This window comes from Chelonia mydas, chromosome 5, assembly GCF_015237465.2.
Source record: "Chelonia mydas isolate rCheMyd1 chromosome 5, rCheMyd1.pri.v2, whole genome shotgun sequence".
Classification (NCBI taxonomy): domain Eukaryota; kingdom Metazoa; phylum Chordata; order Testudines; family Cheloniidae; genus Chelonia; species Chelonia mydas.
Window position 1 is genome coordinate 132029541 of NC_051245.2, and position 142063 is coordinate 132171603.

A 142063-nucleotide genomic window follows, 5' to 3' on the forward strand; every position below is an offset into this window, starting at 1 on the left:
GCAGAAGGGGCGGGGCTGGGGCGGGTCAGAGCCATCCCCGGCCCACCCTGTACTGGTAAGTGCCTCCTTCTCCCTCCCCTCCTCCCCCCACCGAGGTAACAGCGGCAGCCGGGGGCTCTGGCAGCAGTTTAAAGGGCCTGGGGCGGTCGCGGCAGCCGGAACCCTGGGCCCTTTAAATCGTCCTCGGAGCCCCACCGCCGCTTCTCCAGGGCTCCGGCTGCCACGACCGCCCCGGGCCCTTTAAATCCTCCCTGGAGCCTCCTGGAGCCCTGGGGAAGCGGGGCGGGGCTCTGGGGACGATTTAAAGGGCCCAGGGCTCAGCCACCACTTCCACCCTGGGCCCTTTAAATCGCCGCCCCAGCCCCGCCGCCGCTACCCCAGGGCTCTGGCAGCAATTTAAAGGGCCGGGGGTTCCAGCTGCTGCTGGGAGCCGCAGGCCCTTTAAATTGCACCGGGGGAAGCTGATCCACCCCGGTACGCCGTACCGAGGTGTACTGGCTTACTTTCACCTCTGGCCAGCCCTGAAACCCTCATTTCTGGCCCCATCCCAGAATCCGTACCCCCACTTAGAGCCCTCCCTTCCTCCCTCCCACACCCTGCCCCAGCCCAGTGAAAGCGAGTGAGGGTAGGGGAGAGCGAGCCACTGAGGGAGGGGGAATGTAGTGAGTGGGGGGGGGGGGGCGAGCCTTGGGGAAGGGGCAGGGCTAGGATGTTGGGTTTTGTGCAATTAGAAAGTTGGCAACTTTGACACCCACACACTGAGAAGTTGGAATAAACATGGGAGACATGCTGGATCAGTCACTTCTGAACAGGAAATTAGAAATGTACTTTGATCTGCCTGAAATGTGCTTTCATTTACTCCTTGGCCAAAGATCCCCATGACTCTGCCAAAAGGCTCATGCGCTTAGTTCGTGCTAGGTAAGATATATAGGCAGCTGGCACCAAAGCCTACTGAGTCCCTGCCAACTTGTGCGGTGGAAAATGTGATTAGTGAGACCTTGCACCTACATTTTCATTTGTGGATTCGTTGGCGAGTGCTCTGCGACTTTTGCAAACACTGATCGTGTGCAACTGGGCAAATAAGGTTCCTGCTGTGTGCCGACAAGCCTAGAGCGCGCTACTCGAATCATTCATTCTGTCTGAAGGTAGAACATATCCCACCTGCGTGTGCACGCCCCCCCTCTCCTCCCAGTACATGCTGCCATACAGAACTTATGAAAGCAAGAGGAAAGATTCCCACACCACTTGTGTGACCAGGCCGCACACACGACGAATGCTGAGTTTGGAATCTCAGCCCTGACCAGCACTGCCAGCCCCAGAGACATGCAACGCAGCAGAGAGGAGACTCTGCCTCTTGGGCCTGCCAGTGAGCAGTGCAAGGGCCCAGGGGGAAAGGGCCAGAGCCCTGCACTGAGAGCAACGAGAGGCTACAGGGAGCACGAATGGCAACACGCCTGGAGCCAGAAGCAGCAGCACCAGCAATCTTGTTGGGTGCATTGGAGCAGTGGGAGCTTGGTGCTGGGGAGGAGGGCAAGTCCCGTTGCAATGGGATTTGCAATGGACCCTGGAAGGCATTCAGATACTAAGGTGGTGGGCACAGTGTAAGAACCCGAACAGACTGGGCCCAGGCAGGTGATTGTTTGGGTCAGTGGGAGCAGGTGATTGCCACTAGGGATGAGGATATTGCATCATTGGGGGCGGGCACCTCTCATCCCTGTGGAAAAGGCCAACCAAGATCTTAAGAGAGCTGTAAACACTGATGGATTAACAGGTCATAAAAAATGTATGAGTGGCCAGGAACCCAGCATGTGGACAGGAGCTAACTGAGATCTGCATTACCACTCCTGGGCTCTGGAAGAGTTCAGCCTCTGGGTTAGGCGTGGGAGACAGGAAAAGTTTTGTTCTTAACTGTGGGAGGGAAGCAGCGCTGGTAGCAACTCTGAATGTATGAAATAGTTGTTAAGGATCCCACAGTTGCAGTCCAGGGGGATCTGACCTAGGCCTGGTCTACACTATGGGGTTAGGTCAAATTTAGCCATCTTAGGTCGATTTAAAAATGACTGCGTCCACACAACCAACCATCGACCTAAAGGGCTCTTAAAATTGACTTCTGAACTCCTCCCCGAGTACGAGGGGAGTAGCGCTAAAATCGACCTTGCTGGGTCAAATTTGAGGTAGTGCGGACGCAAATCGATGGTATTGGCCTCTGGAAGCTATCCCAGAGTGCTCCATTGTGACCGCTCTGGACAGCACTTTGAACTCCGATGCACTAGCCAGGTACACAGGAAAAGCTCCGGGAACTTTTGAATTTCATCTCCTGTTTGGTCAGCATGGCAAGCTCAGCAGCACAGGTGACCATGCCGTCCCCCCAGAATCGTAGCGCATAGAATGTTTCTAGGCTCCCCCTAGCATCTCCGTCCTTGAGGTTATAGCAGATTAGAAGGCGAAAAAACGCACTCGCAATGACATGTTTTCCAAGCTCATGCAGTCCTCCCGCACTGATAGGGCACAGCTTAAAGCATGGAGGCATTCAGTGGCAGAGGCCAGGAAAGAATTAAGTGAGCACAAAAAGCGGAGGCAGGACACGATGCTGAGGCTAATGGGGGAGCAAAGGGACATGACGAAGCGTGCGTTGGAGGTGCAGGAAAGCCAACAAGAGCACAGACCCCTGCTCCATCCACTGTATAACCGCCTACCTTCCTCCCCATGTTCCATAGCCCAAGAAAGCGTCAGGGGGGAGGCTCCCAGCACCCAGCCACTCCACTCCAGAGGATGGCCCAAGCATCACAAGGCTGTCAGCCTATAGTTGAACTGCTCCTTACTACTGTCCAGGCTTCCTGAGCCGTGGGAGCAAGGGGTAGGCTGGGGTAGGTGCGACCACGTGGTGCTGCCGGCTGGGAGAGCAGGCTGAGGCAGAAGCCTCCAGCTCACAAGCTATTCCAGACGGGGCCTGAATCTTCAGGAGACGAAACTTAAAGGAGAATGACCTGGAGTCTCTGGCTCCCATTTGGTGCTCTAAGAGGAGGACAGCCATGTCTGTCCAGGTGCCCCTGATTGACCTCATCGAGGTCTGCCAGAAGCTCCCAGGAGACGTACGACAGCTATCAGTCCTACTGCACTGTCTGCTGCGAAGGCAAGGAGCTGCTGCTGCGTAGCAATGCAGTACCGCGTCTGCCAGCACCACCCAGGAGACGTACGGTGAGATGAGCGGGCTCCAGGCTTGCCGTGATATGTCATTTGCACGGGTAACCCAAGAAAAAAGGCACGAAACGACTGTCTGCCGGTGCTTTCACGGAAGGAAGGAGGGAGGGGGGGCCTGACAACATGTACCCAAAACCACCTGCGACAATATTTTTGCCCTATCAGGCATTGGGAGCTTAACCCAGAATTCCAATGGGCAGCAGAGACTGCGGGAACTGTGGGATAGCTACCCACAGTGCACCACTCCTTAAGTCGATGCTAGCCACAGTAGTGAGGACACACTCTGCCGACTTAATTCGCTTAGTAGGGACACACACAATTGTCTGTATAAAATTGAATTCTAAAAATCGACTTCTATAAAATCAACCTAATTTCATAGACATACCCCTAGATACTCATCTACAGTAAACTGCAAAACAATGGCTAGTGCTGCATAGAGTGGCCCAATGGTTTGCCTGGTAGATTTCTCACAAAATGTATCCTCTTATGGACACTGAACAAACACTTGGGGGTTAAATAAAGGAGCAGGCGTCCGGTTTGTTCAATCTCTCTTCATAGGGGAGTGTGTCCAGGCCCTTGATCAGTCACCCCTCTCTGACCCCCTCTAACTCTGCACTGTGGAGAAGGGGTGCCCAAGCAGTGCTGCACACAATCCCCAGCCAAGGCCATATTGTCGATTGATGTGAAGACATTAGAACATTGGCGGGAGTATTCTCCAGCCCAGCCTAACCGAGCTGCCCCCAGTGACAGCCAGCTCCTTCCCCAGAGTGGACACGGACAAATAGATGCCAAGAGGGGTAGGGGGAGATCACCACTGTGCTGCTCCAGTTCCATGCCGGTGCCACTCCACTGACAGAACGGCCGCGTGGGGAGGGCGCCAGCCACCCGGCCTGCTGGCCCGGTACTAGGCATTGGCTGGCTGTGGGTTTGTCGTGACAACAATTGCTAACAGCACTTAATTACTAATAATTCTTACAAGGGGAAATCCGCCCAGGCTGCAGTATTTGAATGCTGGAGGTCGGGGCTGCCCTGAACTGGGGGACTGGTTTGAACCACTTCTCTGGTTAGAATCAGAACTGGCCACAATTTTTAAAATTTCAGAATTTTAACATTTAGAAATTCAAAAAGAAACGGGATTTTTTGGGGGCAAAATTGTCACAATTTCCCCAAACCAACTTTACAGTGGGCTGGAAATTTACAGAGTTTTGATCTTTGAACACCTTCCCCAGACCCTCAGACATTTTTCAGGGTGGGTTTTTTTTGTTGTTTTTTGTTTTTGCAGCCTCCCCTCCCCTTTTGACACCCAACTCCAACCCAGCACTGCTCCCCCCCAGCCATGCCACTGCCAAAACAAACATTGTTATCTGCACTACCAACCCTCCCACAGCAGAGGCCAACCTGTGCACATGACCAGTCTCTCCTTTCATTGAGTGCAACCCTCCCCACAGGCCCATGCCTGACCTTGGCTTGCCCTCCCTTGCTGTCCTGTGTCGGCGGCTATCAGAGTTGCCAGGGGAAAGGGTAGCTGGACAGGGGTGTAGAGCTCTCTGGGAGCTAACAGGACTTCTGTGGGGTAGCTGAATAGGGGTTATTAGGTCTATGGAGGTACCAGGCTACAAAAAGAAAAGGAGGACTTGTGGCACCTTAGAGACTAACAAATTTATTTGAGCATAAGCTTTCATGGGCTAAAGCCCACTTCATCAGATGCATATAGTGGAAAATACAGTAGGAATACACACACAGAGAGAACACTGTAATGAGAGTGATCAGGTAAGGTGAGCTATTACCAGCAGGAAAGAAAAAAAAACCTTTTGTAGTGATAATCAAGATGGGCCATTTCCAGCAGTTGACAAGAACATGTGAGGAACAGTGGGGGGAGGGGGAGAAATAAACATGGGGAAATAGTTTTACTTTTTGTAATAACTCATCCACTCCCAGTCTTTATTCAAGCCTAATTTAATGCAGTCCAGTTTGCAAATTAACTCCAATTCAGCAGTCTCTCGTTGGAGTCTGTTTTTGAAGTTTTTTTATTGTAATATTGCGACTTTTAGGCCTGTAATTGAGTGACCAAATAGATTGAAGTGTTCTCCGACTGGTTTTTGAATGTTATCATTCTTGATGTCTGATTTGTGTCCATTTATTCTTTTACGTAGAGACTGTCCAGTTTGACCAATGTACATGGCAGAGGGGCATTGCTGGCACATGATGGCATATATCACATTGGTAGATGTGCAGGTGAATGAGCCTCTGATAGTGTGGCTGATGTGATTAGGCCCTATGATGGTGTCCCCTGAATAGATATGTGGACACAGTTGGCAACGGGCTTTGTTGCAAGGATAGGTTCCTGGGTAAGTGTTTTTGTAGTCTGGCGTGTGGTTGCTGGTGAGTATTTGCTTCAGGTTGGGGGGGCTGTCTGTAAGCAAGGACTGGCCTGTCTCCCAAGATCTGTGAGAGTGTTGGGTCATCCTTCAGGATACGTTGTAGATCCTTGATGATGCGCTGGAGAGGTTTTAGTTGGGTGCTGAAGGTGATGGCTAGTGGCGTTCTGTTACTTTCTTTGTTGGGCCTGTCATGTAGTAGGTGACTTCTGGGTACTCTTCTGGCTCTGGCAATCTGTTTCTTCACTTCAGCAGGTGGGTATTGTAGTTATAAGAATGCTTGATAGAGATCTTGTAGGTGTTTGTCTCTGTCTGAGGGTTTGGAGCAAATGCAATTGTATCGTAGAGCTTGGCTGTAGACAATGGATCGTGTGGTGTGGTCTGGGAGTGGATGTGTCATTACACAAAGTAAAACTATTTACCCATGTTTATTCCTCTCCCTCCCCCCCCCCCCCACTGTTCCTCACACGTTCTTGTCAACTGCTGGAAATGGCCCACCTTGATTATCACTACCAAAGGTTTTTTTTTTCCTCTCCTGGTGGTAAATAGCTCACCTTACCTGATCACTCTCATTACAGTGTGTATGGTAACAGCCATTGTTTCATGTTCTCCGTGTATATAAAATTCCCCTACTGTATTTTCCACTGCGTGCATCTGATGAAGTGAGCTGTAGCTCACGAAAGCTTATGCTCAAATACATTTGTTAGTCTCTAAGGTGCCAAAAGTCCTCCTTTTCTTTTTGTGGATACAGACTAACATGGCTGCTACTCTGAAACCTGTCATTATGTAAGGTGTACCTGGGGGGCTAAGCCTGGGTAGGGGGGGTATCAGCATCACTAAGTCATAGCTGCTGCAGGGGGGTTGGGTCTATGGGAGGTACCAAGGCAGCTAGGAGAATGTTGGATCTGTGGCGGGGGTACCAAAGCAGCTGGGGGGGGGTGGTGTTGGGTCTGTCTGGGGCTACCAAGGCTAAAAGGAATCACATGGCACACAGGTCTTGTGCAGGCCCCTGCCCAAAGAGCAGTCTGGACGTGAATCCTGGGTTCATGTACCAGGAGCTGCACACTCCCTGCGTCACCTCACACATGAAACGCTCATGTCTGCACAAGCCCTGCCCTGCACGGGAGCCACCTAACCAATCCCTCAGCCACCTATAACGCTCTGTTCATCGATGCGCGGTATGGGGTACGCACTGAATGGGGATACTTCATTCAGTTGGCGAAAGTCATTACAGAATCTCGTAGTACCGTCATGTTTAGGCACTAGAACGATTGGACTATAAGATTCTTCAATAACCCCTAATTCTAACATTTTCTTTACTTCGGCCTTGATTTCTTCTCTTTTGGCTGCTGGGATTCGGTAGGGTCTCAATGTTACCTTGCCTCTGGGGATCTTGCGGAAATGGTGATAGGTCTCAGTCATCCGCCCCGGTTTTGTAGAGAACACATCTCGGTTGCGATTAATCATGTCGTCTGCCTCGATCTTTTGGATCGGCGTCAAGTCGGATGATATCCTCACTTGCTCGTGTAAGTTAATCTCCCGGGGAAGGGTCTCCTGCATGACTAAGCATGCCTCTCCATTGTGCCAAGGTTGTAGAAGATTGATGTGGTAAATTTGCTCCAGTTTCCGGCAGCCTGGCTGCTGCACCTTATAGTTCACCTCTCCCATGGCTTCGATCACTTCGTAGGGTCCCTGTCACCGGGCCAACAGTTTACTTTCTGCTGTGGGCACCAGGACCATCACCCGATCCCCTGGTGGGACCTGTTGAAGCTTTGCTTGGTGGTTATAATGGGTTTGTTGGGTCTCCTGTGCCTTCTCCAAGTGTTCCCATACAGTGGGCGTAACTCGGGCTATCCGATCCCTCATCTGCAGTACATGCTTGACTATGTTCCTTCTGGGACTTGGCTCCTCTTCCTATGCTTCTCCAGCTATATCCGATATGCCCCGGGGGTGGCGCCTGTATAGGAGTTCGAATGGAGAGAAACCCGTGGAGGCTTGCGGAACCTCCCGGATGGTGAACATGGGGTAAGGCAATAGGGTATCCCAATCTTTCCCATCCTTTGCTCACCACTTTCCTGATCATGCCCTTGAAGGTCCTATTGAACCTTTCCACAAGGCCATCTGTGTGCGGGTGGTATACAGAGGTCCATAGGGCTTGTACATGGAGCCATGAACAGAGATCTTTCATCAACTTGGACACTAAAGGTGTCCCTTGATCAGTCAATATCTCCTTGGGTAACCCAACCCGGCAAAGATCTGTACTAGCGCCTTAGCTATTGTCTTGGAAGCTGTGTTGCGTAGGGGAACGTCTTCCGGGTACTGGGTTGCATAGTCCAGTACAACAAGCACATGTTGGTTGCCCCGAGCTGTCTTCTCTAGGGGCCCTACCAGGTCCATGGCTATGCATTCAAAAGGTCCCACCCGAAAGTCTCTCTCCTGGGACTAACCTGCCCGAGCTCCCAGAAGCTGGCTTCTGCTTCTTCCAATGGCTCGCTGCCGTCACAGCTGGGGATGGCCTCTGGCTCACCTTCTGGGGTGGACGTTTCTCTGTTGGCTGCTTGCGTCCATCTGCCTACTAGGGCAGTCTTCTGGCCCTGGGTCAGGATCCGGGTTCCCAAGGCCTTCACGGCCTTCCTCTCTTTTTTTGTCTTCTGGGTCTTTCGGGGGGCTGAGAACAGATCCTGAGAAATCTCAGCGAACATTGGGGGTTGACATTCCCCCGGTGATGATTTGCTCTCCTCAGAGTCCCCACCTCCCTTCAGCCTCTCCAGGGGGAGTAAATTATCAAACCCTGGATAGTCCCTCCCAATGACTACAGGAAATGGGAGTTTAGGAACTACGCCCACGGTCACCTCAATGGGGTTCCACTGGGATGGTGGGGTAATGGCTCACGGCCCCATGCACGCACGTCACTGCTACGCGTTTGGCTTGTAGCAGCTGACTACTTTTTACCAGCTTACCCGATATGAGGGTGATAGCACTCCCAGAGTCCACAAGCGCTGTAGTCTCTGCTCCATTTATCCTCACTAGCCTGGTGTAATTATGCGGGGCTAAAGCGACCCCCGCGAGGTGCATAAGGGAGCACGGGACCTCCCAATCCCCCAAGTTACATTGCATAGGCTCCTCGGTGCTGGGACACTGTGCTGCTATGTGTCCCCACTGCCCACATGTATAACATCTATAATTGCTTCTAATCACTCCCCTATCCCAAGGGTTAGGGGGTTTAGTCCCAGGGTTCCCCCTACTCAGGCCAATCCCTTCCTTCTGGGGTCCCCGCTGGTTTTCGCCCCCCCCTTCCACCTAGGACTCCCTGGGAGTTTGGCTGCCCAACCTTCCAGGGTTGGGATCAGGTGCTTGCTTCGAAAGGGGCCTTCCTTGGGTAGTCGGGTCAGTTCCCTGGCTGTCATCTGTCTTTCTACCAGCATGATCATCTCATCGTAGGTGGATGGATCGTTCTGGCCTACCCATTTATGGAGATCTGGTGGCAGTCCCCGCATGTAATGGTCTATAACCAGCATCTCCAAAATCTCCTCCGGGCTGCATGCCTCGGGCTGTAACCACTTTTGTGCAAGGTGTATGAGGTCGAATAGCTGGGACCTTGGGGGTTTGTTCTCCTGGTATTTCCACTCATGGAAACTCTGGGCCTGTAACACTGCCGTCATCCCTGATCGTGCTAGGATCTCTGCCTTCAGCCGGGTATAGTCAATGGCATCTGTGGCAGGCAAGTCAAAGTCGGCCTTCTGGGCCTCTCCACACAAAAAGGGGGCGAGAATGCTGGCCCACTGCTCCTGGGGCCACGCCTCACGCTGAGCAGTCCTTTCGAATGAGAGGAGATATGCCTCTACGTCATCTTCTGACGTCATCTTTGGCAGACAACCAGTGGCCCTCAGAGTTCGCGTCCCGTCAGACCCCTGGGCCTGGGTGGTGAGGATCTTCAGCTGATCCACTACTTCTCACAAGAGGGCACAGTCTTGGGTCACCTGGCCCATTAATAATTGATTGGTTTCCTGGTGTAGCCGCATAGACTCCTGTTGCGCCATTGCCTGAACCCGGGTGGCCTCCTGCTGGGCTGCCGCGGCTTGTACCAGAGCTCTGACCACCTCCTCCATTGTGGTACAAAACAAACAAACAAAAACAAACAAAAAACCCAAAACCCCAGTGCACTTTTATTTTTTAAACCTCTTTCTTCCACCACGCTGTGAATGACGATCCCACTCCTGACACCAGTTGTGACAAAGCTCTGTCCTTGTCTCAGTGTGTCCCATGCTTCCTGGCAGATTTCACTAGCCTCAGAGGCTCACTGTGACCCTCCACGTAACCCTTCTCTCTCGAGAGGCAAGGGTCACAGCCTACTGAGCCATTTTCATCATAAGCCAGCAAGGGAGGTGAGGAGAAGCCACCCTCCCTCACACAGTCTCTGTTGTCTCTGAGTCTCAGTGATTAATTGGGGAGGGGAGGGGGGAGGGGAGCCTGGGCCCGCCCTCTACTCCGGGCTCCAGCCCAGGAACCCTAATAGTAGCAGCTATGGTAGTTGACTTTTTGGAAATAGAACGTGTACAATTACCTGGGCCACTTCCCCACAGCAGCCCCCACTCAATATCTTCTTCACCGTTACCTCAGGGCCTCCTTCCTTGCGCCTGATATGGCTTGAACTGCTTAGTTCCTCCAACAGTGCAACTTCCTCCTACAGCTCCTGACACACTCACCCAACTGACTAACTGGGAGGCTTTTAACTAGTTTCAGCCAGCCCCTAATGGGCTTCAGGTGTCCCAATCAACCTAGCTATTTTGCCTGCCTTCGGTAAAGATCTTAATTGGCCCCAGGTGTCTTAATTGACCTGGAGTAGCTACCATTTACTTATCCTGGTAACAGGGATTTTTTTAACCTGGGGCTAATATATCTGTCTCCCACTACTTTTCTATAGCCATCTGGGCTTGCCCCATCACAGTGGATAGAAAGCTCGCTAGATCGTTGGGCTCAACAGATAGTGTCAATGGCTCAATGTCTAGTTGGCAGCCGGTAACAAGTGGAGTCCCCCAGAGGTCGGTTCTGGGGCCGTTTTTGTTCAACATCTTCATTAATGATCCGGATGATGAGCTGGATTACACCCTCAGCAAGTTCATGCATGACACTAAGCTGGGGGGAGAGGTAGATATGCTGGAGGGTAGGGATAGGGTCCAGAGTGACCTAGACAAATTGGAGGATTGGGCCAAAAGAAATCTGATTAGGTTCAACAAGGACGAGTGCAAGGTCCTGCACTTAAGAAGGAAGAATCCCAGGCACTGCTATAGAGGCAGTTCTGCAGAAAAGTACCTGGGGATTACAGTGGATGAGAAACTGGATATGAGTCAACAGTGTGCCCTTGTTGCCAAGAAGACTAATGGCATATTGGGCTGCATTAGTAGGAGCATTGCCAGCAGATCAAGGGAAGTGATTATTCCCCTCTATTCGGCACTGGTAAGGCCACATCTGGAGTACTGCATCCAGTTTTGGTCCCGCTACTACGGAAAGGATGTAGACAAGATGTAGAGTGTCCAGCGGAGGGCAACAAAAATGATTAGGGTGCTGGGGCACATGACTTATGTGGAGAGGCTGAGGGAACTGGGCTTATTTAGTCTGCAGAAGAGTGAGGAGAGATTTGATAGTTGCTTTCAACTACCTGAAAGGGGGTTCCAAAGAGGATGGAGCTCGGCTGTTCTCAGTGGTGGGAGATGACAGAACAAGAAGCAATGGTCTCAAGTTGCAGTGGTGGGAGGTCTAGGTTGGATATTAGGAAACATTATTTCACTAGGAGGGTGGTGAAGCACTGGAATGGGTTACCTGGGGAGGTGGTGGAACTCCATCCTGAGAGGTTTTTAAGCCCTGGCTTAACAAAGCCCTGGCTGGGATGATTTAGTTGGGGTTGGTCCTGCTTTGAGCAGGGGGTTGGACTAGATACCTCCTGAGGTCTCTTTCAACCCTGATATTCTATGATTCTATGCATGTCCGGTTGGAACGCCACTTAGCTGCCTTGCAAATGTCAAGTAGAGGTACTTCCTGAAGCAATGCCCCTGATGTCGCTTGTGCTCTTGGAGAATGAGCCCTTACCCCAGGAAGTTGGGGGGGAGGGATAGCTCAGTGGTTTGAGCATTGGCCTGCTAAACCCAGGGTTGTGAGTTCAATCCTCGAGGGGGCCATTTAGGGACCTGGGGCAAAAATTGGGGATTGGTCTTGCTTTGAGCAGGGGGTTGGACCAGATGACCTCCTGAGGTCCCTTCCAACCCTGATATTCTATGAACAATTTCTATGTGACAGCTGGTAGCAGTGTATATATTCCCAAGGAGTGGAGGGTAGCTGGAGTCCTTCAGAATGTGTAAGAACTCATCTGTCCACTCACTGAAAAGATGAGCTTCATTTAAGTCCTCTATGGTGTTTTGGATCGCCATGGGAAATCCTGAAGCATGTAGCCATGACTTATGGTGCATTACAATGGCCATTGCCATTGATCTTGATTATGCGTCTGCTGCATCAACAGCTGATTGAACTGCTGTTCCGGCTAGCAGGTTACCTTCGATGAGAGCTTGGAATTGAGCTCTGTCTTGCTGTGGCAGCACGTCTACAAAAATTGGTGAACTTGGAATAGTTCAGATAATTGTACTTAGCCAACAGCGCTTGATTGTTCGTTATATATAACTGAAAGCTAGTGGATGTGAAGACCTTTCTTCCAAACAAGTCTTGTCAGAAAGGGTGGATTTTGATGGTTGTTGTCTAGATCTCTCCGTGGCAGTCTGGACAACCAGAAAGAGAGTGGTGTGGGATGGGTAAAAAGAAATTCTGCTCCCTTGGCTGGAACAAAATAGCATTTCTCTGCTCTCTTGGGGTAGGGGACATATGTGACGGGTGTATGCCAGACTGCTCTAGCAGGTTCCAGAACAGCTTCATTAACTGGAAGTGCTATTTGCCTGGATCGGAAATGACTGCCTAGGAAGGAGTACAGTCGAAAGGGATCTGGGGGTCATAGTGGAACACTATTGCAAGAAAAAGCAAACATTATTCTGGGATGTATTAGCAGATGCATTGTAAGCAAGACATGAGAAGTAATTATTCCGCTCTACTCAGTGCTGATTAGGCCTCAACTGGAGTACTGTGTCCACTTCTGGGTGCCACATTTCAGGAAAGATGGGGACAAATCGGAGAAAGTCCAAAGAAGAGCAACAAAAATGATTAAAGGTCCAGAAATCATGACCGATGAGGGAAGATTGAAAAAATTGGATTTGTTTAATCTGGAGAAGAGAACACTGAGGGGGGACATGATAACCGTTTTCAAGTACATAAAAAGTTGTTACAAGGAGGAGGGAGAAAAATTGTTCTCAACTCTGAGGACAGGACAAGAAGCTATGGGCTTAAATTGCAGCAAGGGAGGTTTAGGTTGGACATTAGAAAAAAACTTCCTGTCAGGGTGGTTAAGCACTGGAATAAATTGCCTAGGGAGGTTGTGAAATCTCCATCACTGGAGGTTTTCAAGAGCAGGTTGGACAAACACCAGGGATGGTCTAGATAATACTTAGTCCCGCCAAGAGTGCAGGGAACTGGACTAGATGACCTCTCGAGTTCCCTTCCAGTCCTATGGTTCTCTCCTTGGTGCAATCAGATGTTTTAACTGACCTGTGAAACCCTACACAGCTGGGATCCTGGCTGCAGGAGAACGCACCTCTCCCCTAGGGCATGTAGGATACTTGAACTACCAGGCCCAGCATTCTGTTTAGGGCTGTCAATTAATCGCAGTCAACTCTCATGATTAACTTAAAAATATCACGATTTAAAAAATTAAATTGCAATTAATCACACTGTTAAGTAATAGAATACCAATTAAAATTTATTAAATATTTTTGGATTTTTTTCTACCTTGTCAAATATATCGATTTCAGTTATAACACAGGATACAAAGTGTATACTGCTCACTTTATAGTATTTATGATTACAAATATTTTCACTGTAAAAATGATAAACAAAAGAAATAGTATTTTTCAATTCACCTCATACAAGTCCTGGAGTGCAATCGCTATCATGGAAGTGCAAATGACAAATGTAGGTATTTTGGTTACATAGCTGCCCTCAAAAACAAACCAGTGTAAAACTTTCGAGCCCACAGGTCCGCTCAGTCCTACTTCTTGTTCAGCCAGTCGCTCAGATAAACAAGTTTGTTTACATTTGCAGGAGATAATTCTGCCCGCTTCTGAATTACAATGCACCTGGAAGCGAGAACAGGCGTTCACATGGCACTGCTGTAGCTAGAGTCACAAGATATTTACGTGCTAGATATGCTAAAGTTTCATATGCCTCTTCATACTTCATCCATTGTTCCAGGGGACGTATTTTTTTAACAAGCATCATAAGTATGGAAGTAACACATTCATTAAATTTGTGACTGAACTCCTTGGGGGGGAATTGTCTGTCCCCGGCTGTTTTACCCGCATTCTGCCATGTATTTCATGTTATAGCAGTCTCGGATGACGACCCAGCACATGTTGTTTGTTTTAAGAACACTTGCACTGCAAATCTGACAAAATTCAAAGAAGATACCAATGTGAAATTTTTAAGATAGCTACAGCACTCGACCCAAGGTTTAAGAATCTGAAGTGCCTTCCAAAATCCGAGAGGGACGAGGTGTGGAGCATGCTTTCAGAAGTCTTAAAAGAGCAAGACTCTAATGCGGAAACTACAGAACCCAAACCGCTGAAAAAGAAAAATCAACCTTCTGCTGGTGGCGTTTGACTCAGATGATGAAAATGAACCTGCGTTGGTCCGCACTGCTTTGGATCATTACCAAGCAGAACCTGTCATCAGCATGGAAGCATTTCCTCTGGAATGGTGGCTAAAGCATGAAGGGACGTATGAATCTTTAGCGCATCTGGCATGTAAATCTTGCAACACTGGCTACAACAGTGCCATGCAAACACCTGTTCTCACTTTCAGGTGATGTAATCAAGAAGCAGGCAGCATTATCTTCTGCAAATGTAAAGAAACTTGTTTATCTGAGCGATTGGCTGACCACGAAGTAGGACTGAGTGGACTTGCAGGCTCTAAAGTTTTATATTGTTTTATTTTTGAATGCAAGGTTTTTTGTACATAATTCTACATTTGTAAGTTCAGCTTTCATGATAAAGAGATTGCCCTACAGTACTTGTTTGAGGTGAATTGAAAAATATTATTTCTTTTGTTTTTTACAATGCAAATATTTGTAATAAAAATATAAAGTGAGCACTGTACACTTTGTATTCTGCGTTGTCATTGAAATCAATATATTTGAAAAGGTAGAAAACATCCAAAATATTTAAATAAATGGTATCTATTATCGTTTAATTGCACGATTAATTTTTTTAATCGCTTGACAGTCCTAATTCTGACTCCCAAACCTCCTCAGTGGAGGACCCTGCTTATGGGCCCACCAGAGCCCACAATAGGGTGCTGGAGGCTGCAAGGCCCATCCCTCACTCAGGCCATTACTGTTGGCAGGAGGAAGGGGGTAGAGCCTGTGAAGAGGAGTTTAAACTGGAAACCCGAGGTGGCCTGCAACTGGACAGAGTAGCTATGGAAGAGACAGACAAAATACATTTCTTCAAGTAATATCACTACCTGTAAAGACTGAAAATACTTTATTTGATGTGAACATGAACATAGGGACCTCAGCTTTTACATGTGGAAATAATACGAGTGATAAAAGTGCAAAGCAAAACCATCTATGGAAAACATGCTGAAAACCTCTACACAGTCCAGCAAATGAGCAAAGGCCACATGATAAAAGGCCACATACCAGAATGCTTAGTATTCTAAAAAACAATTGTTATGACGAAATTAGGTATCTGCATTTGTTTTACATCCGGTTATGTGTTTTAAATTTTGCCCATTTTTACACATGATCATTTCAGTGAGCGTTACCATCGACGTCTGAATAGGATCCACCACAAACTAAGATTCAGTCAAAATTCATTTCCGAGTTACATACTTGTTTACTGCTAAGGTCCCTGAAAATCCCAGAGAGAATAATGACTGGATTTCATGGACTGGTCAAATTGAGAAGAAATTTCACAGTTTGATAGATGTACTTTGCATGAGAACTCACCCTGGTGAAATCCTGGCCCAGCACCACAGGGTTACACATATTAAGAAAGGGGGGGAAGATTTTGTCTTTTAAAAACTTTTCTTAAATAGTTTACCGTTTTAAATATTAGTAAAGGAAAAGTAAATCAGCAGCCCATGGGAACTCTTAAGTGTCTGATATGATACATGCTGTTCTGTTTGTTCAAGGTTTCCTTCCCCTTTTCCTTTTAAGGCACATTTGTAGAAATCTCTAATCTAACAGCCAGAACGTTACTACTTACATTAATTCCATTCTTTGAGATTTAAAATTGAAAGCTTTCTACAGAAATTTTCCTGATCTTCATATATTAGTAAGGCAAAACAATCAAATGCAATATATTGTGTCTTTGCAAAGGTTGGGCAGCTAGAGGATTAAACAAATCTCGGAAGATTCAGATGTTTCAGTTGACAGGAGAAGGGGCAGATGGGGGGTGTGGGATGTGTGTGGGGGGGGAAGAGACGCACAAAGATTCTGGGATTTTCCAAAGAGCCTCGGCTGAGTTTGGTTCCCATACTACCCTGGCATTCAGTGGGAGCTGGGGCCCACACGCCTTAGACTCCTCTGAAAATCCCAGGCCACGTTTGGCTACTAATCAATGCTGCTGCATGTGCGTGGGTTTTGCAGAGAGAAAATTAACCCAGATTCTAGAAGGGATCTAAGCTACATGCTACTGCATCTCTGCCAACACATCAGTAACTTTGTAATGCAATTCCTAGCATGAGTACAATTACACCCAAGAGCAGGTGTTTGCAGGCTGGCTCTTAGGTGAGGATCCTGCAATGGCAGATCAGGTCCTAGTTCCAAACAATGCTGCCAAGAAGTGGTTCTCCCTCATACTGATCAGAAGCCAGAGCTGTCCTGGTTAACTCAAGGTGTGATTGTATACAGATTTGGTGCACCTTGGTGTGTGGACACTCTCACATGGGTTTGGCTTGTGTTGGTAGGTGTAAACTAAACCAACAGAGCTAGTTCCAAACAGGTAAGAGAGTGTCCACACTGGCTTCACTTTAACTTGTGTTAGTAGACAAGCCCTTACAAATCAGATGGAAGGGCAGGCACCCCCCCAGGCACCCCATGGGGTTACTGGGGCTTCCGTCCATGACTTTAGCCATAGCCAGTGGCCAAAAAGCACATTTAAATAAAACAGCCCTCCCCCCATCTTTAGATCAGCCCCTTCCTTCCTTGTGTAAAACAAATGGGACTTAAGCTCCACTTCTACTCTCCAGGTAAACACACCTAGATGCAGGAGTAACCCCGCAGGCCTGATCCAGAGCTCCTACTAACCCTCACACTGACTCCTGAGAGTTTTGGATCAGGCCCAATTAGCATAAGTCATTTTAGATTGAGCTGGCGGAAAAGTGGCAAAAAGTTCACAAACACTGCTGAGATGTCCATGCTTTGAGGTGAAATTCTGACCGGCTCTAAATGCCATAATGCTGAAGGGGTTTTCATCATGTCATAAAGCGGAAAGGCAAGGTACATAGGATGGCACAGCTGCCTATCTGCAGTTTAAAAATGCCGTGAACAAGAAAGTGCACACTCCTCAGTGGCTGCAGAAGTTACAAACAAGTACGGACCTGGAACACTTTCTCACATCTTAGACACACTTTTAGTGTAGGCTTCAGATCAGCAAAGTAAGCCTGATCTGTACTGTCCTGTCAGTATTAAAGCATTAAAGAAGGCAAGAGATTTCATGGACAAATACGTAGCGCAAACTTAATCCATGGCTCACACATCATGAAGCACCATAAGAACCTGTCATTGTGATAACAGACTATTTTTAAGCCTCATTTAACAATTATGCTACATCCTAGTTTAATCAAGGTATTAACATACGTCTCTTTTAAAAACCAAATTTCTCTCACGGCATCTTAAAATATCACAAAACAAAAGGAACAGTGAATTCAAGTTTTATGTACAACAGTAAGAAAAATGCATTTTGTTTTTGTCAAATTTATATGGTATTTAAATGGTGCGAAAAGCTCTTACGAAAGTAAACAAATGTCAGTAAATTTTAATTAAAAAGACTATAGTTTCAGCCCATAATTACAACCAATTTGCCTTTATTAAAAATAGAATGCATCTGGCACTGCTCTATCGAGCAAGAGACATCTTTCCGTGCAGGTCACCTGGAGACAGCACTTCTTGCACCAATCATCATATTTACACCGTCCTGGGCAGCTCCCACCAAGCCTAAATGTCCTGTCTATACAGCGCTCGCTGGAGGGCTGGGGCCTTATTAAAATCCCCTCTGAGATAATAAAAACTGTCGCTGTTACAGATTTTGTAAGATCAATTTTTCCAAAACCTGCTCTGCATAAAATTAAAAAAAAAAGTGTTTGTTTTGGTTGACATGAGACAAGACTAAACAATACTGGCCTCCACTAACAAAAAGTTGAAGACGAAGTATAAACGTGTACAATTTTAGCAGCATTTTCCAGTCCTTCATAAAGTAACAACAGCAAAGAATTTAACGCGGTGTTCTCGTCTACCTAATTTAACATATGGAAGAAATAATACAGGTAATAATTGCTGATTCATCATTTGTTTGTGAACAATAACATTTGAATAAAATATTTATGTGGGGAGCACTGCAGCGAATACATAATATCCAGCGTTTTCTGGCAATGTAAATATTTACAACTCTTATTTACAGTTTCTAAACTTACAAAAATACCGTAGAGCTAGAAAGTTGTGTAAAGCCAAGTTTGGGATTAAGAAGTCTCACTTGTCCAGCAGACCGGGAAAAACTTTGCATAGCTGAATGCGGCCTTCTTGTTCATTCTGAGTAAAAAACAGTACATATAAAAATCCTACGGATCAGATATCCCTGGTAGCTTCTAAGTCTTCACTTCTGCCTCTCCAACACTACTTTTTTGGTGAGCCAACATCCACTGTGATTTTTGTATACAGTGGGTATTTATCCGTTTTCACTACCTTGTATGACAACGTATTTAAGCCATCAGAATTCATGGTCTCCCTTGTGTGGGCAATTCTGTCAAACCTGTGAAAACAAAAGGATGCAATATTGTAATATTAACGTTGTAATGACCTTGAATTGCACGCAGTACACTGCACCCACCTGCATCACAGCTCTATAGCTCAATGGCCACAAGAAAGGATTAAAACAGGGGTGACCAAACTAGGGCTTGCGAGCCACATGCAGCTCTTTTAGAGTTAAAGTGCAGCTCACAGCGTCCCCTATGTCCCCCCCCACCCCATTCTCCGCCTACCAGACTGGGGGAGGGAAAGCTTGGGGCTTCTGCCCTGCTGTGGTGGGGCTAGGGGCTTCTGCCCAGAGGGGAGAGGGGTCTCAGGGCTTCAGCCCCGCTGGGCACGCCTGCCATGGCTCAGGGCTTCGGCAGGAGCAGGGCTGAAACCCTGAGCCCTGGCAGGACCTTTCTGTAGGACTGAAGCCCAAGACCCTCTCCTTCCCACAGAGGTGAAGCCCCGAGCTGGCAGGTGCATCCCGGCACTCGAATTTCTGAAGATGGTCGTATGCGGCTCGGAGGGTCAGTAAGTTTGGCCACCCCTGGATTGAAATAATCAAAGTGTTCAAAGTTAATCCTGCATCTGGATAGCCCAGCACGTTCCATCAGGTCAGGTACAAGAACCGTGTGAACACTCGGCCCACTGAGTAAAGTAACTTGTGTGATCAGACCTCTACACAGTAAGGAGAAAGCGGGATAATCCGGAACTATCAGCCTTGAGAGCATGTCTAACGTGTCAAGAAGGTGAAGTGAGATGGACACACCTCTGAGGGTTGGGTTCATTTTTGTGGTCTCTTGCATGGCGAATCATTCGGCACTTCCCAATTACAGCATCTGGGCGAGATATTCTCATACCTTTAAAAACCAGCCTGTGAAAGTAAACAAATCAAGAGGCTGCTATTATTCCTAATAAGTACCTGAGTACCCAGTTAAAGCCACTTCTACCTAAAGCTTTCTTTTTTTGGCCCAAAAATGCAGATTCAGGGCAACCAAAACATTTCACAAATTTGTGCCAATTGTTTCAGTCAGAGAAAAAGAAAAACAGTTCTGGAAATGTCAAAATGAATGTCATAAATGGTCACTGGGTGAGAGAGAGAGACCCTAAAGCCCCACAGTGTCCTTGAGCCCAGGCTCCAGCCCGAGGCCAGAATCTACCCAGCAATGAAAGAGCCCCACAGCCTGAGCCCCACGAGCCTGAGTCGGCTGACACGGGCCAGCCACGGGTGTCTAGTTGCTGTGTAGACGTGCCCTCTGAGTACCTTTCCCAGATCCGAAGAGGAGCTCTGTGTGGCTCGAAGGCTTGTCTCCCCCCAACAGAAGCTGATCCAATAAAAGATATTCCCTCCCTCTCCTTGTTTGAAATTAAACACTTTGTGTGACCCAATACAAGGTCTTCTGACTGATTCACTTAAAATTCCAAAAAATGTTGGTTTTGGGTTGACGCAAAACAATTTTTTCTCCCAGTTTTTTGGAACTGGCATTGAACTGAAAAAAACTCCATCATCTGCACAGCTCTGCTGATCCAATGGTAAAGCTTCCTGAGCCAAAGCAATGGCCCAGGTCACTTTCAAATCTGCCATTTGCAATCCCGCTGATAAGGCAATGCAGTGAGAAAGCGGAAAGGTTTGAACCAAGCTGCAGTACTGCCTGCTAGATTCACGCAGAAGACGAATTTGCAGTATGGGGTTAATGATACCGACTCTCTCCTTGCAGAAGAAAGTTAAATTGTGGTGTGTGTATGTGCGTGTGTGTGCGTGTGTGTGGGGGGGTCTTAAATGCCATTTAGCAGGGTCGGCAGCCACACTATTGTTTAGTTTGGGCCACCCACGAACAACTGCCTTCTTAGCTTTCAAAACTACTCCCCGTCCAGATGGTGCAACAACATCTCTGCAGAACTGCCCCATGCAGTCAGCACTGGATCTCTGCTGTTACCCTCTGGCTTCCTATTCGGAACTCCTACACCTGGCTAACGCTTATGGGCTCAATCCTGTAGGGTGCCAAGTGCTGTCAGCTCCCACAGACTCCAGAGGAAGTTGGGGATGCTCAGCACCCCACTGGATCCACCCGTCTCCATTTCTTCCCACCTTAACTGGCTCTCCATTACCTTCCCACAGCAGTCTCTCACTTGTCTGTTCCACCCGTACTATTCCGTACGCACACACCTACAGGATGCTCCTGATTTGCCGAAACCCAATTGCCATCTGAACATAACGCCATTGCGTTATCTGAATCCCATCTTCGGTCCCCAGCGGGGAACAATGCACATCCGGAGAACGGAGCAGAGACCCTGGCTGTGGGGGAGGCCACGCTGCTGAAGAATGACTCTTGCGGCCACTCAGCCCCGCTCTCATGGGAAGGAGTGAGCGGGGCCGTGACTGCAGAGGGGCTCCCTGCCGCTCATGCCCTTTCCATTATCCAAACTCCCAATTACCTGAATAAAATTGGAGTCCCCCATGCTGCTCGAATAATCGGGAGTGTGCTGTGCTTGTCTGAAACTACCAGAATTAGTGTTCCAGCCTTTAACTCTGCATCTTTCGAAATCGGAGCGTGGGACTAAAGCTGGGTCTGTTTCTGCCCATCCTTGGGGGCTGGGGGAAGTTTTGTGGTTAGACACTATGTGCAATATGTAGATAGAGTTTTACACCTTCTGGTGGAAGATATTCTGTGCTCCTACCAAAATGGTGGGAAAGTGCTTTCAAGCTGTAAAGTGTTCTGGCAACCTAAGTATTACCAGTGTAGCCTAAATGCGGCTCACCTTTACTGAGACACCACTGAATGTGACAGACAGGGCTCAAATGAATTTATTTATGCTCAAATAAATTGGTTAGTCTCTAAGGTGCCACAAGTCCTCCTTTTCTTTTTGCGAAGACAGACTAACACGGCTGCTACTCTGAAACCAGACAGGGGTCTTGCCACTCAGGAAATGTGACCCTAGAGCAAGCTTTTCTAACACTGGTCAGCTGGCCCTTTCCTGCGTTCTCTTTGCTGTTCCTACATAGAGTCAAAAGCTACACAAAATTTTAACTCTCAGGGTAGTTCAGCTCTGGAACAGGCTTCAGAGGGAGGTGGCGGAATCCCCAGCACTGGAAGTGTTTAAGAACAGGCTGGACAAACACCTCTCAGGGTTGGTCTAGGTTGGGTTGGTCCTGCCTCAGTGCAGGGGCTGGATTTGGTGACCTCCTGAGGTTCCTTCCGGCCCAATGTTTCCATGATTCTATGATTTCAGATTTTATACCACTGCCTCCCTCTCCCTTTTCTAATGCTCTCTAGCTCTTCTGTAACGGGTTCCAGCCACAGATGTCGGAGCATTTTACAAAGGGAATATAATTTTCCTTTAAGCAGGTGACATCATGCAAAGTTGGTTTTGCTTTTTTTAAACAGGTAAACCCTAACATTTACAGATGTCTCAGCCAACACATGTGTGAAGCTGTTTCATAAACTCAGGGGAAGTATAAAAGCCTATTACAAGGCGGTAGAGAAACATTTCAGATTAAACAGAGGTTAGCAAAACCTTTCATGTATGAACTGAAAAATCAAAACACTGGAGATTTCCAAACCCTACTGGTCTGCTCTCAGCGTGGAAAAAAATTGTAAAAAATAAGCACAAGCTGCACCGTGCAAATAGCTCCCTGGGCTGGGTTCCAGGGTATTTTACGCTCATTCCTGGAATTTTTAGGGTTCTATTTTACAGTTTACTATTTTGCAGCTGCTTACATTTTGCTGACAGACACCGTTCCCTGCGAACTGGAACTGCAAGATTCCACACTGGGCCGAGTTTCAGATCGACTGTGTTCCTATCATGCAGGTGAGGTTCCTCACTTCTCCCACATGCAGAGAACTTGCCATGGCATGCTGAACAGACCCCCCCAAGCCAGTGCCCCGCAGCTCTTCTCCCCACCCCACCTTGAGCTGTAGAGAGTTTCCTGACGGAGTGACTTGGGGGTTGGATTGAGGTGCCCCTCTGCAGGAAGCCTGGCCTTCCCAGCTCCCCTGTCCCCAGCGCTGGGTAGGAATCACCGAACATAGCAAGTGAGGAGAAAACAGATTCTGGAAGACAGAGGAATCTTGCTGCTGCTGCTGAACCCATGGCCCTGGCCTCTCTCAGGCCTCACACCGAGATCAGCACCACCAGCAAACTGCTCAGAGAGCTCACACAGCACCCTCTGCCACTGGGTGCCGGCTGCTCCTCCCTGCCCCAGCTTGCTTTGGCTGGGAGCCAGCACAAACAGTGAGCAGGGCGCCCCGTGCTCCAGGGCCTCCCTTGGCTGCAGACCCACACAGCACCAGGTTGGAGCTCTGCATTTGTATCAGCCTGCACCGTGACAGTTCCTCTGGATGAGGAGGGGAAATGAACACGGGCACTGTCAGCGCGGCTATCTGGGTGTGTGCGTGAAGGGCCGCTCCAGCTCCCAGCTCACCTTCTCCGACTTGCTGTGAAATCAGAACCCTGCGCCGGAGGGGAGACTCCATCACCACCTCCACTTCCCTACGAGGGCTGTGCTGCAGGGTCAGAGATGGCGAAGAGCCCCAAATGGCTGTGGTGGGCAGCAAACACAGCCCTAGCCAGCAAGGAGCTCGGTGCAGCCCCTCAACCCACCCAACCATAGGACACGGGAGCTGGAATGGACGGATGCTCCCAGCTAGCGTCTCCCCAGGAGGATTCCTGAAGAGCTCTTCCGCTGGAAGTGCTATTTACAGCATACACACTCCTCACTCCTCTCTGGCCACTCCAATGCACCTCTGGCGAGGCCCTGCCCACAGAGTGAGAGAAGAGGGGAGGCTCTAGCATGCCGGGCTGCAGACACAGCGCCGGCGAAAGCCAGCGGCTTTAAGCATTGCTCGAGGGGGTCACAGGTCACACGCAGACAGGGAGAACAGCGCTGAGGGCCAAGGCTAGTAGAGGCTTCTAGCTGCACAGCAACAGTGGCAGGAAATCTGGCCAAGCACGTTCCAGCTTGGGTCTTACCTGTTATAAATGTCGTCATCTTCGCCACCCCAGCCCCAGTAATTATTAGGAAATCCATTGATTTTTACGAATTGCTCCTTGCTTAAAGCAGACACGCCTCCGAAATACTGATTGTACGGTAAACTGCAAGGGGGAAAAGAGCTTTGTTAGTGCACCAGGCTTGTTACTGAAAAGCCAGGGCCAGATGGTGCCATCAGACACAGCCCTGAGCAAAGGGGTGCATACACGGCACCGCTCGACCTACTCCCCCAGGCACTGTGACTCCCAGCTTCTGCTTGGTCTCCCAGGGTAGGGCTAGTGATGATGCTGGCCTGGACCAGCAGTAAGTTACTACCCCATGCCTAGCCCTCACTCGACCACCCTGGCCAGTGAGTCAGGCTGTGGGGGTCACGGCCCCATCCCCCCTGCTCCAGGGAGCAGTCAGTGGCTGAGTAGCCTGGCTCACTCCTATGGAGCTGGAGAAAAGGTGCAAGAGCCCATGAAGGGTATATTGGCAGTGTTTGTACAGTGTAGCCCAGGGAAAAGCAATGTCCTCTAGGGCCCAGGGGCAGGGCTCCAAATGGGCTTGTTATAACCAAGTTTAGAACAGGCTTCCAAGGGCAGTATTTAAAAACGAGCCTTTGCCCGTTTCCTAACAAGGTCTGCTAAAGGCACATTCTCCCTGCAGGGTGAATAAGCAGATGGCTGGGGTGATGGTGGCTAGGAAGAGGCATATTCCTGGAATGACTAGCAGGACTGGACTGGAGAGGGGAGGGGAGGGGAGGGGAAGGGGTGGGGGCTGTCACTGGAATGACTAGCAGGGCTGGGTGTGTGTGTGTTCATGCATTAGGTGGAGCACAGACAAATTTAGTGTTTCTTTTTTGGTGCCGTCTTCCCTGATCTCACCCACCATAACCACAACGCCTCAGCCCATATGTTAAAGGCTGAAAATTCTACCATGCAGCCATTTCTAGGTGCAAATATCCATAGGGCTTCCCTGCCACACAGGTCATGATGAATAAGCTGATATGGCCAAGATGATCAGATCCTTGTCCCCAAGAGCAGGCACGGTGACTGTTGGCCTGCGAGGAACACACTCTCCTCACAGCAGAGTGTTACTGAGATTTTCCAATATCCCAGGGGTAGCCATTCTGGAAAACCTCCTGGCCCAGAAATCCTGACAAACTCTGCTACCACAATGCTAAATACAGAGAGCAAAATTCTCCCGGGACTTAGGCAGGAACAATCCCACTGCCTTAAATGGAGACAGAACGGTGTTTACTGGTTGCTTTAATCGATACAGGATAAGATCAGCAGCTACAGGATGAGTACAAAAAATCTGAAAAAGATCAGCTTCTATTTTTTCTACTCCTGTGACTGATATTTGAAAACTTTTAAGAACAGTTACCTAATCTCTCCTGCAGACAAACCTTTTGTTCCACCTACACTCTTACAAACTGCAGCCAGGAGTAATTTTTCCAGGCCTTCAATATGAGGTTTATACTGGAGATGCTGCCACTCTGCCATAGGCATGGAAGGCTGAAATACAGATGAGTAACAAACGGTCCATTGAAAAGAGCTCTCACCGAAATCCAAACTTATCCATTGATACAGAAAGGTGCCGTGGCTGGCTGTAACACTTGTAGATGTTCCTGTCGTCCATTGGAATTAGGTCTACATCACTAAATACAAAGCAATCATAGTCATATTCTTTCAAAGCTTCTTCGAAGCCTACGTTCAGAAGTTTAGCACGATTAAAGGTTTCTTCTCCATCCTAATTTAAAACAAATAAAAACAATTAAGCACCTTAAGGCGGTTAGTATACACTGTCCATTTCTTACCTGTTACCAAAGTGTCACACTGGACCTGCACTGCCACCCACAGAGTCAAAGTCCCCCTGAGCCCTCACAGCGTGGTTGATGGAATATGACTAGCACTACAACCCATCTAAGGAGCTGGACACTGATGCCCCAAAACTTCTTTGCCCAAATACTGTATTTTCTGGGCAGCTGAATCTAAGTGTAGCAGTTCCCAGACATGAGGGAAAGCTGAAATGGTAGACAACAGAATAACCAGAGTTGGACAACACTCCATTCGTCCTACCAGTTACTGACACATGAGCTCCTAGAAGCACAGGTCATCCCCACTTCACTCTCTACACCATCCCATCGCATAGGTGAACCCCATCAACCTTGTGTGGGTATTAGAGGGAAGGTGATCTATGAAATCTCCCTAGCTCTGCACCGGACACTGCCTTCATGTACAGAATGTCACCCAGCAGAGGTATCTTGTGGTATCTCAAATTAAACAAGTGACCTTCCTTTCTGAGGTTCAGCCTGTACTAAAAACCCTCCTCAGGTGAGAAGTTTGGGCAGAATCTCAGAAAAGCTCCTCTTGGTTTGAGTGGGAGGAGGTGTCTTGGGAAAAGGCTAGTGGTTCTAGGAAGCACATGAAAGAACAACCTACCTAGATAGCTACTAGGGTGTGAAACCTCTCCCCAGGCCTTGGAGGTGCTTCTGCCCTCTGGTGAAGACTGGGTGACCAAAGGGGGTGAGAGGAAGGATGGCTTTGTGGTGAAGACACTGGGTTCTCTCCTGGCTCTGCCCTATGGGACCCTGGGCACATCCCCAAAGCCCACTCAGCCAAGCACTTATTCATGTGCTACCTCTGAACACACACGTGTGCTTGATGAGAGTGAGCCATGTGCGTAAAGCGAAGTGCTCTGCTGGAGAGGGATGGGAGGGGTCAGCACATTCGTAAGTGCTTTGCTGACGTGGGGCTGACAGGCCATGTCTACACAAGGAGCGTGCTACCAGCCTAGGAATACGGGTATGCTGTACTGGCCAAGTGCCCCTAGCGTGGAGACAGCTGAACTGGTTATGGTAAAAGCCAAACAAGCTAAGTGGTTTGCCGGTATAACTGTGTCTGCACATGGGGCTTCTGCTGGCCAGGGATCACTCCCCTTCACATCCCTGACCAATGGATGTGTGCTGGCAGGAGTCCGTAGCGTAGACCTGGCCTTAGCAAGCGCACCCTCTCGAGGGGACCAGCAAAGTGTCTCCTGACAGTGCCTCTCAGGGGCACCGCCAGGAGAATACCACCAGCGCTTGGCACGATGGCAATTCGCACCTGGCAAAAGCCTGTACAATACAGCAGACAGCTCCTTCAGCTGCGGTCTAAACATGGACACCAGCTGGGGTGGGAGCCTCTAGCGCTGCCCCACACGTTACCTCCATCCATCTCAGAGTCTGGGGAGACGACTGCTTGGCTACACACACAAGCATCACTTCCACAAGAACAAAAGTGACTCAGAAACTGGGACTTGGTTCCTAAGTCACTTAGACACTTTTGAAACTATTATGCACCATTCTTACCTATCCCCTGTTTGAGGCTAAGGTTTGTTGTTCCTCATAAAGGGCCTGATCCTGCACCACTGGCTTGGAGCCCAAAACTTGTAAGGGGAACAGGCAAAAGGAGCAATGGGTGGCAGAAGTGACCCACCCCTGAAGACGACTGAAAGTTTTGCCATTCTGGAAAGAGCCTTGGACCCTTAGAATACTATCAGTCAAGGAGGTCCAGACAGTGGCCACACCCCAACTCCTTCTCTCCTGGGTTCCAGTGAATTCCCCCGTGCACTTGGCTATTACCGCAAAGCTAAAGGCATCTGCAGCTTTGCTTGGAAGTCATTTACCTGTCCCTCCATCTACAGAGCAGCAAGCATCAACCACAGAGCAGCACGTCTGGAATGCAGGTTGAGCCTGGACTGAGGAACAAGGAATGGAAGCTTAAAGGTTCCCAGTTTACTCTCCGATTGGCCCCTCTGCTTGGCTAATAAATAATCTGTCCGGTAACTCATTAATCCAAACGGGATAATGGATCTGGCTCTTAGAAACCATGTTTAATTCACTAAATCCTGCAGCTACTTTAGTCGTGCAAAACTGGAGGATAGTTACACAGTTACAGGCTTGGGTTTTTCAAAAGCATTGGTCTCTCTGTGCTCCCACTAAAGTCAATGGCGAGCGCTGGCCTACATGACTGCAGTGGGAGCAGTTACCGTCGACTTCGCTGAGGAGCCAACTCAAGCTAAGTCAACAGGAGGCTTCCTTAAACTGAAATGCAAGCTGCCGGTTTCACTGATTTCACAAAGTTCGTTTCTAGGCCAGGTTAGTTAAATGCAATTTTCTCATGAAGACAAGGCCTAACAGGGAGACCCCAACCATGCAAAAGTGTTTCTGCCGATCCTTGAGCAACAGAAAGTGAACTGAGCGTGGAGGGTGGGATGGGGTGGGGAAGGGTAGAGAAGTGCATTAAGCAGCAATGAGGTACTTCTGTAATCTAATTTAGGGATTAAAAAAAAAATCAGCTACAAACAGGAAATGGAATCCAAATAAATGGAAGGGCTGAGCTCTAGCCACGGACGCAGACATCTTCTTAAAGAGGGACTGCCTGGCCAGGTGAGAGTCAGACACCAGTGCAGAGGGCTGTGTGTTTGCCAGGAGGCTGTCACTCCAGTGCTGTGGAAGGAGTTGCTTAGGATCCCTGCAGGATAAAATGCCTAAAAACCACTCCCATCTCAGGGGCCAGTGACATGTTCCTGCTTATCATTGCTCAAACTGTTTCTGATGGTTATGTCATAGATGGAGAACTCCATTTTTCCTGCACTTTCTTCACTGTTCAAGTAATGAACTAGGTGAAGAAGGCCTCTCACTCGGATTTATGCTCCCTAAGCCTTTATTTTTAGGAGAACTTCAACCACCAACCTCCAACTTCCTGCAATTCTTACATGGCAGTCCAGTTCGAGGCCTTTTGAGTTAGATTTAGGACCCTCATCAACTCGGGGTGTTTTTAAGTCACTCTCCAGAATAAGGGTTTAGGAAACAAGCTGTTGATGGAACTGAAAACAGAGATTGCTGCCTGGCTGGGACACAGAAGTTCTCAATCGGGTCAGACCACCCTCACCACTGCAAGCTTGAACTGCCATCTGCTCAGCTGGCCAAGCACATCCATGCCCGGGACACAGACAACAAGCATTTCATCCGTTTGGTGTTTTCCCTCTATGCTTTATGCCTAGACCCTCTCGATGTCGATTCAGACGGGTCTGTGCACTCTAGAGGCAGTGGCTGTTTCTGTGATGGGACTGTTATTACAGCCAGACTCCTCTGACTCAGACACAGCCCTTGGCTTTGCTGCAGCGTGGAGGACTGCAGGGGTCCTTGCGGCAGCACGCGCAGGCTGTGATCCACAGAGCCCTAGAAGGCTAAAATGCACTTGTACGTGGTCCATGGAGAGTTCTCTAGGCACATGGTGCTGGGTCCTCGTTTCCAGTGGCTAAAATCCACCCAGCCCTTTCCTGGTGGGATGGGTCCCTCCCATAGGCAACTGCTGTACTTGCCACAAGGACGTTGTATGACTGCGAATGGAAGGGGGGCTGTGTGAGCATCAATGGGAGGGGAAGCTGTTCCCAAGACACGATCCCTGCTATGGAAAAGCTTCTGAACCCCTGCCCCAGCAAGGACACAGCCAGGGCGATACAGCTGCGATCAGAACAGGAAGGAGTACACGGAGGTTTTTTGTTTATTTGTTGTTAAAAAGGGCTGTGCGTTTCTTCACTGGTGACAATTTAGAAGCAGCGTCAGGGCTGGAGTAACTGGGATTTAAATTTCCCAGTATCCCACGAGCTGCTGAAGGGTTTAGCCTCAAACTAATCCCAACGCTTTCAAAAGGAAAAATACAGAAGTAGGAAATTCACTGAGTTTTGTACTCACTCTCCTGATTTATTTTTGGTGATGGTGGTGGCAGGAGGCTTGGAAAAAGCAGAATAACAACAAAAAAACCAGGGCCAGCTTCTAACACCCTTTCTCTGGTTTAGTATCCCCTTGCTCTAGGAGTGCTCTCATTGGCTTCAATGGTACCATTCAGTGTAACAAAGGCTACCAAAGCTGGGCCCTGAATCTGTACTAAATGAATAAATAATATCCTCTTCCTCCTGGCAAAAGAAACCTCCCCCCCAGGGGAATGCCACTGTGCCCTGGGCTCAGCCAGGTGCTGCTGTGTAGCTAGCTTCCACGCGCGGTATGTTTGCAACGTGTCTGTGCGGGGCTCCGTTAGCCCCCCTGAGATCTCGCTTCCAGCCGTAGCACGGTCCATTACTTTTGACGTTTCAGCAGGAGGCAAACAGATGGCACTCTTGCTAACGTTACCATTTTTGCTGATTTATTTGCCTGTCCTCTGGGGATGCAAACGCCTTCAGGTCCGAAGGACGACAGGCAGTGAACACCCGTGCAGAATGCGTCACCATGCAAACCTCAAGGGGATCGTCTTTCCCCTTTTCCCTGCATGAGTGAACAGACCATCCCAGCGGGTCTCAGCAGCACACAAGGCAGATTCACAGCCAGGCAGGTGGTAACCCTTCCTACACAGGGCAGAAAGCTGGCAGCCTTATGCAAATAAAGACTTCCCCTTCTTCATCACCCTAGGACTTAGAACTTGCCCAGCCAAACTGAATAAGAAGTGCTGTCCGTGTTAATGGCCTGTCAATTAACACGAGAGAGGCAAATCTGTACCAAGAGAATCCCTCAGACGGTAGAGTGGTCATTCACATGGTGGGGACTGAGGCCACAAACAGAAGAGCTAGAGAAGAAATCCCTTTTGCTTCTGTGACTCAGCTACCCCCAGACAAACCACTTGACACTTGATCTAGCTGTGGCTTATACAGACTGCACTGAAGGATCTGTAGCCATTTGTCTCACCCGTGGAGGCTGGAATGCTAATCCTGTGGGGCCTGCCAAATAGCTAACTTCCACAGCAACACACATGCCCCCTGTGCAGGCACTAGGATGGAGACACCATGCCAGAAGGGAACCTGGCGCTTTTACTGGGCAGGAAATATGGCCCAACTGGACCATGTGCATTAGTCTATCACAACCCTTGAGGCTCTACCCTCTACATGGAGACCACTAACAATGGAGCAGCAGTAAGCTCTCGCTGAGGAAGGGGCAAGTGTAGATAGACCCTCAGGGCCCTGTAGATGTCCAGAGAACACCTTTGCTTCTTTGTCACTTCAGGAAGAAGAGCATCCTGTAATTAACGTGGGCAACTCTGCCATCCCTGTCACAGCAGAGGGAAGGAAAGGAGCTCCCAGAAAACTCCTCTTCCCTGCTCGGCGGCAGGTTGGAAGCCTATCTAGCTCGGAGAGGAGAGCATAGTCAGACTAGACTCAGACTGGTAGCGTTCCAAGGGAGCAGCTCTGCTTGAGAAACTGGAGTGACCTGCTCTGAAAGTCTTAGAGACAAGCTGTGATCTGAAGCTCCTGGAGGGGCCCAAGGGCAGGGAGGCCAGCCTCTGTCCCACAGGCTCCGAAGGCTGTTGCCAATTGCCAGCCTGGCGGGAGCCTTCGAAGGAAAGCAACAGGAGGCTTCATTTTGTTTAGAAAAACCTCTTCTAAGCCAGGAGATGCCGACTGCCCGTGACACCGGCCAGCAGCAGCACTGAAAGTATGCAGAGCCATCAGACCCTGGGAAGGAACCAGCGACCCCCTGTGGGAAGTGAACTGAGGCATAATTGCCATCTTCAGCTTCTGATGTCCACTGAAAGTAGGAAGCACATGTACATCCAGGTTCAAGTTTCTGCACAGAACCCCCTTCTGGAGTACGTCTACACTAGACACTACGCCCAGGTTCTGACTCAGGTTTGAGCCCAAGCCCCAACTTCCGTCCACACACCAATCAGTCTGACTCGGGTCAGCAAGCACTCAAGACCCAAGTCCTAGAACCCTGCTGGGGAGGGGCAGGGGTGTCAGTGCCCGAGTACTACTGTGATTTGGGTCCAAGCCCTGTGCTTTTGCAGTCTGGACACAGCTCAAGCTGCAGACCTGAGTCAGAAGGGCTGCGTAGTGCAGTGTGGATGCACTAGCACAGCTGAGAGACCTGGGTCTAGCAACTGTAAATGCAGCTTTGCAATGCAGTGCGGTGGCTCAAGTGCAGGCTTGGAAACACAAGAGCTGTGCAGTGTAGACGTACTCTAGAGCTCTGAGATGGCAGCGCCTGTGGGAGAGGGTAAGGCTCTGGGCACCGGGCGTACTGCAGGGGTGAGAGACCCCCTCAGTGTCGCGGGGGGCTTGCCTGCGTTAAACATTAACGCTGGGGGGTTTAGAGAAGTCTTGGGGATTTGGACATCCAATCCCACTGGCCATCTGTGGGGTTTGGACGCCTAGCCCCTTTGGCACATCTGGAAATCCAGCCTTCCATCTCTGCTGACTACCCAGGAGCACCTGGCAGGATTCCACAGACCCCCCACGCAGCAGCTTACTCCTCACACGAAGGGACCAATTGAAGCCTCCAAACACATCTGAAACCCACCTCCTTTGGGTTTGGAGGCAGGTTTCAGAGGGGGAAGGCTAACATACACTATGCCTACTGCTCCCTTCTCATCGCTCCAAGCCTGAGGTGTCAGCCTGGGGAGTGCAGGATACTCTCGTCCCTGAACACCGAGGCAGCATGATCGCCACGTTACCAAGGGTGCTTCTTCACCAGCCGCACAGGGAGAGACATTTTGGACCGGACTGTGACAGGCCTGCTTGCGTGTAAGCGTCTGTGGGATCGAGGCGTTAACGCTCAGGTAGCCTAACTCCCGAAGAGACATAAGAACGGCCACACTGGGTCAGACCAATAGCCCATCCAGCCCAGTCTCCTGCCTACCAACAGTGGCTGGTGCCAGGGGCCCCAGAGGGAATGAACAGACAGGGAATCATTAAGTGATCCATCCCGTCACCCATTCCCAGCTTCTGGCAGTCAGAGGCTAGGGACACCCACAGCATGGAGTTGTGTCCCTGCCAATCCTGGCTAATAGCCATTGATGGACCTATCCTCCATGAACTGATCTAGTTCTTTTCTGAACTCTCTTATAGTCTTGGCTTTCACAACATCCTCTGGCAACGAGTTCCGGAGGTTGACTGTGCGTTGTGTGAAGAAATACTTCCTTCTGTTTGTTTTAAATCTGCTGCTAATTAATTTCATTGGGTGACCCCTAGTTCTTGTGTTAAGTGAAGGGGTAAATAACATTTTCTATTCACTTTCTCCACACCAGTCATGATTTTACAGACCTCTGTCATATCCCCCGCTTAGCTGTCTCTTTTCTAAACTGAACGGTCCCAGTCTATTTAATCTCTCCTCATACGGAAGCTGTTCTATATCCTTAATCATTTCTGTTGATTCCCATTTCTGAACCTTTTCCAATTCCAACATATCTTTGTTGAGATGGGGCGACCACATCTGCACGCAGTATTCAAGGTGTGGGCATACCGTGGATCTATATAGAGGCAATGTGATATTTTCTGTCTTATTATCTATCCCTTTCTTAATGATTCCCATCATTCTGTTCACTTTGTTGACTACTGCTGCACACTGAGCTGATGTTTTCAGAGAACTATCCACAGTGACTCCCAGACACTTCTTTGGAAGCCCCAGTCTAAATCTACATGTATTTGATTATTTCTCTAGGAGTACTGCAGCATCCAGCGTGTTTCTAGTCCACACCATATGATACTCACTAGGAATATCATCTCCTCAGCCCTTGGTGCCATGCAGCCAGCAGCAGCCACAACATTGCTGCAGTGAGTAAAATAGATTCCTTAACAGAAAAACACCAGGAACAGAGCGTGGCACAGAAATGTCCATTATTTGACTAGCAGCTGAGCGCACCATCGGCAGGATGCAGGGAACGGAGTGCCGTGGACACGTATAGGCCACACAGTTGTCAGCTGCTTTCCAGATCGAAGGTCAGAAGATAAACTCAGTTAAACTGGAATAACCAACTGTTGTGGGTGCCTTGCACAATTGCCGTGGGTGCCTTGCACAACTGCCTTCCAGCACACATTCAAAGGAGAGCAATTGCTGTTGCTCCCAACAACAGGTGAGGGCTGTTCTGAGCAGCCTCCTCACAGGAGAGTCTCTTCATTATTTTTCTTCTCGGTACCCATAGGAGAGAATAGAAAGCTCCTTTTCACAACAGCGTCTGCCTCTGCTGTACACTAACCCACCAGCAGAGTGACCCAGCAAACTGGCAAACAGGAGCTAGGCAGCATTTCTATTGATTCTTTCTAAAACAGCCCAGCAGCTCCATCCTGCCCTATGAAATAACATGTAAAAACACAACACCCACACATGAGCAGAGTCAGATATCACACAATGTACCACACATGCAGTCACAGGACATAGCCAGAGCCAGTGGGAAATTGCTGGAAAAACAACTTAAATTGGCAGGGAATTTTCTAATCCTCCCCAATCCCTCTACCCACTTTAGGGTGAACGTGTTAGCTCAGTAAAGCAGCAACAAGGGATAACGGTGGCTGTAGTTATACTCAGCAGCCAAGTCAAGTGAGGGCTCTAGGAGGCGAAGGCTGGTTCAGTGGCTGAGGTGCTAACCTGGGACTCAGGAGACCCAGCTTCAATCCCCTGCTCTGCCACACACTCCTGGTGTGACCACAGGGAAGTTCCTCATCTATAGCAATGGGGATGACAGTACTGCCCTTCCTCCCGGAGGGGGGATAAACTCAGTATACTGACTGGGAGGAGCCAAGTAGTGGGGCAGGAGAATTACATATGGAACAACTATGCAGAGTTCCCATCCTGGAGAGAGTGACTGAGGTGACACCCAAACTGGTCACTTGAGTTTTACCTGCGAAGAATTTGCCCCAGTGTTTTTAAAGACTGCCTAATCCCCAGGAATGTGGGCACCAAAGGAGGAAAGTGCTTTCAGGGGGTTACATGGAACGGATGGTCATCTCACTCACAGGCCTACTGGTGCATTCTACAACTCCTGGAGTGCCTACCCCATAATGCCCTGGGGCTTTCTAAACATGAGGTATGGCATTGTGGGATGTAGTTTGGAGAACCAGATAAGATGGGGTAATGACACATGTGGCTTCCATTGTTGACTGGGCTAGGTCAGGTAGACCTGACCTGAAGACCTCACCCCAGGTGTTGCAACACACTATGACCAGTGCTTGTAGATTACATGGCATGACTGTTGTGTGTAGATGCAAAATATCAGACGGGACCTTGCAAGCTCCAGCTCTCCTAATCAATTGTTCATTGTAAGATCTTTTTTATCTCCCACAGGCAAGGCTCAGCTGCAAGTTTATTTACCCATTTTAATAGATGTTGGCATGTGGATGGCCCAAACTAAGTTCACACCTCATTGAGGTGAACAGGCCAAAGGTCAGGGTCATAAGTGTGTTGACGGTATATGTTCCACCGAAGACAGGTAATTGCCTCATTAACTGGGATTGGCAAAAATGTATCCATTTACAGCAGGAGCAGTTTAAAAAAAGACGAGATTTAAAAAAAAAAACAATAGACCATAAAACTGCTGCTCTGCATTTTCCATCCCCGCTCGAGTTTTCCACTGGCTCTGGTTATACCCCAGACACTTTACAAATACCGTTTTTCTGACTTCAGTCCAACATTAATCTGGTGCATTTCAGACAGCCAAGAATTGAATGGTGAAGATGCAATGGATTCATGCCTGAATTGCATTGCACTGAAAGGAAGAAGTTTGACATTACCAGTGCAGCAGCAGTAAGGGTCAGCGCTCCTCTCTCTTTCTATGAGATGCAGAGTACAGAAGAGCACGTAGCTGGAGTGCAAGAAGCAGATCACACAGTAATTTTCCTTGCTTCAGTGACTGCTTTGCTATAGACACGATTAACAAGTAAAGATAAAATTTCCTCACTAGAAGGAAAAAAAAAGAAGAAAAAAAAAAAGGAAGGATGGATGCAAAGGGAAGGACAGACAAGAAAGAGAGAAAAGCAATTGTCAAGACAGCAGAGAAATAAGAACGTTTTTCCTCCTCTACTTCTGTCAAAGCACCCACATTTCTGTAACCGCCCCCGACACAGCTTTCCCCTCGCCCCCATGGAGAGTGGCAGCTGGCGTAATGCCACGGACACTTCTCTGTGTTATGGGCATAATGGTTCAGAGATGTGCAGATCCTGTTGAGACTTGTTCACGTTTAGACTTCAGCACAGGAGCAGGCAAACATTTTAGTTGCAAATTAGGTCACGTCAGTTACGACCGCTAATCATTGCCCTGCTGTAAAGGAGAGACTTGCAGAGCATGAACTGCACCCCTCTCGGGTTTGTATACTCAGTATATTGGCACGATGTCCGTTGAACTCTTCGCGAAGGGGGCATATTTTAAAAGACTGACTAGCTAATTTATGTGCAGGTTAATTTTAGAGCATATGTGAAATGCCCTATGGTATAGTTCAGTCCCCATGACCAGGCAGTGCTCGCCTTCGTTGCCAGGGACACTAACCATTGGAGATTAGTTCCAGGGGTGCTCTCATCACTGTGATGTGGATATCTGCTCACTAGCAACTAGCCCAAGACCACAAGTCATTTTTCAAAGGCCTCTGAAAAGCTACCATGTGATATAAGATAACTACAATGAGCAGTAACCACTGCTATGTGCGTAGGACTGAAATCGCATATTTTAAACAAGATACTGAACACGCTAACACAAAAAATAAATTAACATATGAAGCTTAGAGCAACCGTGACCATTTGTTAGAAACGACCACACACCACTAACTTATGACTTTCCAAGTTATGCAAATGCACCCAACTTGTGAAACTAACAGGTTGGATGAAAGGAGCATTCTGGCTGATGAAAGTACATAATGCAGAGGCAACCAGCTTCATCCCCACCCCAACGCATGTGTTTTCAATGTGGATTTAACCAGAACACTAGTATCACTATATGGGCAAACAAAATATATGCATGTACGCAGTGCATCCTTAGTGCAATAAAATACCATCTTCATGAGCTAGGGATGGCTGTGTATTTATGCCACCATTTGTGAGAGGCGTGTGGTCTGGCACGGCTCAGTCTGGAGAGCTGCACTCTAAACTGCCATTTACGCCATACTGCAAAGGGGATCTGCCGAGCAACTTCAGGGATAACATTTAGTCTAGTTAGTCGAGCATGTTATTACCGGCTGTAGAAAAGCTGACTCAGTCACCAGTATGGTCTGATTTTCAAGCATGTTACTTATATATACAAAAATGATTTGAGGGGAATTAATGACAGTTCATTATTTTAGCTTGGATCATAATCTGTTATTTGCAGTTGCATAGCAGCTGTAAATAGAACGCTCTGCCATCACAGAAACATGAACAAAGTCATAGCAAGCCCAGCAGGTAAGTATTAACACTCCTTAGGTCAATCTTTATCCTTATTTCAAATGCACAGCAATCCATTTCCTGAGGCATGGAGAAAAGTTCAAACCTTTCTGCTGCACCTGCACACACCAACTGATGTCGACTTTAGATATCATCCATTGTTTCTTGCAGTGTTGTTGGAGCCAGGTTGGTCCCAGAGTATTAGAGAGACAAGGTGAGTGAGGTAAAGCTGATCCAGCAAAAGACGAAAGCTTATGCTCCAGTACGTCTGTTAGTCTATAAGGTACCCCAGGACTCTTTGCCGCTTTACAGATCCGGACTAACATGGCGACCCCTCTGATGCTTCACCCACCTTGTCTCTCTTGACTCTAGAAACAGTTACGCTAAAGGGAGCGTGCTGCCTTTCAGCATCGCATAGGGCTGGGATCAAAAACTAGACAGAGACGCCGTGTTAATATCTATGTGCCAGATCTCAGAGACACTTCACTGGCACCCTTCGGCGTGAGAGAGGTGCCCTTTCATCACAACTAATGCATTTTTCTCAACTTCTTTAAGCTTCTCAATGTGTGCACGACAGCCAATCTATTTTGGAATCACGGCATATGCTCAAGCCAGTCGTGTTGTTTGGAGAGGGACATAGGCAGGGCTAAAAGGCAAATATATTGGAAGTAACACCAGTAATTTTTTTCTATTCCATTTACTTGAAATGGACAATTACTTGTCTACATCTATAAGAGATCTATGTTCTATCCACACACAGGACAGTTAGTTCACTGTTCCTATTACTGTTACTGGGGGTTATCTGGGTATCTGGCCTGCATCATACAGGCAGTCAGACTAGGGATCTAATGATCCCTTCTGGCCTTGGAATCTAAGACTGAAAGTCCTGCACAAGCTGGCGATAATTGTGTCCTGGTGGAAATAAGATGAGGCTGTATTACTGAAAGTTCTCCTCAAAGAGTCTACTTAAGTAGAAGTTACTCACAAGGAATTTGCCTAACTTGAGAAGTGGATCTCAGTTCACCGTGGAGAAGAATTTTACTAAAGCTATAAAAGTAACTAGCACAAGTGTTTGGATTTGTTCGCAGATTATGCAGTGAAGGTTCCTGACTCTTCACTCTTTCATTTTGCGCATTAATCTTCTCAACCAGCAAGTTGGTTACTGAGTATAAGCCAACTGCACCTTTGCACAGGAGTACTGTAGCCATTATTCTGCAAACGTATGCATGTCCCAAGTCCTTACCTGATTGATGACATACACGCCATAGTCAAGCTGTTGCCTTTGAAGGATTGGGTGGAGATAATACAGCCAGTACTTCAGATGCTCATCACGGTTCCTGAATGGTATGATAATTGCTACTTTCTGAAGTGCTTTACAGTCTTTTGGAACGTACCGGCCTCCTTCTCTCACTTCAGGGTTTATCTTCTCAACTTCCTCAAGATTCACAGGCTGGGAAAATTCCACACGCAGTGCACCAACTGGAAAGGACCAGGACAGACAGTGAGTTTGCAGATTCCAGAAGGCCCATACAATTCCCTGTAAAGGTTTGAAGAAACACAGTTCTTTTATAACCAAGGATGGGGACATGAGTGGGTTTGGATCTGAATAAAATCCTACAGACATGAAAAACTGCCCCCTTAACCAAGCACATCAAAACCAGCTGCACAATACAGGAGCAGTGTGAGACCCAGCCCCACTCAGGGAAGACTCACACTTCAGTGTGCTTTGGATCAGGCCTCAAATTTGTATCTAATATTTACTGGGTCTGAAAATCCTCAGACCTACCATAGGTCACTGGCTCCTGCATGGAGTAACAACCCAGCATGCACTCTGTAACACTCCACTTAATCGCTACCCCAGTGCGGGTCTTACATGATTTAAAAATAATCTCCTTACTCCAAGGACTAACCATATGCAAAACTAACAAAACCCCCTTTTAGTTTAGAATGCCCACAGAGCAACTGAAAGTACACCCACCTTTAAAGTTCCTGTTCTAGAAACATTAAACAAAGCCATATTTGCATTCAGGCTGGCAACTCCAGCGCCTGGTTTCAGTGGAATAGGTTTGGAAAGTGCCATGGTAGTCTGCCCTGAAGCAGGGCTTTCAAACCGAGAGGCTCATAGGCAAACATGGCTAACGTATTAGCATTACTTCAAATAAGGCCGCACATGGCTCAGAATGGCAGCTGAACCCCACTATGGCGCAAGCTGAACCCCATGGGAACAAGCCAGTCCCAGAGGGCATGACCCCCACGGCAGGGGTTGGTCAAGGGCTTTGAATGAAAGTGAGTGTGTGCGGGGGGGAAGAGGGAGAGACACATGACTGAGAATGGGTAATCACTAATGAAGAAAAGTATCCCGACAACAAAAGCCAGGCTGCATAGTCTGCCAGTCACCCCTTGCCAGGGTGCTGTGCCCTCCTCAGCGCAGAGGCCCGTCCTGGGACTGAGGCTGGGGCTGACCCCTCAGTGCTGTAGTGGGTGCCCTGGGGAAAACGCCGTCAGCTCAGCCGGTGCAGACCCTGGCCTGTCCTTTTCTGCACTGTGACGTTACCATAGTCCAGCAGGATTTTGAACCATTGGGTTTGCCAGAATGCTGCTCACCAAGACATTGCAGCCAGCGCAGAAAAGGACCCATCATGTTCAGTGTTATGCCAGTTACACCCTAATGTGTGGCCAAGTCTGGGCTACCCCTGAGCCCAGACAAGGCCTCAGACACACTACACAGCAATGGTGTCATCAAAACGATGGGGTGGGGGCACCAGCCAAGTCTGCAGCCGCATATTGGAGAAGCATGGATTATTTTTCATCAGGCGGTTTCTCAGTAGCAGCTCTCTTCTCTGAGACAGTCCTGCCCAGTCAAAAACAGATGCAGGGGAAATCCGGTAACCTCTCAAAAGCGTGAGAGCAGCCCAGGGCGTGGGAGCCCCTGGGAACAGAGGCCAAAGTCTCTTGGGGGCTGCCCTGGAACCCTCAGAGCGGTGTTCTTTGACAGGAGCACCTGGCAGTCCTAAACTAAGGCGCAGAGCACTGCGCTCCGAGTGTCAGTGGGGTGTTTGAGTTAAAGGAAGAATTCAGAAAATGTCAGCTCTTCCGTCTGACAGTGTAAACACACCGCGGAATGGGGCTCAGCTTTAGCTAAACACTACTGGCATGTCCTTCAATTTAATCATTTAAAGGCCATCTGCACTTCATCCAAAGCACATAGATTTTTTTGGAGAGATGTTAGTTTCAATTCACATTTGGATGAGCATAATACCAGACCTACGTACACACACACCCACCCCTTTTTCATCCCAAGATTTAATTTAATAAGTGAGAGCTCCATGCCCACGCTCACCAGGGGAAAGCCCTCAGCGTGTGCACAGCTGGGGAAATTACTACAGACCAAAGCTCATCCTCACAAAGCACCTTCATTAGATGTATAGAGCGTGACTGGTAAGGAGGAAGGGTGTGGTTTTAAGAGATAAATACAGATAAGTAGCTGTTAGAGTGAGTTTTGTCTATCTTTACGATTAACGCACCATTCATGTATAGTGATATCATCACAATATGACTTTACTTCTGGCCTGTGGCCTTCTTCTTGCTTATTGAACTACAAGGAATTACTTCTGCTTCAGGCTATACTCCTACATCCAGTGCCATGCAAGGGGTGATGGGGTCAGGGTGGGGATTGTCAATACTCTCCATTAGCCAGCAAGGTCTCTGTAATAGGGCATCTCACCCCTTCAGGGCTGGGGTAGCCAACTCTCATTACAGAGTGAGCCACACCTGGGAGAGAGCGGGGCACTGCCCTATAACAGAGGTCCCCAAACTGGGGGTGCGCACCCATAGGAGGGCATGAATGTTCAGGGGGGCGTATCTGGGGCCCAGGCCAGCCCCCATGGGGGGCAGGGAGGGAGCACCACCTAGATCTGCTCTTGGCCCTGGCTGCCAGCCCTGCACTTGCCCCCACCCCCAGCTGTGGCCACAGCCTTGGCCTCCTTACCCCTGTCCCTGTGTGACGTTACACTCCATATTCTTCATAGAAATATTGTTATGATATGAATATGGCATAACTAAGATATGTTTTAGGTAATATGGGTCATGTGAGATATCATTGGAAAGGTTATGATTTACTGAATGTGTTTATCTAATTTGTACGCAAGTATCATTTCTGTATCTAAAATTGGGAATATTGGCTATGTAACAACAAACAACAACTACTGTGTGTGTACTTGGGGAACACCCACCAGATAGCAGGCCATCAGCCTCGATGGGCCATTAGAGAGAAACAATAAGACTTTGAAAATACTAATCTCTCTCCTTCCTGAAAAGCATCCTGGGATGTTGCTTTGATACTAGAAGGTCATGTGGTCATGTCACCTGGTACTAAACACCATCTTGGACTTCTAGTGATTTTCCACTATAAGGAGGGGGAGGTCAAGACTGGGAAATAAAAGGTTCCAGCCTTATGTAAATTCTATTTAAGGCTGGGGAGTTGATCTTGGTTCACTCTTCACTGAATCCCCATCCAAGATGGAAAAATCTGAGAAACAAAGACACGGGGGAGGCAGGGGGGGGGAGAGGAAGAGTTGAGCCCAGGCTGGAAAAGGGATCTGGTCTGTGAATATGGTGTCTGAAGATTTAAGCTGCAAGCAGGGTAGCTAACCTTCAAGAATTTCTGCAACCTGCCCAAAAACAACATTTAGGGTGAGAAATTACTTTTTGAAACTAGTCTCTTTAACATCGTAAGCTTAGTATGTGTGTTTTGTTCTGTTTGCTATCCCTTATAATCACTTAAAATCTGCCTTTTATAGTTAATAAACTTGTTTTTGTTTATTATAAAATCCGGTTTGTGCAATTTATAATGGGGGGGGGGGAGCAAGAAGTTCTGCATATCTTCCTCCACATTGAAGGTGGGGGTGAATTTATGAGCTTAAGTTGCATAGATTTCTCTGCAGTGCAAGACAATATTGTTTTGGGTGTACTTTTCAGAGGGGGAGCTGCATTTGAGTGCTGGGCAATTTCCTAGCTGAGTCCTCCCCTAGAGAGCTGTTTGCAGACTCTGTGTGATTCTACGTCCCTACCTGTGGGCGAGCTGCCAGAGGCTGGAGAGCCTGATTCAGCAAAACGGAGCGAGGGAGTCCAGGCTGGTGGAGCAGGCAGGCTCAGTGAATTCCAAGTACATCAGGTGACACCCTGGAAGGCGGGTCCAACCCATCACACATCCCATCCTGGAGCCACAGCCCTGCTCCCGGCCCCAGTTCTGGAGGGAGGGGGGGCACAGACAGGGGCAAGGGGGACGTGAGGTAAAAAGTTTGGGGACCACTGCTCGCCCCTGCAGCAGGAGGCTGCAATGCAGCGGGGAAGCTCAGGAAATGGTAGAGAGACTACGGAGCGTGAAAGGTTCCTGCAGGGAAGACCCTGAGACCAAGGGAGCTCTGACAGAGGGGCTGCAGTCAATAGGAGGTTCCTGTTAAAGACCCTGACTGAAGTCAGGCCTATGCTACGCATCTACCTCGGTGTACCTACCTCCTCGCTCAGTGCTGCGAAAAATCCACCCCCCAAGCAACGTACTTACATCGACCTAACGCGTCATGCAGACAGTGCTATGTTGGCGGGAGGGCTTTTCCCGCTGATATAGTTACTCCACCTCCACGAAAGGCAGTAGCTAAGCCTCTCATGGAGCTCCCCCATCAGCTTCGAGTGTCTTCATCAAAGCACTGTGCTGATGCAGCATTAATCGTGCAGACCTGCCCTGAGAGAAGGGGCTGGGCCTGCAAGGGCTGTGGACCAGAGGGCCGAAGAAGGCAGAGCTCTAGCCAGATAAAGCCTGAGAGATTTTGAACTGGGACCTAGGTCTGGGATGCCCCCAAGTAAAGGGAGAGAGTGACTGAACTGGGTTGGGGCCTGGAGGGCCAGTGTGCAAATACTCAATCCCTGGGAGCCCAGGAGGGGAAAGTTGTAATTACTGTGGACTGAGAGTTAAGGGACCCAGAAGAGGTGAGAAATTGGAGCAGGGCACCGCAGAGTGACCTCCACCCAGGAGGCAGCTGGCTCCTCTACAGTCTCCTATTAACAAGATGTCATAGAATCATAGAATATCAGGGTTGGAAGGGACCTCAGAAGGTCATCTAGTCCAACCCCCTGCTCGAAGCAGGACCAATTCCCAGTTAAATCATCCCAGCCAGGGCTTTGTCAAGCCTGACCTTAAAAACCTCTAAGGAAGGAGATTCTACCACCTCCCTAGGTAACGCATTCCAGTGTTTCACCACTCTCTTAGTGAAAAAGTTTTTCCTAATATCCAATCTAAACCTCCCCCATTGCAACTTGAGACCATTACTCCTCGTTCTGTCATCTGCTACCATTGAGAACAGTCTAGAGCCATCCTCTTTGGAACCCCCTTTCAGGTAGTTGAAAGCAGCTATCAAATCCCCCCTCATTCTTCTCTTCTGCAGACTAAACAATCCCAGCTCCCTCAGCCTCTCCTCATAAGTCATGTGCTCTAGACCCCTAATCATTTTTGTTGCCCTTCGCTGGACTCTCTCCAATTTATCCACATCCTTCTTGTAGTGTGGGGCCCAAAACTGGACACAGTACTCCAGATGAGGCCTCACCAGTGTCGAATAGAGGGGAACGAGCACGTCCCTCGATCTGCTCGCTATGCCCCTACTTATACATCCCAAAATGCCATTGGCCTTCTTGGCAACAAGGGCACACTGCTGACTCATATCCAGCTTCTCGTCCACTGTCACCCCTAGGTCCTTTTGTCACTTACCTTTACAAAAGATACTACCGACCAACGACTAGAAAGCTGTGAAGCACTGTACATAATTAAACTAAACCGTTTAGTGAAGAGCATGTTGTGACCAGAGATGACCTGCTGACAATGGGAGGGCGGGGGGCACAATTTAAAGGTTCGGCCAGCCCCAGAACAAGTCTCACACACACACACCCCAGTTAGATCCTCCCCCCTTCCCCTCAGCTTCCCCTCCCAGAAAGCAGCGGCCCCTCCCTGCAGCTCCCAGCTGTTGCTCCTGCCTCTATCCACAGGGTGCAGCTCGGGGGCTCCAACAACTGCAGCACAGAGAGAGGGCCCGGCCGCACCATATGACTGAGGGGGGCCAGCAAACACTGGCAGAAATCTGGGAGGACCCCCCATATTGCCTCTGTTGTGATGTTCTAACTTTGCTTTTCGTGCCTGTTCTCTTACGCTCTAGTTCACCAAGTCCAGTCATTTACAATGGGTCTCCGAATTCCAAGTGAGGCTAATTGTTATATCACCAGTGCTTCCCACACAGAAAACACCAGCAGGCTTTACCTGTCCTCACCTGTTCGTCTGCAAGAATCAAAAACGGTCCTCTACCCAAACCCCATTCTGCATCGTTGTGTTTAATAGACCATGACACACAGGCATGGCTTGATGTTTTTCCTTGCGTTTCCCTAAAATGACTGGGAGGAGAGGGACAGTTAGTTTTCCAGGTTTAAGTGTGTGATTCTAAGAGCATGTCAGTACCAAAGGGCTCACTGGTATCAGGTAGTGTGTCTCAGCTGGCCTGACCAATTCAGGGTACCCCGACTCACTAGGACTATAATCTGAATTTAAAAAGGTGTCATGTAATATGTAACTGGAAAAACTAATAACGTACTGACCTTCAATATTCTTGTGTGATATACGTACATGGTGTGTGTGTTAAGAGTTATGGACATACGCTGGAATGATGACTAAAGTGTGTTTAAGCCAGGCACGTCAGGGAGTTGGTCAACAGGTCTGCCCTAGACAAAGGAACATGTTTGCTTCTCTGATTAGCCTAGTCACCAGGCAAAGACAATAAAGGTCCACTTAGGTAAACCAAAAGCTATCGAGTTAACAAATGGGGGACCATGGCGTCTACGCTCACCAGTAGAGAGAAGCTTGGTCTGAGTTTTACTTTTCAAAGAATTCATTGCAAAGGTTTCCTGATCTATCAAGACAGGGGAGCTGAACCTCAAGTACGAAACAATTGAGTCAGTTGATTTGTCAGGCACTAATATTGTATACCAAGTGTATTGAGCGAGGTGATTTGTGAAAGCCCATCACACACTGGGATAGCAGTGTGAAATGTCTTTATTTAAACACTGCCTGAGGAATTACGGATACTCACTGGTATTAGGCTTTGCAGTCTATGACCAAACACAGGGAGAAACAGGCTTTCCCCCAGACAGGGAGAAGGCAACTACCTCCAATGAAATTAAGCAAAGAGTGACCAAAAACAAGGGAAGCCCTATTTACATATGAATCAGCAGGGGGATGGGAAGTCCACAGGAGGGGAAGAATAGCATGACATCATCCTGTCTCTTGTAACAAGGTCACTGAACTTTGGAAGATATACACAAGGACAGAAGCCATCTTCGGCATCCCTCACTAGATAGAAACAAGGGTACAGAGTTCTTGCAAGCTCAGAAAGATGGGTCTTTCAACCAAGGGATGGAGGGGTGCGGGTGGAGTCAATCTCTGAAAACTGAATATAGGTGAGAAACCTGCTTAGGCAAAGATCTTTCACCTTGGAAGACAAGGGAAACCAGCACCTTGTTCTTCTGTGGGTGGTCCCGACTGAGGGAAAGTCAGCCATGGCTGGGAAGAAGGAAGATTGGTGAGAGAAATCATCTTGAACAAAGTCTACTGTACCTTGCTAGATTGAGGTCTGGTCTACACTACAGACTTACATCAGTATTACTATGTCATTCAGGGGTGAGGAAAATCTACCTCCCTGAATGACATAGTTATACTGACCTAACCCTCGGTGTAGACAGCCCTACGTCAACGGGAGAGCTTCTCCCTCCAACATAACTACTGCCTCACAGGCAGCTGGATTAACTTTGCCAACGGGAGAGAGCTTAGAGCATCGTCATGAAAGCGCGGCGGCTGCACGGGTGCAGCGTTTTAAGTGTAGACCTGCCCTAAGGGTTAGATGCATGCGTTCACTTCTGTTTCCTTGTGACCCTTTCTAACTCTGTTTTTACTTGGCACCACTTAACCTGTGTCTTATTTCTAATCCATTTGTTTTATTTTTACTATATACGAGCTCCGTGCAGTGTTTGCAGGGACGGGTGTATTTACTCCGCTAAGTTAATAATCTGTAATGTACCTTTGTCTCTTTAAAAGGAGTAACAAACTTTATTTTTCTCTAGCTGTCCAGGGCTGGACACTCCAGGTCACACAGTTCTGAGGAAATTCGGGACTGGGAGTGTGTTGGGATCACCCTGCTGGTGGAAGCCAGAGTGAGGCTGTAGACAGACTGCTGGGGTCAGAGCTGCTGAACCAGGGCTGACGAGCACACAGACACTCATGACCTGTCTGCTACATGAGCATTGCATTGTGAGCCACTCAAGGCTGCAGGGCAAGAGGTGACAACACCTCACTGGTCTGGATTGCACTGTGAACTCCAAGACAAAGCAATTAATGATTAAGCTTTCAATATTTTAAGACTCATCTTACTTTGGCTATTTGAGGATTTTCTTATGAATTTCTCCCATTCTTTTCACACCTCTCTTCAGTTTGCCTCTCTATCACCCGGTTTCTTCAGTACATGCTGCTGAAGCAAACTCCTTGAGCATGAGTGGAGCCTGCAGACTTGGGCTGGTTTATAGTTAAGCTTCTAGAATGAAAAGCAGCTTGTAACAAGAGCTAAAGAGTCCACCCCCAACAGGAGAAGCAGGAAGAAGGAGAGCAGGTGGCTACATGGCAAGTTTGTGTCAATACATGACAATACCCATGGGTGACTCAGTGACATCTTGGACAGGAGTCACCTTGTATTCTACTGCACCTCTCCTGGGTAAACTGTCTCTCCACATATTCATAGTCATACACGCCCAGTCTCTAAACAACGTGTACCCTCACGCACTCGAAGCATGCAAAATACCCCGATAACACTTATCCAGAAGTGGCTGTATTGCTTAATTGGCAGCTACATTTCCTTTTGTGACATCAACCGCAATGCGCAGCTAAGCCTATGGGTAGGGGAAAAGGGGAATTCTAGTACAGTTTTCTCATACTGACCGCATTCTCAGAATAGCTTCTGCCTCCAATCTCTTCTGCATAGTTTATTTGAACTCTTTCATTCAGTGTTACATAGAAACCATTTCATACATGATTCATTCTCTCTCTCTCTCACCCTCCCTCCCCATCTGACTGGCATAGATGCAGAATCCACCTCAACCAGGGCCCAACCACTCCCTTTCTCACACACTACTCTTTGTGGGGGTTTTCAGGGTTGCTCTGATGGATTCACCTACTCCATTTGGATGAAATGCGGAGAAATAAAGCAATCACAAGGTCAATATTAAGGAAATACCCAGCTATTTTCACTTAAAACTAGGTGGTATAGCAGGCTACAGTTCATCCAGACATTTGGAAGGGAGGGAGGGGAGATAAAACAAAGCCACTTAACCCACCCACTCCACCCCAAGAATCAGTGCTGCACTGCGTCTTTCCTCGGTGTTTGGGTGGCCCTAATGCTGTGACGCTCCAGGAGTTATAACTAGGATCCCCTGGCATTGCGAATCCCCTGGCATAAGGCCTGCTGCTAGGTCTCATCACAAGGCACCGTGGCCACAGAAGATCATTGTCCTCACCACCAGCACTTTTATTAGAGGTAACCGCATAGGCCCCAGCTCTGCAAACCCATGAAGTCCAAATGTAAAACTAAAGACACACATGGTGTTTGCAGGACTGGGGCCTTACATGTGAATACACAGGAACAGCAGCCCACTGCTCACACAGAAAATATGTTTAAGATACAAACAAATCAGCCTCATCATGTAAACGTCCGTATGCATTTTAAGGGCCACCCTGATTTCTTAGTGGACTGATATCATACCTGGGTCTTAACACCTGGCAAGGGCTAAGTTCCCTGTAAGCTGCACATCTGCCAATTAAGCCCCGCGCAAGGGCTCAGGGCTGCAGAGGGAAGAGACGCCCCTCCCCCAGCCCGGACCTGCCGCGGTGGGGAGAGGCACCCCTCTCCACCGGACGCCAGCCCCAGCGCGGACGTACCCCGGACTTGCCGTGGACAGGGGAGAGGAGCCCCTCCTTTGGCCCAGCCCAGCCCCACTGGGGGTGAGAGGGCTGGGGGGAGTCCTCTCTCCCCACCGCAGCCTGCACCCCAAACCCCTCATCCCTGGCCCCACCCCAGACCCTGCACCCCAACCCTCTGCTCCAGCCCTGAGCCCCCTCCCACACCCTGAACCTCTCATCCTCAGCCCCACCCCAGAGCCTTCACTCCTAGCTGGAGCCCTCACCCCCCTGCACCCAACTCTCTTCCCCAGCCCTGAGCCCCCTCCCACACCCCGAACCCTCATCACCCCACCCCAGAGCCTGCACCCCCAGCCAGAGCCCTCACTCCCCAACCCTTTGCCCCACACTCTGAACCCCTTGGCCCCCACCCCCACCACATGAATTTTGTTCTGTGCACGGATATGAAGGTCACGTGTCACACCTCACCTCCATATTGGTGCACAGAACAAAATTCATTCTGCACATGGACATAAAAAATTAGAGGAAACACTGGATAAGTGCCATTTCAAAACCCTCCAAACCTTTCTGAACAGTCCAAGGCTTTTAGGGTATGTGATCAAACACTCGCGGCTGGCCCGGGCCAGCCGACTTGGGCTTGTGGGGCTTGGGCTACCAGGCTGTTGAAGTGCGGTGCAGATGCTCAGGATTGAGCCTGGGCCCGAACTTCTGCCCTGCAGTTACATAGCCCTGCAGCCTGGGCCAGCCGCGGGCGTTCACAGGCAGCATAGCCATCCCCATAGACATCTGTGCTCGTCTCACAGACAGTCTGGCCAAGCCGCAAGGCAATGCAGGAAACAAACCTGAGAAGAGAGGCCCCATCGGGACTGGAGACACATCCCCGCCACACGTTCGGGGAAGGGGTTGGAAGAGGCGGGGCAGGGCCTCATGGAAGGGGTGGAGTGGGCACGGGGCTGGGGGCAGCGCGTGTCAGTGATGTAGCCCTCGGGCCAATGTACTAGTTCTCATGCGGCCCTTGTGATCATTTGAGTTTGAGACCCCTGGTCTAGGAAGTCTTACCAGCTGCCACGCTGAGACCTAAATCCCCCCAGAGACTTCTCCTGGGCATCTTTCCGACTAGGGAATTTTCAGCGATTCCCAGTTCCATTTTTCAGATATTTAGATATTTAGCTAAAGACTTCGATCTCTTAGGCTACTAAGAATGTGCCAGCTTCTCCCTTCACATCACCCAGCAAGGCAGAGAAGCCACACCCCTCTTCTGCGAGGCGCCCTCCCCCAGACCATGCAGGGGAGCAGACAGCCCCCAAGGTCAGCGATGCCTGGGCTCTATATTCCTGTATTACCCAGAGACTCCGTGCAGGCATCTCTTCCGGTTCAACAGAACTCACGTGCTGGGACTCTCAACATTATACGAGGCTTCGTATTAACTCGTCAATATACTGAGAATTACACTCTGTAAAAGGCAAGGAACACGGTATTTCCAAGAGCCGCAGAAAAGGATACTGCTTGACATGAACCAATCACATTAAAAGGCCGTGAGGAAGCCGTGGAGGAGCAGACGTGGTCTGAAGAGCTGGTGTGGTTGTACTGAGCTGCTGAGCAACAGGAAGCGACTTTTCAGACAGGGTGAAAGGTGAGGCTTGTGCAAAGGAACAGAGACACAGTGGCTGAGGTGTAGTTTGCAAAATACAGCTGGTGTCTACAGGGAGAGTGTGCAGAGAGGGGGCATGAATTGCAGCACACACCAAAGAACCGTGTCCTGCCTGCCCGGCGTGGATGGTGCTGGTGTCAACTAAGGGGTACCTAGCATGCACTAAGGTAGTCCTCTTTCCAACCTTTTAGTTCATGCCAGCAGTGTCCACGTGGGCAGTTAGTGTGCAATTCTCACCCTGGTAGTTCCCCATTGTGGAGCAGTGTAGACAAGCCCTAAGTGTGCCGTGCTGACCCAAAGCAGGTGGCATGAACTGCTCACCTGTGTAAGGGAGCTGGGAGTGGGTCTGCAATGAGAGGCTGAGGATGTGGGCTGAGCAGGTCTGGGCCAGGAACCCTAGAGCAGGTGGCAGAGGCTTGAGCAAACTCTGTTCTCTTACTGTTCAGGTCTGTACTGTAAAGCCAAACCCCAGGTAGAGGAGTTTGGACTCTACATAGTGTGTAGACCTTGTTCTAAAGCAGACTGGGAAACGCCTTCACCCAGAACCCATGCCAGTTGTATTATCTTAATGACATTCTTAACATTTGTTGATAGCAAGCACTAGAGATTTAAGGTACATTAACCCAGGTGATTAGTGCCAGGTCTAAGTTACACCCTAGCCTTGGTGTGAGTGGCCACACAGCAAAGCCCTGCCCTGGTGCTTCACTCACTTGCGTGTGTCATCAGGACCTCTGGGGGAATCAGTCATGCTCCATTGCTTCCCAATGCATTTTTTGTTTGCTGCACCTTACACTTGGTCATTTTCCATTCAGTTGCGTTTCAAAGGCAGTAGTTTCTAGACAGTAAACTGTACAAGTATCAGCCCCAATGTAGCAAAGATGGTCAAAAGTTACAGACAAGGAAACCAGAAAAAGAAAAGCACAATTGTTATAGGACAAACTAAGACAACCTGTAACCCTAATGAGAAAAAGCAAAGAGTCTGGTACGCTATTTCTGAAGAATAATTTGGAACTATTTTAGTTAGTTAGTTAAAAAATTTACCCACCCCCACCATCCTCAAGGAAAATAAATCCACGATATTTAGGAAAACTGGCAATGCCTGTTTAGGAGGGTCAGGAGTTGTGCGACCTTCAGCCACATATTTTATTCCAGTACCCAAGATAGTTTGTGTCTAGGAAGTTAAGTATATTAGTTGTACCCTAGTGCTCAAAAGATGGATAAAAATCCATCAATCTTCTTTAAAAAAAAAACTGATTTTAGAAGTTACATTAAATACATTTTTCTTTTTAAAAATAAACCTATTTAAAATTAAAATGATGACAACCTAAGTTAAGGCCTAGGTTTACTATAAACTATTAAAATAATTTAAATAAAAATAATACTCAAGCAGCATATATTTGCTGAGCAAGTTTTAAAGAAAGTCAAAACACTGAACTGATGGACATCACTGGCTCAGCACAATCTGGTTCCAAATGCTTAAGTGCTAAACCAGCTTTTGACAGCAGAATTCTCTCTGCACTTGCAGAAGAGGCTATTTTCATTTCTATTTATTCAGCTAGTTCAGTTCCACAACTCTCTCATTCAAAGTTGAGAAACCAACTGGGAGTTGAAAAAGCAGGAAAGCTGGTTTTCCACTTCCAATCTCTGAAATAAAACATGGTGTGAGAGTATGAGATCAACTAGTTCTAAAACCTTGGAGGACATGGGAACCAAACAAACAGTTCAATTCATTCACTACAGTTAATACTTCCTGTGTTGAATAAATCAGTTAGTTTAAATACAAGACATGTTTTCATACTTACTTATTTTACTTATTTATATTATCCAGCACATTTAAGGTAGTTGTATTTAACTAATAAAAAAGAAACTTAAAATGCTGTTTTTGTGTATTTTGATTGAATTCTAGTGTCTATCCAAATGTAACTTGACACAAATCGCAAGTAAAAGATTATCATCTAGTAAATAAAAAAAAGCGTAGTTCACTATTTTCTAACATGAGAATCTGAATAGAGGCATGTTAAGCTACATAACTACTTCAATAAAATGTGTATAGATATAATATATCCTCTTGGTTAACACAAGAAAGTACAACATTTAGTAAAAAGAAAAGGAGTACTTGTGGCACCTTAGAGACTAACCAGTTTATTTGAGCATGAGCTTTCGTGAGCTACAGCTCACTTCATCGGATGCATCCGATGAAGTGAGCTGTAGCTCACGAAAGCTCATGCTCAAATAAACTGGTTAGTCTCTAAGGTGCCACAAGTACTCCTTTTCTTTTTACGAATACAGACTAACACGGCTGATACAACATTTAGTGTCAGTGCTATGCTTAGCTGCAAAGCGACTTGTTTTAATCGTTCCCAACCAATGAGAATCAACCCTGCTTCAGGAAAAAGAACTAAAAAGTACAAATGCAATACAAGATTAACAATTTCCTAATTTAAATCCTGATTCAAATTGGTGATTTAAATCAATCCACCCTTATCGCTCAGATACCCAGATGTTTGCTACTTGCAGGAGCTCTTTAGAAAATTAGGGTAGTTTTGTTTCATTATTTAAGTGGCCAGTGACTTGAAACTCAGCAGGAGACTGGGAATCTAATGCCCCCTTCACTACCCTCTGCTTCCCACTTCTCTTCCTGTAGCATTTTTTCACGAGGTTAAGACTTTCCCAATGACCAGTTGCACAGCAGCGCTGGAAGCCACCTTGCTGGGGTAACCATCAGGGATTTTTGCACAGGTGTGGTTACACTGACACAGTTACATGGTGCAAGCACCCAGCACAGAGGCACCGCACCAACATACAGCTGGGCTTGACCCAGTGCAAAAATCTCTTAACACAGATGGGCCCTTTGCTAGCAGTTGGTGCCGCTTAGAGCACCGATGAAATCTGATCATAACAGACTCAGAAGAACTGTCAGAAATTTGCAAACAGTCACATCTGAACTGCATAACCTGAATTAGCACATCCACTGTGGCCCAGCTCTGTGCCATGGCCTCTCTCTTTGGCCTAGACCAGGCACAGCAGATCCTAAACCCTTCACTGGCCCCTGCATGGAAAAGAGACATGGTTACACTCATGCAACTCCAGCAACAGGACTGGAGTGTGAAATTGGCATAAAGCCACCCCCCTCCCCCCGCTGAGCGACAACTGGAATGCAGCTCAGGGCCACAACTTGTGTATGTGAAATCTCAATAAACCCTAAGGCCTTGTCTACACACATGAGTCACACTGGTTTAAATTAAATTGGTTTAGAAACTGGTGCAAGCTCCGCTGTGGACATGTCCTTACATTGGGCTGAAACGGGTACAGGCTAAACCAAAATAAGCCAGGTTTAAATCAACAGAAGAGCGTCCACACGGGGGTCTGCACCAGTTTAACTATCCTGGTTTAAAATATACCCCACCTTTTGTCAGACCAGCAAACGGTGTGCACAGAGGACCCCTCAGCTTCAGGAGCGCGCAGGGGTGGCACAGACTTTGGTTTGCCCTGCGTGTCTCCCTCCCAGTGACCCCAAAGGACACATTCCTCCCGAGAGCTGGGAACAGGGCAGGCTGCTGCTGGGACACAGACCTTGGCCAGCAGGGAGGGAGCTGGACTGCAGCCGGGCAGAGACCACATTGTGGCACAACCACTCCAGCAGCCGCCGACACCACACCGCAGCACGGCTGTGCTCCACGGCACGGACTCTTCGGTACTTTTCTTTCCCGTGGGCCTGGCTAGAAACTGCCTCCCTTGCGAGTGTTTTAGGGGTCACCTCACCTTTCCTTTGGCCTGAGCTACCTGGGCAAAGTTCCCCGCATAACTACCGCAGCGAGGGGGTCACTTTTTCCCAACACAGCTGTGCCTGTACAAGCCCGAGTGTAGATGCAGGTTCCCGGGTATAAAGGTGCCTTACGCTGGCATAGCTTATCCTGGGGCCCGGACCGGGAGCACTTTTATACCAGTATGACTGTGTCCACGCAGGGGCCGGGTTTGCTGCTTTCAGTTTGCCTGTCTAGTTAAATCAGCAATAGTGCAGACAAACCCTTCGTATCCTGGGCAAAACGAAAGCACCCGGCTGTGACGGGGTGTGCACCTCCCGCCAGCCCTGACCACGACCTGGGTTCACCCAGAGGGCCAGGGTGAACGGAGAAGGAAGACGCACTGGGGGAGGACTGGGGCAGCACCAGAAAGCCTGGAAGCGGAGCGCAGGAGGGCCGGGGAAGGACTCTGCAGTTGCTCTCCGAGAGGAGGGAAGCCCCTAGGAACAAGGAGGAAGCCTGGGGGAGAGTCAGCCCTGGAGTAAGGAGGCTGACACGAGGCTCACGGGGGAAAGTAGCCACGGGGAGCAGAGGAGGCTCCAGCGGTAAATCCAGAAGCCGGAAAGAGAAGAGAGGGAGGGGCTTGGGAGGAAGGAGCCCAGGGAAAGAGCGACAGGGATGGGGACTGAGGACGTGCATTGTGGGTTATCGGGTCTCAGGACTGGAACTGGGAGCAGTGGGCAGGCCCAGGTTTCCCTGCCACCCACTGATATAGTGGCATAGAGCCCAAAGCTGGGGCTGAACACTGTCTGGAAACGGCACCTGCCACAGGATTCTGTCAGACCTGCTAACCCCGGAAGGGGAGACCAGGCTGGACAAGGATCATCACAGAGCGAGCAGCAAGCAGCCGGGGGCTCCAGATGAAGCCAGAGCTAATTCCCAGACCCATCCGCAAGGAGGTGCACTAGTAGCGAGCAGCAACCCTGTTACACCAACAAAAAACCGAAATCCCCCTGGCTCACGGTCTTACTGACTCCCGCCGGGGGCTGCATCCCTGGCTCCCTGCTAATGGCCCCGTAACCTATGCCCTCGCCAGGCTCAGGGAGAAACGGCTCATGCCGATGTCAAATGCAAGAACAGTGAAGCAGATGCACAATTCTTGGTCTTGCCCTTGCTGATGCAAGGAAGGTTTCGTTTACAGATCTGAGCTATCAGATTCCTCTTTGGTTTGCTGTTCTCCTCTAAGGAAGCAGCACGTACGGCAAGTCCTGCTGGAGGGACCTGACCTGCCTGGCAGGCGTAGGCACACCGCACAGCACAGAGGCACACTTGGACAGATAACCCTTCCCGCTGTAATGCCCCAATACTGCAGCTAGATCCCTGCCCCCACGGGGGCACTGCAGATCTGGTTGCAGGATCAGGGCCTAACACAAGAGCCCCTTTTTGTGCTGCCGTGAGACTGCTGATGTTTAACCTACGCTACGCCAGTGGCTTTTGCTCCGCTGAGAATGCACATGATGTGTTAGGCCACGTCTACACTGCACTTCCGCTGTTAAAACTTCTGTCGCTCAGAGGTGTGAAACCCCCCCGCCCCCCCCCGAACGACAAAAGTTTTAATGACGAAAATGGCGTGGACAGCGCTTCGTCGGCGGAAGATGCTCTCCCTCGACGAAGCCACCGTCCCTCACTGGGGGTGGTTTTATTTTGTCTCTAGGAGAGCTCTCTCCCGGCGACAAACAGCGACTGTCCTGCACCCCTTATGACGGCTCACCGTAGTGGCACAGCCCGGCCGTCGTAAGACGCGCAGTGTAGACGGAGCTGTTGTCATGTGGGAATGCGTGCTGTTTGCTCTCTGCTGGGGAAGGGGCTAGGGGAGGTGGGGTGGCTTATAAGGGAATGAGAGGAAAAAATGCTGAATACGCCAGGGAAATGCGAAAATCCATACTATGTAGAAAAACAACAAAAGGGTATATCTGAGTCGTGGCTAATGTATCTTTGCACATAACTCCCCGTCCACCCTGAACTGTTCCATGAATTGACAGATTAGTCAGTAAACCAGCCTTGCAGACAAACCTGTCAAACCATTTTCAGAAAACAGAGACAGCAGGTGCATTTGAATGCCTTATTTGGACTAGATCATTTCACGTTAGGTTAAGCGTTCACAGGAGGTTCTCAGAAGCGTCTGAATTTAGAACGCAACAACTGCTGGCTTACAGGTAACAGGGACTAGAGCATGGGGGGAAATCAGAGGGGGGAACCCCCCGTACTGCACAGGGGAGTGGCTGTTACCAGATGCAGAGAAACTCAACTGCTGAAAGGCAGACTCACAGCAGGCAGGCTGAATTCAGGAGACGTCACAGAGGGAAGTCATTTAATGTGTGGGGAAAACAGAAATGGCAGAAGCAAAATGAATTGTGGGTAATTGTTAATATTCTGTTTCGCTGTCTCACAAAATTAGTTGATGGAAAAATAACAAAACACCCATTCAAACAAAAAGCCCGCAACCGGCATGTCGTTCAGTTGGGCTTGAAATACTGACCGCGGTGTTATTTCTGTAAGAAGGCGCTTTTGGCAGGAGAAGAAAAGGGTTTCCTCTTCGACCTGCAGCTAGGAGATGCAGGTAGGTCATCCGAAGAGTTCTTGTGCCAGCCTAGCTTCTGCCTCTTGAGGGGCTGGGTTTACTACAGCACTTACCAAGACCCCTTTCACCACCGTAGTAAGTGTCTGCTACGCCACGGCACTACCGTGGTAGAGGTGCGGCTGTAGCCCTTGTAGCGTAGACATTCTGCAGCTCCCGGGCTTCTGCTGCGGCTCACAGGTCCCACGAGCAGCCATGGGATTGAAACAGGCCAGAGACAGCCAGCAGGGAGCTCGCAGCCGCTGTTGTGCATCAGTGACAGCCAGCTGTACAGACCTGATAACTCTCTGAAAACTACTAACTACCTTGTCTCCACTCATCTCCAGTTAGCGGACTCCAGATCAGAGCAGGGCTTTTTTTTGTAATGAAGACAAGGTCTCAAAGTAAGCTTGTGGCTGCCAGCTCGTGAAGGCCAGTTCTGGCATTCCCATTTTCTCTACAATGACATAAGAATCAGAAAGGCCCAAGGGGATTTCACCCCCCTCAAACTGCAGGTATGGTCACACTGCAAAAAAAAAACAAAAAAACAAAAAAAACCCAAATCAAACAAACAAACGGAAAACAAAACAAAAAAGAGCAAGTCCCAGTGTCTGCAGACCCGGGCTCACGGGGCTCATGCTACGGGTTTAAAACCAGCAGCGTAGACGCTCCTGCTTGGGCTCTGACATCTGACGTGGGGGATGGGTGTCAGAGCCCAAGCATGAACATTTATCTATACTGCTGTTCAAGCCCGGATTCGCTGCCATGGATCTTGTTTTGCAGATTAGATGTACTCTGCAAAACCTGGGTACATGATTCTGGCCTAGTGCTGCAACAAGCATGTTTGACACTTTTCTGCACTGCTTCAGGAAGCTGTGCAGGACACCGAAAAGGGGAATAAGAAGCGCACAACACGAGTTATTCTCTCCCTGCGGAGGCCTGAGGATGCACTGCATTTCCTGACTTTACACTGCCTTTCCCTGACCTCCCAACTTGCAGCCATAAGGACTGGATGAGCCTGGCTTCAGAGCTGGTCAATGCTGCACTCCGTAAGTGGGTGGAGGGGCCTCTGCTGACTGGCAGACAGCCCTGCTCACCAAGAGGCCAGGAATGCTGTTCCCAGCTGGCTTTGTACCCCTTCGTATGATCACCAGTGTGTTACTAACTGACTCTGTGGCTGGGTCCCATGTGCTTACAAGTCAATGGGTCTGGGTAGAGTCTAGTCACTCTTTCCAGCTCTGGGTCTCTAGGAAGCGCTCCCAGCCTCAGACCTTGTCTGATGCTCTTCCTTGGGACATGGGGTGCCACTGCGAGACCTCTGAAGGCCCTCCACACATTTCCCCAGAGCTCCACCTAGGCTGTGGGCACTCTGGGCTTCGCATTTAACCCCTTCTGGCAGGAAAGCAAGACACACAGGCTTCGTAGAGAATTTCTCAACCACATTCGCTTTACCCTTAAAGCTTTCTAGAGTTACAAATCTTTGAAAACAGCCCACGTCCTGAGATGCCCCCTCCCCTAGTCCGATCTAACCTCTCCTGTGTATCATGGCTCAGCAGCGTTTCAGACTGGGCAGGATCCCTTCCGCACGTGGCAATGGCTCGTCCCCCTACACATATAGCAGAACTCTGCTCTTAAATAGGGCCCCGTCTTTGAGCCACGTGCACCGTCATGCTGGCCCCTTCCTATCCCCCTGTGAGCTCCTGTGTAGAAAACCCATTGTTCCACAAGGCTGGACTAGTAGTTAAGAGACAATTGAAGTTCATGGCCCCAGACTGGGGTCTTGATGGCTTCTCAGTGATCGTCCCAAACACCCTTCTGGACAGGGCAGTTGTCTGGAACGCAGCAGTTCAATGTGTAGAGGCTTGTGCAGTCAGCATGCCCAGCATTGCCACGTATAATACCAGACAGAATTTGCATTTTGACACAGGCACATCCCACTCTGCCACAGATGCTACCTCTGCAGCACCCGGTTGTATTAATTTAGATGGAATAAAGGGGCCTAGAGTTCGCATGACACTTGAAATGACCCAGCATCAAACAAGGTTCTGGGTTTGGTGTACAGAGACCTCAGCTTGCTTAGCAGCATGGCACACACACCATAAACAATCCTTAGCTCTTTTTGAGCAATACAGAAAAGAAGGAAAGCGTTAAAGCCTTTGGAATGTAAAGTATTAAATAAAGCTTCCATTTGAGCAACATCCCTGTCTCCCTTTAACTGGAAAGAGGGTTTTAAAAGGAACTCCCCCACAGCCCCACGTGGCAGTCTCTGAGATGGTATGATGGATGGTAATAAGTATCCTTTGGAAGGAAAAGAGAAGTTAGCTGAGGAGGGCCGGAACTGCTGCTGTTGAAGTCTGATTCTATTTTTTTACAAGACAAAAGATAAACACACGAAAGGGGAGAGAAAAGAACTCCAAAGAGAGAAGATGCAGCTTGTGTCTCTGGTGCTGACTCACACATGCAACCTCATTGCTGGGAAAACACAGGCATAGCATTCAGTCTTATCAAGGTCTGGCAACACTGCAATTAAAACTCCGTGGCTGGCCCATGACTGAGGCTTGCAGGGCTCCAGCTATGGGGCTGTTTCCCTGCAGCATAGATTTCTGGCCTCAGAGTGCAGCCCCTGCTCTGGGACCCTTCCAGCTTGCAGGGTCCTAGAGTCCAGGCTCCAACCTGAGCCCGGAAGTCTACAGTGCAAGGAAACGGCCCCACAGTCCAAATCAGCTGGCACAGGCCAGTTGCAGGTGTTTAATTGCAGTGTAGACATATCCTCCAAGTCCTGGCAAACTTGTACCAGATCAGGCTGTTTAGGGGGTTGCTTTTAGCTGCCTCTTTGTGGTCACAGGCTCACAGCACTGTTGCAAACAGGCTTGGCTGGCTTAGCCAGACTTTTATTAGACAGAAGGAAAAAGAAGAGGGATAAAAAAGAAGAAATGAAGTGGGAAAGGAGGAGGGCACCTGGGGGAAGTGGAAGAGAAGAGGAGGTTTTGACAAAGTCTCACATCCCAGGTGGTAACTGGGATTTAGCCAGAGCTAGTGGAGGTGGGGATGTTATCTAGGTCCCTCTCTCTGGCCCGCTCAGGTCAGGAGATCTCTCAAGATCAGCTTGATGAAGACTCAGATATGTTACGGTAGAACCCAAGGTCACAGGAGAATACAGAGATAGTGGCCTTCATCCTCCTCCACTCATTTCCCCCTAACATTTATTTTTCTTTTGCTTCTTTTTAAAAAGGCCTGTAGAATGGGAGTGATGGATGGAACAGCCCATCCCCTCATTATTTTGTTGACCAGTGAGACCAACACATCAATTTTGGGTCACTGATTTCCGGTCCCACACTTGGTTGGTTTGTTTGTTGGGCATGATCAGGTGGCTTTTTTTGTTTGCACTCATTTAGTCTGTCTCCCTTTCGCACCTTTCTCCAATACCATTTGTTCTAGGTTACGGTGACAGTTTACGAACTAAGAAAAGGAGGACTTGTGGCACCTTAGAGATTAACCAATTTATTTGAGCATAAGCTTTCGTGAACTACAGCTCACTTCAGGTGCCACAAGTACTCCTTTTCTTTTTGCAAATACAGACTAACACGGCTGTTACTCTGAAACTTGAGTTTATGAACTTTCACTTTGTCCGTCCGCCCCCACCCCCGCCCCTGCCGAGTTACAATTAGAGTAAATTTGTAGGTCCAATTGTGACAATAACCCCCAGCATGCCCCCAGAACCAGCCCGCTGGCGGTCATTATGAAAAAAACAAAGCCTGTAACTTGCCAATCATCATCAAATTAGGACATTCTGGGATGAAAAAGAAGTCTGAAAACAGGAAAAGCCAAGGATTTAATCAATCAAGAGTCTCCTGTCTCTGGATACAGTATTTGGGACACTGCACAACCTCCATCTGTCTTTAACCATAAACTGGGCATGCAGCCCAGAGAAACCAGCCATTCCCTCATAAAAACTGGCAAGAAGAACAAGTATATTGCAAAGCACTAGATATAGGAGATGGAAAACTTTCCCTTCCTTCCTCTGCTGTGTGTCACAGTCTGCAGTACTGTGCGAGGAATAGCTGGACCCTAGGAACCTACACGAACATTTTCACTTTAGCTTGCAAGTCTAAACATAGTTTGTATTGTTCAAAGAAAAGGAGTACTTGTGGCACCTTAGAGACTAACCAATTTATTTGAGCATAAGCTTTCGTGAGCTGTAGCTCACGAAAGCTTATGCTCAGATAAATTGGTTAGTCTGTAAGGTGCCACACGTCCTCCTTTTCTTTTTGCGAATACAGACTAACACGGCTGTTACTCTGAAACCTGTATTGTTCAAGACTCTTATTTTAACCAGATTACAGGGATATAATGACTTACACCAGGCTGCATATTTTATCACTGACTGGGCTTGCTGACTGCCTGCTCCTAAAGCCTGTGATTTAAAATTAAAACATGTTCCATTAACAAAGCTACACGCCGAACAGCAGGTGCCAGCTGAACTCACACCCTTTCTCCCACTTAAACGACTAACTCTTCAGAGTTGTGGGCTATTAGCGATGGTGATGGTGAGTGGGGGAGGGAGACATATGAGTAAGGCGCAATGTGAAATATACCCTTAGGACAAAATTCTGTCTTGATTTTCACCTGTGTAATTGCACGAAGAGGCACAAATCAGAGCAGAAACTGGTCCCAAGCGTCTTTGCGCTTATTGTTACACCCACTGCTGGTTTTCTCTGCCATTCCTACTTTTGCAATGACTACCTTTTACTCTTTTCTAACAGCTAACACACAGGGTGTGTCAGGAGTCATGGCAGCTCTGGGTTGCCTCTGTCTTTCTAACTTCCTCCTTGTAGTCTCACTCAGCCCCATATTCAGCTAGCAGGCCCACTCTGACCCTGCCATAAAGGGAACACGCTGCAATCTGCAAGCTGCCCTTTGTCGCTCTCCTTGTGCACAGGGGGAAGAGACACGAGGGAATGGAGGCAATGCCCTGTTTGAAAGAAAAAGCAGCGTGCCAGCGAGCTAGAGGTGCCATTTAGTCGGTATTTTACCCAACAAAAGTGCCTTCTTAAACCCTTAAAACCATGGCTTCTGTTTTCACAAGCTGGAGAGCTGGTTCGCCCTAGACGTACTGCTCAGCACCAGCATGGCTGCTGCCGGTCATTGGCTTTTGTCGCCGTTCCACCGGGGCTCCATCAAGGGAGCTCAGCCAGGACCCACTGGCAGGTTAGTCAGACACCAGAGCACCGACAACATCCCAGCTGCCCTCTAAACTGGAACCCAATTAGGCCTGGTCTGAATGACTGCGGCCAGAGCTGCCCTCAGAGAATGAGTCATCTGGCATTTCTTAGTCCCCAGTTCTGTAACGGAGCGCACCCACTTGCAGGCCCACCGAGGTCAGCGGGGCTCTGCCTGGCACACCAGTGTGTACAGAAACAACCCACTAACGTATCGGGGCCTTCCGCTGTAGGCTCTTCAGGCCATAGCCTGAGTTTTCATCAGGTATTCGCATAGCGCCTAGCACTATCAGGCCCTGCTCCCCAACTGGCCCCTCTTGGCACTACTGCAGTAAAAATATGATGAACAACACTACGTAACAGTATCCAGTCTGGCTGACTAGTTCATTGTACACATGCACGCCTTCAGTTCCACCAGGGCTGCAGCTCAAACAAACTCAAGGGCCTTGATGTTGTTTTTATTTATTTTAATTGCAAAGCCTAAAGATGAGTCACTGATTGTCTCTTGTGCAGCCACCACAAATCCCACACAGGCATGACACAAAGCAGAAACCATGTCACAACATGGCTCTCCTCCTGGATCGCAGCCTGGATTCCTCCAACGCACATGGCAGTGTTAGGACTTGTAATGAAATAATCTCTTTTCATCCTGATAACTTTATAAGAGAAATGTATCGAAAGTAACAGTTTCTGATGGTGTAAAAATGACTGAATTCCTGTCAGCTGATTTAACATGTGGAACAAACAGCTCCTAAGCGCAACTTATCAGCACTAACCTAGAACAATCGCCATTTCTAAACGCGGTTTGGAAGGCAGGTGTAGCCAGAGATAGGAACATTTTAGAGCAAGGGGCCATGGTGCCAACACAACTTCCTCACTACATTATAAACACAGTAAAGTCACATTTTTGGACACAAGGAATTTTCACCTCCCTCTCAAAGTAAAAAAACAAGTAACTTTGGCAAATGAGGACTTCCATTGTGCCAGCCATAAATCACCAGAATGCCCAAAGCAAAGCAAGCAGAGATTTTCTAATGTGCGTAATTGTATTAAAGGGCTTTTCATTTATTTATTTTAATCAACGGCTTACGTGGTGGATAGATCGGTAGCATATAAAAGAATAACCTACGTTAGGGACTTCTGGCCCCAAAAGACAAACTGTCTGTTTTATGATGAGTTATCCTAACACAGACTATTCTCCCCAAGGATCTTATCCCCCCTCTGCCCCCTTTCTTTTGAGGGGAATGGGGAAGGACAAACTCATAATAATCTCACCAAACCATCCAAACACAAGAGTCCTAGAAGGAGAGGAGAGAGCAGGGTGGATAAAAATCAAAGATTTAAAAAAAAAAAAAAAATGTTGGATTTTTTAATTTAAATGGGATTTTTTTGATAAAATGCTTTTGGAGGAAAAACTTATCTAAAGATAGTTTTAATTAAGATACATTAGAGCTCAAAGATATCTCATCACGGAAGAGGGATTATAAATTCTTATTCTATAGTATGAGACAATATATTCATGTATGTTTAAGAAAAGTTTTGTAAATGAGTTCCAATAGTTCATGGACTAGGGACCAAATCTGATGGGGTTCCAGGGGCTTCTGTATAGATTATTTAGGTTTATCTTTCTATCTACCCAATAGGACTCAGTGCTCAGTCTAGAGGATACCATCAGAGATGCTTAATTTCACAGTTCTCAAACTGTGGATTTGTGTTTCCAGAGATAACATGCTTTTTAACAGCAAAAATGTTTTTAAATAAATCAGTCAATAATATATAGAGGTGAGAAACAACAGACCTCAACCCTATTGTCCCTCTGCAAATTTGTGTACACAGAGTCAATCCCTTACCTCTCTCTGAAAGTGCAGTTTCAAAAAGTTCAATGAATAGAAGATTGTAGTCGGCAGAATAGATCTGGACAAGGAGAAGAAGTCTGGAGATAAATGTGAGAAGGGAGGGACGGGCAGGAGAAACAAAAGTGAAACTGTTTGAGCAGCATATTCCAGAAGTCTTGAGGTCTTTGTGAGTGTAGCCTTCATTGATCGGAGATCTACCATACCATTCTCTCACTAGAAGGGAAAACCTATAATGGCAGCAGGCCGTAAAAGAGACCCAGTTTGGGAATATTTTAATGAAGTTCCTCTACCGGTAGGTAACACAGGCATGTGTGCAAAATGCAAACAGTACAGCAAAGAAACGCAAAAGGCCTGGTTGCCCGAATGAAACAACATCATGAGAAGTGTTCCTTCTCAGGAGGAAGCTGCACTGAAGATGATGAAAGGAACATGTCTGAACATGCAGGATCTTCAGGTCGGTAAACTTTTTTATTTCATACTTCTTTCTTAAGGACTGCCTGTCTTCCTTCTGGACTATTCTCGAATTCTCATGTTTGAGCAAAAAATATAGTTGTTACTCTATGGTACTGTCATTTTAGATGCAGCTGTGATAAAAAATAAATAGGTGAAATCGTCAGATCTTCCTTTTACAATTTCACCTTTAAAGCACTGCTGAGTGTCAGTGAATGCACGGAGTAATACTAAATGAGCAGTATGGTAACAATAATTAACTGCATTGACTTATTTTGTTTAGGAGAATCCATCCTCAACGTACAGGATTCTGAAGACTACCCACCCTTCAAGATCACCATCATTTTCTACAGTTTCAGAGTTATCTGCCAATGACAGTGTTTCAGTCACATCATGTATGTCACATAGCCACAGTGTATCTCACCTGTAGCAGAAAGAAAAAAACCCTCCATCATCCAGAAACAACATAGATAAGTTTGTGATAAGAACCAGCAGATTATGAAAAGAGGTAATTGATGAAAAAATTGCCCGGTTTGTTTATGCAACAAACTCTCCTTTCCATATGATTGAGAACCCACACTTCATTAACATGGTTCAGTCATTAACACCAGGATACCGTCCACTCAACGGAGCAGATGTCGCAGGCAAATCGCTGGATAAAGTGTATGAAAGAGAAACTGAGCAGTGTGCAAAAGGTCTTGAGGGTAAAATTGTTAACCTGAGTCTTGATGGGTTGAGCAATGTCCACAATGATCCTGTTGTATGTGGTTGTGTGACAACAGAAGAAGGGAATGTTTTCCTTACAGAAACAATTGCTATAACAGGAAATGCACACACAGCAGAATACGGACAAGAAGTAGCAGTAAAAGCTATAACAAACTGTGGAAAAAAATTCAAATGTCTAGTACGCAGCTTGGTCACAAACAATGCTGCACACGTATCCAAGATGAGAAGAAATTATTTAGAAGAGAGTCCCAAGCTAACAACATACGGTTGCATTGCTCATTTGATGCACCTCCTAGCCAAAGACTTCAGTGTTCCAGAAATAAAGGCTAATGTTGTTGAAATTGCAAAATACGTCCGTAACAATCACTTTGCAGCAGCAGCTGCTCTGAAAAGAGTGGAAGGAACCAAGCTAACTCTCCCACAAGACGTGCGATGGAACTCAGTAGTGGACTGTTTTGAGCACTATATCAAGAACTGGCCTAATCGGATGACAGTTTGTAAACAAAAGCATGAAAAAACAGATGGCCCTGTCACAGCCAAAGTGCTCAACATTGGGCGTAAGAGAAATGTTGAACACATGTTGAGTACCCTGAAGCCTATTTCTGTAGCCTCGAACAAAATGCAGGGAAATTGCTGTTTTATTGCTGATGCTGTTGAAATCTGGAAGGAACCAAGTGAGATCTTAAAAAGAGAAATCTGCAATGAGAGAGTTAAATTACAAGCATTAAAAAACGAATGGGACAAGCACTATCTCCAGTTCATTTTCTTGCAAATGAACATCACTACTCAATACTCAGTACCAGGGTCAAACCTTAACTGCTGAAGAAGGGAGTTGGCTATGACATGGACACCCAGCAACCATCCCTCCATAATGCCCACTGTCATAAACATCAGAGCTAAGGGTGAACCATTCAAGAAATATATGTGAACTGGTGGAAGTCACTTAAGCACTTGGATTCAGAGACTGTTGAAGTGGTGATCTCACTTTTAACAGCAGTAGCTTCTGCTCCTGGTGTAGAAAAAATATTTTCTTCGTTTGGACTAATGCATTCCAAAGTGAGAAATCGTTTGGGACCTGAAAAAGCAGGAAAGCTTGTTTCCCTTTTCCAGATTATGAACAAACAGGAAAATGAAGGTGAAGACGACTGAGTTAGCTGCAGAAGCCAACATTTTAAGTTTCTCGTGTAGATCTGGCTGACACAGTCGATTTCATTTTTTTAAAAATATTTCATGTAACTATTTTAGTTCAAAGCAATTTTAACAAAAACAAACCTGATTTTAAAAAACTTGAATGTTTAACTAAATTCAAAAATTCATATGCTTGTTTTGTTAAAATATTATATGTTTGCCGTTGAAGAAAAAAATCCAGAATATAACACGTTGTTGTTTTAGTTAAATAAAACAATTTAAATGTCTGTCTGGTGATGTTCTCCTCCTAATACAGCATGGCAAGAAAATCCTCCAAATATGAATGATTAACCTGTTGAATTGGAGATCACTCACCTCCCAATGACTTCACAAATATCTGCTTCAATTACCTTTGGTAAATGAAATAACCAAACAATCATTCGTTTTCTGATATAGCTGTAAAACTAAGCTGAAAAGTTTTAAAATAAATCACTTAAAAAATGTATAGTGTGTACCTTCTAAAAATAAAACCTAACATCTCTGAGTTGTGAAGAATATGTATTAAGGTTGTAACCACCACCAAGAAAGCACTTTAATGTAGAAATCCATGATTAAATCGAGTCTTCCTGACTAGTGATTTAAATTATGATTTAAATCAAATCCACCCTGGCAGAGAGCAATTTGCTTTTCCTGATTATTGCAAATGGCTATATTGGATCGAGGTCTGGTCGCGCTTATGCTGATGTGCTTATCTCTCAGTTATAGTGACCAAACTTTGCAAATTTGTAGTGATACTCAGCTGCACAGTGAAAGCTTTCCCTAATCCTTGCTTGTCAAATTTAGGTCAGTGATTCTCGCATGCAGCCACCAGGGTCTTTTTTTGTGGCCACAGCCTCCTGGGAAGTGATGCGGGGACGGGGGGAGAGGGGCAAAGCAGTGGGCCCTCCCCCAGGGCTGCCGGGGGGCTTGTACCCTGCTCCCCGCCAACTCCAAAGCTGGAGGAGCAGGCAGCTGGTGAAGTTCCCCACTTTCCTGGGGAAGGTGGGGCTCAGGCTTTAGGCTTCAGCCATGACATGTGGGAGGAGGGGAGGCTCTGGCCACAGGGCTTCAGGCTCTGACCCTGGTCCCTGGCTGTGTGGCTTCCGGCTCTGCCCCAGACTCACACACACAAAGCATCACCCCCGACCCCCACTGCCTCTTCCGGCCCCCAGCTTTGGTCATGTGGTGGTGGTGGGCTCCAGTCACCAGCTGCAGGGCTTCGGGCTCTGGACCTGGTCCCCAGCTGCATGGCGGTGGGCTCTGCCCCAGGTTAACACCTCTCTCCCCAATATCGCCCTTGCCCCCCCCCCCCCCCCCCAACTCCCCTGGCCACTTATCACCCACCCACCCACACATCGCCCCTGACTCCCATTGCCTCCCTTCCCACCTCCCCATCCAGGTCTTAATTTGTCCCTAGGCTTGTGTAAGTCTGCTGTGAAAAGTAATATTAACAAATATCACTTTTCACAACAACAGACGTACTAGTTAGCAAGTCTAAAAAAAAAAGGCAAAAGAAAAAACAAAAAAGACAAGAACATCCAAAGCACCTTATTTGTGTTCCTATTCTGTTTCAGTCCAGTAAAGAATTTTTTATTATTGAGTCTGCAAAAAAACCAAAAAACCCTACATAAATAAATCAGAATGATTTGGACCTGCATATGTGCATACTTATTTGTTTTTCCTAAAGTTAATTAAGTATTTCAGGAAAAACTGTCATTGCAAGAGTAGGTGGTCATGCTTGGAGGCCACCAAAACATTTGTTTAGAAACCCTGACTTCAGCTATGTTTAGAAAGTGCCCCAACATGGGCTACAGGGGGTTTTGAATTGCACAGCATACCAAAGAGTTGCTCTCTAAGGGGAGGCAGTGCTGCATTGGCATAGCTGCACCGCTTCAGTGAAGATACGTCTACACTGATGGGAGGGCATCTCCCATCCAGGTACTCCACCTCCATGAGAGGCAGTAGTTATATCAACGGGAGATGCCCTCCCTCGACATAGAGCCGTCTACACTGGGGATTAGGTCAGTACAACTGTATAGACCAAGCCTAAGGGTATGTTCACACAAGGATCCCGCCCCCCTGCAATTCACACATGGTAGTCCATGCTGCAGCAAAGTGTAAATGTGGCCTAAGTTTGACAAGCAAGAAGTAGGGAAAGCTTTTCACCCTGACCTCCCTCCTCCAAATACCACAGAACAGTGGATAATTGCTACCAAGTGACCAACATTAGTTGAAACAATCGTAAAGAATAAAACTGTCAGACACAGAAGAACATAAATTGTTGCACACAAGTCAGCATGGTTTCTGTAAAGGGAGATCGTGTCTTACTGATCTATTAGAGTTCTTTGAGGGGGTCAACAAACATGTGGACAAGGGGGATCCAGTGGACATAGTGTACTTAGATTTCCAGAAAGCCTTTGACAAGGTCCCTCACCAAAGGCTCTTACATAAATTAAGTTGTCATGGGATAAGAGGGAAGATCCTTTCATGGACTGAGAACTGTTTAAAAGGCAGGGAACAAAGGGTAAATTTTCAGAATGGAGAGGGGTAACTAGTGGTGTTGCCCAAGGGTCAGTCCTAGGACCAATCCTATTCAACTTCTTCATAAATGATCTGGAGAAAGGGGTAAACAGGGAGGTGGCAAAGTTTGTAGACGATACTAAACTGCTCAAGATAGTTAAGACCAAAGCAGACTGTGAAGAACTTCAAAAAGATCTCACAAAACTAAGTGATTGGGCAACAAAATGGCAAATGAAATTTAACGTGGATAAATGTAAAGAAATGCACATTGGAAAAAATAACCCCAACTCTACATACAATATGACGGGGCCTAATTTAGCTACAAATGATCAGGAGAAAGATCTTGGAGTCATCGTGGATAGTTCTCTGAAGACGTCCATGCAGTGTGCAGCAGCAGTCAAAAAAGAAAACAGGATGTTAGGAATCATTAAAAAAGGATAGAGAATAAGACAGAGAATATCTTATTGCCCTTCTATAAATCCATGGTACGCCCACATCTTGAATACTGCGTACAGATGTGGTCCCCTCATCTCAAAAAGGATATACTGGCATTAGAAAAGGTTCAGAAAAGGGTAACTAAAATGATTAGGGGGTTTGGAACGGGTCCCAAATGAGGAAAGATTAAAGAGGCCAGGACTTTTAGCTTGGAAAAGAGGAGACTCAGGGGGGATATGATAGAGGTCTATAAAATCATGAGTCGTGTGGAGAAAGTGAATAAGGAAAAGTTATTTACTTGTTCCCGTAATATAAGAACTAGGGGCCACCAAATGAAATGAATTGGTAGCAGGTTTAAAACAAATAAAAGGAAGTTCGTCACTCAGCACACAGTCCACCTGTGGAACTCCTTGCCTGAGGAGGTTGTGAAGGCTAGGACTATAACAGGGTTTAAAAGAGAACTGGATAAATTCATGGAGGTTAAGTCCATTAAGGGCTATTAGCCAGGATGGGTAAGGAATGGTGTCCCTAGCCTCTGTTTGTCAGAGGGTGGAGATGGATGGCAGGAGACAGATCACTTGATCATTACGTGTTAGGTTCCCTCCCTCTGGGGCACCTGGCATTGGCCACTGTTGGTAGACAGGATACTGGGCTGGATGGACCTTAGGCCAGACTGGGTCACCCCATTCTTATGTTCTTAATATTTAAACAGGTAGGAAGAATTCCAGCCACCCATGAGCCACCAGGATCTTTGGTCTCTGTCCCTGGCTACACTACAGCCTTTAGAGCAGTGGTTCTCAAACTTTTGAACTGGTGACCCCTTTCACATGGCACGCCTCTGAGTGCGACCCCCCCCCTATAAATTAAAAACACTTTTTTATACATTAAACACCATTATAAATGCTGGAGGCAAAGCGGGGTTTGGGGTGGAGGCTGACAACTTGCAACCCCCCATGTAATAACCTCGTGACCCCCAAGGGGTCCCAACCCCCAGTTTGAGAACCCCTGTAGTAAACAACAGTTTAAAAACATGAAGCCACAGGCCATTGTACATCCATGGGAAGAGCAACAGTACTGCACACATTTCAGCTTAAAACTGTGAAGCTGTAGCACGGATAGCCCGTACGTCACAACCAGGCAAGTCTTTCCAGGTAATCCCACAATTCACATCACATGCCCCACCGCCCCTGCCACACTGTATATACACAAAGTGGCTACTTCCTAATAGGGAAGCAAGCAGATTTAGTAAGTTGCAGTGAATATGGAGTACAAACTAGTATTTTTAAAAAGTGGACTAAAATGGCTGACAATTCAGCTTCCTGGTTCAGGCAGGGAAAAGAGTGCAACGAATCATGAGGTACTCTCTTTCCTGTCTCAGGATTCGACGCATTTGAAAGCATTTGACCTGCTCCTTCGAGGGGCAATGGAAAGCTCTGATAGTCACGCTAGGTTAAAATGCTTAGCTACGTAGTTCAAATAGTGTAAAGTTAAGCCATTTTCCAGAAGGATTCTGATTTGTGCTTTTTGTGGTGACAGGACTTTAGCACAGTACTGGCCACACAACTGGTTTCTATAATGATGAAGAGAAAGTGAAAGACCTGCAACAAAAAACAAAACAAAACACTGAACACAGTTCCCTTTAGTGACCTCAAAACCACCTCCAAACCAGTCATTTGTTATGCAGATGTGTTGATCCATAAACAGCCTCTCACTTAGCAGTAAGTGGTCAGCTCAGAACTTCCCTGAGAGTTGCATATGTTGAAAACCACATGAATCTTCTCAAAAGCATTTTAAAAAAATCTCTGGTTAAAAAGAGCCCTTATGTAAACATAACACACTAGTAACAGGCCAGGTTCTCTTTCTAATCTTCTCATCCCAAATGCCTATGGTTACCCAGTAGTAATATATAATCATCTAAAAGGCACTACAAGGTCAACGTATCAAGCTTCATTATTTAAGTTTCAAATAGTATCTGGCCTCTAGCAGCAGCTGTTAACAAATAACAAGTTGCCAGAAACCCAAGGATAGCAGAGAGAATTCAACTTTTTCTTATCTTACACTAATATGCAAAGTAACGGAGACGTACAGCTGTCCCCGAACAACGGGATGTATTAGAACATCACTGGGCCACAATCCTGCAAACCTGTAGATACACAAACAACTTTATGGCAGATTAACCAGTCTTAGAAGTCAGAGTAGGGTGATCAGATGTCAAGATCTTAGGTGCTTATATAGGCACCTATTCTTCCCCCATCCTTCCGTCCCGGTTTTTCCCACTTGCTATCTGGTCACCCTAAGTCAGAGGCACACTAATACTGCCTCACAAGTGTGACTACGTTCATTCTGATCCTTGTTGCTTGACTGTATGCATTTATCATAGCACGTCATAACGTGTATTTGTAGAATTCCACGCTGCCCACAATGCGGTAAATGCTGTCCAAACAAATACACCAATTACAGAAGTTCCAAAGTCATAGTCATACAAGAACTATTTAATCTTTGCTGAGAAGCTGGGTGAGAACTATCAGGTTTTTAATGGATTAGTCCAGCGGTTCCCAAACTCGTTCCACCGCTTGTGCAGGGAAAGCCCCTGGCGGGCCGGGCCGGTTTGTTTACCTGCCACGTCCGCAGGTTCGGCCGATCGCGGCTCCCAGGGGCCACGGTTCGCCCCTCCAGGCCAATGGGAGCTGCTGGAAGCGGCGGTCAGTACGTCCCTCGGCCCACGCCGCTTCCCGCAGCTCCCACTGGCCTGGAGCAGCGAACCGCGGCCCCTGGGAGCCACGATCGGCCGAACCTGCGGATGCGGCAGGTAAACAAACCGGCCCGACCTGCCAGGGGCTTTTCCCTGCACAAACGGCGGAACAAGTTTGGGAACTGCTGGAATAGTAGATAGAGAATTAGCCAGAATCTACGGAAACTGGTGAAAGGGAACAATCAAGAAATAACACTCTTCTGGAAAACAAACAAACAAACAAGCCACCAAGTTCCCCCCCAAGAACCCAGACAGAAAACCACAACAGTCCTAAGAATTGTGGATCTGCAGTAGGAAACTGAATAGTAACCCTAGCAGTGTGATGGTGAAACACTAAGTACAAGACTAAGTAAAATATTTATAAGTCTGAGAGGAAAAAATACTCTATTTTTAAAGTCTCTCTCTCTCTCTCTCACCAGCATCTCATTAAGACTACCAAGAAGAATTCTGGTAACGTATGTATAAATATAAGTCATTCATAATTTTTTTAAATTGCTCTCTTCTCAGCAGCACACAATTGTTACTGAAAGAGTATTTGGAGCCAAGGACTTCTCTAATGTGTAAATATTACTTTTTCCAAAATTATTCTATTTTTGTAGTTTTAAATAAAATGCCATCTTGAAAAACACACATGCTTTTCAGCAGCCTTCTAAATGTTACTATTAAGGATCTGTTTATCCTATAAACACAGCCATATCAGGGGTCCTGTTCTGACTACAAAGGGCCCCAACTTCCAGGACAGTGGGTAAGGCCCTGTCTACACTACCGGTTAGAATGGTGTAAGCAGGTCAGGGGTATAACCCTGTCAGAGCCAGGTCGCCCGACAGTTGTATCAGTAGCATAGACAGCTCTTAATCAGAAGGTAAAGAACCAGGAAATGGGTCACGCAAAGCAGGGAAACAATTTTTAGTTGTCCTCAGCACCACCCATAACTTCCTATTATTTGAAAATTAAATAAGCAAGGTAGCATTTAATATGAAATTAGACTAGCCCCAGTAATCTATATTATGATATGCTGCCTTTCTCCAGTGAGATGAAAGAAACGCGATCTCCACTGTGGGTAAACAGCTTTCACTGAGTCTACGTAACTGAAGTGAGCTAAAATGGTTACAACTAAACTTCAGGGAAGAGACAGTAGGAACAGGCACTGGAACGAACATTTGGGAATAAGGCTGCAGCCACTCAGACCAGCTGGGCTCAGGATGGCTCTCAGGACCCAGGGCTTTGTCTGGAGCAGTTAACTTTGGTTTGAGTGGAACAGTGAAAGGCCTAACACGGTTATTTATTCCTTTCCATATATGTTCATGAACCCTATTTTAAGGAGTTTTTCAACATAAGCTTGATATGGATTCATATATTTGCCTTACTGTGCTCTACTGACACTAGTAAATATTTAACGCAAGCTAGGCTCACTTTACCCTCTGGGATGTTACATTTTAAACACAGACCGAGGACCCGAGGCGGCGATCTGATGCTCCCGGCTCAGGTTTTTGCGTGGCCGCACTGGCGTGGTGGATGGGGTATTACGGGAGATAAACAGGCCAAGCTGTAGCATGGGCAATTTCCGAGAACAGAGGCAATAAATGCAGCTCTCAGCGGGTGAAAAACGCGTGTAAACCTCCTGGAACAGACCGCGGGCCGCCTCTCCCGCTGGGCGCCTGGAGGCAGGCGGGCGAGACAAGGTGGGCTTTGGGGAGTTTGCTGAAGTTCGCCGCGCTGTGCCTGTATTTATAAAAGGGGAACTCCGGCAAACGGGCTCTGGAGCGGAGACCGGAACGGGGGGGAAGCGGCGCGCTGGGTCATCAGACTGATTCCAAAGCAGATTCCCCCACGTTCCCCCACCTCCAAAGACAAAAGGACTCATGCCCCCCACGCTCCCTGCCCCGGGCACGGAGCTGGCGGCCAGGGTCGCCGCGCACATGCTGCCCCCGGCCAGCGCTTTAGGTGACACAGGCGGGCCGGGCTGCCGGCGTTGCAGATCCCGGGGCGCGGCAGAGGGTGCGGGGGGGGGCAGCAGCTCCCTGGGGACCGGCCCCTCGCCCGCCCGCCGGGGCGCGGGGTGCGGGGCGCGGGCGGAAGGGCCGCGGGCGGAGACGGGCGAGGCCAGCGAGCGGCGCACGCAGGGCCTCGGGGGGCGCTTACCCAGCAGCGGGGACGGGTCGGGGCAGTCCGGCGGCGGCGGCCCGGGCTGGGCGCGGGAGCGGTTGGCCGGCCCGGGGCTGCGCGGCGGCGGCTCGGGGCTGCGCGGCGGCGGCTCGGGGCTGCGCGCAGGCGGCTCGGGGCTGCGCGGCGGGCGCAGGGCGCTGCTGCCCGCCAGGTAGTAGAGCAGCGTGGCCGAGAGGTGCAGGGCGCAGAAGACGACGAGCAGCCGGCAGGCCCGCTGCAGCGAGGTGCCGGGCAGGGCCGCGCCGCCCTGCGCCTCCTTCATCCCGGCGCGCTCAGCCGCGCGGGCGCATCCCCGGCTCTGCGCTGCGCTGCGCTGCGCTCCGGCCCGCCTCCCGCGAGTCCCGCTGCCGGGGCCTGCCGGGCCGGGCCGGGCTCCGCCCCTGCGGCGGAGGAAGGGGCTGGGCTGGGGCGGAGCGAGCCGAGCGGCGGGCCGGGCTCGCCCTGGGCGCCTGGCCCGGGAGCGGCCGCAGCCCGCAGTGGGGGATCGGCCCTGGGACCCAGCGCGCCCTGGTGCGGGGTGCCCGTGCCCCGGTCTCGGGAGGAGCCTTCCCCGCTTGCTCGGTCCCGACTGCCCACGCCCCCCAGCCCGCCCGGGGGGAGGGTTGCATCGTGCTGGCGGCGATGGGGGGCTGGAACCGGGTGTGACATCTCCGCGTGGGGCTGCTGCCGTGTCCGGGGGGGCAGGGGCTAGGCAGGGGCAGAGATGAAGGCCACCTGGCTGGAGACCTAACCTGAGCAGGCTTGAGGAGACGGTGACAGGCAGGGCATGACCTCCAGGGCTGCTGGGGGCCTGTGCCCCCCTGGCCTCCAGGGGAGTGCTGGGCACCTGTGAACGCCAGGCGAGAGGCTGGGGGTCAGGAGCGCACTGAGGATGTGTCCAGTGGCAGAGGAGAGGGTCGGAGGTGGAGCTGTGTTTGCCCCGGCCCCAGAGATGCTCTGTTTCCTCTGAGGCCTGCTCTGCGCTGGAAAACTAGTTTGGCACAGCTCGTCACCGGGGTGTGAAAAACCCACCCCCTGAGCAGCATAGTTAAACTGACCCAAGTCCCCGCGTAGACAGCGCTGGGGAGACGGACGGATTCTTCCATCAACCCGCTGCCGCTCCTTGGGGAGGAGGATTCCCCAGGCCAACGGGGAGGTGGTGTCTGCACTGAAGCACTATAGTCCTGTAGCATTTGAAGGGCAGACAAGTCTGAGACACGGAGGTGGAGCCACAAATTAGGGCATCCAAATACATGTACACTTGAATGCCAGTAACAGGGGCATGTGGCAGTTACAGTTAAAAGCAGAGAGCTGGGGGCTGGGAGGGGGAAGGTGGAAAGCAGAAGTGGAGAGAGCAGAGTGCTGACCCTTGTGGGCAGATGAATTGTCAGTACAGAGGCAGTAAGAGACCCAAGGACAGCAGAGAGCCAGATACCTGCTTGGGGATGAAGGCAGCCAGGGTGATGGAATGGGCCAGTGTCCCCAGCCACGGTAGGAAGGAGTTCATTCACTGCACACAGACGAGCAGGGTGCAAGTGAAACCCTTCTGGAAATATATTGGTGGGTGAGAGAGCTCAGTTGCTTTGCCTAGGGTCTTTATTGCATTCATAATGCCTACCTCTGATGTAGTGCGTGTCATCAGTGGAGCTCAAAACTCTTCACAGAGGAGAGCGGTGTCATCATCCCCCTTGTACAGTCGAGGAAACGGGGGCACAGAGGTTGTTTTAGGTGAACGGGGATACATAGTGGCAGGTGAAAGAGAGTTGGGAAAGCGCAGGGAAATCAGTTGGTGATAAGAGTGATAACAAAGGGTGCAAGGGCGTGGAGATGGGCTCAAACAATAGGGGAAAGAAGAGGTCAAGAGAGGCCGTGTCTTCCTTAAAGCACTCAGTAAGGTCAGGAAGTGGTAGGAAGGAGGCCAGTGTGGGAGGCGGATTGCAGTGCTTTGGGGGAGAGAGGTGGTCAGATAGAGCAGGGGTTCTCAAACTTCATTGCACCAAGACAACAAATATTCCTACCAGACTCCAGAAGGGGGGACTGAAGCCTGAGCCTGCCCAAGCCCTCCACCCTAGTCGGGGGGGCAAAGCTGATCAGGCAGGAGGCCTGTAACCGGAGCCCCGCTGCCCAGGGCTGAAGCCCTTGGGCTTTGGCCCCAGGTGGTGGGACTCGGGCTTTGGCTTTGGCCCTGGGCCCCAGCAAGTTTAAGTCTGCCCTGGTGATCCCATTAAAATGGGGTTGCGACCCACTTTGGGGTCCTGACCCACAGTTTGAGAGCCACTGATACAGAGTAATAGACCCCAAAGCCAGAAGGGAACCACTGTGATCTGTATTGTTTATTATTGTAGCACCTAGGAGCCCTAGTCATGGCCCAGGACCCCACTGTGCTGGGCACTGCACAAATCCAGAACAGAATGACAGTCCTTGCCCCAAGTCTGATCAGATCGGAGCTCATGTAGACTTGTTTAAGCTCTGTAATTTGTAGATGTTTGTTCCCAAATGGCTGCTTCAGGACATTTCATTTTCTGTGGGGTCCCCTTCCAAGTCCCCATATTTCTGTCTTTGCACCCCACCCTCAAAGACTCCTTCCAGGTGAGAAGAGCAGATGCAGCTCCTACTGGAACAAGCCAACCCCTTCTTCATCACTTGGAGTAGCTCTGCAACCAGGGCACTCACCTGGTTGGAAAATGGGTGTTTGCAATAAAACTTGACAATTTTGAAATTTATTTTTGTCTACAAATTTCAAAAATGGATTTTTTTTTAAAGTAGAACTTTTCCAGTGTCAATTCTCTCTCCCCAGTTCTCCCTTTGTCCCCCCTTTTTTCTTTCCATTTTGCCACTGAAAAGGGGAAACAGAAGGAAAAGGGGAAAAAGAAAACCAGAATAACAAACAGCACATTTTTAATATTGGGGATTTGTTAAAAGAACAAATTCTTGGAAAAATATTTTTTTACATGAAAATTTCAATTTTAGAAAAAAGATCACTTAAAAACGAGAACAATAATTGTTTGAAATATTTCACCAGCTGTATTGAGCATGCCAGCCCAGCTAGAGCTGGGTGATTTTTTTTTGGATGAACAGTTTACTTGCAGTTTCAGTCAAGCTGAAAATTATTGGTTAATTTGATATGAATCCACTGAATAGTTTTAGCCGAAAAAAAAAAGGGAGTGCCCAACCTACCTGGCACTAGAGTGATTCTCATGCCTTCTGTAGCCAAATGACTATTCACTGTCATTCGTAGTGGCAATTCGTAGTCATTCACATCCAAGTACCTGCTCCACCACAGGAAAGCGGATTTAAGATTCTGTGGTGGTTCTTTATTCAAAACCCAGTACTCAGAACAGTAAGTCATTTTATGCCTTCCATTTTTAGGTAAAAATGGATGTCATGAAATGCCCCAGTGATTGTAAAATGCCTCAACAATTCTCACTTCATGTAGGTTCTCAATATTTTCTCTCCTTGATATTGATGCATTTCATGTTTACACACTTAGATTTTCATCACGAGTTATATGAACAGATTATTCAGCCTGATCTTCTTTCGCAAGACCCTATGACTTACGATAAATTACCCCTCTGTATTTGTTTTAGGAGGAAGTTGCTTTATGTGACAAAAACAATATTGATGTAGGCTTTCTGAGTCAAATGGGGTTATTTTGTAGCAAAGCTCCACTTTACGGAATCCTCTACAAGTTTTAGACAGCATTGGTGCCTCTTGCTTCACTTTTGACTTGTCTAAGGATCACATAGGAAAAACGAGTAGTCCTTGTGGCACCTTGGAGACTAACATGGCTACCACTCTGACACCTGGCACCTCTGTTGGGCATGGTCAAAGGCAAGTGGAGCTGTGGCATGGGCAGGTCTGACAACTCCTGTGTTTTCTGTCCAAAGGGCATTCACTTACTCCTGACAGCCGTGCTTTGGTGAGCCAGCGTTTCTGCACTGTTTCCTTTATCTCCCGCAAAGCAAAGGAGGCTGTTCGTGGTGCATTCAGGGCCCGGGCCTGTACCCATTGCAGTCAGTGACAATGCTTCCCGATGGCATAGTCCTGCCTGTTCATTTCACTGAGTCTGGAAACTAATGAAATAGAAACACAGACAGCTGACTTCTGAAATTGGACTGTGGCTGTTTTCAGCTAACCTGTGGAACGGAGAGCTGTGTTACTCAGATACAGTGAAGATAATGTCACACCCATAACACATAATGTACACTTGGAAGCTGTCTGTGTGATCAGATTTAACTCTTCTAATGTTTTTGGTCTATCTGACCCCAATGCTCACAACAATGTAAAGAAAATGTTTTATGCCAACAGCCGTGCCTCTTCTCAGGTAGGATGAAGTCAATCTTTCCCCATTAGTTTTATCATCCTACCTGTTGTGGGTTTTGTGTAAGAAAAAAAAATCCCTAAAAAGGTCATGGGGTAAATTAGACCCCAAATTAATTATGCAGTATTCCAGCATCAAATTGTTTTTACTTTGAGGCTGCAGTTATGATAGGATCACATGAATCTTTCAGTATGGTCTTTAGCATCATAGTTTCAGTGGGGGTTTTTTTTTTTTTTTTTTAAAGCACCAAAAGTGTCACGGGGTCTGTAAGACCCCAGATGACATTTGCGTCATGTATCAGCACAACTGTCCAGCAAATTGAGTATCTTTGACAATGACACTGTGAAATTGATTTTCAGGGACGCTCATGGTTGCTAGGAACAGTTTCTGGATAAGCCATAATTGTCAGATACATTTTCTGACAAGCTCACACTTGACAGACTCTGTTGCTCACTGCATGTCTCAGTGTGTAGATTGTTTGGATTTTGTTGAACCGCACATGGCATAATAGTAGTTAAGCACTGGAATAAATTGCCTAGGGAGGTGCTGGAGTCTCTGTCATTGGGGATTTTTAAGAGCAGGTTGGACAAACACCTGTCAGGGACGGTCTAGATAATACTGAGTCCTGCCGTGAGTGCGGAGGGCTGGACTAGAGACCTCTCGAGGTCCCGTCCAGCTCTGATTCCGTGAGTCTATTATTATAAATCTCTGAGTAAGAAATGGATGTTTCTCAGGGGCCTGGGTACAGAAATGGTGAAACCACTGGTGCAGGAAAGGAACATTGCCGTCTTGCCTCAGGCTTCGAGGGAAGCAGCATCTAGTGTGCTGGGTACTAATCCAGAGCCTAAGAAATGAGCAAGATGTTACATCTGTTCCAAAGAAAGACACAGAAAAACACATGAAAAATATGTGAAGTGTAAAATCTTTGTATGTTTAGAGCAGAGGTGGGCAAACTACGGGCCACGTCCGGCCCACGGGACCATCCTGCCCGGCCCCTGAGCTCCCGGCTGGGGAGGCTCGTCCCTGGCCCCTCCCCGGCTGTCCCCCCTCCCCCGCAGTGACGCCACCGTGCAGGCAGGGCTCTGGCGGGGAGCGCGGCTGGCTCCTGCGGGTCTGCGAGCTCCTGCTGCTCTTAACAGCATGATCAGGGAGTGGGGGGGCCGGGGGGCAGTCAGGGAGCGGGGGGGGGGGGGGGGTTGGATGGGTTGGTGGTTCTGGGGGGGGCAGTCAGGGGACGGGGAACAGGGAGGGTTGGGAGTGGAGTCCCGGGGGTGTGGATAGGGGTCGGGGACAGGGAGCAGGGGGGGTTGCATAGGGGGTGGGGTCCAGGAAGGGGTGGTCAGGGGGGACAAGGAGCAGGGGGGATTGGATGGGTTGGGGGTTCTGAGGGGGGCAGTCAGGGGGTGGGAAGTGGGAGGGGGCGGGGTCCAGGCTGTTTGGGAACCTGGCCCTCCATACGGTTTGCACCCCGATGTGGCCCTCAAGCCAAAAAGTTTGCCCACCCCTGGTTTAGAGCATATCACCTATTCCTCCACTGGTTCAAAGCAGTAAACCATTTACTGCCACTTTGCTGCTTCCAGTCTCCGTGACCTCTGAGCGACGGAGTTTACAATCGCGGTCAGAGCGATCATGGTTGCAGGGAGCGGGGCATTGTGGGACAGCTTCTGGAGGACTGTTAGTGCTGACACAAGTCATGCAGTGTCTACACTTGCACTGTGTCAACCTCGGTAGGTCTACACCAGGGGTCTCCAACCTTTATATGCCCAAGATCACTTTCTGCTTCAATCCCGGATCTTCCCCGCCCCTTCCCCGAGGCCCTGCCCCTTCCCACCCTACTCACTCCATCCCCCCCACCTCCGTCACTCGCTCTCCCCCACCTTCACTCACTTTCACCGGGCTGGGATAGGGGGTTGGGAGTTGGGAGGGGGTGGGCTCTGGGCTGGCGCTGAGGGGTTCACGATGTGGGAGGGGGCTCTGGGCTGAGCCTGGGGCTGGGGGTCGGGGTACAGGAGGGGGTTTGGGGTGCTGGCTCTGGGAGGAGGCTCAGGGCTGGGGGTCGGGGTGCAGGAGGGGGTTTGGGGTGCTGGCTCTGGGAGGGGGCTCAGGACTGGGGGTCGGGGTGCAGGAGGGGGTTTTGGGGTGCTGGCTCTGGGAGGGGAGTCAGGGCTGGGGGTTGGGGTGCAGGAGGGGGTTTGGGGTGCTGGCTCTGGGAGGGGGCTCAGGGCTGGGGGTCGGGGTGCAGGAGGGGGTTTGGGGTGCTGGCTCTGGGAGGGGAGTCAGGGCTGGGGGTTGGGGTGCAGGAGGGGGTTTGGGGTGCTGGCTCTGGGAGGGGGCTCAGGGCTGGGGGTTGGGGTGCAGGAGGGGGTTTGGGGTGCTGGCTCTGGGAGGGGGCTCAGGGCTGGGGGTTGGGGTGCAGGAGGGGGTTTGGGGTGCTGGCTCTGGGAGGGGGCTCAGGGCTGGGGGTTGGGGTGCAGGAGGGGGTTTGGGGTGCTGGCTCTGGGAGGGGGCTCAGGGCCGGGGGTTGGGGTGCAGGAGGGGGTTTGGGGTGCTGGCGCTGGGAGGGGGCTCAGGGCCGGGGGTTGGGGTGCAGGAGGGGGTTTGGGGTGCTGGCTCTGGGAGGGGGCTCAGGGCCGGGGGTTGGGGTGCAGGAGGGGGTTTGGGGTGCTGGCTCTGGGAGGGGGCTCAGGGCCGGGGGTCGGGGTGCAGGAGGGGGTTTGGGGTGCTGGCTCTGGGAGGGGGCTCAGGGCTGGGGGTCGGGGTGCAGGAGGGGGTTTGGGGTGCTGGCTCTGGGAGGGGGCTCAGGGCTGGGGGTCGGGGTGCAGGAGGGGGTTTGGGGTGCTGGCTCTGGGAGGGGGCTCAGGGCTGGGGGTCGGGGTGCAGGAGGGGGTTTGGGGTGCTGGCTCTGGGAGGGGGCTCAGGGCTGGGGGTTGGGGTGCAGGAGGGGGTTTGGGGTGCTGGATCTGGGAGGGGGCTCAGGTCTGGGGGTTGGGGTGCAGGAGGGGGTTTGGGGTGCTGGCTCTGGGAGGGGGCTCAGGGCTGGGGGTTGGGGTGCAGGAGGGGGTTTGGGGTGCTGGCTCTGGGAGGGGGCTCAGGGCCGGGGGTTGGGGTGCAGGAGGGGGTTTGGGGTGCTGGCTCTGGGAGGGGGCTCAGGGCCGGGGGTTGGGGTGCAGGAGGGGGTTTGGGGTGCTGGCGCTGGGAGGGGGCTCAGGGCCGGGGGTTGGGGTGCAGGAGGGGGTTTGGGGTGCTGGCTCTGGGAGGGGGCTCAGGGCCGGGGGTTGGGGTGCAGGAGGGGGTTTGGGGTGCTGGCTCTGGGAGGGGGCTCAGGGCCGGGGGTTGGGGTGCAGGAGGGGGTTTGGGGTGCTGGCTCTGGGAGGGGGCTCAGGGCTGGGGGTCGGGGTGCAGGAGGGGGTTTGGGGTGCTGGCTCTGGGAGGGGGCTCAGGGCTGGGGGTCGGGGTGCAGGAGGGGGTTTGGGGTGCTGGCTCTGGGAGGGGGCTCAGGGCTGGGGGTCGGGGTGCAGGAGGGGGTTTGGGGTGCTGGCTCTGGGAGGGGGCTCAGGGCTGGGGGTTGGGGTGCAGGAGGGGGTTTGGGGTGCTGGCTCTGGGAGGGGGCTCAGGGCTGGGGGTTGGGGTGCAGGATGGGTGCTGCTCAGGCTAAGACGGCTCCCTGCCAACTCTGGCTCCACACCGCTCCTGGAAGGGGCCAATGCGCCTCTGTGGGGTGGGTGGTTCCGCCCACTGCCCCTCTCTTCAAGCACCGCCCCCGCAGCTCTCCCGCCCAATGGGAGCCAGGGGGGTGGTGCTTGCAGGCAGGAGCAGCACACAGAAGGAGGTGCCTGCCCCCCTGCCTGCAGGGCTGCTCTGGCCGCTTCTGGGAGCGGTGTGGGGCTGGGGTAGGGAGTCTGCCTTAGCAGCCGCCGATTGAGTGGGAGATCCTCTCGGATCGTCGATTGCGATCGACCGGTTGGTGACCACTGGTCTGCACCATTCAGGAAGGTGGTTTTACTGCATTGCTGTAATAGGGCGCTTATGTCTGCAAATTTTAGTGTAGGCCTATTCCAGATATGTGGACACAAGGCAACTTATGTTGACCTAACTTTGCAGTGCAGACCAGGCCCAAGGTTTAATGATCTGGAAAAACATGATTTGACAGAATGTACTACAGCAAGGAGGCAAAATGTCCCTTTTCTTAGTCAGTATTTCTAAGCTGATTTGATATTTTAAATGTACTCTTAAGCCTTCATAACGTAATCATTCCAGATTACTACATCTTGAACTCACTGAAACAAAGACATTATTTTAAATTAATCAGTCACAGGGGTTTAGTGTGTTCGTAACAATGTTCACTGCTTTTAGAAAAAGGGAACACTAATTTACTTTGTGTGATCTCCATAACAATAGACACGTTTACGAAATTTCATCAATTTTAAAAAATACGTTTCCAAAGATTTGAGGCATAACAAAGGATTTTATATCTTACTAGATACTGATTTTGCTGGAGGGTTCTCTTAAAACTAGTTCATCAGATAGTCAGAAGTAAAGAAAGGGAAACTCTTTGTCCAGCTGTCTGGAGGGAAAGGGGTGTTGTCCCTTTAAGGGCTCTCTTTAACAGGGCGGGAGGGGGTGAAGGGAGAAAGGGATGGACAGAAAGGACACAGAGACTTTGGAAGCAAATTTTTTCTACTATAATAATTAAAATTAAAATGTGTATTTTAGATGCGGGTGGTCTTTTGAAGGATTTATTTAAAAAACGATATGTCTGAAGATCCAAGCACTACAATAATGCACAACTGTTCTGCAGTAAATTCAGAAACTGGCAGTATATACCTGGGGGTTGGCAAATGCCTGTTAAAGGGCTTCATTGCCACTTGAGTGGCCCTTTAACAGTTTCAATGTTGTGCTAATAGGGCTGGCAGGCTGGAGGCTTTTTCCCTTTTAAGTTACTAGATCCTCTCTGGAGTAAGAGTCACCAGGCTGCAGCAGCCAGCTGTGGGAGCCTGCAGGAAGGGTCAGAACAGGGATAGGAAGAGGCAGAAGGGTGGACACTAAGACCCAGGGGTGCCCCAAATTTTCTGGTGCCCCATGCAGCTGTGTATGCTGCTTATGCCTAAGGACGGCCCTATTACCATCCCATTCGTATCTTACAAGAGGTAGGTGTGTTCCTGTACCATCTCTTGGGAATGTGTTTATGCAGTTACTTGAGAAATCTGGCTGTTCTTGTATCATCCTCTCCAGTCAGAAATGTGCTTACTTGATTAGCCAATGCCATTGGTGATACTCCTCTGCCAAGGCCAGGCCTAGGTTGATTCACAGCCTTTGGTTCATGCCGTTAGTTATGCCTAGGGATCCAGCAGAGCCTACATTCTATTCCCCTGAGTGGCAGACGTTCTAACAGGTTAGCTATAAATAATACATTAACCCTATATAACCATCTACTCCTGGGGGAATTCTGCACCACAAAATTAAAAATTCTGTGCACAATATTTTAAAATTCTGCAAAATTTTGAATATTTTATTTGTCAAAATCACACAATATAATCATACCAGTTTCAATTATTTTGGTAATTTATTTCAAAATACCTGTCAGCAAGTATGTCTGTAACAATACAGACAACGAAAAAGATTCAGCAAATGATTTTGACAAATAAATTCCTTACTAGGCATGTTAATACAGAAATCTGAGACATAGTTCATTTAAACAATATGGAACCGTATTTCCCGCACCCCTTAGAAACAGTACAAAGGCTTATGGGAGTCGGGGGGTAATGGAGGAGCTGAGGGAGAGGGAAGTAGTTGCTGGGAAGGACCCTGGGAGTGAACCTGGAGGGTTGTTGGGTGTGGGTGGGAGAAGAATGGAACAGGTTTTTTGGGGGGGAGGGATTGTTAGGGAGTTGGGGAGCCTCCCCCATACAGACCCTGGCTGACCTCTAGCCTCTCCCATTCAGTCAGGCACATCTGCCCCGTCCCTTTGTGTCCTTGCACCCCCACTCAGCCAACCCCAATTTCCCAACCCCATGTGTCCCTGCATCCCTTGTCCCCAGGTGTTCCTGCACCCCCATTCTCATTCATCCCCTGCCCCAGTCTGTCCCCTCCATTAGCCCTTCTGAACCCCAGTCTATGTGACACCCCCCCCCCCGCCAGCAACCTTGGGTGCTCCACTCTGTCCCCTCCCATATCCCATGCCTCCTAACCTGGCCCTGCAGGCAGGCTACTGTGAGGAACGCAGATGGCTGCTACTGCTGGTGAGCGGTGAGCCAGCTCCTCTCTGTTCTGGTGACACAGCAGCACCTGGTGGATGAAAGGCATAACTGCAGCGCCTCTCCAGCAGAATGTATTTTCTGCAGAGAAAAAATATCTGCAAGGAACATGAATTCTGCACGTGCACCATGGTGCAAAATTCCCTCAGGGTAACCTTCACACCACCAAACTACGTACCTGCCTTGCCAGTGGTTCCTTCGGGCAGGCCTGACTTTCCAGACTGCTTTGATGATGGAGAACTGGGGGGGGAATGTTCATCTTGGATAGGAATTAACCTGTCCATAAGGGTCTGCTCTTGTACCAGCTGGAGCCTCATTGTCCTTCATGCTGCCTCAAGGAGCTGAAACAGCAACAGAGAATGTTCTGCTGAGACAACAGGCAGCTTCCCTGCGGTGGCAGGCGTGTTCAACCCAGAACAGCCTTGTGGTTTGGATCTGTAGTGCTACAGATGCCAAGGGGGAAGTTGGTACGGAAGTTTGCAGCTGCAGGCTGCAGACTTCCTGTTGTGCATAGACCTGCCAAATATTTGGTGTGTAAGGTGTTTCCAGCCAGTGATATGACATCCACAATATCAGTGGTGTCTGACACTGCCCCACACATGTATCAACCCTGTTTGTTTATGGGATAATGTATTAAGTGGTTTCCAGGCTTTCCAGCAAGTGTGTTCCCTGTCCCAAGGAGCTTACACACCAGCCCTTCTCCTTCCCTCTCAACCCTCGTATCCCAGCCTGCCTCTCCTGCTGCTGATCGCTGAGAGCAGCAGTCCATCCCCTGAGACCAGATTTAGCACCAGGAGCATATAAAACATGCCCGGGAAATGCTTGCACCCAGCTACTATTGCTCAGGACAGGGTTATCTGTAGGACGAGCAGAAAGCATTCAGCTCAGAATGGAGGATTATGGCAATATGGTTCCATAAAGAAACATCGCTTGGGGCTCAAACCTTCTCCAGATAAAACTACCCCATGTCCTTTGTTTGGCTGGGTTACTTGGGCTAAGTGGGTCTCTTCATTTTTTCTCTGTGGTGTTGGTTTTCAGCCCTGAGGTGAGAGTGTGACAGTGTGAGTGTGAAGAAGGAAGCAAGAAATAGATGACAGTACCAGACATAGTTGACAGCTTGAACTCCCAGTCAGACACCTGCCCACCTCTGTTGAAGGGAAATGGGCACTTCCTGAGTAATTAAATGTGCTTTTATGTGGGACTGCATCTCTGTACATCTCTCCATAAAAACTCAGTAGTCATTAATAGAAATAGGAATTAAAGTCGGAAAGGAGACTGAAGAGGAATAAGAATTTTTTTTTTTTATTGATTAAAACTGATAAAGTCAGAACCATTCCCCAGTTCTCTGTCCCTTTAGTGACTGTCCCAGCTCTGTGTTCATGGCGACTGGGGCCCACTCTGACCCCCGTTCTGACTTCTTGGAGCTGCTCTGATGATGGCTAGAGACTGTAAATGGACAAGGAGAATACCTCAAGCCCAGGAACAATGAAGGCTGACATAAGCAGGAGCTACGCAGTCTCCCAAGCAACCAGATTAGAAATAAGCTGCACATTTTACAGCTAGGGTGATTAACTATTGGTACAAGGGACAGGGTGGATTCTCTATCACCAAGGCTGGACATCTGTGTAACAGATAACGTCTGGCTGAGCTAGAGGGTAGGGCCTTCATGCAGGAATCACTGGTAAAATTCGCTGTTCTCTTCAAGCCTTCAATTCTACGAAACTATGAAAATATGTTTTTTAGAGGAAAATATGTTGTCTGCTATAAAACCAAATTCCAGAGACAGAGCGGTCTCCTGGTCCATACTGAAAGCCTGAAGCTACTAATGAGGCATGGGCTGTTTCCTGGATCCCTCTGGCTGTCTGGAAGTGCTGGTATTTCAGGATGATCTGAACCCACTGTTTATTCAAGTCAAATCCACGATCTCGGCCTGGGTAACTGCAAACAGAGTGCTACTCTGACTTTCCCAACTTGTATCTCTGGCCTGTCTCACCCATGCGAGAGCTAGTGGTCAGTCCATAAAAAGAACAGGAGTCCTTGTGGCACCTTAGAGACTAATACATTTATTTGGGCTTAAGCTTTCGTGGGCTAAAACCCACTTCATCGGATGCATGTAGTGGAAAATACAGTAGAATCATAGAATATCAGGGTGGGAAGGGACCTGAGGAGGTCATCTAGTCCAACCCCCTGCTCAAAGCAGGGCCAATCCCCAATTTTCACCCCAGATCCCTAAATGGCCCCCTCAAGGATTGAACTCACAACCCTGGGGTTAGCAGGCCAATGCTCAAACCACTGAGCTCTCCTTCCCCCCGGTCGGAAGATATATATACACAGAGAACATGAAAAAATATATATATATATCTTCCTACTGTATTTTCCACTGCATGCATCCGATGAAGTGGGTTTTAGCCCATGAAAGCTTATGCCCAAATAAATTTCTTAGTCTCTAAGGTGCCACGAGGACTCCTTGTTCTTTTTGCTGATACAGACTAACACGGCTACCACTATGAAATCTGGTCTGTCCATGTGACTCATCAGCCTTGGGGGTAGCTGATAGAAAAAAATTACCTAGCAGGTTGTAAAAGTAGGCAAGCACCTTGAACAACCTCTCCTACAGCTGCAGATTTAATAGTTAAGATGTTTTTTAGGTAATAATTAGTGTGGGAGGGAAAGAAACACCTCTGAGTTTTGGAAGACACCATCAGGGACAGCACAGTTGGCTTGTTTCATCTCGATCTGCACAAAGGCGAGGCCTTTGTCTCTCTGGGAAAGGTTAGACAAAGCACTTTTTTGGCATGGTGATGATGGGTATTCAACCTGTGTGAATGTAGAATTCCTAGGCCTTGTCAGAACTGCAAATTTCCCCAATTTCACTCATCAGCAGCCAGCTGCAGGTTCGCTGCTCTAATGCAAACTCCTGGTGTAGACAGGTAAACCACTATTCGCACCAGTGCAGCGAGAAAACAGGTGCTCTGGTGACTGGAGAAGGCTGGGGGTTCTCAACAGCATGAGGGATTCCTGCCCCTTCAAGGGACCAGTGGGCTTGACATTTTCAAGATGGGCTTTGTTGAGCATGAACTCTGTGAAATTGTGTCTCCACACTTTGTGGTGAAGGCCGCAGGGTGGAATCAAAGGACCAGCAGTGGTAGCTCTTGGCAGAAGGCTCTGGTATAAAGAGCCAAATACTGCTTGCTTTCCCCACTTGAACTGTTCCACCAAGCCGGGAAAGCACTCCGGCGAGGAAGGTGAGCAGGACTGGGGCCTGTGCAAAGTCAATTGAAATGAATGGGACTGTTTCCACTGACTTCCCTGCAGCGTGGAACATTCCCTTGTTCTGTGCACACGGGGACCCATATGGAAATGTACCTCCTCTTGGCTGTGTCTATTTCCTCGTCTCCTGGCAATGTTGTGGGGGGGAGTTATTGAAGGGGTTTAACATCATCTGCTGTACCAGCTGATGGTAGGTTTGTGGGGATGGTCAGGTACTCACAGCGCACCCCCAAAGAACAACGTTGCATGTTAGAGCCACAGTGGAGAAGCATGAGCTCAGGATTTGAGGGTCAGCTGAATCTCTGTGAACAAAGGAGGAAGTGTGGGGCTGGCCAGAGGTGTTTCACATACATTGTCGGAGAATCACACAGCAAGCTTAACACACATTTCTGGTCTGTGTGGGAGGCCTTTGCTGAGCATCCCGGGGACACTATGGTACAGATTTCACCCTGGTGTAAACTATTTCCCCCCCACTATTACAGCCCCACTATTTTCCGTAGAGTTCCACTTGCTTCCCCCAGGGCTGAACCTGACCCTGGGAGCCCCAGCTGAACAAAACCAATCAACCAAAATTTTCATGTGGGTTTTGTGGTTATTTATGGTTTTAGTTCCTGTTGCAACAAAAAGAAAACAAGGCAGCTAAGTCTCTGGCCAGAGTTCCCTTCATATAGCTTAATAGCCACTTAGACCCAAAGTCAGAAAGAGTACCCCAGAGCAATGTTTCCCCTCTGGAGCTGCTAGGCAGTACAGCCTCCTGAGAAGGGCAAGACCTATGTAAACATCCTTTAATTGGCTGTCAGGGTAACGAGGCCCACCTGCTTCCACTAGCCACACCACGGCAGGCAAAGTTCTCTGTCTCCTCTCAGCCCAGACAGGCCAGGAAGAGAAGAACTCTCACACCACTTGCTATTCAGGCAGTCCAGACTCACAGGACCTGGAGACACATCAGCAGGGGATGTGTCGTGATAATTGGGCCTACAAATTCACCCTAATTAATACAACGGGCACAAAGGTGGTCATGCCTCATCTTGTTCTTTGGCTTAGTGTTTGCTAAGCCCTAACTGTTTTTGGTAATCCAAGTATAGAACTTAGATACACAGGTGACGGGCATTTCTAGAATGGCTATCAATAGAAAGCAAACCCCTCCGGGGGGTAGAGCCTTGCAGCCTGACCCGAACCCGAACGCTGATGTAGATAACCCACCTCTTTGCACTGCAGTAGTTAGGGGGATGGAAGCATTCTTCCGTCAGCCTAGCTACATCTATGGGGCCCTTAGGTCGGTGTGACTGTGACATTCAGGGGGTTGAGATTTTCATGCCCCTGAGTAATGTAGTTAGGTAGAGCTAAATTTTACGTGTAGACCAGGACTCAATCTAGCAGTAACAGGCATAACAAGATTCAACAGCAGGAAGTCAAAGCTGGGAAAATCCAGACTAGAAATAGGGTGCCCATTTTTAACACAGGGTCACTAACCACTGGAACCTAGCTATGTGGCGGATTCTCCCTCACTGGGTGTCTTTTTATGGAGATTGGATTGTCATTTTTTAAAAAAAATCTGCTCTAGCTCAACCAGAAATGATGGGCTGGATACAGGCACAACTGGGCGACATTCTCTGCAGGTTTGTAATGGTTCCTTCTGGTTTCCAGGGTTCACAGACTATTCAAAGAGTTTATGTTGCTCGGAGTTGCTAGGGGTTTACTTTGGTGGAGGAGTCAGGGTGGGTTCAGAATGTTTCCCCAGTGGTGCCAGAATGGCTTGTTCTGCCCATTGCTGTGTCCTGAATCTGTGCTTTGGTTCTGTAGGCAGCAGGTTTGACCAGTTAATGGATCTGTCACTGGTTCCTTTAACGTACCCCTTGTGGTTTCCTCTGTGCTCCTCTGCGAACAGGGATAGTCCCAGCCCCTGCCAGCCCAGAGTGATACAGTGGTGGATTCACTGGCCCATATAATGCTAAGTCCCTGACTCACCCCTCACTTCCTGCTGCCAGCTCAGAACACACGCCTGGCTGATTGGTGGGGGTTTTGAACAGAGATTTAATAACTAATAAACAATAACTTGCAGCGATGGAGCTTCCCTCCCCCGGAGTTGAGCATCTGAGGCGATGGGTGTCGCTCCCTCTGTTTCCACGTGAGGAAGCTGAGGCGCACAGAGGCGCAGGGCGCTGCCCAAGGTCGCACAGCTTCCTACCGCGGTGCCCTGTGCGTCTCCTCGCAGCGCTTGGCTGCCCCCGAGGCCCTAATCCAAAGCCCACTTAAGGCACTGGGAGTCTTCCCATTGATTTCAATGGGCTTTGGACCAAGCCCTATTATTGCCCCTGGGGGTCACGAACTGGAGTCAGGGGCTGTGACCCTGACTGAAGCAGTAGCCCTGAGGGGGATGAAATGGCCAAGCCGCCTCACTAGGGTTTTCACCCTGAAACCTCAAGGTGGCAATTTAAATGCCAGTGACTCTGGGTGTTTCACAGCTGATCCTTTCAGCAGAAGCACCCAGCGAATGCCTGCACTGCCTCCCAGAACATCAATCCCAGCCGCCAAAACCTGGTACCTTTGTCTCTGATAGCTGTTCCCAGCCTACAGAGAAATCCTTTTGTTAAAACCGCGAACGCCTCTGCCTCCAGGCAAAGGGACAGAAAAAACTCTAACGAGGCTTGACAAAGCCCTGGCTGGGGTGATTTAGTTGGGCTTGGTCCTGCTTTGAGCAGGGGGTTGGACTAGATACCTCCTGAGGTCCCTTCCAACCCTGAGATTCTATGAGTCTATGAACTCTTCGTAAATCATTCCAGTGGTTGATTATTCACTGTTAAATATTTACACTTCCTGGACACAGCTGAGGAATCAGCCCCAGTTTAAGTATACACGAGACACATTGCTTTTCCCAGCTCCCAAGAGATAAGCACAAGGCCTTCCCTATAAAGGGAGCTGTAAGTAGATCAGAGTACGCACAGCTGTGCTGGAATCGCCGTGTCTGTCAGAATGCTGGGGGCCCTTACAGCTTTGTTCCTTCTCCTTGCTCAGTGCGGTAAGTCTGCTCCTGGTGCCGTGGAGCACAGCCCATGTTGAGTGCGATATCTGCAGCTATGCTTGAAAGCAATGCTTTTAAATGAACGTGGACTGGAAGACTGCAATGGAGAAACCCCGCAGAGGCTAACTCAACGTCCCCCAGCAGACTGAGCAGCAAACACACCGTCTTACCGGGGGACCACCGCGTTGGCCTGCGCTCTAGCCACCAGGGGACACAAGAGAAAATCTGCTGGGAACTTTGGGTACTTGCAGACACACTTTCAGCATGTGTAGAATTTTAGGTGTAGCTGGATTTCTGGGTTGGGGGCTTTCCAGACATTCAACAAGGCATGCTCCCTCCCGTGAGGAGCTCACAGTCTGAGACAGGCAGACTGGCAGACAGATGTTAGGGGAAGGGGAACAATTAGGGATTTTTTTATACAGGTCAAGGAAATTCACGGGAGTTGTCTGGCAGAAGTGGATCTCCATGGGTGGCGGGGTTAAGAGGCCAGGAGAGGCGCAGCCTTTGCAAACAGAACGCAGCCACCTCCTTTGGAACGCTGCCCCCGAAAGGGGACCAGGGCTGCAGCCCCGCCCACGCTGCACCCCAAGGCCCTGCTCCCACCCGTTCTCTTCCCCCGCAGCCCCGCCTGTTCTGCTCCTCTTCCCGCCTCGTCCCCCTGAGATCCTGCCCTGATTCCGCCTCCCCCCCCCCCCGGGACCCCCATTGCTCCCGCCTCTCCGCCTCCCCCCCCCCCGGGACCCCTCGCTGCTCCCGCCTCTCCGCCTCCCCCCCCCCAGGAACCCCGCTGCTCCCGCCTCTCCGCCTCCCCCCCCCCAGGAACCCCGCTGCTCCCGCCTCTCCGCCTCCCCCCCCGGGACCCCCACTGCTCCCGCCTCTCCGCCTCCCCCCCCCCGGGACCCCCGTTGCTCCCGCCTCTCCGCCTCCTCCCCGAGAGAGGAGCAGGCCAGGGGGTCTTGGGGGTGGAGAGGCATGAGCAGCGGGTGTGGGGGCCTGGAGAAGGAGGCACTAGAGGTGTGCGCGGCTGGCAGGGGGTCTCGAGAGAGGGGTGAAGAGTCCTGGGTGGAGGGGGATGTGGGGGGGGTGAAGAGGTGTGAGCAGCTGGTGGGAGGGGTCTTGGGGGAGTGGCAGAGAGTCATGGGCAGAGTAGGGTGGGGGGGTCTCAGGGAGGAGAGGAGCAGGCTGGGGGTCTCGGGGGCACAGAGGAGTGAGAGGCAGGGGGGGGCCTTGGAGGAGGGGGCCCAGCGGGAGCGGGGCTTGGGGCAGAGTGGGGGTGAAGTGAGGACGGGGCCTCAGGGGGAGGAGGCCGAGTGGGGGTGAGCCTTGAGGTGGAGCAGGGGGCAGGGTCACAGTCCAGGCGCTGGTGCCCCCCCGGGAGCTTCTGGCACTCATGCCCAGCCTCCACAAATGCGGAAGTCACATGCCTATGGGGACCTTCCTGAAAGATTTGCATGTGGACGAGGCTGGTCATCATGAATGGGCTGAGTGAGGCGGACCATGAAAAAGGGCCAGGTGCACAGTCTCAGGGGGTCACACTGTGCCCAGGGCCCTGCTGAGGGGGATGTACCAGCTTGGGAAAGAGACGACTAAGGGGGGATAGGATCGAGGTCTATAAAATCATGACTGGTGTGGAGAAAGTAAATCAGGAAGTGTTATTTACTCCTTCTCATAACATAAGAACTAGGGGACACTCAATGAAATGAATAGGCAGCAGGTTTAAAACAAACAAAAAGAAGTGTTTCTTCACACAACGCACAGTCAGCCTGTGGAAGTCCTTGCCAGAGCATGTTGTGAAGGTCAAAACTGTAACAGGGAACAAAAAAGAACTAGATACGTTCATGGAGAATGGGTCATCAATGGCTACTAGCCAGGCTGGGCAGGGAGGGTGTCCCTTGCCTCTGTTTGCCAGAAGCTGGGAATGGGCGACAGGGGATGGATCACTGGGCAATTCCCTGTTCTGTTCATTCCCTCTGGGGCACCTGGCACCGGCCACTGTTGGCAGACAGGAGACTGGGCTGGATGGACCATTGTTCTGACTCAGGCTGGCCGTTCTTATGCTATCACGCACGGGGCCATGCGGATGGGCCCCGGGGGGTGTACTGTGCCCCATGGCAATGAGAGAGGCTCGGGGGGGCACGCGGTGCGCAGGTGCCATGTGGACAGGTTCAGTGGGCCAAACCCTGCTCAGGGCCTGCCTTGACTTCTTGTGCACTGTAGGTTGCGGGGTTGCTCCTAGCAGGCCAGGCTTCTGTGTCAGATGGAGGATGACTGCGGAGGGCACTTCTCCGAGGGAGACACCCCCCACGCCTGCACTGGAAGATCCTTCAGCGGACTGAGGGGGGCTGAAATCAGGTCTTGTGCACACAGCGCCACCTCGTGGTGAAAGAGTACCGTACAGATTAGCGCTCCGTTACTTCTCCCCCTTTAGGTTCTACGTCTCTGCCAATTTCAGTATTTACACTATCTCCGCTGTCTTTCTAGATCAGGAGGTAGCAGTCTGTTAAGTGTCTCTGGATCACACTGGTTTTTTAATTACATAAGCCGAATGCATAACAACTTGGAGGCCAGGCGGACGGGCTCAGGGGGATGTACAGGGGCCAGGTGACGGGCTCAGGGGGATGTACCGTGCAAAGGCCAGGCTGATGGGCTCAGGGGGACATACCAGGAACGGGGCCAGGCGGACAGGCTGATGGGGATGTACCGTGCACCGGGGCCAGACGGACGGGCTATGGCAGCCATACTGTGCACAGGGGCCAGGCAGATGGGATGACAGGGACGTACTGTGCACAGGGGCCAGGCGGACGGGCTCAGGGGGACATACCGTTCACAAGGGCCAGGCTGATGGGGACGTACCGTGCACAGAGGCCAGGCGGACGGGCTATGGCAGCCATACCGTGCACGCGGGCCAGGCAGATGGGATGACGGGGATGTACCATGCACAGGGGCCAGGCGGACGGGCTCAGGGGGACGTACCGTGCACGGGGGCCAGGCAGATGGGATGACAGGGACGTACCGTGCACAGGGGCCAGGCAGATGGGCTCAGGGGGACGTACCGTGCACAGGGGCCAGGCTGATGTGGACGTACCATGCACAGGGGTCAGGCGGACGGGCTCAGGGGGACGTACCGTGCACAGGGGCCAGGCTGATGTGGACGAACCGTGCACAGGGGTCAGGCGGACGGGCTGTGGGAGCCATACTGTGCACAGGGGCCAGGCGGACGGGCTCAGCAGGATGTACCGTGCACAGGGGTCAGGCGGACGGGCTATGGGAGCCATACCGTGCACGGGGGCCAGGCAGATGGGATGACGGGGACGTACCGTGCACAAGGGCCAGGCGGACGGGCTCAGGGGGAACGTACCGTGCACAGGGGCCAGGCTGATGTGGACGTATCGTGCACAGGGGCCAGGCTGATGTGGACGTACCGTGCACAGGGGTCAGGCGGACGGGCTATGGGAGCCATACTGTGCACGGGGGCCAGGCGGACGGGCTGTGGGAGCTATACCGTGCACAGGGGCCAGGCGGACGGGCTATGGCAGCCATACCGTGCACGGGGGCCAGGCAGATGGGATGACGGGGACGTACCGTGCACAAGGGCCAGGCGGACGGGCTCAGGGGGAACGTACCGTGCACAGGGGCCAGGCTGATGTGGACGTACCGTGCACAGGGGTCAGGCGGACGGGCTATGGGAGCCATACTGTGCACAGGGGCCAGGCGGACGGGCTATGGCAGCCATACCGTGCACGGGGGCCAGGCGGACGGGCTCATGGGGATGTACCCTGAATAGGCGTAGAAGCAGGTGGGGAGTGGCTGGCTCATGGTGGTTGAGGTGAGAATGTCAGAGGAGCAGAGGGAACAGGGCAACTTGGCACTTGACACAGAGGAACAGGCTGGGAGTGGGACAAGGACGAGCATCACACCAGTGTGGCAGCAGAGGGCACTGTGGAGGCATTTGGATTTCTCCTGGAGCTAAAGTTTGTAGAACTCCTATTAGCAGAGAGGGAGGGGAAGATCCAGGGAGTGGGGTAAGGGCACCACTTTAAAAAAAATTGTCAGCTGAAATTTGTGATTTTCAGGGCCTGCTGTAGGAAGTATGCAGGTCTCTAGCCCCATATGCAAGGGGAGGTTGAGCCCTCTATGCCACTTGCCATGCGTGGCACACTAGGATTGCAGGGCCTGGCGCACGGTGCCCTGGGGCCAGCCTGAGGCGGATGTCATGCCACTGAACTCAGCAGGAACTCAGTGTAGAACTGGGGTAACGTGGGGGATCAGGCCTGGAATGCTCTGTTTGTCAGCTCCTAGCTGGGCTGTTCCTGTTGCTTAAGAACATAAGATACTGGGTCCATCTAGGTCCTGTATTCTGACAGTGGCCAATGCCAGGTGCTTCAGAGGGAATTAACAGAAGAGTGATCCATCCCCTGTCGTCCAGTCCCAGCTTGTGGCAGTCAGAGACTAGGGACACCCAGAGCATGAGTTTGTGTCCCTGGCCATCTTGGCTAATAGCCATTGATGGACCTATTTTCTGTGAACTTATCTTATTCTTTTTTTAACCCAGTTATACTTTTGGCTTTCACAACATCCCCTGGCAACCAGTTCCACAGGTTGACTGTGCGTTGTGTGAGGAAATACTTCCTTCTGTTTGTTTTAAACCTGCTGCCTATTCATTTTATTGGGTGACCCCTAGTTCTTGTGTTAGGTGAAGGGGTAAATAACACTGCCCTGGTTACTTTCTCTGCACCCGTCACGATTTTATCGACTTTTATCAGATCCCCCCTAAGTCGTCTCTTTTCTAAGCTGAGCAGCCCCAGTCTGTTTAACCTCGCCTCCTAGGGAAGCTGCTCCAGACCCTTAATCATTTTTGTTGCCCTTCTCTATCCTTTTTCCAATTCTAATACATCTTTTCTGAGATGGGGTGACGAGAGCTGCACGCAGTATTCAAGGTGTGGGCGTACCAGGGATTTATACAGTGGTGATGTTTCCTGTCTCATTCTCTCTCCCTTTCCTAGCGGTTCCCAACAGTCTGTTCGCTGTTCTGACGGCCGCTGCGCACTGAGCAGATGTTTTTAGAGCATTCAGCATCCGTGTGGTGCTGTGAAGGTGCCCAGCACCTTTGAGGCCAGGTCGGGAGACCCAGCACCAGCCTCAAGTCCCTGGGCTCGCAGCTGATGAGCACTTGCTGGTGGGGAGGATTCTGCTGAGAGCGGGTTTAAAGGAGAGCTCTAATGGCGAAGGGAGAGTGGGCCCAGTAATGGGAAGTCCTTGGCTTTGTTTACTGGCTAGTTAGAACAAAGGTTAAAAAATGCAAGTGGCTATGTCTGCCCGTGGCCCTGTAGCTGCGCGGCTATTACTGGCCCCGGGGTGGCCGTTATTGTGTTAGTCCAGGGGGTGATTTGTGTGTTAGTTGCAGTGGTGACCATGACGTGCTTCGCACTTCCCAAGCCCGCTGGCTCCGAGGAGCTCGCCTCACAGGGCAGGCAGGCAGGGAGGCTGAGTTTGTGGAACAGGGAACAGAAAGCGGCAGTGTGGGAGCGCCAGCAGGAAGGCTGTGGGATGGAGTCTGAGCCGTGAGCCGAACCAGAACCGAACTGGAACCGGAGAAGCAGTCCAAACTGGTGTTTTTACGTGATCTGGACCCGAACCTGACCCGTACTTTTGTCCTGCCTCCTGAACCGGCCTGGAACTGAAACACATTAGGGCTACGGGTTCAAACAAAGGTTCTGTTATTCACCTTATAAAACCAGCCGACAGAGTAACAAAGGGGCCTGGGATTGCTACCAGACAGGCCCAGCCTGGTCTAGTGAGAGGAGCATGAGGACAGGGGGAGGCCAGCCTACAAGAGGAAGGGGAGAGGGGAAGTTTGGGACCCACCTGCATGAGGCACCACATGGGGCAGCAGGGGCCCCAGAGACAGAGGGACCATCTCGGAGACTCTCCCCGGTGGGCGGCTCCCTGGCCCCTTCAAGCCCAAGGACAGAGATAAAGGCTGCCCAGCCCTTCTCCCCTTAGCCCCCTGCCCCTAGCCCCTAGGAAGCTCCTCCCTCCATCTGGCCCACATGTGGCAGGGCCACACTCCAAACCCACTCCCCACTGAAGTGAGCTGCAGGTCTCAGTCCCAACCCCCTCCCACCCGCCCAGTGCACTGCCTGATCCCCACCCCACCCGGAGCTGTTCTTTCTCTTCCCCCACCCGGCTCACGGTGGCAGGCTCAGATTAGAGCAAAGCTCAATGCGTAGTGATCAATAGCTCCATGTCTAGCTGGCAGCTGGTATCAAGCAAAGCGCCCCAGGGGTTGGTCGTGGGGCCGATTTTGTTCAACATCTTTATTAATGATCTGGATGATTTAACTGGGACTTGGTCCTGCTTTGAGCAGGGGGTTGGACTAGATGACCTTCTGGGGTCCCTTCCAACCCTGATATTCTATGATTCTATGATTCTATGATTCTATGATTAATTACACCCTCAGCAAGTTTGCAGATGATACTAAAATGAGGGGAGAGGTACATACCCTGGAGGGTAGGGATAGGGTCCAGAGTGACTTAGACAAATTGGAGGATTGGGCCAAAAGAAATCTGGTGAGGTCCAACAAGGACAAGGGCAGAGTCCTGCCCTTAGGATGGAAGAATCCCATGCACCGCTACAGACTAGGGACCAAATGGCTCGGCAGCAGTTCTGCAGAAAAGGACCTAGGGGTTACAGTGGAGGAGAAGCTGGATATGAGTCAACAGTGTGCCCTTGTTGCCAAGACGGCCAATGGCATTTTGGGATGTATAAGTAGGGGCATTGCCAGCAGATCGAGGGACGTGATTATTCCCCTCTGTTCGGCACTGGTGAGGCCACACCTGGAGTATTGCGTCCAGTTTTGGCCTCCCCCACTACAGAAGGATGTGGACAAATTGGAGGGAAACAAAAATGATTAGGGGGCTGGGGCACATGACTTATGAGGAGAGGCTGAGGGAACTGGGGTTATTTAGTTTACAGAAGAGAAGAGTGAGGGGGGATTTGATAGCAGCTTTCAACTACCTGAAGGGGGGTGCCAAGGAGGATGGAGCTCGGCTGTTCTCAGTGGTGGCAGATGAGAGAACAAGGAGTAATGGTCTCAAGTTGCAGGGGGGGAGGTTTAGGTTGGATATCAGGAAACACTATTTCACTAGGAGGGTGGTGAAGCACTGGAAGGGGTTACCTAGGGAAGTGGTGGAATCTCCATCCTTAGAGGTTTTTAAGCATCCCTTGGCTGGGATGATTTAGTTGGGGTTGGTCCTGCTTTGAGCAGGGGGTTGGCCTAGGTGACCTCCTGAGGTCCCTTCCAACCCCGATCTTCTACGATTCTGTCTGGGAGGTAGCGGGGTATACTTCTGCTGCGGTGACGGCTCTCCGGGGCGCTGCTGGCCCTGCCCTGTGGCCTCAGGGAGCAGAGCAGCAGAGAGAGAGAAGGGGGTGGGGGCGAGGAGAGCGGGAATGAATTTACTTCTCCGAAGGCTGAAAGTCGATTGGACCCAGTTGGGGACAGTAACTGAAGGGTTAATTTTTGTGCGTGGCTTGGAGCAGGACTGAACCGGAACGCGACGGAGGCGAGCGGACTCGCTGGGTCTGAGCTCGCGCTCTGCTCTGAGGGGTGGCGAGCTTTCCCCTCGGGCGCTCGCTAGCGTGGCTCTCTCCCCGGGGCCTGGCCCGGTCCCCGCTCTCTGTGAGCGAGACCAGTCTGTCCATTACACTGGTGGCCCTTGGCTCCTCCGCGTCCTGCTCTTGGTTCCATGGGGCTCCTTTCCCTTTCAGGGGCAGGGCCTCAGGAGGAAGGAGGGGTTCCGAGAGTGGTAAGTAGGATCCTGCTGTTCTCTTCTGCCTTGCTCGTGTACGGCCAAGCGCTAGCCAACGCGCTGGGCAGGGCAGTGGGGAGAGAGCTTGCACAGGGGCCCTCTGCCACGGGGCTGTGGGGAGAACAAGGGCTGCTAGCACTGCCAGCCCTACGTGCGGAGAGAGGACCCTCCTCGCCACTGTGGGCAGAGCTGAAGACACAAGCGAGGGGGTTCAGGAAGGGAGGAAGGCTCCCTGTCCAGGCTGCCCCATCAATTCAGTTCATACAGCCCCCACCATTCACTTTTCCCACTGCAGACACCGTTCATGCTGCCCATCCCCCAATTAGTTCCAGCTACCCTGCTGATGCAGGACCCCCTGCCAGAGCTCAGGCACTCAGCCATCCCAGGGAATCCCCACGGGGATCGGGAATTATTCTGAGCCACATCCCTGGCACAGTGGAGGCTGTCACCAGCACAGGGCTCCCTGATTGCTGCAACACTAACACGGAGGAATTAGATCCTGTTGTTTGGCTTCTGTCTTTCCAGCCGGCATGTGAGCACGCAGCCCTGGTACCAGCGTGCCCCCTGAATTACAGGCCTGTCTGCGGGACTGATGGAAACACCTACAGCAACGAGTGCCTTCTCTGCAACAGGCGAAGGTAAGGTCATGCCCTGGCTATTGCTCACGCACAGCTGATTACATGGCGGTGCGGAGAGGGCTTTGCCTTAGGATGTCAGCGCAGAGAAGGAGGCAGGGGTCACGGGCTGTCCCAGCCCAGCGTAAAGGCAAACGGTGATGTTCCCGAGCGGCTCCAGAGTCAGGGGGCCTCTCTAGCACACGGGCAGTTTCATCTCTTGATGGTAGATTGTGACTCAGGTAAGAACCCCCCTTTGTACCCTATCCAGGCTGCCGGGTCCAGCCACATAGGAGCCAGTGGGGCTACTCCCTCCCGCTCTCTCCCCCTGGGGTGGGTGGGCTCCAGCCCTCTCTCACTTGCCCAAGTAGCTGAGTTGGACCAGTTTCTGCAGGTAACGGGAGCATCAGCAGGGAGTCCGGGGCTGCTCCCGGGGCAGTGCAGCTGGCACACGGCCCCTCACTCTGGGCCATGCCCAGAATCAATTCTAGCACATTGCAATGACACGCTTCCTCACATACACAGCATTATCGCACAACACTCTGACCCTGTGCGTTAATCCAGGGCTCTCGCGGACTCCAGCCAGCTCAGCTGGGCTGGACTCCAGCAAATCCGAACAGCCCCACAATGAGAGGGGAGGAAGAGGCTTCCTACCTGGCCCCAATGACATTGCACTTTTCTGACTGAATTAAGGAAAAACCCTTGGGCTGGATTTTTAAATAAATTAGCAAAATCCACATACTGCCTTGTGCTTGGATTGCCCTTGGCAGTTACCACAGTCGGATGCCTTGTCAGTTAGACGTTGGCACACAGGTAGACATCGCACCTCATCCGCCTGATAGTGGCGTTCACCAGGAGGGAATGGTCAGCTTGCCAGAATGTTTTCAGAGCGGAGTGAGTCCCACTGCAGTTTCCTTGTATTTCCCACGCCAATATTTTTCTATGGTCTCACTGGGCCAGATTCTGCCCTGGTTTACATTCCATGGAAGCCAACAGCAAACAGACTTGGCTTCACCAGTTTTGAACAGGATGTCAGCAATTTGACCGATTTCTATGTAATCAGACACACAAAAAGCGCCATTGTATGCTTAATTTGTACATTAAATTAGCAGCATTAACTCTTCAAATTGGATAATTGTGCATACAAATAACCAATCATGCGTATAACTGGCTACTATGCTAATTCTGTATGCAGTTTAGATGTGTAATAATGCACACATTTTGAATGGAAAATTGAACACTTTTTAGAAAATCAACCCTTTTTCTATTTGCTAGACAAAAATCCTAAATGTCACCTAAGGAATATTTTCTAAAACTCTTATTTTCTTATCTTCTGGTATTCTAGATTAACCAGGCAAGATATCCAGATTGTGAAGGATGAAATATGTTAATATTTGGAGCCCTCCAGGACACCTTATGAACCACAAGAAAGCTCCGTAATTGATGCTCTACTCTCTAAGTTGATTCAAAAGTACAAATAACGATAATTTCAGCTTGTTATTCTGAATAATAAAATTAGCATAGGAAGCATTCACAAGAAGCATTCTTATTTGAAACATTTAATTTTATGTACTGGAAAGACACACATGATCTCCTCAAGAATAGGGTGACCAGATAGCAAGTGTGAAAAATTGGGACGGGGGTGGGGGGGTAATAGGAGCCCATATAAAATTGGGACATCTGGTCACCCTACCCGAGAAGACCAATTAAAGTAAGTTCTTGTCTCAGATTCACGGTGTGGATCTCTTAGCCATCATATGAATTGTTTTCTTCCCATGTTCTGTTGCTAAGAGGGCCACAAGAGGAACTAGCACAGAATATAGAGGGCGTTGAGATCCAGGCATGGGAGGCACTACAGAAATACCAATTCTTCTTCCGTGGAATGCAGTACAGTTCTGCAGTGTGTGAAGATAGAGGAATGCTAGTAAGGGTGTGAAAGGAGAATTTGGCCTTAAGTGGGCTTTTTTCCTTTTGCTAGGGGCCACCCCCCATTGGTGGAAATTATATATAGTAACAATGTTTTGTAGGTAATAATTAAAGCACCTTTCAGCCAAGGATCTCAAACTGCTTTACAAACTTCAGTCGACCCTTATGACCCCCCAGGAGGTAGGTATCACCATTCGACAGCTGGTGACAAGGAGAGGGCGATGGACAAGCACATCAAGTCAGCGGGAGAGCCAGGAACAAAGGCCATAACCCCCTGATTCCCTGTCCTCTGCTCAAAGCATGAGGGAACACAGCATTCCCAAAGTGAAACAACTCTCCCACAGCAGCTTGTGCACTGAAGTGTTCCTGCAATCGCTCTCACTTGCTGCTGAGAGGTTGCAGAATAAAATGATCCATTTACAATAGCGATGGGCCCAAGCATCAAATTTCACCTTGAGTCAGTGTTGAGATTTGAATGCTCCTGGGTGTAGGGGGTTTGAATTTGGGGCTTTGGCTGTGGCCTGTCTTTAATTGAACACCACTCAGAATGAAAACACACACACTCTCTCCCTCCTGTACCTACTGGTCTCACTACACTTTCTGCATCACTTTCCCCTCTCCCTCCCAATTGCGGGTGCTCGGACCTCAATCTGTACACAGAGCAAAATAAACCCATGTCACAAGGCTGCGATGTCATTCTAAACTGCTATGTGGCTGTCACTGCGCCAGAGGCCTGGCCAAGAGCTCCCTGCAACCAATGGAAAGGCTTGCCTTGCCCTCCATGGGGTTTGCACCATGGGAAAGGTCAGAGGACAGCCGTAGGGCAGTGGTATGTTATTTATTGTCTATATTACCTGAGCGCCTAGGAGCCCCACTCCTGGAGCAGCGCAGAGCAACGTGCCAGGTGCTGTACAAAGACAGGCTCTGCCTCAAAGAGCTGACAGTGTAAGAATAAGACAAGCCAGTGGATGCCTACAGCCAGCCCAATGGGGAGCACAAGGAGACAGTAGTGGCCAGTATGATGGGCCGTGGTCTCAGCACAGCTGCAAGCAGCCTAGGACGGCTAAGACTATAGTTAGGCCCCAGTGCGGTGCTGCCCCATCAAAGGCTCCCTGGTGTGAACTGTGGGTTAAGGTTCCTGGCGTAAAAGCCTTCACGCTACCTATGCAGAGCTCCCTAGGCAGACCCAGGAAGGGCCGGCGTGCTGGCTGTAGGGGTGTTGTCGGACAGGCTCAAGTCTTTTCTTTCAGGGGATCCTATTACAGCTTTGAAAGCACAAGGGGTGACTCCAACCCCTCAGTTAGCTCCTGACCTGCAAGGGTCTGTGCCAGCCAAAAGCAAATGGGGCAGCACAGAGGGAGGGGGAGGGGTGATGAGTCCTCTTGGAGACTGCCAGGAAGACTCCATGTTGCATCTGCTGACAAACCCCTCAGCCTGGGGGAGTGGGGCCTACAGTCAGGGAGAAGGGGGCACTTCTTCCCACAGGCTCTGATGGTCTGCTGGGCAGGGGCGGAGAGGGACTTCTGCTCACCTTGACTCCGTGTGTGTGGAACAACCAGTGCCCCAGTGGGGTGGAGGATCAAGACCCTGGCCCTAGAGAAGCTGAGGGTTAGGCCACCAGCGTCCCCAAGCCCTGATCTCTGGAGTGGCGGGGTGGAGAAAAGAATTGGGCTATGGGGGAGGTTTGAAGAAGTGCCCTGGCCTGACACTTTTGCTGTTGAAAGCCGTGCATGGCTGAGCACTGCTTCACAGGGAGGCAGCCCAGCCTTAGTTCTCCCTTTGGGCCAAAGGCTGGCTGCTGGTAATACATCCAGGGCGTGGGGAAGCTCAACCCCCACTTGTTGGGGCAGCCAACTCTGGGGGTGAGGAGAGGAGAGGGACACCACACACACCCTAGAACTAGATGGGAATGGGAGGATCAGGTCTCAAGTTTACACCCAAAAGTTCTGGGATCCCAAGGGGCATGTGAGAGCGTAACACTGACAGACCCCAGTCATCGGCAGGTGGGGTTGAACCTGGGGTTTCTGGAGCTTAGTGCATGACCCTCTACACCATGAGCTGAGCTAACTGTTAGCTAAGGCTGTAGCTGACTCATGAATTGCTCTGTAACTGGTCTCGGTGCCACTAGATGGGACAGAACCCCACACCCAGGAGGTGTGTTGTGTGAGCACCAGCCCCTCAGCTCTAAAGAGAGCCATGACACACGATGGTTGTCAGGAGGTGCTGTATGGCTGAGGACTGCCTGCTGGCTCGCTAGCAGAGTGCTTGTTATACACACAGGTGAAATGTGAGCTGATGGCAGACGCGCCATTCAGGGACTAACCCTATCCAGGCAATAGGGGTCCCTAAGGGTGCCTGCCCAGCACCTAGTTACACTGATTTCTGTGTGCCAGACACGGCACTTTGCTGCACTAGCCGGGACAAACCTTACTGAATTCAGGTAAAACTGACTGAATTAAGTTTAAGTAGCTTAGGCGTTCAGTGTAGTCAAAATGTGAATGGTTGTGTGCTGGTGTGGGATCGTATGGAACATCTGTGGGGGGAGACATGGCCAGCGTAACCCTTGGGAAGTGCTGTGAGCTGCAAGGAACAGCTGAACCACTGTGAAGGTTTAAAGTTCAGTGAGTGTCCCAGGATGTGGCTAGGGGGAGGTGTGTGCAAATGTAACTCCTCCAGGTATCCAAGAATGCTGCCTTCTGCCACTTCGCCCTGAGGACGGGCCCTTTTGTCTACTGATCACCTGTTCCATGAGGACAGAGCAGTGGCCCTGGTGGTATAAAGAAGTGACGCACAGATTCATGGAGTATGTGTTCTGAGCCAAGACGGTTATGAACCTGTAACCACAGGAGACCCCTGGGTGGGGTTTGAAGGCCTTTCTCGGGCCAGAGCCCTTGCTGGCATTGGGGTGATCATTGGTGAGCACATTAGCAGGTGTGTAGGTTCTTTTATTGTGCGTAACATGTTTTCTCTAGAATACTTTCACCCTATGACTAAATGTGCTTGCTTAGGCAGAGCCGTGTGGTGCCTTAGCACTGTGGCAGTTACGCTGGGGAGGAGGCAAAGCAGGCCGGCTTAGGCTATCTGGCTTGCTGGTCACTCACAGTGCAGGCAGGGAGCTGTGCAGCCTGGAATTACCTGGGTCAGGAGGGAGAGAGAGACAGATCTCCACCCAAGAGAGAACAGCTGAGAAGCCTGATGCCTAGTGTAGGTGCCCTTGCCAGACTGCAGGGGGGAAATACAGGTGCAGTTGCCCTGAACTGTGACAATTCACACCCTGAGCTGGCAAAGCAGGGCTAGATTAAGGCAATCTGGGCCCTAAGCACCATGCCAGTGTCTTTCCTGCCCCCCCGCCCCCCCACACCCCCAGGCTCTGCCTCTTTAGCCCTACGCCATGCCTAGTCCTGGTGAAGAGAAAGTGGATAAGGAAGTGCTGTTTACTACTTCTCATAACACAAGAACTAGGGGTCGGCCACCCAATGAAATTAACGGGCAGCAGGTTTAAAACAAATAAAAGGAAGTATTTCTTCACACAACGCACAGTCACCCTGTGGAACTCCTTGCCACAGGATGTTGTGAAGGCTAAGACCATAACAGGGTTCAAAAAAGAACTAGATAAATTCATGGAAGATCGGTCCATCGATGGAGATTAGCCAGGTTGGACAGGGATGGTGTTCCTAGCCTCTGTTTGCCAGAAGTTGGGAGTGGGCGACTCGATGATTACCTGTTCTGTTCATTCCCTCTAGGGCACCTGGCATTGGCCATGTCGGCAGACAGGATACTGGGCTAGATGGACCTTTGGTCTGACCCAGTAGGGCCATTCTTATGTCCTACCACCACACCATATCCTCCTTGGTGTGAGGGTCTCATTCCAGCCCAGAGAGACAGAGGCAGTGGCATGAGGCCTCCTTCTCACCCCAGTGTGGCAGGAGGGCCACCCCAGGAGTTACCCTGCCAATCAGGATGCAGCTGCTTAAGTGTGTGTGTGGGGAGGGTGGGGGGGCAGCAGGGGATGCTGCTGCAGTCACAAAATCATAGCATATCAGGGTTGGAAGGGACCTCAGGAGGTCATCTAGTCCAACCCCCTGCTCAAAGCAGGACCAATCCCCAACTAAATCATCCCAGCCAGGGCTTTGTCAAGCCGGGCCTTAAAAACCTCTAAGGAAGGAGATTTTACCACCTCCCTAGGTAACGCATTCCAGTGTTTCACCACCCTCCTAGTGAAAAAGTTTTTCCTAATATCCAACCTAAACCTCCCCCACTGCAGCTTGAGACCATTATTCCTTGTTCTCTCATCTGCTACCACTGAGAACAGTCTAGATCCATCGTCTTTGGAACCACCTTTCAGGTAGTTGAAAGCAGCTATAAAATCCCCCCTCATTCTTCTCCGCTGGACGCTTTCCAATTTTTCCACATCCTTCTTGTAGTGTGGGGCCCAAAACTGGACACAGTACTCCAGATGAGGCCTCACCAATGTCGAATAGAGGGGAACGATCACGTCCCTCGATCTGCTGGCAATGCCCCTACTTATACAGCCCAAAATGCCATTGGCCTTCTTGGCAACAAGGGCACACTGCTGACTCATATCCAGCTTCTCGTCCACTGTAACCCCTAGGTCCTTTTCTGCAGAACTGCTGCCGAGCCATTTGGTCCCTAGTCTGTAGCGGTGCATGGGATTCTTCCCTCCTAAGTGCAGGACTCTTCACTTGTCCTTGTTGAACCTCATCAGATTTCTATTGGCCCAATCCTCCAATTTGTCTAGGTCCCTCTGTATCCTATCCCTACCCTCTAGTGAATCTACCACTACTCCCAGTTTAGTGTCGTCTGCAAACTTGCTGAGAGTGCAATCCACACCATCCTCCAGCTCATTTATGAAGATATTGAACAAAACCGGCCCAAGGACTGACCCTTGGGGCACTCCACTTGATATCGGCTGCCAACTAGACATGGAGCCATTGATCACTACCCGTTGAGCCCCACAATCTAGCCAACTTTCTATCCACCTTATAGTCTATTCATCCAGCCCGTACTTCTTTAACTTGCTGGCAAGAATGCTGTGGGAGATCGTGTCAAAAGCTTTGCTAAGGGCAAGGAACAACATGTCCACTGCTTTCCCCTCATCCACAGAACCAGTTATCTCGTCATAGAAGGTAATTAGACTAGTCAGGCATGACTTGCCCTTGGTGAATCCATGCTGACTGTTCCTGATCACCTTCCTCTCCTTTACGTGCTTCAAAATTGATTTCTTGAGGACCTGCTCCATGATTTTTCCAGGGTCTGAGGTGAGGCTGACTGGCCTGTGGTTCCCCGCATCCTCCTTCGTCCCTCCATCATCCTCTCCTGCCTCCCAGCGACTCTTGTTGGGTGGTTGGGCCCCCAAGTCGGTGGAGGGGCATGCTATTGGACTCTTGCAGCTAGTCAAAGGCTCAGGGGTGGAAAGGTTTTTATCGCCTGGGTTTGCAATGTCATCCGGTAACATTTTGCGGAGCCAAGGCTCGTTTATCATGCTTCCGCAGGCTGCAGGAGAACGAGCACATCCCCCCATGCACAAAAAGGAAGCCCAGCCAGGCCCGAATACGAGCCTCTCGGTTACTCAGCAGTTTTGCAACACAGACTATTCCAGAGCCTTCAGTCACACCTCAGCTGCTGGCCAGCACAGCCAGCCCCGCAAACTGCTGAACGCGATTATTCTGACAGGAACCCACAGATACCACTTCTCCGTGTACCGTCCTGTATGTGGGGCCCCGAGGCAGAGCTTCCCTACTGCTACGTTTTCAGCAGGGCTGCTTTAGACTAGAATACCACCACCGCCGCTGTGTCAGCCCTCAGAAGGTATTGGGCCACCTAACTCCCATTGAAATAAATAGGAGTTGGGCACCTCAGTGCCCGTCAGGATTGGGGCCGAGGGCTTGCATGACCCCCCTGCAAGGAAGAGGCCTGAGCCTGCACCCATTGCAGCCAATGTTGACTAACGTCGGGGGCTTTGGACCAGGCCCCTGTGACTAGGGCAATGGCCAGGAAGCATCATGCTTGTCTCAGGGCTAGGGGAACAGAGAAATCCCTCGTGTGTGTCGTGTGATCTCCCTGTCTGGCACTTGGGACCCCCATCAGGCCCACGTGCCATTCATCTTCCCCTGCTGGTGCCATTTGGGATGGGTCTCCTTGGGTGCATGCTGCACACACCTGCCCTTCTGTTCCTACTGTGCCAGCTAGTTCCTAGGCATGTCTGTGACAGGCCTCATCAGGGCGCTCGCAGTGCCTGGGGCTCCTCAGGCATTGGGTCTCACCTCTAGCCAACAGGGTGCCCCTTTTCTTCCATGCACCCCCCTGAAGCAACACAAAGGGACTAGATGCGAGGCACTGGGCAATCCCTGGTGCATAGTCATCCTCTTGAAACACCTGGGGATTCCTGCCCTCTTTTCCAGATTTCATATCACCCTAAAACCAGACACAGACCCTATGAAACAAGACCCAGCCCTCACCCCCACATCCCTCCAGCTGACCCTGCGCCCTGCTCCCGGCCCTCCACTCCCCAACCCTGTACCTAGGGCTTGGATCCCGGCCGCTGCTCCCAGGCCTGCTCCTGGGGCCCCGCGCCCGGCCCCGCATGTGGGGTCCCGGCTGCCAGCCCCTGCCCAGGGTTCCACTCCCGGCTCCACACTCGCCCCCGGCTGTGGCCACAGCCTCAGCCCCCTGACCTCTGTGTGGGACCCCCATCCCAGAGACACAGCCCTACTCCCAGCCTCCGCTTGGGGGCGGGGGGGGACAGGGTAAGGGTGCCGCCTTTGAGCACACCCAAGGCTAAAAATGTTCCATTTCCACTGCACTTGCGCACGCACCCTCGAGGGGGCGGAGAAGAGGTACGCTGTCCCTGCAAAGGGGTCTGAGCTTCTGTTCTCTCACCCCCCCCTTTCAATTTCCTCATCACACAGGCAGCCATGGAGCGAGCCTGACAACACCATGCACGCTCCACCCCGGTGGACAAAGAAGGCAAGCAACTGGAGTTTTATCGCCCACCAGTGACGCAATGATTCAGAACTCCTCAGTTCTTCCATCAGCAGCCCTATGAGCCTCCTCACAAATAACAGAAGACCCAACGGCCCCCTTCTCTCGGTTCATCTCCACAGCCTTTAGCATCTCATACTCAGTCTTCGCAGAAGTGATCTCTCTGAGTGCATCTAGAGAGCCACCAACCACCTTGCCTCATGCCACACACCCACCTCCCCCCTTCAGGGGGCATCTAGCCCTCTTCTTACCAGTTTGGAGTGCAGTAACGGGCAAGTGTGTCCTGGATGTCATTCAACATGGCCATATGATCGAGTTCACAATGCTACCTCACTCATGTCCCCTGGCCACACCTAAGGGACCACTCTCACGGCAGTGTCCTTGTGATGTTGTACTCCGTATGATTTTATGAAAATATGCTAATCATAGAAACATAGAATATCAGGGTTGGACCTCAGGAGGTCATCTAGTCCAACCCCTTGCTCAAAGCAGTACCAAGCCCCAACTAAATCATCCCAGCCAGGGCTTTGTCAAGCCTGACCTTAAAAACTTCTAAGGAAGGAGATTCCACCACCTCCCTAGGTAACACATTCCAGTGTTTCACCACCCTCCTAGTGAAAAAGCTTTTCCTAATATCCAACCTAAACCTCCCCCACTGCAACTTGAGACCATTACTCCTCGTTCTGTCATCTGCTACCACTGAGAACAGCCGAGCTCCATCCTCTTTGGAACCCCCCTTCAGGTAGTTGAAAGCAGCTATCAAATCCCCCCTCATTCTTCTCTTCTGCAGACTAAACAATCCCAGTTCCCTCAGCCTCTCCTCATAAGTCATGTGTTCCAGTCCCCTAATCATTTTTGTTGCCCTCCGCTGGATGCTTTCCAGTTTTTCCACATCCTTCTTGTAGTGCGGGGCCCAAAACTGGACACAGTTCTCCAGATGAGGCCTCACCGCTGCCGAATAGAAGGGAATGATCACGTCCCTCGATCTGCTGGCAATGCCCCTACTTATACAGCCCTAAATGCCGTTAGCCTTCTTGGCAACAAGGGCACACTGCTGACTCATATCCAGCTTCTCGTCCACTGTAACCCCTAGGTCCTTTTCTGCAGAACTTTTGCCCAGCCATTCGGTCCCGAGTCTGTAGCGGTGCATGGGATTCTAATTAACCCACAGTAAGTAATTAATATGTGGGGGAGCAAACAGCTGTGCATATCTCTCTATCAGTGTTATAGAGGGCAGACAATTTATGAGTTTACCCTGTATAAGCTTTATACAGAGTAAAATGGATTTATTTAGGGTTTGATCCCATTGGGAGCTGGGTATCTGGGTGCTAGAGACAGGAGCACTTCTTAAGCTGTTTTCAGTTAAGCCTGCAGCTTCCAGGGACATGGTTCAGACCTGGGTCTGTGTTAGCAGCAGGCTAGGGTGACTGGCTCAACAAGGCAGGGTTCCGGAGTCCCAAGCTGGCATAAAAAACGGGCTCAGAGGTAGTCTCAGAACATCAGGTGGCAGTCCCAAGGGGGTTTCTGTGACCCAACCCATCACAGTCCTCACCTTAGACGTGGACTCCCTGCTGCAAAGCTGAGTGATAGAACCTGTTCCTACAACCTATCAGGGTGCAGGGTTCTATTCCACCTAGTTCCCAAGAAGAAGGGTGGGCGGAGACCGATCTTAGACCTCAGTCATCTCAACCACTTCATATGCAAGCCAAAGTTTAGTACGGTCGCCCTAGCAACTGTCATAACTTTGCTTGAAAAAAGGCATGTGGTTTACAGCTCTCGATGTGCAGGATGTGTACTTTCATATGGATATCCAGACTATCCACAGGCATTTGAGCTTCATGGCAGAAACTCAACACTTCCAATACATGGTTCTACCTTTTGGCTTCACCACTGCTCCACGGGTCTTCACCAAAGTTCCCTCGGTAGTGGTGGCCTACCTTCAACACCAAGAGGTCCTTATATTCCCTTATTGCAACAACTGGCTGATAGCAGCGTGATTCAAAGAGGAGGCTCAATGCTCAATCTCCAGTCAAGCTGCTCACACTCCTCGCCTCCCTAAGGATGAGCATAAACATCAGAAAATTGACTTTGGATCCCAAACAGTCCCTAGAATTCATTGGGGCCCACATCAATGCAGTCTTCGCACGTGCCTATCTACCAGAGCACAGGTTCCAGAGACCGTACAAGAACGGATGGTCTCCACCGCCAGTTCTTCTGTTCCAGCCAGGGCTTACCTTTCCCTTCTTGGCCTCACAGTGGCCTGCACGTATGTTACCGCCTTTGTTCATCTACTTTCGTTGCCTACAACTGTGGCTCCAGAGGGCCTGTTCTCCCATGCACCATACCGTGGACATCCTACTGACAGTCCCCTCCCCCCGAGGTTCTCTCCAATGGCGGATGGACCCAGGTCAGGTCTGCACTGGGATACAATTCCTCCCGTCCTCTGCACATGCCTAAGTGTTTTGCTGGGTTGGGGCCTTGGTATTGCAAGTATGAGGACTGACACGGTCTGATTAAGGGCAAGACCAGGAAGGACTGCTTAAAATGCAGCTCCGAGGGCACAGAAGGGTGTGTGCAGTGCCTGCTGAGCGGGTGTCACCAACATTGTCACAAAGCAGGCCACGGACTGGGAGAGACACTCCATGCACAGGCTTGAGAAGAACTGACAGCTCAGAAAGCAGGAGCTGCCTGGGAGGCCATGCCCAGCCACAAAAGTCTTTCCCGGGGGCAAAGCTGGTTGTCTTTACGTGCTCTACCCCGGAGATTGGAGATGCACCAGTGTCCTCGGAAAGTGAAGTTCACCCCCGTGCTGAAGGCCTATGGCCACTTATGTCCCACTTAAGACCTCAAACGAGAGCCCTCTGCCTGGGGCAATGCCTCCTTTGTGTTGGGCTTGCTGCCATTTGATGTGAGAGGCAGAAGGGCAAGTAGAAGGGACTGCTTAGTTCCCTCCCCCCACCTTATTAAACAAGAGGGTCTCTACACACAACAGCATCAGCCGCTCTTAACTTCCTGTTTGAGGAGCACCAGTCGTGAAGAAGCACACTAATGTTCCTTTGCAGCAAGACGACAGGACATGAGCCCAGGCTCCCCCAGCTTTGTGACATGATAAGAAGAACAGCAGTACCAGACCAGTGGCCAGGCCAGATAAGCCATGTTGCGTGGGCGGGCTGTGTTTTTCTCTAACTACTCCTTTTGCAGTATGTAGCCTAACTCCCGAGGCCCTTACTGCACAGCTAAGCTGCTTTTTAGTTAAAACCCAGAACCCCAGCAACAAACAGCAAAGAAAAATGGAGGGCTTAGAAAAGGACCATCCTTACTCAGAATCTTCCCAGCAGCCTCCACCAGCCAGAGAGGAACACACTGTGCCAGGTAACATTACCAAGTTAATGTCATGACGGGTGGAACGGGAGCTTGTTATAGTCTAATGCGTCACTAGATTTCTTAGCAGAAAGGAGATAAAACTGCATACTGATAGCATACCAAAAAAGAGTTAAATGATCAAAACTATGTATGTACACTACAGTAGATGCTTGGTATACAGAGTATGGAAGAAACAGATGATTGCCCAGCACAAAACAACAGTCAGGTTACTTTTCTCATTGTTGCAAAGGGGACAAGCATTTGGAAATGCTTCTCAGAGCGGTCAGAATCCTGTGCCATTACAAATACCCAGTAGGGCTATATAGAATTTTATGCCTCTTTGATCTGGACTTTACTGTGTGTATCAGTGTTCTTTTGTTAAAGAATATGGGCATTTTGCATCAGGTGTCTGTCCTGTGAGTGAGGTGGTCAATGCAAAGCACTGCCATGTGCTATGAAACCCATCTAAGTTATTGCTTTTACCGGCACACAGGTCTTGGAATCAGGTGCGTAGTGAAACCTCTGCAGGGGGAGGGTTTGCAAGCATGCAGCTGAAATCAGAGATACCAGGGTATTTTAAGCAACAAGACAGTTTGCCATTCCAGTTTAAACAGGCCTCCCACAAGCAATAGGGGGACTTCATACACCAGACTTCAAATGCCAACATCTGGGGACTGTGGATAATAGAATGCATGCAAACCCTCATCAGTCTGCTTATCAGCCGTTCAGTCCTCTCTTAGAGCAACAAAAGATGGGCTGGAGGTCTCGGCCTGATCAGTCCAAAACAATTTGCTTAGGCTGGTGTGTAAAGGTGGCACAGCTTTTATTACACTTAGCCTAGAATATTTTTCTCAGAGTTTGTTTCTCAGCAAGTTTTGACAGTCTCTTAGCTCGCAAAAAGAAATAAGGAATTGATCTCAGTTATACAGGCAAAGTATAACATGCGTCACCAGCTAAATGCATCCTGGTTTAATAACCATCAGTGAATTCATCCCGTCAGCCCTGCGAGCATCCTTCTACCTTTCGACATAACCAGTCTTCTCAGTAAATCTCCTGCTGCTTTACTATTTGGCAGACAACAGGTTATCCACTGATCACTGAAAGCCATGGCTTGTCCCTAAAGTAATTCCTTTGGAGGGGCATTGTTATTAGGGATTGTCAATATGGCATTTTATACATACATTTAGAAGGGGATATTTCACAACGTTCATGTACTGAGAATTAACGGCAGCCTCTGCCCTTGTATACAACGAGCAGGCTACGGCACGCCCCCCTTACTACATATTGTCCTCTTTCTGGTACACATTTTGAATCACATTGTGCTCTCCCACCCCTTCCGTCTTGTCTGTTTGGATCGTGAGCTTCTCATGGATGGGACTGTCTCTTACTGCGTCTCTATGGGGCCCAGCATGAGGCGGCATTCGGGCATTACTGTAGTAATGGTAATTCTGGAGCCTGGTGCTCAGCTCAGGGTGGGATCCAAAGCACGTGAAAGCAGCATTCCCAGAGTTAATTTCTCATTATTCCCTCCTGTTCAGAGTTACCGATCCAGAGAAGGCTATTCTTGGCTTAGCACACCAGCTGGGCAGTCAAGAGATGCTGGTTCTATTCCCAGAATAGTCAGATTCCTTGTGACCACGTCCCTTTGCCTCAGTTTCTCCATTTGGTGATAACAGCCCTTCCTGGTTCTCCCAGGGCTTGTTTGGGAAGCTTAATGCATTAATGTGCTTTGAGGCTGTTGGCTGGAAGGTGTAATTATTTAGAACAGTTGTCTGTCTTTAGTTTAGTGTGTATTCAGGAATGCTGTTGTGCAGGTCTGTTTGAAATTATGAGAGTCACAACTCATTTATTCTTTTAAATGTATATTGCATGCCTCATTCCTTACTCCTGACTTCACACCGTCCCTTGCTAGAGATGCGTTTTTTTCTGCCTGCATGGCACATCTGCTGCTCTGAGTCTCAGCAAAGGAGTATGCTAGCAGCTCTGCCATGAGCCTTGTTTGCGTTGCACTCGCAGCTGAGGCATAGGGAGGGAGAAACAAGGCATGTACATGCGGACCAAGTTACCACAACTCGGTGACTCGGTGTTCCTAGTGGGCAGGTGTCCGTACCACAAGGATAACTTTGGAGCTGGGGGATAGGAGATCGGGGTGGAAATCCTGGCCCCAGTGAAGTCAATAGGAGTTTTGCCATGGACAGCAGGCGTTAGGGTTTCAGCCCTGAATTCTGTCCCCAGCTCTACCACTGGCCAGCCATGTGACACTGGGCGAGTCACTGAGCCCAAAACCACCAGACCACAGTGGCACTGAGGACTAACTCATGAATGGGTGATGTGCCCGGCCCTGTGCCCACTGGAGCCTTTCACACAGGGTTTAACTGGGGTCTTGTGCTGGGCTCTGCACAGTGGGGAATTGTGTCCTCCTTTCTGCAAACAGCCTTCAGCCCATGGAGTCACTCTGGGTGCATCTACAGTGCAATCAGACCCTGCAGCTGGCCCATGCCAGCTGACTCAGGCTGGCTTGGGTTGCGGGCTGTTTCATCGTGGTGTAGACATTCAGGCTCAGGCTGCAGCTGGAGCTCTGAGACGGTCCCATCTTGCAGGGTCCTAGAGCCCAGACTCCAGACCAAACCTAAACATCACAATGACATAGCCCCTTTGCTCGAGCCAGCTGGCATGGGCCAGCCAGTGCAGGTGTCTAATCGCAGTGCAGACATACCCTGTGACTGTCGTTATTCCCTGCAGTGAGTGCTCAGCCCTGTCGGACAGGAATGTTCCTGTTCCCTGACTGGCTGAAACCCATTAGGCCTCAGTCCTGCCAGGTGCCAAGCACTCCGGCCCTGTGCCAACAAAGCCCGGGAACTCACTCCTGACTGAGCCTCTCCCTGCCCCCATCAGGACTGCTCGCCCACTGAGCATTGTGAGTGCGTTCCCGTACTGCCAGATCCGGGCCAGGGTGCATCGCCTCTCGCAGGATCTGGCCCTTCCACAGGAGAGGAGCTGTGAGAAGAACCACGTGTGAGCACCTACTGCAGATTGTCAGACAGGGATCCCTGGCTCCTCTCACTAGTAGATCTCAAAGAACTTTGTAGAGGAGGACAGCGTCATTACTGACAGGAAGTAAGAATGGCCACACTTGGCAGACCAAAGGTCCGTCTAGCCCAGTGTCCTGTCTTCCGACAGTGGCCAGTGCCAGGTGCCCCAAAGGGAATGATCAGAACAGGCAATCAGCGAGTGATCCATCCTCTGTCGCCCACTCCCAGCTTTGGCAGCCAGAGGCTAGGGACACCCAGAGCATGGGATTACATCCCTGACCACCTGGCTAATAGCCATGATGGACCTACCCTCCATGAACATCTCATTCTTTTTTGAATGCAGTTCAAAGAGACTTCCCCAGGGTCACCCAGCAGCCAGTTGCAGAGCTGGGATTAGAATGCAGGTCTGATGAGTCCCAGGACACCAGTGTGTATCCACTAGGCCACAATGAATACTCTGTGTAGGTAAAACAGGGTAAACCTTGGGATTCATGAATACCTGGCAGCTCTCCAAGTACAGATGAGCAATACATACATGAGCCTTCAAATAGCAGCAAATTCAACTCAGAGGGAGGTAACGCCACATGTCCAGGCTCACTCAGGGCCAAGGGAGCCAAGGGTGGGACTAACTAACAGACAAGGGGAGGGAGAGACCGAATGTCACCCTGCCAATCCAACGGGCTTTGGGTTAACAGCCTGCAGGCTTTCCAACTAGCTGTTATGCAATGATTTAATGGGAGACAATGTTCTGGACACAGGACCCACTGCTGCCATGTGGGAGCTATTGTCCAAGAAGCTGGGCATGTCCAGTCCATCCCCAAAGCCATCTGCTTTCATTAAGGTGTTATTTGCAGCATGGAGGATGTGATCACTTGCCCCTTATCTGTGGCCTCTAGTGCACTTCTGTCCCGGGTGTTATTTACATGATAGCTCGCTGTCTGGCTGAGGCGACTCCCTTCCACTAGCAGGCCCCACCCCAGGGTGCTCCCACTCGACTCACCTTGCTGTGTCCCTGTCATCGCCAGGAAGACTATCACAGGTTAGTCTTCAGTCATGGCACCACATTTACACTTGGTCTGTTCTTGTAGGGGCCATCACACGCCGCCTGAGAGACCGAGAGCTGCTGAGGAAAAGGAAAGCGGAGGCACAGGAGAAAGATACTGTCCAGTGGGTTCTGGGGTAAATTATACTTACACCCTGGGGAAATTTTATCTTAGCGACAGGGAAGCACCCCTTGTATACAGGGAATGGCCACCTGCTACACTGTGACTTGGACTATGTGCTCACATAGGGGTGGGTGGCAGAAGAACCCCTTTGCACTGTTATGGGGAGTCCCCTCTGGCAGAGCGGGAAGTGGGCAGAGCCTGGGGTCTGATCCAGCACAGCTGAGCTGGTGCTGGGTGAGAGAGATGAGCCCCCACTGAGAGCCGCAGGGCTGTAACTCTCCTCCAAGGGCTACTCGTGGGATGCCACCTACACACCACCCCTGGCTCAGGGTGGGGCCCGAAGGCCAAGTCGTCTAGCCCTGTCCCTTTGAACATGTGCAGTGGTAAGTGCAATGAACGCCGCTATGCACTACTGCCCAGGGGAGGAGCACAAGTAAAGAAAGGACCCACAGATCCAAATCTTCTGCTGGTCAAATATTCACACGTCCTGGTGAGCTCAGGGATCACTGACAGAGCACATGGGGGAAAGCCAACCCGCTGGCCAACGCGGCCATGGGGTTTTACCCAGGGTGCTGCATACCGTAGGGCTCCAGATCATGCCATACGAGCAATGGGGCTATTCTGCAGCAGGTGGCCAGGCTGGTGGACAAAGTAAAGGGGCTCAATACTAGCCCCAGGCTCCCTCATGCAGACATCCCCCCACCAGCCCCCAGAGACAGCCTTAGTCCCCTGCCAGCCCCCAGGTAGGACTTGATACACATCAGCCTCCTCATCTACCCTCTAGCCCCCACTGACCCAGACACCCCAGCACCATCCCCACCTCCTCTGGCGCCCCAGACACCCTCCAGCCTACCCACCCCTCCACCTGCCCCAGCCTCAGAGCTGCCAAGTGGTGTGCAGCTCCACGTCCTATCTCCCACCACTGCTCCAGGCAGAGTGTGTTGACCATAAGCTGGCACTTATTGTGATATGCAGATTGTGCATATGCAAAGTAGCTCATTAAATAATTTGCATAAACTGTCAGACATGGCACCACACAAAACTCGGCAGCTGTGGGAGACCTTGGGCAGGAAGGAGGAATTGTGATTCGGGGTGGGTGAGAGTCACGCTGCCTCTCAGGGCTGCTCCTGCGATCTGGACTGGGCCATCTAGCCCTATCTCTGGTGACCGCACCATCACAGCTCAGGGCACCTGCCCCTGTTTTCCCTTGCTGTGGCCCAGCAAGGGCACCCACTGTAGGCTCCCAGCTTCCCAGACATCTTTCTCCCTCCTGAAGAGACTGCACAGCTCCCTGCCTACACTGGGAGATCCCCAGCTGTCTGGCAGCCTACTCAGCCTGCTTGACTTTACTCCTCAGAGATGGCAAACAGGGTAATTGCCATAGTTAAGTTACCACACGGCTCTGCCTAAGCAAGCACATTTATTCTTAAGGTGAAAGCATGCCAGAGAAAACAGGAAAACAGGAAAAGAACCTACACACATGCCAGTGAGCTCACCAGAGATCACCTTGACTCCAGCAAGTCCTTCAAACCCCACTGAAGGATTTTCCTGCAGTCAGAACTTCACCCCAGCTTCAGCTCAGAACAAGCCCTCTCAGTCTTATGCTGTCTCAGTAGGCTAAATTCCTTCCGACTCTTCCCTAAGGACTGGGGGCCCCTTGGGACCAGAGGTCTGGTCCGTTTACTGGATCAGGAAGAAGGCCCCGAGTCAGTTTAAACTCAGGATATTTAACCTGAAGTCCTTTCTTTGGCTGCTGGTCCCTGGAGAATCCAGCTGGAACCAGTATGTGTAAGCCTCTCTCCAGTTGGTGGTACTGCTCTGGAGGTGTGACTTTGCCTACTCAGCTCCCATGGTTAGTTCCTGGAGGGCTGTGATTCCCCCTCCCCCATGGAATTACAGACAATCCCTGGCCCACATGGATACATAAACGTAATTCAATAAGATTTGTCCAGGATATTGCCCTGTCTCACACACTATTTCTCAGTTCACTTCTAAGATCTGAACAGCTGTTCCCAACATTGCACCATGGCTTCAGGCGCCGCTCAGAAGGGGCTAAGCCCTGGACCCACCTAGGTGGAGGCTTCAGGCAAGCCCCTGTGTCAGACTGCTGGCAGGACACTTGGCTTTAGGCATGAGCCCCTATTACCCAGGCAAGCTCAGAATTCACCAGCTGTGTGCATCAATCCATAGGGAAGGCTGTGCCGGCCACGGTGCATTATTTTCCCGGGCAGTGATTTCTCACGCAGAATAGCAAGTTTGCCCACTTCTGCGTTACAGAGACAAAGGGGAGAGGCACTAAGGCCCAGGCCAGGTGTAGCGACAGACTCTGGCCAGCGCCGCTCTGTGTGGCCTGCGAGGGATGCAGCTGTGCCAGCCAAAGCCCCTAGCGCTGCCAGCTATGCTGGCAGAACTGCACTTCTGCCAGCGGAGTTCAGGTTGCGTGGGCCGGGGGGAGAAGCACGCACGCGGGGGGAGAAGAGGAGAGGCTGGAATAAGCTGCACCAGCGACAGTGCTGAGGGCTACTGGCCTAGCTGTGTCCACGGTAGGAGCTCTTTGCTAGCAGAGCACAGCAGTACGGCTACGCTGACAAAGCGCTCTGCACGGGGAACCCCACGCCCAGCTCCCACTGACAGTGCCTGGCAGCTGGGGGCTTCCCTCTCCTTTGTGCCTGGGAGGGCTGTCCCCTGGTTCACGGCGCCGTGCGAGACGCTGTACTGTTCCGACAGAGAGCGGGGAACGAGCAAAGGGCCAAAGAGGGGCCGAGGAGCTGGAAGAAGAGGCCGACAGCAGGATACAGAGCCGGAGCCTCAGCCTGAAGGGCAAGAGGAGGTGGAGAAGGAACCCGCAGAGAAAGCACAGGGATCGCCAGGGCACCATGAGGAGGAGCCCGCCTTATCTTTGGCTCAAGAGCTGTCTGGTGGGACTCAGCAGGAGGCCGTGGAGGGCCCCCCAGCCGAGGATACTCTGCATCCAGAAGGTAAGTGGTTAGAGACCCTCTGGGATCATAGATCATCAGGGTTGGAAGGGACCTGAGGAGGTCATTTAGTCCAACCCCCTGCTCAAAGCAGGGCCAATCCCCAATTTTCGCTCCAGATCCCTAAATGGCCCCCTCAAGGATTGAACTCACAACCCTGGGGCTAGCAGGCCAATGCTCAAACCACTGAGCTCTCCCTCCCCCTTCAGATCAGAGCACGTTTCCAGAGAACTCGCCCCTAGGTGCATCCTTTGGGAGCAGAGGAACTGCCCAGCCAGGCAATGGGTCTTTGCCTCTGGCTAGCTGCAGAGACTCTTCCCTGCTCAAGCCTGCATTTGTACACAGCAGTGACAAAGCTGCAGCAAGCTCCTGGCATCCCGCTTGCTGAGCCAGTCTGTTCCAAACGGCAGCCCCTGGGAAGGCCCTGCTTCCCTGGCCACAAGGCGGGAGTGGAGCTGATGGCTCTGTCTAGGCCTTTGGGGAATTTCCCCACCCTGCAGGTCTCCCCAACAGGGATGTCCCAGACAGTCAGTGCAGAGCTGAGCTGAGCAGGGGACTGGGCAACAAGAAGGGGATCCCACCAAGTCCAGTCCCAAGAGGAACCCATTCATCACCAGCGCAGTCTGGAAATGGCAGGTGTGGAGATTCTGGGGCCCAGGGCTTCTCCCCATAGGTGCCCCATGGGACAGCTACAGAGATGACAGTGTCCCTGTATTACCTGGGCCCCTTCCTGGCTCACAAGGAACTCACTGGGACTTAGGGCTGTTGATATCAGGCCCTTCATATTTATTCCACAGGGGACTACCTGGAGATTTGAGCTGAAATTCCTAGAACTGGCTATGGGATTTGGGTGCCCATTTCCCATTGACATTGATAGAAACTGAACATCCACCTCCCCTAGGGGCTTTGAAACCATCCCCTTAGGGCCAGCATGTCAGAGGTGCTGGGTGCCTGCTACGCCCGTCGACTTCCATTGGAGCCCAGAGGCCCCAATCCTGCATCAAGATCCCATGTGCCTTCACAGGCCCCCACTGACCTCCCAGGTCTCTGCACGGGGGCAGGAGTCCCCCCATGCAGAGCTCATTGCAGGCTGGGCCCATGCACGTAACCCTTCTATACAAAGGAGATGTCTATGTACCCAGAGGCCAGCATCTTATATGCCACTGCTATGCAGGGTCACCCACCCACACATTTAAAAATCTTGAGTCAGGCCCCCCAAATCAGTGCACATAGAAACATAAAGGTGTCATGGGATTCACCCACCCTTGGAGCACCTCCACCAGGTTGCTCTGGGAATTAGCTGGTTCCAGATCTGATACTCCCTCCTGTTGGTTCCTTGGCCCATGGTCTCCCTCTTTCTCTGGCACACAGGATGCTGCTTCTTCAGGACTCAGTCCTCCAGTCAGGTCACTATAGTCCCCCCTTCCAGGGTAACAAGAGATCTCCCAACAGCCGTCCTAGGGAGTCTGAGCTCCACTGCCTTGTCCATGCCACTTCCCTAGTAGCTGGCAGGAGAACCTGGGTCCGTCCACTTCTCCAGGTTCCCACCCAGGGACACTCTACCTGCAATTGTGGTCTGCCTTCCCTCAGACCCTGTTGCTCTTTTCCTGGACACCTTCCTACTTCTGATCTTGACCTTCTGGTTCCCCCAATTTCTGGGTTTGCCAGTCCAAACCCCCTCCTCCCAGGCAGTAACTGTAGACTAAACGCCATAGCCCCAAACACACATCCCCTCTCCCAAAACAGGGCTACAGACTACTTTCCCCACAGCCCCCTTTCTGCTGCCAACTTCCTGGCTTTATTAACCTGGCCCAGCTCCTCCCCCAGCAGGACTTCATCAGCAATTAGGCTTTAGCAGTCCCTGGCTTTCCTCCAGAAGCAACTTAATTGGCCTAATTTACCCCTTCAGGCTTTGTGTGTGGAGGACACCCCCTCACAAAGGGATAGGAACCTTTCTTTCTTTCTTTCTTTCTTTCTTTCTTTCTTTCTTTCTTTCTTTCTTTCTTTCTTATTAAAAGCTGAGATTCTCAAGTGATCACATGATTCCAGCAGCTGGGGAGTTAAGGAAAATACTTTGACACTCAACATGGAAATGGCTTTGCTCTTTCTCTTTTACAGAGCATGGGGAAGCGCCAAAGTCAGAAGAAGCAGGAATATCAGAGGCTTTGAATATCTCCCTGGAAAATGACCACACAGATAATGGATACTACCCCTCAGTTTTATTTTGATCTTTTTTTCCTTCCCATTGCTTTGGTCAAAGTCCAAGCACTGTAGAATGATTTAGATCTGCTATTCCTGTGTGAGCAATAAAAACTAAACACTTACACCATCGTCTACCATCACTGGTATTTTGCCTACCTAGGAATACTGGGGAAATCTGTTCATTCCCCCCCACCCCCCCCAGATATTATACCTCTAAAACTCAGCAGCTGTGTGCTCAGGACTATACCGCAGACCTTGGGGATTCTCCTCCAGCCCCCTGCCCTGACCCGATTCCCTGTGCTGCTCTTCCCCAGCAGCCCCTACTCCCGCGGAAGGCCAGAGGTTTCCATGGCAGAGCCCATTTCTGGATTGGGCCTTGCAATGTAGACTTAGATCTCAGGCAGCACTGAGGAGCCGGTTCTTTATCCAGCTTTCCAGCCTCTGCTGAACGGGTAACTACAGCTTAGCTTCACATGACTCTCCCAGACAGATCCAGGAGATGGGAGCTGCCTGAGTTTCATCGACTGTCCCCGGCAGCTGTGGTATTCCTCTCTAGCGGTAACGAATCTTAGGTCTTTCCGAAGTCTCGTCACTTTGATCTATATTTTGTACTTTTCCTTCGTGGCCCCTCATCTGCTCCCCACAGCCCCTTCACGGACCATGAGGGCGGGAAGCTGTGTTGCGCTTTCACCTTTCACTTGTCAAACTCACTCAGACACTCCCTCTTTAGCTGCTTTGCACAAACCGTGGACCTTGGACATGGCTTCCTGTGTCGACAGCGCTGGGAGCACACAGGTAAGGCCAGGAAATGGACAAGGAATGCACTGAAGGTGTCCCAAAGGCTTTCAGAGAGACAATGCTGGGTTTCTAGCCAACCAAAACCATAACAGTGCCTTTCATCAGTGTCTGGATCACAGGGAGGATGTGGCTTACCCCCCTAAGCATTAAGCTGGGCACATATCTCCACATCCCATGGCTAAAGACAGCCATAGATTCCATGCTTACTGCTATGCGGAAGAAGGCTAGAGGCTGGCAATTTCTTATGCCATGCCTGCAGGTTATATTGGGGATAGGGGTTGTCCAGGCAGGGTGCTCAGTGCCTTGCAGGACTGAGCCCAGAATGGCCTCAACTAAGTGGATGCTGCAGAATATCCTAGCGCAATGGCCCCGTTCTCAGGGGTGCTGAGCTCCAGGGCGCACCTTGGCTTAAACAGGAGTTGTAGGTTCTCAGCACCTCTGAAATCAGGCGCTGTGGCCAAAATCTTCACACTTGGGTGCCCAGAGATAGCCAGTTTGAGGGCCTCCTCCAGCTCCCACTGAACTCAGGGGAAAGTCTTCTCCTGAGCTCACTGGATACTGGCCTAATTTTCAGAGATGGGAGCCTCTGCAGCCACACTGATCTGCTCAGGAACTGTGGGGTCTCAGCATGCCTGGAACCAGGCTGGGTTTATAGGGGCACCTACCTGTATCCTTGTTTAAAAATGTTAGCCTGTCAGTGCCTTAGTGAGACTGCAACTCAGTAGCCAGATGATGTGTTCAGAAGGTCAAGGAGATTTTGGCTAAAATACGTGGTTTCTAGTCAGCTCTGGATACTGTTACCAGCTCATTTGCACACAGACTCTGGTGTGAGCGAGCAGGAGTGAGTGGCCAGTTAACATTACATTGCACCAATCTCTCCTGCCCCTCTCCTGAGTCCGTCTCTGTGTCAAGGACAATCCTCCCTTCTGGTCCCTGCCAGGGCTCTGTGGATGCCCAGGACCCCCTGCCACTCCTGTGTGCCAGTCCCTGGCTCCCCATGGCAGGTGGAGCCATGCAGGGTTGGTCTGAGATCCCTCTACCCTGGCAGGACAAAGAGAGCTCAGTGGGCCCAGAGGACTGACTCCATACACCTGGCAGCCGAGTGATTAGCACGGATCAGGCCCTTGCATTCGGCTTAGCAGAACTATGGCCTGTTTCCACGGGGCATGGATCTTTTACTAAATTAATCAAAACGTTTGCTGTGCGAAGAGACCTAGTTGTGTAAATGTGTTTCCTTGTATTCCCCTCTCTGTCCTCTTGCACTGCCAGCAACTGCTTTACAATCCCCTGGCTCCTGAACCCCAGCGTGACAATATCGCCACGGCTGCTAGGGTGGAGCCGACGAGACGTTCGAAAGCAGAAGCCAAGTGGCTGTTCCTGATCATTTCCAACCGAAAGCTCCCACTTTGCCATCACATCACTGAGTGCGGTCGATGGCTAGCCACAGACTGCGGTTAGAAAGGAGCACGCTTTCCCCTTGGCACACTGCCTTATTAATGGAGTCGCCTGGTGAGATAACTCTGGTACAATCCTTGCTTATCTGTAAGAGTCAGATGCGTCAGGTTTCTTTCCACCTAGCCGAGGGTAATATTTTTGCTTTGACATGTGTGCCCAAAGCTGATGGGAGCTAGGATGTGCAATGCAGGACACAGTCTCTTGCATTTGCCATACAAGGGATCTTGTTTCACAAAACTCCTGTTGGAAATGCCAAGAAGCCATTACCTAGCGCAGCCCTGATGTCAGACAACCCCTGAGAGCTTTCTGACGTCCCTGCAGATTGCAGAAGAACATGCTTCTCCTCTAGAGTGATTAAAATGAGAGTGCTACAGAGAGAGAGACATCACTAAAAACAACAGTCCCAGTCCTACCGGGCCATTTAGGTCCCACATGCCATGTGAGAGTTTAGCTGGCCTGGGCTGCCTGGCTCAGGGGGTTGTACCAGGCTGGCACTAGTATAAGATATGGACCTGTTACCCTGAATCGTCGGTTCTCTTCCAGCCCAGGTATGTGGTGACAGAAAGACGCTCTAGCTGATGGCTGTTTGGCGACTTGTGTGACGTGTGTTAGTGGTGTGGTGCCATGTTGTATGTGGACAGTGGCTCCGCGGAGCAGAGCCCAAGGCAGGATTGGCAAGGCTGCTGGGCTTCCTGAGAGAGGGGCTCCCTTCAGCTCAGACTGGGTGCCAAGCACATGGGGGTGGCCATACTGTAGCTGTGCAGAGCTGGAGAGACCTGGAGCAGTAGTGACGCTGAATCTGCTATCAGCAGAATCTTGCTTTGAACAGGTGCTCTAGTACCCAGGCCAAGCCTGAGTTGCTGTGCGCAGTGCGTTCCCAGGCAGGAGCTAAGGTTACTAGGGGAGGAAAATCCATGTCACCAGGGAGCACTGGGCTGGGACCCTGGAGAGCAGCAGTCAGGCCCTTGCTCTGCGGCTGACATTCTCTCTGCCTCAGTGACCCAGCTGTGCCAGAGGGATGATGGTGCTTGACCTCAATGGGAGTTACGTGCCCCGTCTGCTTAGCCGCCTAGTGGGGTCTTCAGAAGCCCCTCTCTGCTTCTTCAGTGCCTACATCCCTTTGGACTCTGGCCCATAGCCCTGTGCAGACAGACAGTACCCCGTGCAATGGGGCTGGAGTCCGGCTGGGTCGGACTGTACTACAGAGCATCCCAGCCAGACTGAGCTCACCCCTTAGCACTGAAATCCTCCGCCACTGGGCTTGGTGCAGGAGGCTGCAGTGCAAACCAGCCCCCCATAAGAGCAGCAGGAGAGAGGACTTCATGGCTGTAATTAAATTATTTACTAGTTCCATACCAGACAGTTTTAGGAAGTGACAAAACACATATTGTCCTTTAATTATCTGTCATGAGGAAGACTTTTCTCTTAACTGTTACATTAATTATTAACAATGATTTACAGTCTGGCTCTAAAATGTTCACCTCCTATGCAGGTTGTGTAGACAACTGCTTTCACCTAGTCAGTAAACAGGATTATCTTGCTTTGGCTTGTTCTGACATGTCACTACAAAATGTTTGTTGATTTTCTGTTCAGAGAATCCTCATTAATCTAGCTGTAAATGCTGGGTCAAAGAAGAGTGATTGGGCTATAAGCAAACACAAAGAAAACAATGGCAAAGGCAAAGAGACTGGAGTTAGTCATTTGATACAGTTCAAAATTTTCCCCCTCCTTAAAAGTCCCTTGTGAAAGCCAGCAGCATGTCCAGGATCAGACATCAGGAATTCATCTTCCCCATTATTTTACACCTCTCATGCCCCACAGCGGTCAGTGAGTGACACAAGCCATCAAAACTGGTGACAAGTGACCAAGAGCGGAATACCTTCCTTTTGCTCCAACAGTATTTTGAATGATAAAACCTGTCGTGCAGGATGTTCGCTCACTGTGTGAATTAAATAAGCCATTTTAAAAGACAGCGAACAGGGGAAAATGCCATCACGTGCAACGATTAGCCCCTCCCCAGGCAACAGCAGGGTTTAGACCTTCACATCCTAGCACAGACCTCTGTGGCTGGAGCTGAAGGAACGACTTGTTTCTAGTCTGGGTCACTCCCTACAGGGGGAGTGCATACACTTTGCCAGGGGAGTACATACCCGACTGCTGGAGAGAAGGAGGATGTAGGAGCTCAGGAATCCTGAGCTCTAGTCCTGGCTGTCTGGGAGAGGAGTGTGACCTAGTGGTTAGAACAGTGGTGGGTTAGAGGAAGGGTAGCCCCGCACATAGACTTGGCACAACCTTTCTGCAAGGTTGAGTGAGTGAGTCTTGCATGCTTCCCAGTGGAGACCTTTGTTCTACTAGCAAGGAGCCTTGTACCTCATTTGTTAAAGGGGGTGGGGAGGGCACAGGCGCCGACTTCTAGTGGTGCCGGAGGGTGCTCAACCCCCCGGTACCCCCTGCCCCACCCCCATTCCAACCCCTTCCCCAAAGTCCCTGCCCCAACTCCGCCCCCTCCAGCCCTCATTCTAACCCCTTCCCCAAATCCCCGCCCCGGCCCCGCCTCCGCCCCTGAGTGCACCATGTTCCCGCTCCTCCCCCTCCCTCCTGGAGCTGGCTACAGCTGTTTGGCAGCGGCAAGGGCTGGGAGGTAGGCGGAGGAGCGGGGACGCGGCGCACTGTGGGGGGGAGGAGGTGGAGGCGGTGGAGGAGGAGGTGAGGTGGGGCAGAGCGGAGAGCATGGCTGGCAGAGCACCCACTAATTTTTCCCTGTGGGTGCTCCAGCCCCGGAGCACCCATGGAGTCGGCACCTATGGGGGAGGGGAAGATACTTAACTGCGTGCTGAGTTATGGTGCGAAGCCTTGCTCACTAATAAGGGCTTTGAAACACACAGCAGTCAGCAGAGGTGAGACCAGAAATGGTCTCCAGGCCTGAGGGTATTTGGATGGGATGTCCGCTGAGTGCTAAAGGACTTGGTGGAACAGACTGATTCTATTCATAGGAGGCATGTCCCACAGACTCTGAGATCTCTGAGAGCGCTGAATAAACACACAACACCTGCTGCCGATTTTTATGCTGATAAAATACCACAACATGTTCATGTCATTAGTCAAGATGTTCCTTCACTGCAATTTAAAACTTTATATGCAATTGTTTTAGGGACTGCAAGAAAAATATCTGTAGCAGTTAGTTCAAACGCCTTTCCCAACACGTTGTTTGTAAAGGTGTATGTTATTTTGTAGAAAAAATATATTTTTGTTAATAACTAACAACTGCAGTGTTGCCAGTTGTGATTTCATTATGAGAACAGTGAGATTGGATGTTCTTCGTCAAGCACCAGCTCCTTAAGTCGTTTTGTTTTCTGAAAATCACATTCTTGTTTTTTTAAAGTAAGTTTCTCGCCCTATGGTTGTAGAGAAAAGCTTGAACCCAGGGCCCCAATGTACACTGCAGCTTCCAAAACCAGACGGCAAATAGCAAGAACCCAGATTTCTTTTTTTTTAAAATCTCTTGATTTTCATCTGGATTCATCACATACTGCTCTGCCTGAAATTCCTGCAGGCGCTAAATGGCAGGAAATCTTGGACTCGGGAACGATTCCTAGCCCTGGCGTTATGCTGGTGGCAGGAGGGGAGTGTGGGGTGGGCACAGATGGGGCAGAGTGCTCAGGGCCATGATGCACTGTATCTGGGAGCTCTGGTAGATGTGGGTGGCAGGGGGGATAGACTGGTGCACACGCCATTGCCTGGTGCCTTCACCAGCCTGCTCCTGGAGCAGGGCTAAGTGTGCGCACACGTGGAGCCCCCAGAGACCGAGGGGTGGAGCAAGGAGACAGTGGGAGGAGCAGATCTGCACCAGGTCACTGGGGGCCTCCCAGCCCCAGATCACCAAAGCCCCAGGACGAGCCCAGGGCAGGAGACGGTGGTGGCAGATGCAGGCTCCTGCATGTAGCTGTCTCTAGAGGACAGTGAGTGGGAGAGGTGCCCTGCAGCCCACCCACCCCCACACGACAGCCCTGGCCAGAATCCAAACTGCAGGCAGCCCCCCAAAACCTGATCCCCTGCCTCCCGTCCCACTGAGCATGCAACCCCCTGACACCCCTGCTTCACCCACAGGTGCCTCCTCCTGCCCCCCCCCCCCGTGTCTCTGTGCTCTCAGGGGTCATGCCACTCAAGCTAGGGAGCTCCAGCACAAGCAGCGACCAGCATAGGCTCCACCGCCCAGCCCAGCGCCTCCCCGCTGAGAGCCCGCGGGCTGGAACCACTGCAGGAGGGCAGCAGAGAAGCCCCATCTCCTGAGACATCAGCCCGCGGGGTGCAGCGAAGGAGGACACTGCACAGGGATGGACTCTTACTCTGCTGCCCTGCCCAAGAGGGTGGGGCTGATAAAGGCACTAGGCTGGTGTCCAGCTTGGTGACAGCCAGGGGGTGGGACAGGCAGCTTCGGGGCACAGTGAAGCTCAGCAGCAGCTGCTGGAAATGGGAGGTGGAATGCACATGGGCGCACACACATACACGTGCACACCCCCTGGCCAAGATTCTCAAAAGTGACTGGTGGTTTGGGGTGCCGCTTCCTGAGAGGCTTTGGCCTCCCCAGGTCTGAAACGAACTCTTGCTCTTCCCCGTGGAAGGAGGCTGGGGTTTGGAAACAGGCTACTGCTGCCTGCTTGCTAAGGTGGGTACATATGGACAGGGATTTACCATGCCCCCTCCATTCCTAGCACCTTTCATGGTACAGACCTGCTGAGAACACAGCTCCCATAATCCTAACTGCTGGAACGGTCCACTCAAGTCTCGCTGCCCAGTTCCCTCCCACACGAGGGCTTGGCCCTTCCTGGGGCAAACAAGGGCAGCTGAAGGACTGGGCTGAGAGAGGATTGTCTGAGGACATGCAGACAGCCTTTGCCACAGTAAAATCCCACAGCAGAAATACTTCCCGACAGAACACTTTCCATACATCCAGCTGGACACACTGGCTGCTCCAGAACAGCCCGGCTCCCTTCTGGATTAACTGCTGGGGCGGGGGGGGCGGGGTCTGCAGCCTGTGTGCAGTCTGGGGGTGCTTTGGTACTACTCATGTCACATGGCACGCAAGGAAGGAAGTAAAAAGAAAAGGAGGACTTGTGGCACCTTAGAGACTAACCAATTTATTTGAGCATAAGCTTTCGTGAACTACAGCTCACTTCATCGGAGCTCACGAAAGCTTGTGCTCAAATAAATTGGTTAGTCTCTAAGGTGCCACAAGTACTCCTTTTCTTTTTGCGAATACAGACTAACACGGCTGCTACTCTGAAAGGAAGGAAGTGCCGTTCAAAATGTCGGTCTCTTGCAGTATTGCATAATACTGGTCAGCGCTATGGGTGACATCCACTCCAGCCTCTTGCTCTGAATTAGTGAATGCATTTGGCACCCACGCCAGCAGCGACACCTAGTGGTAACATCAATAATTGTAAAAAGAAAAGGAGGACTTGTGGCACCTTAGAGACTAACCAATTTATTTGAGCATAAGCTTTCGTGAACTACAGCTCACTTCATCGGAGCTCACGAAAGCTTGTGCTCAAATAAATTGGTTAGTCTCTAAGGTGCCACAAGTACTCCTTTTCTTTTTGCGAATACAGACTAACACGGCTGCTACTCTGAAAGGAAGGAAGTGCCGTTCAAAATGTCGGTCTCTTGCAGTATTGCATAATACTGGTCAGCGCTATGGGTGACATCCACTCCAGCCTCTTGCTCTGAATTAGTGAATGCATTTGGCACCCACGCCAGCAGCGACACCTAGTGGTAACATCAATAATTGTAAAAAGGAGAGTGGTCAGTTTGGACGAGCTATTACCAGCAGGAGAGTGAGTTTGTGTGTGTGGGGGGTGAGAAAACCTGGATTTGTGCTGGAAATGGCCCAGCTTGATTATCATACACATTGTAAGGAGAATGATCACTTTAGATAAGCTATTACCAGCAGGAGAGTGGGATGGGGGGAGGTATTTTTTCATGCTTTGTGTGCATATAAAAAGATCTTCTACACTTTCCACAGTATGCATCCGATGAAGTGAGCTGTAGCTCACGAAAGCTTATGCTCAAATAAATTGGTTAGTCTCTAAGGTGCCACAAGTCCTCCTTTTCTTTTTGCGAATACAGACTAACATGGCTGTTACTCTGAAACCTATCAATAATTGTGATAGTAAGTCCCCATGTTTGAGTTCATACAACTAAAACAGCGTGTTTGCAACAACCTTGCAGTAGCTATTGGTATGACACAGCCATCCCTTAAAGACCTACTCAGAGCACAGCTTGCCATAGTAATAAAAATATTGCTCGGGGATGCAGGAGTGAAATCCGGAAGGCAAAATCACACCTGGAGTTGCAGCTAGCAAGAGATGTTAAGAAAAGGAGGACTTGTGGCACCTTAGAGACTAACCAATTTATTTGAGCATAAGCTTTCGTGAGCTACAGCTCACTTCATCGGATGCATACTGTGGAAAATACAGAAGATGTTTTTATACACACAAACCATGAAAAAATGGGTATTTATCAAAACAAAAGGTTTTCTCTCCCCCCACCCCACTCTCCTGCTGGTAATAGCTTATGTAAAGTGATCACTCTCCTCACAATTGTGGGGTGGGGGGAGAGAAAACCTTTTGTTTTGATAAATACCCATTTTTTCATGGTTTGTGTGTATAAAAACATCTTCTGTATTTTCCACAGTATGCATCCGATGAAGTGAGCTGTAGCTCACGAAAGCTTATGCTCAAATAAATTGGTTAATCTGTAAGGTACCACAAGTCCTCCTTTTCTTTTTGCGAATACAGACTAACATGGCTGTTACTCTGAAAAGAGATGTTAAGAGTAACAAGAAGGGTTTCTTCGGGTATGTTAGCAACAAGAAGACAGTCAAGGAAAGTGTGGGCCCCTTACTGAATGGGGGGAGGCAACCTAGGGACAGAGGATGTGGAAAAAGCTAATGTACTCAATGCTTTTTTTGCCTCTGTGGAGAAAGAAGTGGTTCGGGACTATTTAGAAAAGCTGGATGAGCACAAGTCCATGGGGCCGGATGTGCTGCATCCGAGAGTGCTAAAGGAGTTGGCGGATGTGATTGCCGAGCCATTAGCCATTATCTTTGAAAACTCATGGCGATCCGGGGAAGTTCCGGACGACTGGAAAAAGGCTAATGTAGTGCCCATCTTTAAAAAAGGGAAGAAGGAGGATCCTGGGAACTACAGGCCAGTCAGCCTCACCTAAGTCCCTGGAAAAATCATGGAGCAGGTCCTCAAGGAATCAATTTTGAAGCACTTAGAGGAGAGGAAAGTGATCAGGAACAGTCAGCATGGATTCACCAAGGGCAAGTCATACCTGACTGATCTAATTGCCTTCTATGACGAGATAACTGGCTCTGTGGATGAGGGGAAAGTGGTGGACGTGTTGTTCCTTGACTTTAGCAAAGCTTTTGACATGGTCTCCCACAGTATTCTTGTCAGTAAGTTAAAGAAGTATGGGCTGGAAGAATGGACTATAAGGTGGATAGAAAGTTGGCTAGATTGTCGGGCTCAACGGGTAGTGATCAATGGCTCCATGTCTAGTTGGCAGCTGGTATCAAGTGGAGTGCCCCAAGGGTCGGTCCTCGGGCCGGTTTTGTTCTGTATGTTCATAAATGATCTTGAGGATGGTGTGGATTGCACCCTCAGCAAGTTTGCAGATGACACTAAACTGGGAGGAGTGGTAGATACGCTGGAGGGTGGAGATAGGATACAGAGGGACCTAGACAAATTAGAGGAATGCGCCAAAAGAAATCTGATGAGGTTCAACAAGGACAAGTGCAGAGTCCTGCCCTTAGGATGGAAGAATCCAATGCACCGCTACAGACTAGGGACCGAATGGCTCAGCAGCAGTTCTGCAGAAAAGGACCTAGGGGTTACAGTGGACGAGAAGCTGGATATGAGTCAACAGTGTGCCCTTGTTGCCAAGAAGGCCAATGGCATTTTGGGATGTATAGGTAGGGGCATTGCCAGCAGATCGAGGGATGTGATTGTTCTCCTCTATTCGACATTGGTGAGGCCTCATCTGGAGTAGTGTGTCCAGTTTTGGGCCCCACACTACAAGAAGGATGTGGAAAAATTGGAAAATGTCCAGCGGAGGGCAACAAAAATGATTAGGGGACTGGAACACATGACTTCTGAGGAGAGGCTGAGGGAACTGGGATTGTTTAGTCTGCGGTAGAGAAGAATGAGGGGGGATTTGATAGCTGCTTTCAACTACCTGAAGGGGGGTTCCAAAGAGGATGGATCTAGACTGTTCACAGTGATAGCAGATGACAGAACAAGGAGTAATGGTCTCAAGCTGCAGTGGGGGAGGTTTAGGTTGGATATTAGGAAAAACTTTTTCACTCAGAGGGTGGTGAAATACTGGAATGCGTTACCTAGGGAGGTGGTGGAATCTCCTTCCTTAGACATTTTTAAGGTCAGGGTTGACAAAGCCATGGCTGGGATGATTTAGTTGGGGATTGGTCCTGCTTTGAGCAGGGGGCTGGACTAGATGACCTCCTGTGGTCCCTTCCAACCCTGATATTCTATGATTCTGTGATTCTATGATTTGACAATGTGAGAGATTCTGGGCAATGTGAATGTTCCTAGTATTCTGCGCTTTTAGCTAGCTGTGCCCCTATTTTGAGGGGGGAGTGGGGGAAGAGGCTATGGGGCGTTTGCTCATACTTAAGGGTGGTCTCACCGATATACTTGGTCCATGTGCTGCTTTTTATGCCAGCTTGGTTCTGCTCCTGGTATGGCACGTTGAATCTTGGCAGGAAACTCTAGTGAGCTCAGCTACATTAACTGGCCTGAGTGGCTGTGTACATATGGCCCCATGGTGCCCGTGCTCCACCAATATTCAGAGCACGAGGGCCTGGCTCGACCAATGTTCAGGCCGGGCCTCTCCCCTGGCCCTGCCCCTGTGTGCTTCCCGCAGAGCGTCCCTCACCGGCTGCTGGCTGGCTCCTTCCACGCTGCGCCCACCAGCGCCACTCCACCGCTCCGGCTACAAGGGAGTGGGGTGGGCTGAGGCGGCTGCTGATGCAGTCAGTGGAGGAAGGAGGCACATGTGATGTGATGGCAGCCCTCCCCCGGGCCCTGACCCTTCACCAGTCAGGCCACTCGCTGACAGAGAGCATCCTCTTCCTCCACCAGGGCCGGTGGAGAGGGGCCCTAGGAGCGCATGCAGTGTGGTGCGGGGTGAGCGTGTTGCCAGCAGCAGCCCACCGACAGCTATTCTGGGCCCCAGGGCAGATCAATCAAGGGACCCCCTGCCCGCCTCCCTCCATCAGGGCCACAAGCCCCCCTGCCCAGAGAAGCCCCGAGTGCTGCCCTCCTCTCCCCCCCCGCCAGAGGAGCCCTGGGCCTGCCACAGTCCCATCCCCCACCTGCCTGGAGGAGCCCCAGGGCAGCGACAGCTGGACTAGGTGACCAGATAGAAAGTGTGAAAAATCAGGACGGGGTGGGGAGTAATAGGTGCTTACCTAAGAAAAAGCCGCCAAAATTGGGACTGTTCCTATAAAATCGGGGCATTTGGTCACCGTAAGCTGCGTCAACCTGCCCTGGGGAAAAGCTGCAGCATCTCTTGATTCAAAGACCCTTTTGATTCACCAAGGGCAAGTCATGCCCAACCAACCTGATTGCCTTCCATGATGAGATAACTGGCTCTGTGGATATGGGAAAGGGTGGCCACGATATACCTTGATTTTGGGAAAGGTTTTGATACGGTCTCCCACAGTATTCTTGCCAGCAAGTTAAAAAAGTATGGATTGAATGAATGGACTATAAGGTGGCTAGAAAGCTGGCTAGATCGTTGGGCTCAACGGGTAGTGATCAACGGCTCAATGTCTAGTTGGCAGACGGTAACAAGTGGAGTGCCCCAGGGGTCGGTCCTGGGGCCGGTTTTGTTCAACATCTTCATCAATGATCTGGATGATGGGATTAATTGCACCCTCAGCAAATTGGCAGATGACACTAAACTGGGGGGAGAGGTAGATATGCTGGAGGGTAGGGATAGGGTCCAAAGTGACCTAGACAAATTAGAGGAATGCGCCAAAAGAAATCTGATGAGGTACAACATGGACAAGTGCAGAGTCCTGCACTTAGGATGGAAGAATCCCATGCACTGCTACAGGCTGGGGACTGACTGGCTAAGAGGCAGTTCTGCAAAAAAGGACCTGGGGATTACAGTGGACGAGAAGCTGGATATGAGTCAGCAGTGTGCCCTTGTTGCCAAGAAGGCCAACAGCATATTGGGCTGTATTAGTAGGAGCATTGCCAGCAGATGGAGGGAAGTGATTATTCCCCTCTACTCTACACTGGTGAGGCCACACCTGGAGTATTGCGTCCCCCCGCTACAAAAGGGATGTGGACAAATTGGAGAGAGTCCAGCGGAGAGCAACAAAAATGATTAGGGGGCTGGGGCACATGACATATGAGGAGAGGCTGAGGGAACTGGGGTTATTTAGTCTGCAGAAGAGAAGAGTGAGGGGGGATTTGATAGCAGCCTTCAACTACTTGAAGTGGGGTGCCAAGGAGGATGGAGCTCGGCTGTTCTCAGCCATGGCAGATGACAGAACAAGGAGCAATGGTCTCAAGTTACGGTGGGGGAGGTCTAGGATGGATATTGGGAAACACTATTTTGCTAGGAGGGTGGTGAAGCACTGGAATGCGTTACCTAGGGAGGTGGTGGAATTTCCTTCCTTAGCGGTTTTTAAGGCCTGGCTTGACAAAGTCTTGGCTGGGATGATTTAGTTGGGGATTGGCCCTGCTTTGAGCAGGGGGTTGGACTAGATACCTCCTGAGGTTTCCTCCAACCCTGATCTTCGATGATTCTATTTCCCATGCAGGTTTCGGGGTGGCTGAGGCAGTGGTATTTCCAACTCCGCTGCTCCAGAACCTGCACGGGGCATATCAAAGCATCTTTGAATCAAGAGACGCTTTTCCCCAGAACAGGAAGAGCTACCTTGGCAGCGGCCAGGGCCCCTGGGCCCTTTTAAATAGCCCAGGCCCTTGGGCAATTGCCCCCTTTACCTCCCACACCCAATTGGCAGGCCTGGCTGGCGGGAAGAAGGGGACCCCTCCCCCAGAGTTCACTCCTGCCGGCGGGGAGAAGGCTGGGGGAGTCCTCCTCTGTCCCCAGCCCTGAGGCAGCCTGCCTGCACCCCAAACTCCTCACCCCCCCCACATTGTACACTATAGGGAATCTGTTTCCAGTCCATTTTTACATTATTTTTAAATATATATATCCGCTTACAAGGCATGGGGGGGCCGGACTTGGACCCGTTCTGGGAACCACCAAAAATTATACAAACTTGGCGCCCATGGCTGTGTCAAGGAGGCGGGGGACGCACCGCGAGCGCCTCTGAGTGGCAGGGTGCAGTTCCACACGCCGTTCTCACCCGGCTGCCCCAAGAAGGCTCTGGCCGACCTCGGCTGGTATTCAGCAGCTTAGCCCCCTGGCCGAGTGAACCCTTCTCGGGTACTAAAGAGCCCGACGGAGAAACAGTCTATTTGCCATCACTCGCATCACCCAGACCCAGGCCCTTTAAGTTCAGCTCTTTCTTCGGGCTCCCAAATAAGCCCTGTCCCGTTCTTGGGGTTGGCAGCACCCTGCCTGCGGCTGGTAGGGGAACCTGGGCCCGCTCGCGCCTCCAGGCTCCAGCCCGGGGACCCTGGCCACAGCCGCCGCGCTCGGCGATCTCCGACGATATCTTGGCGACGATGTCCCCGGGCCTGTTCCTGCAGCCCTCTGCTCTCCAGACCAGCCTCCGCACCGGCACGCCCGGCTCCTGCTCCCTCTGCCCGCCAGCCACCAGGGCGCCCGCCTCCCGCCTCCTAGAGCGCAGGCCCCTGCCGCCAGCCGGCACCGGCCTGCCCCGCCGGCGGGGCCCAGATTGGCTGCTGCTGGCCCCTCTAGCCCTTGGAAGACCAGATCCCCGTGGTTTCCGAAATGGCTGCTCAGGAGAGTCCTCTCTAGGCGTGCTTGGAGGACCCACCTTCACTGCTCTTTTCCTCTCCACGTGCCGCTTCTCGGGGTTGAATGTAACAGGCCCGCAGGGATGCCATGACCCACAGGCCTTGAACCCGGGTCCACAGGAGCAGCCGTGCTGCAGCCCTCCACCTGCTGACCCAGCATCCATGAAGCCCAGCCCCAGTTTGAGGCTCCACCCCCGACACCCCATTGCCGTTTTAGGAAGCTGTCTGAACAAGGCTCTCGGCATCCCATGGATGCTGGGTGGGCTCCGTTTCCCTGTCCTCACAAAGAGATCTCTAGGGACCCTCAGGACAACCACATCCCATCTCCTCATGGCACTGCCCCAGCAGAAACTCAGGCAAGGGGTGGTACAAAAACTCCTTCGGGGTGACGTGCATGCTGAGGGACAGGAAGAGGCTGTACGTGTCCTCGGCCCTTGCACAAGATGTGCTGAGAGTAGGAAGGCTCCTTGTGCCCTCCTGTCCTGCACGTGTGGGCCAGGGGCAGGGACAGTCTGGCCATAAGTGTCTGGAGTTTTCTAAACTCTTTGACTCAGCGGGTGGGGTCTCAGCCCTGCCAGTCAGCACAGGGGGGAGAGGTGCAAAGCTGGCTCCAAGCCACTTTGGGAGCTTCCCAGTCATGAGGCCATTTTGTGCTGCATAAGTAGAGCAGCCTCGGGGCTGCTCTGTATTATAGTACTTGCCAGTGGCCTGCAGTATGCTGGGCCTGGGGAGGGAGTGTAGGATTTGCTACAGCAGCTTTATGCCAGCCGGGGATTTACCCACGCCCTCAGCCCCAGCTGTCTGTTTAGGTCAGGTCTGTGTCATGTGATGTAACTATGAAATCTTTGCAGACAAATGCACAAGGACTCTGTGTATTTGTACAAACAATAGGAAGTGGAGATCAGTGAGGGGGTCTGTTGTGCTTTGCTAGCTAATCCAGTCTTCTCTTTATGCACGTTTGCATCATAGTCACCACCCTCACTGCCTTGCTGCTCCAGGCATTTGTTAATTGGTTTTCTCTTCTTAATAGAAACCACAAACCAAGCCAAGATGAAGCCACTAGCTAATCATGTATTCTCTGGCTTGCTATTTTAGCCCGCAGCCATCAGATGGCAGTAGTAGAACTCTCCAACGATCACTAACCCTGTCTTCCTAGGGCCTGGTCTACACCTAAAACGTAGGTCAACCTAGCTATGTCCTTCACCCCCTTGAGAAATGTAGTCAAGCCAACCCAAGCCCCAGTGTAGACACAATTAAGTCAATGGAGGAATTCTTACGTCGACTTTGCTATTGCCTCTTGAGGGGTGGATTCACTACAGCGATGCAAACCCCGCCCCCCCTGCCCCCCGTCGCTGTAGTAGGGGTCTGCACTACCAGCAGTGTATCCCTGGAACGCTCTGGAAGAGGGCTGCAGAATATCTCTGTGACGCTTCCCAGGGTCCCCAGGCACCACCCCACCCCCTGCCCTTAGCGGGAAGCAGTCTTGTCCTGCCTACTGTCCCCACAAACCTGGCTTCCAGTGCTCCGCAGGCCGCACGCTCTGCATGCAAGCTAACACTAGGTACACACCAAGCCGGGTCCTCAGAGCACTCCCTTCAGGGCCCAGCCTGTCAGCAGACACTCACAGTAATTACCAGGTAAGCTGTGCCCAAGTACACACAGCTTGACTGGCACAACTCCGGGTCAGACTCTTTATAACAGCACAGCGCTGGAATCTGCTTATCGTGAAAACAACGATGAGTTTATTAACAAAGATTAAGGTTTAAGAGCTACTGAGAAAGGATAACGAGTGGAAAGAGAAGTGGTTCCACATATAACACAAAAGGGAAAATGCAGTCCTACATCTATTACTAATGGCATCATTCCTATTTTATAAAGTAGATTTTCTCCCAAGGATTCAGGTTTTGACAGAGCAGCTGGTTCTCAGTCAAAATTAGGATCCAAGTTTTCATTAATATCCCCATGCCCTACAAGAGGCTTTTTGCTTCTCCTCTCCACTGGATTTACGGCTTATTACAACAATCTCTAACCCATTAACCCCCCTTTTTGTCCTATGGCTGCACAGGTGTTAACGGGGCCACCCTACCTTGACTGGTCCCTTCGGCTATACCCTAAGTTCTCATGCTAAACAACCTGTTCCACTTGGCCTTTAGCTGTGACACTTGGAGTAACTTTCCCGGACCTGAACAGGAGCTCTGTGTGACTCAAAAGCTTGTCTCTCTCCCCAACAAAAACTGGTCCAATAAAAGATATTCCCTCGTCCACCCTGTCCCTCTAATATCCTGGGACCGACACGGCTACAACACCACTGCATACAAGGTTTTCTTTACTTCATCAAAACCTTCCTGACAAGCCTTTGCCCAAACTATTTTGTTTGGGTCTGGCTTTTTGCACAAGTCTGTGATTGCAGACACAATATTACTAAACCTACATGCCAATCTCTGGTAATAGTTAACCAAACCTATGAAAGACTGGACTTGATTTTTGTTCTGGAGTATGGGCCAGTTAACAAAGCTTCTACTTTTAAGGAGAAATTTGGCCACCCCCACACCCAGTATCCTACGTAAGGAACTTTGGCAGCTTCTATTTTGCACTTTGACACCTTTACAGTGAGACGGACGTCTCTGAGTTTTGTTAAGCGTGGAATTACTATCCAGAGATTTGACAGTATAGTTTGCTTCATTTAAGATTTTTACTTCACTTGATTCTACGCTTTCTTTCACATATAGTGCCACTCCCCCACGACCTGTTCTGTCCTTCTGATATATTTTGTATCCTGGTATCACTGTGTCTCATTGATTATCCTCATTCCACCAAGTTTCTGTGGTGCCTATTATATCAATATCCTCATTTAATACAAAGCACTCTAGTTCACTCATCTTATTATTTAGACTTCTAGTATTTGTATAAAAGCACTTTAAAAATTTGTCACTTTTTAGCTGTCTGCCATTACATGATGTAATTGAATGGGACTCTTTTTCATTTGACTGTTTCTCATCAGAGCCTACCCGTATTTTATCATCTTCCATCCTCTCCTCCTTACAAGGACATAGAGAATCTCCATTAATAGAACCTCCCCTAAGGGATGTCTCCGTCCGAACCTCATGCTCCTCCGCCCTTGTCGGCTTTCCTCCAGCCCTTAGTTTAAAAACTGCTCTATGACCTTTTTAATTTTAAGTGCCAGAATTCTGGTTCCATTTGGTGGAGCCCATCCTTCCTGTATAGGCTGCCCTTTTCCCAAAAGTTTCCCACAGTTCCCAAATGGTTTTTATGATATCACCACAAATTGCTACATATTGCAATATCGACAATATTAAGTCCATGCAAAGTCTTGTAATCTGTTTAACACTTGATTAATGAGCCTCTGCAAAGTGATTCCTGCATTAATGAACCCAAAAGGTAACACTTTGTACTCACAAAGTCCCATGTCAGTAATGGAAAATACCTTTAGACAGCAAAGCATGGAGAAAATCTACTTTCAATAGCCTTTAACCAACCTAGGTATTTTGCCTTGCCTAAAGTATCTAACATCGATTCTGGGCATAGGATAGTTGTCAGGTACTGTGACAGCATTAAGCTTTCTATAATCAACACAAAACCTTACAGTCCCAGCTCCCGTAGGAACCATAACAACTAGTGAGGCACAGGAACTGTCCAACTCTAATATATCTCCATTTCCAACATACTGTATATTTCTTTACAAACCTGCTCCCTCATTTCTTCAGTGGTTTGGGAGGCTCTACTCGGGGCAGGCTGAGGTCCCAGTATCAATGAGAGACCATCTTCTGAGTCAAACCTGGCATGCTAGAGACAGGGCCGGATTAACTTTTTGTGGGCCCGGCACCAAACATATTTGTGGGCCCCCATGTGGTTGTGATGGGCCCCTTCCAAGTGTGAGCCCAGCATGACAGCACCATTGATGGCATAGTAAATGTGGTGTTGCCAGGATGGGAATGAAAACATTTGTTCAAAAACAAAATAAGATATTTGAAGCCACACTGAGACCTCCACTCAGCCCATAGAGAACAAACTGGACTAACATCAATGTACCCAGAACACCACTGAATTTGGTTTGTGTGGGAGGGGGGTTGTTTGTTAGTTTTGTCTTGTTTCTTTAAACACTCAGGGCCTGCTTGGGGCCCTGAACACAAGTGCTTAATTAGGACACTTATGAGCTATATTAAGCCTGGACGAAGCAGTAAGTGGTGTCACACCTGCACCTCCCCACCACCACCTCCTCATTCCAAAGTTATGTTTCAAAAATACATTTTTTGAAAGCTGCATTTTCTATTTTGGTACAATAATGTTTACAAAACTTTGGGGCGGAGTGTGGGGAGGAAAATTGCTGGTGCCCATCTTTTGCAGGGAGAAAGGGCCACTGAGAGACACACACTTTACGACAAAGGCCACCACAATCCAGCCTCAAGCTCCTACCCCAAACTTCACACCTGGGCTCTCCCTCCCGTCCCTCCTACTGTCCCCATCCCACACAACTAACCCCCTAACAAAGGCTCTCCTCAATCTCCCTGCTACTGCCCCCCTGCCCACTTTCACCCCAGGGCAGTCACCTCCCTCTCTTCTACTACCCCCCCCCCACACACAAACACACTGCGCCAACCCCCACCTTCAACCCACTCTCCCCTCCCTCCTTCTGCCCCTTGCCCCACCTTAACACCCTGCTTCTCCTACACCCTCCACACGGAGTCACCCCAGCTCCCCCATCGCACCCCGACTTGCCCCACAACTGCCCCTTTCCCGGAGGGCAGGGGGCCATTTCTGGGCATTCCCACGGGCAGGGGGCGCGGCAACCAGCACTGACAGGCCCCGTTATCCCCGCCCCCCTGCTCCCAGGGACCCAGACAACCCCCCCCAGGGTCGAGACAGTGCCCAGGGGCTGCCCCAGGTCCCCCCGCCCCAGGAGAGGAGGGGAGACTCGGGGGGGGGGGGAGCCAGGAGCTCCGAGGGGGAGGGGGTGCAGCGGGATGAGCGCCAGGAACCTCTCCCTGCACCAGGCCATCGCCTTGCGGGGGGTTTCTTTTTGGTCCGCTCTACCCACTTCAGCTGGGGCGGCTGGTAGCGTGGTGCGGGGCATGCTGGGACTCGTAGTGCAGCTGGCCGCGCAGGTCCCAGGGCCCGAGCAGAACACGGCGGCCAGCACACCCTGCAACACCCAGTCCCTGCTGCACCTGCGCACTGAACCTGAGGGGTTCGGCGGGCGCTGGGGAGTTGCTGGGCTGTGGCCCAGGCTGGATTAACCCTTTGTGGGCCCCTTCCCAGTGTGGGCCTGGTGCCCCGGCACCACCGGAACCACTGTAAACCCGGTACTGGCTCGAGAAGTCCTGCTTGTTTCTTTGCGGCACAGCCGACATGCCTGCCCTTTCCGTCTGTGCGAACTCTGCACCATCACACTGCTCCCTCCTGGGGAGCCCTTACGGCAGGCAGCCAACGGCTCGAGGCGGGTGCGCTCTCAGAACCCTCCTGCACACAACACATCATATATACAATGGCTTCTCTGTCGGGAGAGGCTTTCAGCCCACTGACATGTGTCATAAATTTAAAGGGAAGGGTAACCACCTTTCTGTGTACAGGGTTAAGAAGCTCAGCTAACCTGGCTGGCACCTGACCCAAAATGACCAATGAAGGGACAAGAGACTTTCAAATCTGGAGGGGTGGGAATCAAAGGGTTCGTCTGTCTGTGTGATACCTTTGCCGGGAACAGATCAAGGATGCAAGCCCTCCAACTCCAGTAAAGTTAGTAAGTAATCTAGCCAGAAAATGCATTAGGTTTTCTTTGTTTTGGCTTGTGAAATTCACTGTGCTGGAGGGAATGTATATTCCTGTTTTTGTGTCTTTTTGTAACTTGAGTTTTTGCTGAGAGGGATTCTCTATGTTCTGTAAAAAGAAAAGGAGTACTCCTTTTCTTTTTGCGAATACAGACTAACATGGCTGCTACTCTGAAACCTGTCTCTATGTTCTGTGTTCACCTGTACAAATTGGTGAGGATTCTTATCAAGCCTTCCCCAGGAAAGGGGGTGTAGGGCTTGGGGGGATATTTTGGGGGAAGACGTTTCCAAGTGGGCTCTTTCCCTGTTCTTTGTTTAAAATGCTTGGTGGTGGCAGCATAGGGTTCAAGGCAAAGTTTGTACCTTGGGGAAGTTTTTAACCTAAGCTGGTAAGAATATGCTTTGGGGGTCTTTCATGCAGGTCCCCACATCTGAACCCTATGCTTTTTTTACCAGCTTAGGTTAAAACTTCCCCAAGGTACAAACTATTTTACCTTTTGCCCTTGGACTTTATCGCTGCCACCACCAAGTGTCTAACAGACATATAACCGGGAAAGAGCCCGCTTGGAAACGTCTTTCCCCCCAAATCCTCCCCAAACCCTACACCCCCTTTCCTGGGGAAAGCTTGATAAAAATCCTCACCAATTTCCATAGGTGAACACAGACCCAAACCCTTGGATCTTAAGAACAATGAAAAATCAATCAGGTTCTTAAAAGAAGAATTTTAATTGAAGAAAAAAAAAGTAAAAGAATCACCTCTGTAAAATCAGGATGATAAATACCTTACAGGGTAATCAGATTCAAAACCTAGAGAATCACTCTAGGCAAAACCTTAAGTTACAAAAAGACACAAAAACAGGAATATACATTCCATTCAGCACAGCTTATTTTCTCAGCCGTTTAAACAAAACAGAATCTAACGCATATCTAGCTAGATTACTTACTAAGTTCTAAGACTCCATTCCTTTTCTGTTCCTGGCAAAAGCATCACACAGACAGAGAGAGCCTTTGTTTCTCCCCCCTCCAGTTTTGAAAGTATCTTGTCTCCTCATTGGTCATTTTGGTCAGGTACCAGTGAGGTTATCCTAGCTTCTTAACCCTTTACAGGTGAAAGGGTTTTTCCTCTGGCCAGGAGGGATCCCCTTCCCTTTATATTTATAACATGTGTATTCCTGGTTTTGTGTCTTTTTGTAACTTAAGGATTTGCCTAGAGGGATTCTCTATGTTTTGAATCTGACTACCGGTAAGATTATCTTCCTTTCTGATCTTACAGAGTTGTTCTCTTATCTTTTTTGTTCTTGTAATAAAGTTCTGTTTTTTAAGAATCTGATTGGTTTTTTTGGGTGTTAAAAATCCAAGGCTGGTCTGTGCTCATCTTGTTTATTCTCAAGCCTCCCCAGGAAAGGGGGTGTAAAGGCTTGGGGGGGATACTTTATTTGCATTTTGTCAAACCGGCTGTGAAACTGTTCTTAAAATAAACATGTGCTGGGTCATCATCTGAGACTGCTATAACATAAAGTATATGGCAGAATGCAGGTAAAACAGAACAGAAGACAGACAATTCTCCCCCAAGGAGTTCAGTCACAAATTTAATTAACGCATTATTTTTTTAACAAGCATCATTAGCATGGAAGCATGTCCTCTGGAATGGTGGCCAAAGCATGAAGGGGCATATGAATGTTTAGCATATCTGGCACGTAAATACCTCGCAACGCCGGCTACAAAAGTGCCAGGCGAACACCTGTTCTCGCTTTCAGGTGACATTGTAATTAAGAAGCAGGCAGCATTACCTCCCGTAAATGTAAACAAACTTGTTTATCTGAGCAATTGGCTGAACAAGAAGTAGGACTGAGTGGACTTGTAGGCTGTAAAGTTTTACATTGTTTTGTTTTTGAGTGCAGTTATGTAACAAAAAAATCTACATTTGTAAATTAAGCTTTTACAATAAAGAGATTGCGCCACAGTACCTGTATGAGGTGAATTGAATAATA

General features: G+C 50.2%; 3 protein-coding genes and 1 long non-coding RNA gene across 11 annotated transcripts; 2 read left to right on the plus strand and 2 right to left on the minus strand.

The window, feature by feature from the left end:
- Positions 1-15197: 15197 nt before the first annotated feature.
- On the minus strand, positions 15198-74297 carry B4GALT1 (beta-1,4-galactosyltransferase 1). 4 transcript variants are annotated; one of them, XM_043547648.1, is made up of 7 exons: positions 73240-73454; positions 73089-73176; positions 38058-38293; positions 25221-25408; positions 23656-23778; positions 19454-19558; positions 15198-18703 (listed from the first exon to the last, which is right to left on the minus strand). In XM_043547648.1, the coding sequence occupies exons 1-7, from the start codon at positions 73372-73374 to the stop codon at positions 18568-18570; spliced, it is 1011 nt and encodes a 336-aa protein (XP_043403583.1). In that variant the 5' UTR covers positions 73375-73454; the 3' UTR covers positions 15198-18567. The 4 variants fall into 4 exon arrangements, with proteins under 4 accessions (XP_043403583.1, XP_043403584.1, XP_037758308.1 ...); XM_043547649.1 differs by lacking the exons at positions 73089-73176; positions 73240-73454 and adding an exon at positions 74150-74297 and having other exon boundaries at positions 38058-38351; XM_037902380.2 differs by having other exon boundaries at positions 73089-73455.
- Positions 74298-75406: 1109 nt separating this feature from the next.
- Positions 75407-84087, minus strand: LOC119566612. 3 transcript variants are annotated; one of them, XR_005225884.2, is made up of 3 exons: positions 83845-84081; positions 83601-83697; positions 75407-77227 (listed from the first exon to the last, which is right to left on the minus strand). It is a non-coding gene; the product is annotated as an uncharacterized LOC119566612 (long non-coding RNA). The 3 variants fall into 3 exon arrangements; XR_006291302.1 differs by having other exon boundaries at positions 75419-78281; positions 83845-84086; XR_005225883.2 differs by having other exon boundaries at positions 75429-78256; positions 83845-84087.
- A 5707-nt stretch (positions 84088-89794) lies between these two features.
- SPINK4 (serine peptidase inhibitor Kazal type 4) lies at positions 89795-99917 on the plus strand. The gene is made up of 4 exons (XM_027820399.3): positions 89795-89955; positions 97729-97766; positions 98295-98407; positions 99729-99917. The coding sequence occupies exons 1-4, from the start codon at positions 89910-89912 to the stop codon at positions 99772-99774; spliced, it is 243 nt and encodes an 80-aa protein (XP_027676200.1). The 5' UTR covers positions 89795-89909; the 3' UTR covers positions 99775-99917.
- A 10458-nt stretch (positions 99918-110375) lies between these two features.
- On the plus strand, positions 110376-120171 carry HEMGN (hemogen). Of its 3 annotated transcripts, none has more exons than XM_027820397.3 (4): positions 110400-110683; positions 114795-114885; positions 117600-117850; positions 119966-120171. In XM_027820397.3, the coding sequence occupies exons 1-4, from the start codon at positions 110602-110604 to the stop codon at positions 120073-120075; spliced, it is 534 nt and encodes a 177-aa protein (XP_027676198.2). In that variant the 5' UTR covers positions 110400-110601; the 3' UTR covers positions 120076-120171. The 3 variants fall into 3 exon arrangements, with proteins under 3 accessions (XP_043403586.1, XP_027676198.2, XP_027676199.2); XM_027820398.3 differs by having other exon boundaries at positions 110405-110683; positions 114795-114873; XM_043547651.1 differs by having other exon boundaries at positions 110376-110683; positions 114795-117850.
- Positions 120172-142063: the final 21892 nt, after the last annotated feature.

What these genes read in the sequence shown, in the direction of transcription:
- HEMGN (XM_043547651.1), top strand. Translation starts at nt 117,232, where the DNA reads ATGCAGCTGTGCCAGCCAAAGCCCCTAGCGCTGCCAGCTATGCTGGCA. An exon ending in GGATACTCTGCATCCAGAAG is followed by an intron (nt 117,851 to 119,965) that starts GTAAGTGGTTAG and finishes TCTCTTTTACAG; the next exon opens with AGCATGGGGAAGCGCCAAAG.
- SPINK4 (XM_027820399.3), top strand. Translation starts at nt 89,910, where the DNA reads ATGCTGGGGGCCCTTACAGCTTTGTTCCTTCTCCTTGCTCAGTGCG. An exon ending in CCTTCTCCTTGCTCAGTGCG is followed by an intron (nt 89,956 to 97,728) that starts GTAAGTCTGCTC and finishes TTTCCCTTTCAG; the next exon opens with GGGCAGGGCCTCAGGAGGAA. An exon ending in CTTCTCTGCAACAGGCGAAG is followed by an intron (nt 98,408 to 99,728) that starts GTAAGGTCATGC and finishes CTGGTATTCTAG; the next exon opens with ATTAACCAGGCAAGATATCC.
- B4GALT1 (XM_037902380.2), bottom strand. Translation starts at nt 73,374, where the DNA reads ATGAAGGAGGCGCAGGGCGGCGCGGCCCTGCCCGGCACCTCGCTGCAG. An exon ending in CGACCCGTCCCCGCTGCTGG is followed by an intron (nt 38,294 to 73,088) that starts GTAAGCGCCCCC and finishes GGTCCTTTCCAG; the next exon opens with TTGGTGCACTGCGTGTGGAA. An exon ending in ATGGATAAGTTTGGATTTCG is followed by an intron (nt 23,779 to 25,220) that starts GTGAGAGCTCTT and finishes TCCCCCTTGCAG; the next exon opens with TTTACCGTACAATCAGTATT.